General features: G+C 43.7%; 6 protein-coding genes and 1 pseudogene across 15 annotated transcripts; 4 read left to right on the top strand and 3 right to left on the bottom strand.

Moving 5' to 3' along the window:
- Positions 1-4,511: 4,511 nt before the first annotated feature.
- Positions 4,512-5,463, bottom strand: LOC123948705 (annotated as a pseudogene).
- Positions 5,464-12,524: 7,061 nt separating this feature from the next.
- LOC123949454 (olfactory receptor 52B2) lies at positions 12,525-13,493 on the bottom strand. Its single transcript, XM_046016899.1, has one exon. It carries the CDS (start codon positions 13,491-13,493, stop codon positions 12,525-12,527), a length of 969 nt encoding a protein of 322 aa, XP_045872855.1.
- Positions 13,494-51,404: 37,911 nt separating this feature from the next.
- LOC123949743 (olfactory receptor 52W1) lies at positions 51,405-52,987 on the top strand. Its single transcript, XM_046017332.1, has one exon. The coding sequence runs from the start codon at positions 51,405-51,407 to the stop codon at positions 52,395-52,397; it is 993 nt and encodes a 330-aa protein (XP_045873288.1). The 3' UTR covers positions 52,398-52,987.
- Positions 52,988-54,012: 1,025 nt separating this feature from the next.
- On the top strand, positions 54,013-62,288 carry C8H11orf42 (chromosome 8 C11orf42 homolog). Its single transcript, XM_046014570.1, has 3 exons — positions 54,013-57,372; positions 60,912-61,710; positions 61,984-62,288. The coding sequence occupies exons 1-3, from the start codon at positions 57,301-57,303 to the stop codon at positions 62,112-62,114; spliced, it is 1,002 nt and encodes a 333-aa protein (XP_045870526.1). The 5' UTR covers positions 54,013-57,300; the 3' UTR covers positions 62,115-62,288.
- Positions 62,289-62,435: 147 nt separating this feature from the next.
- On the bottom strand, positions 62,436-86,940 carry FHIP1B (FHF complex subunit HOOK interacting protein 1B). 9 transcript variants are annotated; one of them, XM_046014562.1, is made up of 12 exons: positions 86,839-86,940; positions 75,982-76,310; positions 75,211-75,849; positions 74,684-74,842; positions 74,408-74,494; positions 74,033-74,200; positions 69,955-70,034; positions 69,558-69,763; positions 68,381-69,160; positions 65,717-65,895; positions 65,398-65,560; positions 62,436-62,958 (listed from the first exon to the last, which is right to left on the bottom strand). In XM_046014562.1, exons 2-12 carry the CDS (start codon positions 76,117-76,119, stop codon positions 62,597-62,599), a joined length of 2,961 nt encoding a protein of 986 aa, XP_045870518.1. In that variant the 5' UTR covers positions 76,120-76,310; positions 86,839-86,940; the 3' UTR covers positions 62,436-62,596. The 9 variants fall into 9 exon arrangements, with proteins under 9 accessions (XP_045870518.1, XP_045870521.1, XP_045870516.1 ...); XM_046014565.1 differs by having other exon boundaries at positions 75,982-76,263; positions 86,839-86,928; XM_046014560.1 differs by having other exon boundaries at positions 86,748-86,926.
- A 4,764-nt stretch (positions 86,941-91,704) lies between these two features.
- CNGA4 (cyclic nucleotide gated channel subunit alpha 4) lies at positions 91,705-96,480 on the top strand. Its single transcript, XM_046014289.1, has 6 exons — positions 91,705-91,766; positions 91,908-92,009; positions 92,213-92,319; positions 92,620-93,265; positions 94,018-94,367; positions 96,068-96,480. Exons 1-6 carry the CDS (start codon positions 91,705-91,707, stop codon positions 96,478-96,480), a joined length of 1,680 nt encoding a protein of 559 aa, XP_045870245.1.
- Positions 96,481-110,325: 13,845 nt separating this feature from the next.
- On the top strand, positions 110,326-121,443 carry CCKBR (cholecystokinin B receptor). Of its 2 annotated transcripts, XM_046014146.1 has the most exons (5): positions 110,326-110,565; positions 118,978-119,229; positions 119,375-119,627; positions 119,913-120,085; positions 120,292-121,443. In XM_046014146.1, exons 1-5 carry the CDS (start codon positions 110,415-110,417, stop codon positions 120,828-120,830), a joined length of 1,368 nt encoding a protein of 455 aa, XP_045870102.1. In that variant the 5' UTR covers positions 110,326-110,414; the 3' UTR covers positions 120,831-121,443. The 2 variants fall into 2 exon arrangements, with proteins under 2 accessions (XP_045870102.1, XP_045870104.1); XM_046014148.1 differs by lacking the exon at positions 118,978-119,229.
- Positions 121,444-144,179: the final 22,736 nt, after the last annotated feature.

The following is a 144,179-nucleotide window of genomic DNA, read 5'->3' as shown; positions in this document are numbered from 1 at the left end:
ATCTTCTTCTATAAAATTAGCAATAATTATCAGAAATACTTCTATCATGGTTCTGGACACCAACCACAAACTGAGAGACAAAATTTATTGAACAGTTGCTGAATGTCAGCTAGAAGGGACATGACTCTGTTGCTCTTGCTTGGGGTGGCTCCCATCTAACCTCCTCCAAAGCCAGCTTGGTCAGTATGACGGTTTCACCAGAGGAAGACTGGGTATCAAATCAATAGCTTCACTACCGGAAGGGGCTGACTTGATTTGGAATGAAGAGTGGAAAACTCATATCCAGTGTTGAATGGGAAAACCCTGCAGTCAGCCTAGTCAGAAGATGATGTTCTGGTTGGAGTTAGCCCCAGACTGGGAGACTGGTCAGAGGTTTTCAGGGAGATAGTAGCAATGAGAGAAGCTTAGAGGGTTTAATAAGCTCTTCACACATGTCCAGCTGACTGGAAGGTTGTACAGACATTCAAGGGAAAACAAGGAGAACCCAAACTCTCCACACATCCTAACCTGTCCATAAGCTGAGTACACACGCAGAAGACACTTAAGAAAACCAATGGAAGGGGCACTGGGTGGCTCAGTGTGTTAAGCCTCTGCCTTCAGCTCAGGTCATGATCTCAGGGTCCTGGCATCGAGCCCCACATCAGGCTCTCTGCTCGGCGGGGAGCCTGCTTCCTCCTCTCTCTCTGCCTGCCTCTCTGCTTACTCGTGATCTCTCTCTGTCAAATAAATAAATAAATAAATCTTTAAAAAAGAAAAAGAAAACCAATGGAAAATTAAAGCAGGGGCAGACCTGAAAACTGCCTGAACTTTGGATGTGCCTCCCAAACTGAACACAGATCTACAGCAGAAGAGACAACTCTTACTGGCTCAAGGTATTTAGACACAAAATCTGATAAATCACTGGTAGCCCACTAAGCTATGCAGACACAGGGAAACCCATTAAATTCCAAGCTTAACAGTAAAATTTTAAGTTTAAAAATATCTGAGCAGAGAAGTCATATGAAAGCTGTGAGAGAGATACCAGGAAAAGCCACTCAAAACAAACAAAATAGCAACAAAACTTACTGGGGGTTGGGGGAGAATCAGAAAAGAAAAGTTATTTAAAACGCCTAGTTTTAAAAAGTTGTTTTTTAAGTAGGAGACATGTAAAGAAAGAAGAAAGTATGACCTATGGGGGGTGGGAGGAGGCAGCAGTCATCAAAACTGACTCTCAGCAGACCTAGATACTGTGTTTCTCGAAAACAGGCTTCAGAGCAGCCATTATAAACATGTTCAAAGAAAAAGGGAAACACACTTAAAGAATCAGAGAAAAATATGAGGACAGTGACTGTACAAACAGAGAATCTCGATAAAGAGATAGAAACTGCACATATTAATCAAATGGAATTTCTGGAGTTGAAAAGTATGATAACTGGGATGGGAGGAACAACTCATAGACAGGCTCAACAGCAGATCTGAGAGGGCAGGAAAAAACAAAACAAAACAAACAAACCCAGTGAACTTGAATATAAATCAAAGGAAAGTATACAATCTGAAGTACAAAGAGAAAAAAATGATTTAAAAAAATGAACAGAGACTCAGAGACCTGTGATACAACAAATATACCAACATATGCATAATGCAATTCTCAGAAGGAGAAGAGAAAGCAAGAATGGGGCAGAAAAATGTATTAAAGAAATATTGGTAAAAACAATTTATGAAAAAACAATAATCTACATATCAAAGAACATCAGAGTCCCAATTATGATAAAAGCAAAGAGACCTATATCTCTTTAATCTACACACATAAGAGTCAGCCTACTAAAGACAAAGAGAAAAATCTTGAAACCAGCAAGAGAAAAATAATTCATCACAAGCAAACACATATTACAATTGATGACTCCTAGAGGCCAGAAGAGAATAACATGACATATCCCAAGTTCTGACCATTCTTGGTGTCAACCAAGAATTCTATATCCAGCAAAATTAGCCCTCAAAACATGAAGGCAAATAAACACTATCATAGACAGAAAAAAAGGCTGAGAAAATTCATTGCCAGCAGACTTGCCTTATAGGAAATACTAAAGAAAATCACAGAGGAAAGGAAGTAACACCAGACAGTATGTTGAATCCATAGGAAGAAATGGAGAAAATAAGAATGTTAAAAATGTAGGTAAATATAATGACTGTATAAAATATATTTTTTTTCTCTCAAAAGTTCTTTAAAAGGTAAGACTATAAGAGCAATAACAACAACACTCTGTTGGTGGGTTTGTAACACATAAAGATATAATATTTATACAATAGTGATAACAAAGAAGGAGGAAGTAATGTAGATATATTAAAACAAAGTTCTTATATTTTATCAGAATCAAGTTTTTATTCATATAAATTGTGATAAAAAGAGTATAAAGATATAAAGTATATAAAGTAATATCTAAGAAAATAATTAAAACATGGTTTAAGAATCAATTATGTAAGATTTTGCTTCATACACTTGGCACTGTATCGATACATGCCAAACATTTATAGATAATGTACTTTCTAAGGTACTGGTCCTTCTAGCATTATTAAATGACTTTAGAAATACTTGTTTTAAAGTATATTTTATCTGACATTAATATAGTCACTCGAACACTTACGACTTTTGTTTGTATAGCTTATATTTTTACTTTATAAATTTCAAACTATACTTTTAGAGTACTTTCAATTGCAGTGTTCAGTACCTGCACATTCAATGTTACTGTTTATATGTTTGGATTTATATATGCCATTTTGCTTTTTGTTTTCTATGTCTCTCTTTCTCTCATAAATACATATCTTTTTTTTAAAAACTTTATAATTACAAGGGGAAATGCTCACGAAATAATTTTTTAATTTTTTTTATTTATTTATTTGACAGAGATCACAAGTAGATAGAGAGGCAGGCAGAGAGAGAGAGAGAGAGGGAAGCAGGCTCCCTGCTGAGCAGAGAGCCCGATGCGGGACTCGATCCCAGGACCCCGAGATCATGACCTGAGCCGAAGGCAGCGGCTTAACCCACTGAGCCACCCAGGCATCCCGCTCATGAAATAATATTAACTTAAAAGAAAACTACAAACTATCTTCAATAAGATATTTCTCTCTCTTCTCTTTCTTTCTCTCCTATTTACTATTTTATATGCTTTGGGGAAAGAATGATAAACCTTTTGGGGTGCCTGGCTGGCTCTGTTGGTAGAGCATGTGACTCTTGATCTTAAAGTTATGAGTTAGAGCCCCATGTTGCATGCAGCATTTACTTTTAAAAAAAATATTAAAAATAAAAAAAAATGGCAGAGCCTTTTGGATTGAGTGTGAGATGCTGGAGAAGAAATAGTAAACAATGAAGACATGACCTCACCCCCATACTGTTTACAGTCTGAAAGGGAATGTAGACAGTAAACACATAAATACACTTAAATACAGAAGTCTCTAAAAATCAAGAGATTTGGATCCTTTGCCTTTCTGCCTCTCATCTGCCACATAACTGTAGCTGACAGCTTTCAGTAACTGCTTTTCTGAAAAATGTCCTCCCTACTCCTATAGTTTACAAGGAGGCACCACCACTCCTTCCTCACAACACTTTGGACTGTGAGTAAACATATGACTTCAACTGAGCCAAAGAGATCCTTCTCCAAAATTTTGAGGCAGTCACTCTCCAGTGGACAAAATTTTTAAATGTGACGCTCAGAAACTGTATTTCCAGGCTATAAAGAAAACCGCTAATGGCTCTCCCTCAAGTGTTATTCTCCCCAGCTTTATTCAGATATAATTGACATATAACACTGTGTAAGTTTGAGATGTACAATGTGTTGACTTATATACTTATATAATACAGAATGATTGCCACCACAGTGTTAGCTAACACCTCTATCACATCATAATTCACATAATTATCATTTCTTTTTAGTGGTGAGAACATTAAGATCTACTCTATTAGCAACTTTCAAGTGTATAATACAGTATAATGAGCTGTAATTGCCATGTTGTGCATTAGATCCCCAGAACTTATTTTCTTATAAATAGAAGTTTGTACCCTTTGACCAGCATCTCCCCATTAACCACCCCCCATGCCTGGTTAACACTACTGTTCTATTTCTATGAGTTTGGTTTTTTTTAGATTCCACATCCAGCCTCCAGAAATACTGGATATCTCACATACATCAAATCTACAACATCTTCCTCTGATAATAAACTTCCAAGTTAGAATTATGGCTAACATCGAGAGCCCACTAAGTGCTGAGCAATGTACCAAGTAGTTTATAAATTTTAGTCCTTACGAAACCATTACAGCATAGGTACAGTTGGTTCTATTTTATAGGTTAGGACTAAATTTCCAAAATGGTGAAAAATCAGGAGGTAAGGGAGCTAGGATTTGAATCCAGACACATTTTATTCCAAAACTATGTACTTTCTGCTTCAGCAAACTAAGGTGCCTATACTTGAGAACTTGGTTGCTAAGTTCTTTCTTCTCCTGCTGATAAGAGAAAATTGTGAAAGAAACATGACCTTTCTCAAGACTTCCCCACAACAGATAACATGTGAGCCATACTGTCCCTAATTTTCTTGGTTTTTGCTCCATAGATGATGGCATTAAGCATGGTGGGGGGTGGGGAATTAACACACAGAGATTTGCAGAAAGATGTAGACATGGTGGGGGATATTCTTGCCAAACTAATGGGTCAAGAAATAAAACAGGATGGGATAAAAAGAGGAGAATGACTCCAATGTGGGAACCACATATATTGAGAGCCTTGTGCCAGGCATCCTGGGAAAGAAGTCTAAACACAGCTTGGAGAATCAAAGTGTAGGAAATACCAATGAGTGCAACATCTTCCAAAACTGATGCCATTGACAATGAGAAGCCATACCAGATATTGACAATGATGTTAGCACAGGCCAATTTGGCCACTCCAATGTGCTCACAATATGAGTGGGGGATGATATTAGTTTGAAAGTATGGCAGCCTCTTTAGCTGGAATATGATAGGGAAAATAGTCCCAATGCTTCATTCCCAGATTGTCAATCATTTTTCCAATTTGCCATAGGAGTTAAGATGGCTGTGTATCTGAAGGGAGTACAAACAGACACACAGCAGTCAAATGCCATGGCCAACAGGATACCTAACTCAGCCACAAAGGCAACATGGATGAAAAACATCTGAGTGATACAGGCATCAAAAGCAATCTCCCCAGCATGAAACCAAAATACAGCCAGGGCCTTGGGAATGGTGGTGGTAGACAGCAGGATGTCAGTGCCAGCCAACATGGAGAGGAAGACATACATGAGTTCGTGGAGAGTGCGTTCACTGAAGACAACAAGGTCAAGGGCTCCATTTCCCAATACTGCAGTGATGTACATAAGGCAGAAGAGGAGAGAAAGCCAGGTGTGATAGTTCTCCAGTCCCGGAATGCAAAGTCGGATGAACGCAGTGCGGCAGAAGGTGACGAAGTTAGCACCAAACATGCCCGCTTTGGGAGTCTCTCTATGAAGACTACATAAAGAGAGTCAGTTGGCAAAACCAACAATAAGAGGCTGTCTTTTTTCCATTGGACATTCTTTCCTGCTTTGTCCAGACTATGGAAAGAACCTAGATGTCCATCAACAGATGAATGGATCAAGAAGATGTGGTATATATACACAATGGAATACTATGCAGCCATCAAAAGAAATGAAATCTTGCCATTTGCGACGACGTGGATGGAACTAGAGCGTATCATGCTTAGTGAAATAAGTCAATCGGAGAAAGACAACTATCATATGATCTCCCTGATATGAGGACATGGAGAAGCAACATGGGGGGGGTAGGGGGATAGGAGGAGAATAAATGAAACAAGATGGGATTGGGAGGGAGACAAACCATAAATGACTCTTAATCTCACAAAACAAACTGGGGGTTGCTGGGGGGAGGTGGGATTGGGAGAGGGGGAGCGGGCTATGGACATTGGGGAGGGGAGGCGAACCATAAGAGACTATGGACTCTGAAAAACAACCTGAGGGTTTTGAAGGGTCAGGGGTGGGAGGTTGGGGGAACAGGTGGTGGGTGATGGGGAGGGCACGTTTTGCATGGAGCACTGGGTGTTGTGCAAAAAGAATGAATACTGTTACGCTGAAAAAAAAATAAATAAAAAGGGAAAAAAAAAAAAAAAAAAAAAAAAAACCAACAATAACTTTCACTAAAAGTTGAACATTAGATAATTAAATCAATCACTAATGCCTTGACTTAAAGTAGAGATTATTGTGCTTTTATTTCCTACATTATCATTACAAACACAAATATAAATAAAGGTTCCTGGTCACGCCTCAGCAATGTCCGGTAGCCATATATGCCTCCCCATTCTCACTTACATGTTGCTATTCTGGCTTTAAGCATTCTTCATTTGTTCTGGTGCAATGGCATCCTAACCAACTGTGCTCCCCATCTCCCAGCTTCCTATCCTCAAATCCCCCACCCCATACCCATCAGCTATGTTGCAGCCTGGCTGGAATGCACAAAAACAAAAATCTTATTGGATTTTCACTTAAAACTTTTATATAATGATTTTTTCATTACAAGATAAAGCTCAAACTTCTCAAGCATGCAAAGTCTTGCACAATCCCACTGTTACTCTCTTTTCTAGCTTTAGTCCCCTTTAGGCACTCTGATGTTAAACTACATGGACATTAAATAGACCATGATCTATTCTCCACACAAAGACTCAGTTTTCCAATCTTTGTGACTTTTCTTAAGCTTTCCTCTTAATCTGGAACATACTTTTCTACCTTTGATGTCTGTTAAATCTACTGAGCTTCCAATTCACAGGCTAAATATTTATCATTTAAGAAGCCTTCCCCAGGTTCAAAATCTGGACTTCCAGCCTCCTGATTATTGACAAAAGGCAAGTTTTTCACATTGCAGAAATTTAGCCTAATCCATGAAAATGAGTTATTCCTATTTATCCTGCAAGGATTAAATCAAATGCTTTCTTTAAACTGCCTAGTATAATGCCTAGCACAAAAATACTAAATAAATGCCAGCTATTATTAGTCAACAGATCAATAAAACTACACAGAGAGCCCAGAAACTAATATATTTGGAATTTTAAGTGTAATAAAATACCATTTCAGTTTAGTGGGGGAAAGAAAGGCCTAGTCAACTAATGGCTTTGGGATATTGAGCAATGATATTTTTATGAAAGAAAAAAATTAGTTCCTACCTCACTCACTAAACTAATAGAAATCCTAGATAAATTAAATATGTATATTTTAAATATAAAACCAAAAAATATTAAAAATCAAAGTGAAGGTCTTAGGGGAAAACCAGAAAATATATATTTTAAGTTAGGAAAGATCTTTCTGAGGAAGTTAAGAAAGTGGTATTTCATGGACAGTAGTAATTGAATGATGTAATTGTGCAAAAATGTAGACAATTCTAGGAGAATAAATAAAAATTCCAGGAGAATAAATTATAAAACATAGACAAAAGGTGAATATCCTTAAATAGTAAAAGTTAGCATAAGTAAATGAGGAAAAAAATATGCAAAGAATCAAAATGGGCAATTCGTACCACAAGAAAAATAAATGGCCAATATACACATGAATAGATGCTCAAAACTTAAAGAACTGAAAATCTGTCAAATTGAAATATCATAGTTTTCCTATCAAATTGGAAAACATAAGAAAAAAAATTAGCCTCCGGTGCTGGTTACACAGCAAGAGAACATATAGATATTTCTATAAGGGTACTCATTGCTGTACTGTTGTTATAATAAAAGAAATTATGGCAACTTCCAAATCCATCAATAGGGCAAAAAAATAAATAAATTATGGCATATACAGTACAATAGACTGTTCTGTACTACATCAAAAACTAATGATGATTAATCTCACAAAACAAACTGAAGGTTGCTGGGAGGTGGAGGGGTAGGGATAGGGTGGCTGAGTCTCCTAAGGCAAGGACTAAGTTGAAATGAATGAGAACTTACCTCAGTACAAAATGTAAGCATGCACCAAAAGCTCAATAAACATATTTTAATACAATTTTCAAATCAAAATTAATGCAAAATATCCATGATGAACAAGTCACCAAAATTTTAAATAAAGATAGGACTGACCATGCCATCAGAGCCCAAGGCAAAAGAGAAAATGGGAGCACCTATATATATGTTTTCATGTGCTTTTAAAGGTTAACTTTTTGCCTAATTTTATTTTGAAAGCATTATTTATGAGTTTCTCCCATTAAAACCATTAGAATTATAATAAATTTTAAATTTTACATAAATAGTATATTTAAACTTAATGTTGTGAGTTTTAATATACTTACATTTCAGTGTTCATTATTTTTTTACTTTTAAGATTTATTTATTTATCTGACAGAGAGTGTGTTTGCCACCTCATGAGTTGGGGAAGGGTAGAAGACAAGAATCTTGGAGCAGATTCTCTGATGAGTGAGGAGCCCAACACAGGGCTTGAACTTAAGACCCATGAGATCATGACCTGGGCCAAAAACCAAGAGACAGACACTTAACCAACTAAAACATCCAGGTGCCCCCAGTGTTCAATATTTTTTTAAACCACTTTAATTCTGGAAAAATATTAGTCATACTCCCAGCCCTACATAGTAAAAAATGTCTGCAGCAGTCCAAGATGTCAAGATGTACACACTGGATAGTATATACTTATACCACACTATCCAGAGGAATCAAGAAGATCTCATCTGAATCAATAGTTTATTAAGTTTATTCCAAGCAAACCTAAAATTCCTAGGAACAAAATGTTTATCCCCTTCCCAGAAACTTACCCCAGTTCAAGAGAAAGTTCTTCCTCAACGTGTGAGAGAAGCCTAGTAAAATAGGGCAGTATTTGAACCTCATCCACAGGAATTTCTTGGGCAAGGAGAGACCTTCTACTCCACTAGGTCTTTAGGGAGCATCTGGTTTAATTAGAAAGAGGCAGACCGGGGCACCTGGGTGGCTCAGTGGGTTAAAGCCTCTGCCTTCGGCTTAGGTCATGAACCCAGGGTTCTGGGATCGAGCCCCACATTGGGCTCTCTGCTCTGTGGACAGCCTGCTTCCTCCTCTCTCTCTCTGCCTGCCTCTCTGCCTACTTGTGATCTCTGTCTGTTGAATAAATAAATAAAATCTTTTAAAAAAAAAAAAAAGAAAGAAAGAGGCAGACCCCAGCAGGACCCATCTCCAGAGATCACTCAGGAACCAGAGAGGGTGGGCAATCTCACTATGCCCTACCTACAGCAGTCTGTACATACCACATCTATTAAAGACTCCATGTCTCCAGTTAAGTTAATGGACTGAGCAGATATGAGTTGCTGTTAGTCAATACGTAGAACACTGAAACCCTGCTTATACCTGTTAGACCTCAATGTACATAGAAACCTGTGGAGATGTAGAAGAAATTGATCAGAAGAAACTAAGTGGTGTGTATGTGTGTGTCCAAATGATTTTCAGTCATAAAATTAGATAATATTTAACAGTGAAGGGTCCAGAGGTCAACCACTTCACCAACATTTCAAATTAATCAATCTATAAATATACATCATGAATCCTATGCTAGATGTTGGAACTGTAATGATGAGTAAGACATATTCCATACTCTCACAGAAACCAAGCTCTGATGGCTTCATGGAGTAATTAACCTTCAATTGAAATATAAATGTCATTGCTATGGAAAGCCAGAGGACAAAGTAATCACCTCTAACTTGGGGGGATTGGTGAAAACTTCAAAAAGGAATTGACATCAATACTCTACCATTTGCCAGGTGAGTGGTCTTCATTATTCATCCTCTCTGAAACTTGGGTGCCGCTGTGTATAAAATAGATAGCAAAGGTACTATCTCATAAGGTTGTGTAAGTATTAAATAAGTTAACGCAGCAGAGTACTTAACATGGTTCCCAGCATAGATTAATCCCTTAATAAACATTAGCTATTGTTTTAAGTTATAATTATTAATACTATTATATACTAATAGGTTGCTATCTGGTGGTGTGTTTTGAGGTAGAAATGGAAAAGTTAGGACTACATTATTAAGTTAATGCTTGGCTTAGAAATTACCCTATAGTCCTATGATTTCTAAACTGTAGCTAATGGAACACTAGGTTATTTTAGAGATGTAAATTGATGTGCAATCAGAAAAACGATATGGACATGGACACAAATATCTATGGTCACATTACTGTGGGATATGCTGCAAACTCTAGGCTTTCCTTTGACAACTACATGCATGACCCACAGTGTCAGCATTTTTCACTTATTTAACCATGGAACTTTTTTATAAAACATCTATTGTGATATCTGCTATTTCTGCAGAATAGTCTATGGAAAACACTTCTATAAGTAATGAAGATTACCTGAAAGTATTTGACAGCTCTGCCTTTTAGAATGTTAAATTTCAAGTCAATTTATAATTTAGGTTACAGTACAAATGACTGAAAACAATGAAATCAATTAAGAAGCTAATGCGTTATCTGAGGTGAAAGATGATAACAGACATAAGTAATTGGTAGAGGTAACATTTAAAGAAAAATTAACAATACAAAGAACATAGCATTAATGAAATATTTCTCAGATATATACTATGAACCAAGGATTGTATTAAGTACTATACATATGGTTTATTTCATTTCATCTTCTCAATTATTATATATATGATTTACTTCATGTAATCTTCTCAATAACCCTATGAGGTATTATTGCTATCCCCATTTTATAGATTAAAAAATGAGGACTAAAAATATTTTATATGTTTCACACATTCACACAGCTAGAAAATAATAGTGATAGGGCTTTAATCCTGACAGCACTGCAAATATTAGCCACATAATTATGTAGTGGTACAATTGGTATTGGTAATAATCATTAACTTCTTGAGGAACAGGACAGAGAGGAAGAAGTTGAGAAACTCCCCAGGGTTTCCAGCTCAGTGAAGCTTATGGAATCATCATAATCTAGTTCCTAAGAAAAGGGATGGAATAGGAAGAAAAGCAAGCCTTAATGGGAGCTCTACATCCTGGAGGAGAAATCCAGTTGATAGGTATATTTATGCATCTAAAACTCAAAAAAGATTTCTAGGGTGGAGAGAGGGATGTTGGACTCATTTGTGTCAATGGACTCAATTTGGTTGAAGAAATGAGTGTATATGATCTCTTCTGAAAAAGCAGGAAAGAATGAGGGGCAAGTCTTTAAATTCCAAAAGACTACCCCAAACTGCTAACCTGGCCAAGAACAATGTGCTATAATTCCTAACACTAAGAAGGGTTGGGGGCCAGGTTAAAAGAGAAAATCAAGAGAGTCCTGTTTCTTCCTACTCTAGTTGTGTTACAGCAAAGGTGTAGGAAGTAAGAAGCTTTGCACTCTACAGCTTCTTTGCCTCCCTGATGCCAAACTGCCTTTGTGAGGAACTGGTTTACTCATCACTAGTTTGTGGACTAATTTAGCTGATCATTTGAGTGCATAATAGAAATGCATGCTCTAACATCAGGAGGTGATTGTGCTCTCATTCATTTTTCAAACATTTGTTAAGTGCCTGGCATTTTATAATGCACTGGAGTACAAATATGAATGACACATTCTTCTGATTTCAAGGAGTTTATAGTTAATTCAGGTACAAATAAAGAAACAACCCATTACAATTCACTAAATACATTTTGAGATTTGTACAAGATACAATCAATATACAAAGATAGCAGTCTTGGATTGCTTGGAAAAGTGAGGGAAGAGTTTTCAGGGAAGGTAGTTCTTTATCTGAAATTTGAAGAATGATTTCTAGATGGCTGAAGGGCATGCATGACTGTTTTTCATAAACACCTTCCAGGAGCACGTGGGTGACTCAGTCATAAGGGGGCTGCCTTTGGCTCAGGTCATGATCCCACGATCCTGGGGTCGAGCCCTACATCAGGCTCCCTGCTTAGTGGTGAGCTTGCTCTCCCTCACCCACTCCCCCTGTTTGTGTTCCCTCTCTCACTGTCTCTCTACCTCTCTGTCAAATACATAAATAAAAATCTTAAAAAAAATAAAAAATAAATTTTAGAATAGATAAATAAATAATACCTGCCACTGTAAAAGTTAGGAGACAGAGCTTCTTGAGTTTTTACAAACAATCAGTGCACATTTGGAGATTTAAAAAAAAACTGGAACCCCTTCAGATGTTAAATATAAAATTATTTTCATCCATGTGCTTATAACCCACTTCAGGTTGTGTTCAATTCTCTGTGTTTCTGGAGTATGTCTGGTCTACTGAAGATACCAAATGTTCACATCAGAGGCATGTACATTTAGTTATTATCTCTGGAATGTGGAGAAGGGATATGAGAAGAGAAGATAAAGCAAACAAAGAAACAGGAAAGGAGGCAAAGATGAAGAGCCAGAAGAGAAAAAAAAGAAAAGTTGGAAGGGGAATGATGACAACAAAGAAGGAAGAGAAAGAGGAAGAGAAGCCCTTCCTCTTTTACAAGACCTCTCAGTCCAAAAAAAATCTCTGTATTTAATGCCTAGTTTCCTTGATAAAGCTTGGAGAGCAGATTCATGGGGAGCCATTAGCCCAGAGGGGAAGCACAGCACCAAGTCTTGATGTCAAGGAACCAGTGGGTTACACCCTCCCGGATCTGCTTAGTCTTCACACCATAGACGATGGGGTTGAGCATTGGTGGCACCACCACATAAAGATTGGCCAGCAGGATATGGACATGTTGAGGAATGTTACGTCCAAAGTGGTGGGTCAATAATGTAAAGAAGGATGGAACATAAAACATGAGGATGACACAGAGGTGAGAGCCACAAGTGCTGAGGGCCTTGTGCCGGGCATCCTGGGAGGGCAAACGAAACACCGCTCGGAGGATCAGTGAGTAAGACACAGCAATGAGGATCACATCCAAGATGACCATGACAATGGGCACTGAGAAGCCATACCAGATGTTAATGGTGATGTCAGCACAAGCCAAGCGAGCCACTCCAATATGCTCACAGTAGGAATGGGGGACGATGTTGGTCCGGCAGAAGGGCAGCCGCTTCAATAAGAAGATCACTGGAAATATGATGCAGAAGCTTCGGGTGACAATGGCCAGAGCAATCCTTCCCACAACACTCCATGTTAGCACTGTTGTATAATGCAAGGGGGCACAGATGGCCACAAAGCGATCAAAGGCCATGGCTAATAGAATGGCTGACTCCCCCACAAACATCACATGGACAAAAAAAACTTGGGTGACACAGGCATCAAAGGCAATGTCATGGGCATGGAGCCAAAAGATGGCTAGAGCTTTGGGTACAGTAGTGGTGGATAGCAGGATGTCTGTGATGGCCAACATAGAGAGGAAGAAGTACATAGGCTCGTGAAGATTACGTTCTGTGATGATGACCACTATCAGGATGGTGTTCCCCAGGACAGCAGTGATATACATGAGGCAGAGGGGTATTGATAGCCAAATGTGGTAAGCCTCCCACCCAGGGATGCCAAGTAGGACAAAAACTGCAGGATGGAAGATGCTAAAGTTGGTTTGAGTCATGATGCACTTTAGGGTCCTCTGTAACAACTCAGAAGCCGACGAGTCTGCTGAAAGTGACAGGAACAGAAAGGACCCCTGAGTGTGTGCAGAGACCATAAAAGATAGCACTGGGTTCTAAACTGTGGGACTCTCTAGACAAGTTCTCCCAGAGAATGCTCATTTGGGTGTAGGAATGACTTCTGACCCATGGTGCCTCATTAGCATGAACAGCTTCTATGCCAATCATGCCTCAAGAACTAACAGAAGTTTCCCCTGCCTCCCGTCACCCTACTCCCAAAGTTTGGCCCCACTATACTTTTCTGATCTCATTCTACCATTTCTACACAAGTGGCATTTGCACCCTTACCTGTTTTATACTTATCCCTCCCCCCAAGATTTTGCTCCTTCTCTGTTTATTTAAATTTCTCTTCCCTTTCACTTCTATTTACACAAATTTTAACCTTAAAATACGTCCTTAAAATATACCAATTTGTAGTGGTCTATGTTCATAGCAATGTATCTCCTTCCTGAAGACCTGTTAGCTAAACTGTATTCTAACCTGATTATATTTAATCACATTAAATTTATCTGGCTATTACTTTGAACATTTCACATGATATTAGCCTAATACCTTGGCACTTGGGCCTTCCTGTGCATGAAAACAGAGCATCAAGCAGATATCCAGAAGGAGCCTAAAGTAGTATTTCTCCACTCTGGCCCAAATTCAAATCTTCCCTAAAGGCAGGAAGGAATGGAGCAACCAATGAAACTGAGAGGGACCATATTCATTGCCTGCTCCTTGTGAGTTCTCATGCTCCTCCCCAAATAAATGTGTGTCTAGCCTAGATCTCCTTATCCTTAAGAGCTTCCTCCTGCGCCCAGAATAGGAAAACTATTCTGAGTACAAGGAATCAATACACTTCCCTGTGGCTCCATCAGTATAGCCCTCCTCCTGCCCCACTTGTTTCTTACCCTCAGAAAGATTCAGATCTCCCTTCTGCTAAGAAGGGTTAAGCATAAAGTCCTCTCTCTTTAGCTTTTCCCAATACTCAGGTATGACTGGTTTCTTACTGAAGCTCTGGACCACCTGTTAGCTATCAGGACTGAAGAAAGTATGATTAAATCTCTGAAAGGGAACATGGACAAAGGGGATCGATCATAGAAAGACTAAGGAGAGAATCAGGAGTATAAAATTACCAAATAAATACTAGATGGGTCTACTGATAAACAGAGGGCCCCAGGGAGGAGGGCATCCAAAGGAATGAAAGCCCCCATTTATGAGTCTATCCCCCCTGCCCCTATGCAGATGCACTTGCTCAGAGCATGAGGGGCTGTGTGGAGGGAGCAATGGGACTACAGGTGGGTACCGAAAAGGGAACAGGGCCAGATTCAAAGAAGCATGGTCCCCAGGGAGGCTAATAATATAATGTCTTTGAAGGCAGTATATTTTAAATATCCCTTCAACTTCTGTTTAGAGGAGAGGCTGAGCTTTGCTGGGATAAGCACACAGAAAGACCACTGATAGCTTTGCTCTGCCTCTATTCGAAAGCACAGGCCCCAAATTTATATAAACAAAAGACCCACCAGAAAACAAATTCTTTTTCCTTAGAAGAAAATTTACTGAAAATTTTCCTCATCACTTCTCTCAATCCCATTAGTTATTAATTAGTTATTAATGCATCCCTTCTCAATGAAAGGTACCTATATAAGTCCTCAGAAAAATAACTCTGGCTCTCTGTTATAATTCTAATGATGTTTTAAAACCTCAAGGGTGAGGCAGCAAAAGCAGGACAGGGAAAAGGACAGCCAGACCTGGATGGCTATTAATGATATTCCAGAAAGGAATGTTCACTGTGTGTGAAGAAGGATTTTCATTTCATTCAATGGCTTCTGAGTGCCCCATCTCAGCCTTGCTGAAGGTTCTCAGCAGGAAGGTTCTAGGTTCATTTAGGAAGTGGTATGAGAAGAGAGGAAAGTCACAGGCACAAGGAGGTACATCCAAAGTTGCACAGAAATTACCTCCCAGAACTCTAAGAGAATATCTAGACGAGTGAGAAAAAAGGATTCAGAATGGTGAGGAAGGGGCAGGGAGCCATACTGAGTGGGAAGGAACAGGTATAGTAGGTGAGGACAACAAGATCTAGAGCCAGACTTCCCAGTTAATTTCCCAGGTCTCCCCTGACTAGCCGCATAATCCTGGGCAAGTTACTTTACTCCTGTATACCTCCATTTTCTCATTTATAACATGTGGGTAACGATGAACTTCAAGAGATAATCGGGAGGATTATATGAGTTAGTTCAGATAAAGTGCTCCAAAAACTAGGTTATTATTCTCATTATTAGTATTTATAAGTCTCTTTGGCTATCATCCCATTGTCTTTTTTCAACAGGCAAAACAGCTTAATGAATATTCAGGAATATTAAAGTCTTATTCTTCACCCAAATACGACAAGAGAAAATTCCTTTCCCAGGAAAAAGAAGAGTGAAAAGGATGAGAAAAGGGCCCCAGGAGAAAAAAACAGCCTGAGAACAGATCTTTCAGAAGGACCTGGTGTCTCAGAACCAAGGCTGGAAGGCTGGTTCTATGGAGCAGGCCCACCACTGACGGACTTAGCTGGGGTCACAGCTACCTGGCAGGCTTCCCTTGAGTGCTTTGAAAAACACCCATCTATCTCAGCAGAAACAGACTGTCTACATCATTTATGGAATGCTGGGGGCAGGGCAGAGTGATGGAGTCAGAGCTCCAGCTCTAGAATGAAGGAGAACCAGGAGTGAGCATCAGGGGAAGATCCAGTCAGGCTAAGGAGAAACGGAGCCATTTCTTCCCTGCAGCCCCTGAGCAGAATTTGCTGTCTCCTTTTCTTCCCAGGGTGTTCTTTTCTTCCTGTGAGTCCCAACCAGCTCTATTTTTTGGTTATACCCCTTTTCTGTTTAGAGGGTTATGTAAAAGCCTTTTATGTCTTCATGTAGTCTTAACATTGGAAGACTCTCCTGACATCAGAACAACGTATTAAAATGCATACTCACAAACTGCATTAAGTACAATTGTTAGACAACTAAATAGCAGTGGAGCCCATTACTTTTTTGCCTAGTTGCATTCTGTAGATATTTATTTATTTAAGCAAATAGTAATTTTATATTGCCATTTTCTTTGTACACAGGCTTCAGAACTGAAATGTTTTTCACCACTCTTAAGTTCTTTAAAAAGTACCAGCTCTCCACACTGAAGCCATGTCCCTAATGGATAAAACAGCTTGCCCCTCACCCAAGGTTGTAAGGGTTGCTTCTATTTGCAGCACAATATATTGGAAAGACTAGTTATGAGATATGTCGTGAGGAATTCTTTTCAATACAGAAGGTATAAAAACTTGTGAATGTTTATCTTTTTAATAAATTGGAGCAAATGCAGCTTTATATCTCTAATAACCTTAATAACCTCACTCTTGCTCACATGCACTTAAAGCCAGCATGTAAAATATTTTCATAATCTAAAGCCAGTGTTATCTATACTGCAGCGGGACTGATATGCCCTTAATTCACTGACACAGTAATTCACGCTTTTAAATAAATAAACATCTCAAGAAAAATTTCCACCTACCCATTTGTTTCACTCCTAATAAGGATTTTGAAGATTTTGGAAAACTCCAAGTAAGCATATGGTGGTGTATCATGTATAAATATCATCCACCATATTCTTATGTTGTGATGGCATAAACATAGAGAACCCAGCTCCAAGGCACAATCTCTGGTCCCATTCTCTGTACCTGTTCTTCAAAGGACAAGACTTTCCTGGTTTATACACACCTGACCCCCAGATTACCAAGAAAAGTTTCCTCAAGAGTCCTCCTCAGTTTGGGACTGGGAGTTCACAGCACTGCGCACAGAGTCTGGCACGTCATTGGTACTTAGGAAATATGTGAAGAAATGAACCACATTGGGGCGCCTGGGTGGCTCAGTGGGTTAAAGCCTCTGCCTTCGGCTCAAGTCATGATCCCACGGTCCTGGGATCGAGCCCCACATCGGGCTCTCTGCTCCGCAGGGAGCCTGCTTCCTCCTCTTTCTCTGCCTGCCTCTCTGCCTAGTTGTGATTTCTGTCTGTCAAATAAGTAAAATATTTAAAAAAAAAAGAAAGAAATGAACCACGGAATTAGTGATTAATCTTTCACCTGTAGCTTTCCCTGTCTCACCAATGTATTGATCAAAATCTGAGCCATTTTCATGAATAGCCCCTACTGATAAACCCTGTCTTGGCACAGTCTGGTTCTGACTGCTCTGTGAACTGCCCCTGAACGCTTATCAGGGGCACCTGACTGGCTCAGTGGGTAAAGCATGTGACCTAACCCCAGAGTTGTAAGTTTTTAAAAATTAAAAACTTTTTTTAAAATGCTGAAAATAATGCTCCCTGTGCATTTATCCCAGTGATAATGAAAACTTGGGTTCACAAAGAAAACTTTGAGACAGACATTAATTTTAGTTCACTGTGCTTGTAATAGCAAAAACCTGGAAACAACTCACATATCCTCCAATGGGTGAATGGTAAACAGTGGTAAATACATTCATACCATGGACTACCAGTCAGAAATAAAAATGAAGAAACTATTGTGTGTACAACAATTTAGATGAATCTCCGTAGAATTATGCTGAGTGAAGAAAATCTAGTATCAAAGTGATACATACGATATGATTTCACTTACATAGTATTGTTGAAATTAAAGGAAAATAGAAATGGGGAATGGATCAGTGTGATTAGCAGTTGCCAGAGGTGAAGGATGGGGGAAGAGAGGATTGTGTGGCTAGTAAAGGATAAAAGGAGGCTTCCTGTGATGATGGAGTTGTTTTGTATCCTGATTTCATCAAATCAGTATCCTGGTTAATATTATAATATTGTAAGATGTTACCACTTGAGGAACTGGATAAAGGGTAAATAAATCTCTGCATGATTTCTTACAATGGCATGTGACTCTATCCATCATCTATTTTTAATTTAATTAAAAATATGTGTAGTTAGAAAAAAAAATTTTTAATTAAAAAAAAATTAATCAAGAAAAGTCTCTTTCCCCACATACTCCAGTGCTTTTCCTGGCCCCATTCTGCATTCCCATTCCTAACCAGTGCCACCTCCTCATCAAATGGACATGTCCCCCTCTGCCCACCCATCCCACCCTGTGCTCTGCCAGCACCCTGTGCAATCCCTCTCTCATCCTTTGTCTCATTCCCACATCTCTACTTTCTCTCTCCCAGCTCTAGTCTCTCCTTTACAGATACTCCTAAGTACACAAACACTCACACTCCTGCCAATCCCTCCCCCTGCCACCCTCAATGCTCTTAAACTCACCTACTGTATCAACAGTATCAGCTGAAGGACTGAGAAAGTGGGAGAGCAGAGCTCAAAACATTGCTTGTTCTGAGAGAAGAGGAATGAGAAGAAAAGAGAAAGCTGGAGACTGATCATGTTGGCCTGAAGGGTTGTCACTATCCCTACTCTGTTCGGGGTGCTTATATTTAGAGTAAAAAGACACATGCTTCCTTCTGGAGGCAGGAGTCAGAGTCACCCCTGGGATCATAAGCATGGGGCCAATGAACTAAAGGAGAGAACAAAACTCTGGCCCTAATGCCAACAAGGAACACTAACTCTAGGGATAATTACTCACTCCAGACAGAATGCACAGAAAATACTTGAAGACACAGCGTAAGAGCAGTGACAGAAATCCCAACAATAAAATAATAACATAATAACAATTAACATCTGATGAGCCCTTACTACATCCTTGTCACTGTGTTAGGGCTAAACACAAATAATCTCAATTAATTCTCAAAGCAATCCAATAAGATAAGGACTATTATTATATCCATTTGGCAGACAAAAAGATAGAGGTTTAGAGAGACCAAGTAGATGATAAGAAAAGAAAACAAAAGCCCCACTTGAGCATGTCCACGTGTTCAGGCTCAATCCAGAAACTCTGATTAAGAGAGCTAAGAGCGGGGCGCCTGGGTGGCTCAGTGGGTTAAACCCTCTGCCTTTGGCCCAGGACATGATCCCAGGGTCCTGGGATAGAGCCATGAATTGGGCTTTCTGCTCAGCGGGGAGCCTGCTTCCCCATTTCTCTGTGCCTGTCTCTCTGCTTACTTGTGATCTCTGCCTGTCAAATAAATAAATTAAATCTTTAAAAAAAGAAAAAGAAAAGAGCTAAGAGAGAGGTGCCTGGGTGGCTCAGTGGGTTAAGCTGCCTTCAGCTCAGGTCATGATCTCAGGGTCCTGGGATCAAGCCCTGCATTGGGCTCTCTGCTTGGTGGGGAACCTGCTTTCCCCCCTCTGTCTCTGCCTGCTGCTCTGCCTACTTGTGATCTCTATCTCTCTGTTAAATAAATAAATAAAATCTTTTAAAAGAGAGAGAGAGGATGGTGGGGTTATGGACATTGGGGAGGGTATGTGCTATGGTGAGTGCTGTGAAGTGTAAACCTGGCGATTCACAGACTATACCCGGGGGCTAATAATACATTATATGTTTATAAAAAAAATTTTTTAATAAATAAATAAAACTTTAAAAAAAAAGAGAGTGAGAAAGAGCGCTAAGAGAGATAGTTTTGAAGCAACACTACAAGATCAATCACTCAAGGTAAATTCAAGAAAAAAGAAACAATAAATTAAAGATTGATTAAAATGTTTACACCACTAAAGGTAAAACTTATTTTGTGTGAGTACTTAATTAAAGTTGGGAAGAGAGTAATTCTTCATCTTGTAACTTTTGGAGCAAAAAGTTGCTAGGAACCAGTGTGGAAAAAAGAAAATGACATCGACCCAGCAATCCCACTTTCAGGTATTTACCCAAGAGAAATAAATCATAAGCCCACAAAAGCCTTGTAATGTTCATAGCAGTTTTATTCATAACAGCCAAAAATTAGAAATAAGTCAAATGTCCATCAACAGAAGAATGGATAAACAAATTGTGATATATTTATACAACGGTATCTGTTCAGCAATTAAATGAACAAACTACTAAAACATGCATCAACACAAATTAAACTCAAGATCATTATGTTGAGTGAAAGAAGCCAGAGGTTCTAAAACAGACAACAACTAATCTGTGGTGACCTATCAGAATGATTGCCTCTGACCCACGGAATGGGAGAAGATAGTTGCAAATGACAGTACAGACAAAAGGTTGATATCCAGGATCTATAAAGAACTTCTCAAACTCAACACACCCAAAACAGATAATCATATTGAAAAATGGGCAGAAGATATGAACAGACACTTCTCCAATGAAGACATACAAATGGCTATCAGACACATGAAAAAATGCTCATCATCACTAGCCATCAGGGAGATTCAAATTAAAACAACATTGAGATACCACCTGACACCAGTTAGAATGGCCAAAATTAGCAAGACAGGAAACAACGTGTGTTGGAGAGGATGTGGAGAAAGGGGAACCCTCTTATACTGTTGGTGTGATTGCAAGTTAGTGCAGCCACTTTGGAGAACAGTGTGGAGACTCCTGAAGAAATTAAGAACAGAGCTTCCCTATGACCCTGCAATTGCACTGCTGGGTATTTACCCCAAAAATACAGATGTAGTGAAAAGAAGGGTGATCTGTACCCCAATGTTTATTGCAGCAATGGCTACGGTCGCCAAACTGTGGAAAGAACCAAGATGCCCTTCAGCGGATGAATGGATAAGGAAGATGTGGTATATATACACAATGGAGTATTATGCCTCCATTAGAAAGGATGAATACCCAACTTTTGTAGCAACATGGACGGGACTGGAAGAGATTATGCTTAGGGAAATAAGTCAAGCAGAGAGAGTCAAGTATCATATGGTCTCACTTATTTGTGGAGCATAACAAATAACATGGAGGACATGGGGAGATGGAGAGGAGAGGGAGTTGAGGGAAACTGGAAGGGGAGATGAACCATGAGAGACTATGGACTCTGAAAAACAACCAGAGGGTTTTGAGGGGGGGCGGGGTGGGAGGTTGAGGAACCAGGTGGTGGGTAATAGGGAGGGTACGTACTGCATGGAGCACTGGGTGGGATGCCAAAACAATGAACACTGTTATGCTGTAAATAAACAAATAAAGGAATATAAAAAAATAAAAAAATAAAAAATAAATTTAAGGAATTAAAAAAAATATATATCCATGAAGAAAAAAAAAAAAAGAATGATTGCCTCTGGAGTGGGAGGAAGTAGAGGGAGTTTCTTTGATGAAAATATGATACATATGGAAATGTGTGAGTTTCACGTGTGTCTGTATTTGTCAAAAGAAGGATTTTTTGAAGTATCGGAAACAACAAACAGTGAAAGGAGCGGAAATATGGGCAAATTCTTCTTCTCATGAGTTTTTCACTTCACATACAACAGTTAAAACAAAAATTATAATACCAGCTGATACTCAAGATGACATATAAAAGTGGGAAGAGCAAAGGGACAGCTAAATGGCATTGTTTTTCACATTTTACTAAAAGTGGTAAAAAGTTGATACCAGTGGACTATGAGTCACATATATATATTTTAATGAAACAACCCCAGAGAAAACTGTACAAAACCACACACTCAAAACCCTATAAATAAAGAAGGAATTCTAAAAATGTTCAAATAACCCACAGAAAGACAAGGAAACAGAAACAGAAGAAAGAGACATAGGAGAAACAAACAGAAAACAGTGAGATGGCAGACAGAAGCCCTTAACATGTTAACATCATCTTAACTGTAAATGGTTTCAATATACCAATTAAAAAACAGAGACTGAATTTAAAAAAAAAAAAACACAAATCAACTATATGCCAAAAATAAAAGGATAGAAAAATATATATCATGTAAACATCAAAAAAAAGTAGGAGTAGCTATATTAATATCAGATAAAATGGACTTCAAAGCAAAGAAAATTAATAGTACCAAAGAGACATATTACACAGTGATAAAAAGGATCAATTCACCAGGAAGATAAATTGATCCTAAATATTTACACACCAAACAACAGACCCTCAAAATACATGAAGCAAAACCAGAAAGAACTGAACAGAAAAATAAACAACTCACCATTATAATTTAGAACTTCAACAGCCTTCTCAGTGTTAGGTTCTGTCTCAGCAACTGTTGGAATCACTAGACAGAATATCAACAAGGAGAAAGGAAACTGACCAACACAATCCACCAACAGGACCTGATAAATATATAGAACACTTAACAATAATTGAACATGCATTTTTTTAAGTACCCCTGGACTTTTATTAAGATAGACCTTATCCTGAGCCATAAAACTAACCTCAGCAAATTTTTTTTATTTTTCTTTCCATTTTATTTATTTTTTCAGCGTAACAGTATTCATTGTTTTGCACAACAACCAATGCTCCATGCAAAACGTGCCCTCCCCATTACCCACCACCTGTTCCCCCAACCTCCCACCCCTGACCCTTCAAAACCCTCAGGTTGTTTTTCAGAGTCCATAGTCTCTTATGGTTCGTCTCCCCTTCCAAATTTTTTTTTTAATAAACATATAATGTATTTTTATCCCCAGGGGTACAGGTCTGTGAATCGCCAGGTTTACACACTTCACAGCACTCACGATAGCACTTACCCTCCCCAATGTCCATAGCCCCCTCCCCCTCTCCCAATCCCACCTCCCCCCAGCAACCCCCAGTTTGTTTTGTGAGATTAAGAGTCATTTATGGTTTGTCTCCCTCCCAATCCCATCTTGTTTCATTTATTCTTCTCCTATCCCCCTACCCCCCCATGTTGCTTCTCCATGTCCTCATATCAGGGAGATCATATGATAGTTGTCTTTCTCCGATTGACTTATTTCACTAAGCATGATACGCTCTAGTTCCATCCACGTCGTCGCAAATGGCAAGATTTCATTTCTTTTGATGGCTGCATAGTATTCCATTGTGTATATATACCACTTCTTTATCCATTCATCTGTTGATGGACATCTAGGTTCTTTCCATAGTCTGGCTATTGTAGACATTGCTGCTATAAACATTCGGGTACACGTGTCCCTTCGGATCACTATGTTTGTATCTTTAGGGTAAATACCCAGTAGTGCAATTGCTGGGTCATAGGGTAGTTCTATTTTCAACATTTTGAGGAACCTCCGTGCTGTTTTCCAGAGTGGTTGCACCAGCTTGCATTCCCACCAACAGTGGAGGAGGGTTCCCCTTTCTCCACATCCTCGCCAGCATCTGTCATTTCCTGACTTGTTCATTTTAGCCATTCTGACTGGTGTGAGGTGATATCTCATTGTGGTTTTGATTTGTATTTCCCTGATGCCGAGTGACGTGGAGCACTTTTTCATGTGTCTGTTGGCCATCTGGATGTCTTCTTTGCAGAAATGTCTGTTCATATCCTCTGCCCATTTCTTGATTGGATTGTTTGTTCTTTGGGTGTTGAGTTTGCTAAGTTCCTTATAGATTTTGGATACTAGCCCTTTATCTGATATGTCGTTTGCAAATATCTTCTCCCATTCTGTCAGTTGTCTTTTGGTTTTGTTAACTGTTTCCTTTGCTGTGCAAAAGCTTTTGATCTTGATGAAATCCCAATAGTTCATTTTTGCCCTTGCTTCCCTTGCCTTTGCCGTTGTTCCTAGGAAGATGTTGCTACGGCTGAGGTCGAAGAGGTTGCTGCCTGCATTCTCCTCAAGGATTTTGATGGATTCCTTTCTCACATCGAGGTCCTTCATCCATTTGGAGTCTATTTTCATGTGTGGTGTAAGGAAGTGGTCCAATTTCATTTTTCTGCATGTGGCTGCCCAATTTTCCCAGCACCATTTATTGAAGAGGCTGTCTTTTTTCCATTGGACATTCTTTCCTGCTTTGTCGAAGATTAGTTGACCATAGAGTTGCGGGTCGATTTCTGGGCTCTCTATTCTGTTCCACTGATCTATGTGTCTGTTTTTGTGCCAGTACCATGCTGTCTTGATGATGACAGCTTTGTAATAGAGCTTGAAGTCCGGAATTGTGATGCCACCAACTTTGGCTTTGTTCTTCAATATTCCTTTGGCTATTCGAGGTCTTTTCTGGTTCCATAGAAATTTGAGGATTATTTGTTCCATTTCTTTGAAAAAAATGGATGGTATTTTGATAGGGATTGCCTTAAATGTGTAGATTGCTTTAGGTAGCATGGACATTTTCACAATATTTATTCTTCCAATCCAGGAGCATGGAACATTTTTCCATTTCTTTGTGTCTTCCTCAATTTCTTTCATGAGTACTTTATAATTTTCTGTGTATAGATTCTTAGCCTCTTTGGTTAGGTTTATTCCTAGGTATCTTATAGTTTTGGGTACAATTGTAAATGGGATTGACTCCTTAATTTCTCTTTCTTCTGTCTTGTTGTTGGTATAAAGAAATGCAACTGATTTCTGTGCATTGATTTTATATCCTGACACTTTACTGAATTCTTGTACAAGCTCTAGCAGTTTTGGAGTGGAGTCTTTTGGGTTTTCCACATATAGTATCATATCATCTGCGAAGAGTGATAGTTTGACTTCTTCTTTACCAATTTGGATGCCTTTAATTTCTTTTTGTTGTCTGATTGCTGAGGCTAGGACTTCTAGTACTATGTTGAATAGCAGTGGTGATAATGGACATCCCTGCCGTGTTCCTGACCTTAGCGGAAAAGCTTTCAGTTTTTCTCCATTGAGAATGATATTTGTGGTGGGTTTTTCATAGATGGCTTTGATAATATTGAGGTATGTGCCCTCTATCCCTACACTTTGAAGAGTTTTGATCAGGAAGGGATGCTGTACTTTGTCAAATGCTTTTTCAGCATCTATGGAGAGTATCATATGGTTCTTGTTCTTTCTTTTATTAATGTGTTGTATCACATTGATTGATTTGTGGATGTTGAACCAACCCTGCAGCCCTGGAATAAATCCCACTTGATCGTGGTGAATAATCCTTTTAATGTACTGTTGAATCCTATTGGCTAGTATTTTGGTGAGAATTTTTGCGTCTGTGTTCACCAAGGATATTGGTCTGTAGTTCTCTTTTTTGGTGGGATCCTTGTCTGGTTTGGGGATCAAGGTGATGCTGGCCTCATAAAATGAGTTTGGAAGTTTTCCTTCCATTTCTATTTTTTGGAACATTTTCAGGAGAATAGGAATTAGCTCTTCTTTAAATGTTTGGTAGAATTCCCCTGGGAAGCCGTCTGGCCCTGGGCTTTTGTTTGTTTGGAGATTTTAATGACTGTTTCAATCTCCTTACTGGTTATGGGCCTGTTCAGGTTTTCTATTTCTTCCTGGTTCAGTTGTGGTAGTTTATATGTCTCTAGGAATGCATCCATATCTTCCAGATTGTCCAATTTGTTGGCGTAGAGTTGCTCATAGTATGTTCTTATAATTGTCTGTATTTCTTTGGTGTTAGTTGTGATCTCTCCTCTTTCATTCATGATTTTATTGATTTGGGTCCTTTCTCTTTTCTTTTTGATGAGTCTGGCCAGGGGTTTATCAATCTTATTGATTCTTTCAAAGAACCAGCTCCTAGTTTCATTGATTTATTCTATTGTTTTTTTGGTTTCTCTTTCATTGATTTCTGCTCTGATCTTTATGATTTCTCTTCTCCTGCTGGGTTTAGGGTTTCTTTCTTGTTCTTTCTCCGGCTCCTTTAGGTGTAGGGTTAGGTTGTGTACTTGAGACCTTTCTTGTTTCTTGAGAAAGGCTTGTACCGCTATATATTTTCCTCTCAGGACTGCCTTTGCTGTGTCCCACAGATTTTGAACCGTTGTGTTTTCATTATCATTTGTTTCCATGAATTTTTTCAATTCTTCTTTAATTTCCTGGTTGACCCATTCATTCTTTAGAAGGATGCTGTTTAGTCTCCATGTATTTGGGTTCTTTCCAGCTTTCCTCTTGTGATTGAGTTCTAGCTTCAGAGCATTGTGGTCTGAAAATATGCAGGGAATGATCCTAATCTTTTGATACCGGTTGAGACCTGATTTGTGACCCCGGATGTGATCTATTCTGGAGAAGGTTCCATGTGCACTAGAGAAGAATGTGTATTCTGTTGCTTTGGGATGAAATGTTCTGAATATATCTGTGATGTCAGCAAATTTTTTTGAGTGAGATATGTACATATAAGGTTAGGACAAATGTTTGAAAAAAAAACCCAAAGAGTATAGTTTGGGGGGATATATATATATATACACACACACACACATATATATATGTATATGACATATATGTATACCAAATATTAACAATGAGTAAGTGCTTTAAAAGATAATATTAGGAGTGCTGTTTATTTTTCTTTTTTTAAGATTTTATTTATTTATATGACAGACAGAGATCACAAGTAGGCAGAGCAGGCAGAGAGAGATGGAGAAGCAGGCTTCCTGGTGAGCAGAGAGCCCTATGTGGGGCTCAATCCCAGGACTCTGAGATCATGACCTGAGCCGAAGGCAGAAGCTTAACCCACTGAGCCACTCAGGCACCCCTATTTTTCTTTTTTGCTTATTCCTACATTCTAACTTTTCTACAAGAGTACCTGAGTTGCATTATAAAAATTTTGAAGTTTATTATTTTAGAAACATATGTATATTCAACTGAATTTTAGTGTTAATCCAGGCAATTTTTTTAAAGTTCTCTTTATTGTGTGATAAGCCATTTGTTAAGTCAAAGAATGTATGACAGCACTGTAGTATTGACTACTAACTTGTTCACATTATTTGAGTTGCTTCCATCACTCATTGGTTAAGTATCTGCCTTTTCTGCTCAGGCCATGATCCTCGAGTCCTGAGTTAGAGTTCTACATTCCATCAGGGAGCCTGCTTCTCCCTCTCCTTCTACCCCTCCCCCTGCTTGTGCACACAGTCTCTCTTTCTCTCTCTCAAATAAAATCAATATTTAAAATAAAATAACATAAAATAAAACAAAACAATGCTACCAAAATGGGTACTTTATCCACCTAATATTGTAATTTATTGTGGAAACTAGAAAATGTTTCCTGGGTCACAAACATGAAAAATATTAAGGATAAAAGTTATAAAACATACTACATTTGGGGGACGCCTGGGTGACTCATTCAGTTAAGCCGCTGCCTTCGGCTCAGGTCATGATCCCAGAGTCCTGGGATCGAGTCCCACACCGGGCTTCTTGTTCAGTGGTGAGCCTGCTTCTCTATCTCTGCCTCTGCCTGCCATTCTGCCTGCTTGTGCTCTCTCTCTGACAAATAAATAAATAAAATCTTTTTTAAAAAAGTATATATATACATATATATATATACACACTCATACACATACACATACTACATTTTGGAGGACTTCGTTATTTAAGGAAAACGGAACTTGTTGCAGTGCCATTAATTTTTTAATTAACTACCACATAACAGCAATATTACCACATTCAAATACCAGTTCTTAAACCATTGGAATTTATTGGCTTACATAAGAAAAAGTAGAGAAGATAAAGCACAATAATTAGTAATAATTGTGCATCCTTTTATTGAAATTATGGCAGCTCTATTTTCACCTTATTAAAATTTTGTATACTTCTAAGCATTCCCTAAAACACTTAAAATACACACTTCTAAAATAATGTGGAAAAATTATTAAAAAGTGTGGTGTTTAGGGCGCCTGGGTTGCTCAGTGGGTTAAGGCTCTTCCTTCGGCTCAGGTCATGATCTCAGGGTCCTAGGATTGAGCCCTTTATCGGGCTCTCTGCTCTGCAGGAAGCGTGCTTCTCCCCATCCCTCTCTGCTTGCTTCTCTGCCTACTTGTGATCTCTCTCTGTCAAGTAAACAAATAAAATCTTTAAAAAAAAAAAAAAAAAAAACAAGTGTAATGTTTAGGAGCACTGGGGTGGCTCAGTCAGTTAAGCACCTGACTCTTTGTTTTGGCTCAGGTCATGATCTTGGGGTCCTGAGACAGAGCCTTATGTTTGGCTCCACACTTGGTGGGGAGTCTGCCTGGGATTCTGTTTCCTCTCCCTCTGCCCCTCCCACTCATGCTCTCTCTCTCTCTCTCAAATACATAAATAAATCTTAAAAAAAAAAAAAGTATGACCTTCAATTTTATATGTCAATGTGACTGGGCTAAGAGATGCCCAGATAGTTAATATAACATTTCTGAGAGCTCCTGGGTGGCTCAGTTGGTTAAACACCACTTCATGATTTCAGCTTTAGGCATGATCTCATGGATCGTGAGAAAAAGAGTCCCAAGTAGGGCTCCAAGCTCAGTAAAAAGTCAGCTTGAACCTCTCCCTCTGCTCCTCTCCCTGCTTGCATGCTCTCTCCCTCTCCCAAATAAATAAGTAAAATCTTAAAAAAAATTATTTCTGGCATGTCTATGTGGGTAAACTTGGAAAACACTCAAGATAAATATCGGACAAAGGAAGAAAAATGTGCAAAAGAGGCATTAAAGAATATGACATACTCCCTGAGTAAGGTTATACTCACCAAGACCAAGGAATATTGTAAGCTTGAATAGAGGCACAAAATAAAGCCCGATTAAATTAGATAAATTAGGGCCACACCTCTGTCAAATATAAAGAATTGAAATCACATAGATCATGTGATTCTCTAACCATAATGGGATCAAACTGGAAGGCAATAACACAGAGAACAGAAAAATCTCTAAGCTGTTGAAATTAAACAACACACTTTTAAGTAAACCATGGGTCAAAGAGGAGGTCATCAAAGAAATTTTTTAAAAACATAGAACTGAATGGAAATTAAAATATAAAATATCAAAATTTGTGGAATATGACTAAAGCAGGGCTAAGAGGGGCTATTTTTTGTATTTTTATTCAGATATAATTGACATATGTTTACTCTCTTAGCAACATTCAAATATACAATACAGGAGTGTAAACTATATTCATGCTGCTGTACATTACATCCCCAAGACTTATTTATTTTAGAAATGGAAGTTTGTCCCTTTTAACCATCTTCACCCATTTCACCCATCTCCTACTTCCCACCTCTGACAACCATGAATCTGTTCTCTGTATCTGTGAGTTCAGTTTTATGGTTTTGTTTTGTTTCAGATTCCACATATCAGTAAGATCACAAGGTATTTGTCATTCTCTGTCTGACTTATTTCACTTAGCTTATGCCCTCAAGGTTTTTTTGTTTTTTTTTAAAGGCTCACAGAAGCTTTATTTGTAATAGACAAACAGTCCACATATTCTTCAATAGTAAAATGGATACATTTTGTCATGTTTATAGTATAATGCCCTCAAGGTTTATCCATGCTGTCACAAATGGCAGGATTTCCTTTTTTTTGCACTGAATATTATTCCAGTGTGTGTGTGTATCACATTTTCAATCCATTCATTCACCAACAGATGAGAGGGACTTCGATAGCATCAAATGCCTATCTTTAAAAAAAAAAAAAATCTCAAATCAAGAATCTAAGTTTCTATCTCAAGAAACGAGAGGAGGAAAAGGATAATTAACTCAAGGCAAACGGAATGAAGAAAATAAGTTTAGAGCAGAAATTAATTAAATGGAAAATGAGAAAAACAGGGGAAAACCAAGGAAATTAAAAGCTGGTTCTTCAGAAACAATCAATAGAATCAATAATTTCTAGCAAAATAGACAAAGATAAAAACTGACAATATACAAATCACCAGTATCAGGAATGAAATGAAGAATATGTCATTATAAAGTCTATTATTACTACAGATAATAAGGAAATACTATATGAACAACCTTATGCTCGTAAATTTGATAATGTACAAGAAACTGACTGATTCCTCTATAACTCTTTTTAAAATTGAATTTTTTAATTTTTATTTAAATTTTAGTTGGCAAATACGCAGTGCTATATTGGTTTCAGGAGTAGAATTCAGTGATTCATCACTTGCATACAACACCCGGTGCTCAACAAGACAAGTGCCTTCCTTAATGTCCATCATCCATCTAGCCCAGGAGAGGGAGGAGGGGAGAGAAAGAGGGAAGCAAACCATAAGAGACCCCTAACAATAGAAAAAAATTATATTTTAATTAAAAATCTTTTGAAAAAGAAATCTTCAGGCCCAGACGATTTCACTGCAAAGTTCTACCAACTTTAAAGAAGAATTAACACTAATGTTTACACAATCCTTCCCAGAAAATAAAGGAGAGGACACTTCCCAACCCATTGTAAGGCCAGTTTTACTCTGAATCAAAGACAGATGAAGATAGTGGAGAAAAGAAGATTACAGATCAGTATCCCTTAAAATTCCTCAACAAAATACTAGCAAATCAAATCCAATAATCTATTTTAAAAACCATACACCACAACCAAGTAACATTTTTTCCAGCTATACAAGGTTAGTTCAACATGCAATGATCATTCAGTCTAATTCGTCAAATCAACAGGCTAAAGAAGAAAAATCAAATAATCATATTAACCAATGTAGGAAAAAGCACTTGGCAAAGTCAATATCCATTCATGATTAAAAACTTTCAGCAATTTAGGAATAAATAGAGGGGAATAGCCTCAACTAAATAAAGGATATCCAGGGATGCCTAGGTGGCTCAGTTGTTTAAGTGTCTGCCTTTGGCCCAGGTCATGATCCCCCGGTCCTGGGATAGAATCTTGCATCAGACTCCTTGCTCAGCAAGGAGCCTGCTTCTCCCTTTGTCTGCTGCTCCTCCTGCTTGCGCTCTCTCTCACCTTCTCTGACAGATAAATAAAATCTTTAAAAAATGAAATATAAAAAAAAATGATATCTACAAAAACTGACAACTAACATCATATCAGTGATAAAAGACTGAATGCTTGTCCTGTAGGTCAGGACTATGGCAAAGATATCCACACTCACCAATTTTATTTATCCTATACTTGAAGTTCCAGCCACTGTAATAAGACCAAAAGAATAATAACAATAATAATAATCCAGATGAGAAAGGAAGAAATAAAACCATCCCTATTTGCAGATGGCATTTATTGTACACATACAAAATCCCAAGGAATCTGCAAAAATATGTAAACTCCTAGAAGAATAAGTGAATTCAACAGTTTTAAAATACAGTATCAACACACAAAAATCAATCACATTATCCTAACAAAAAACATGTGAAAACCAAAATAAAGATATAATACCATTGAGATGCTAGAATAGCAGATTTCAACCCTCAAAACACCATAGAAACACCAATTTTAACATCCACCCAAAGATAAAAATACCTTTGTGGGAGTCCAGGAATCCAGCTGAAAGGTTCCAGTACCCTGATGGAGCAAAACAAAAAGAGAAAGAATAAAGCCATTAAAGAGGGTAAGAAGAGGGGCACCTGGGTGGCTCAGTGGGTTAAAGCCTCTGCCTTCGGCTCAGGTCATGATCCCAGGGTCCTGGGATCGAGCCCCACATTGGGCTCTCTGCTCTGCAGAGAGCCTGCTTCCTCCTCTCTCTCTGCCTGACTCTCTGCCTGCTTGTGATCTCTGTCTGTCAAATAAATAAATAAAATCTTTAAAAAAAAAAGAGGGTAAGAAGAATAGTTTCACTTTAACTACATCACTCCTTCCCCCAGACAGTACAGCTCAGTACCAAGAGAGACCCTCTTAGTTCACAATCTCTCCCACAAGAAAAGAGAGATTTGAGGTCAGCACCCAGTTTCCCTAGCCTGGTAGGACACTGCCCAAGAGGTCCACTTCTGCCTTGCTCTACCCAGAACATAAGATCTGCTTTGATGAATAGTCTGGGGACAGCTATGAGCAGGGGAAAGAGAAAGGGACTCTTAATCACCAATGCAAAAATCTCAGCCAAAATTCCTACTAACAAGCTTGCAGTCTCTACCGATAGCCCATCCATGAACGCTGAAGGACATGTTACCTGTGAACACCCCTACAGTAGCCAGTGTATGCCCCAGCATTTCATGAGTCCCCCCGTTGCCAACACCCTGCACTCTTCTGCAGATGGTATGTATGAGCCTCCACAGACAGCACACAGATATAAGCAGTCAACAAGATTCTCCTGGCATGGAAGAAGGTACACAATACTTCAGGGTAACACCCTAAGAAAAGTAAATGGGAGACTCTCAGCAGCCAGCCTGGCTTGGCAGGATCAAAAATAGACACACAACCCTAAGGATTTTTCCTCAAGAGAAAACAAGAAAAATGGAGCAGACACATCCTTAGAAAAGTTCTTAGAGACCTTTAAAATCTCTGGCCAGGCCTACTGGTGAAGGCTTTCTCTCCTGGAAGCCAGTGAGAAGCCAGGCAGCAAAGATTGAAGGAGGTGACTGCTTCTTCAAATATGAATATAGAAACTCAAGGCTTAGGACAAATTAGATGAAAACACAACATAGCAATCTTTATGGGATGCAGCAAGAACAGTTCTAAGAGGGAATTTTATAGCAATAAACCCCTACATCAAGAAAAAAAATCTCAACCTAAATTTATACCTCAAAGAACTAGAAAAAGAACTAAGTCCAAAGTTAGCAGAAATAATAAAGATTAGAGCAAAAATTAATGAAATAAAGGCCAGAAAACCTATAAAAAAAAGATCAACAAAACTAAAAGTTTATTTTTTGAAAAGATGAACAAAACTGACAAACCCTTAGGTACACTAAGAAAAAAAAGAGAGAGAGAAAACTCAATAATAAAATCATAAATGAAAGAGGAACCTACAAAATAAGGAAAAGAAGAGGATCTATTACAACTGATACCACAGAAATACAAAAGGTGATGAATATTACATGAATATTACAACAAATTGGATAACCTACAAGAAATGGATAAATTCTACAAACACTCAACCTACCAAGACTAAATCATGAAGAAATAGAAAATCTGAACAGACCAATGATGAATAAGGAGGTTAAAATAGTAATCAAAAACTTCCTAACAAAGAAAAGCCCAGGATTGGATAGCTTCACTGGTGAATTCTACCAAACATTTATAGAAAAATACCAATCTTCTCAAACTCTTCCAAAAAACTGAAGAGAATGGAATATTTCCAAACTCATTTATAAGCCTATCATTATCCTTACACCAAAACCACATAAGGACGTTATAAGAAAAAAGTACAGACCAATATCCCTGATGAAGATAGATACCAAAACTCCTCAACAAAATGCTAACAAACTGAATTCAACAGCACATTAAAAGAATGATACACTATGATGAAGTGGGATCTATTCCTGGGATGCAAGGATGTTTCAACATATGCAAATCAATAAATGTGATATACCACATGAACAGAAGGAAGGGTAAAAATCATGATCATCTCAATAGATGCAGAAAAACCATTTGACAAAATTCAAAATCCATTCATGATTTCTAAAAACATCTCAATAAATTACACATATAGATAGAATGTATCTCAACATAATAAAAGCCATATATGTTGGGCACAGGTAACATCATGCTCAACAGTGAAAAGCTGAAACAGGAAAAAGACAAGGTGAACACTGTGATCACTTCTAACCAACATAGTACTGGAAATCCCCATCGGAGGAATCAGGAAAGCAGGAAAAATTAAAAGGCATCCAAATCAGAAAGGAAGAAGTAAAATGATCTTTTTGCAGAAGACATGATATTACAGATAAAAATTTTAAAGACTCCACCAAATAAAATAATATGATAAAAATGATATGATATGATAAAAATAATAAAGGGACTCAGTAAAGTTTCAGGATACAAAATCGACATACAAAAATCAGTTGCATTTGTATGTACTAATAGTGAACTATCCAGAAAAGAAACTAAGAAAAAAATACTATTTTATGGTTGCATCAAAAATAATCAACTACTTAATAGTAAATTTAACTAAGGAGGTAAAAAAATCTATTCACTAAAAACCATTAAACACTGATTTTAAAAAATGAAGAAGATAAATAAATGGAAAATATCCCATCTTCAGGGATTGGAAGAATTAATATTTTAAAATATCCATACTACCATAAAGAGCCAAAGCAATCTGGAGCAAGAACAATGCTGGAGGTATTCTAATTGTTTCAAATTATATTACAAAGCTATAATAATCAAACAGTATGGTACTCTGACATAAAAACAGACCCATATACCAATGGAACAGAATAGAGACCCTAGAAATAAACCCATACTTATACAGTAAACTAATCTACCACAAGGATACCAAGAATCCAAATTGAGAAAAGAACTTCAGTGACTGGTATTGGGAAAACTGGATAGCCAGATGCAAAGAATGAACTTGGACTTTTATCTTACATAATACACAAAATCAAGTCAATGCAGAGTAAAGATTTAAATGTAAGACTTGAAACCACAAGCTCGTAGAAGAAAACATAGCGAAAATCTCCTTGATATTGGTCTTAGCAATGATTTTTTGGATATGACACCAAAAACACAGTCAATAAATGAAGAAAAAACAATAAATTGGATTACATCAAACTTAAAAGCTTCTGTGCAGCAAAGGAAACAATCAAAACAATGAAAAAGCAATCTATGGAATGGGAGAAAATATTTGCAAACCATATAACTGAGGAAAGGTTGGTACTCAAAATACATAAGGAACGTGTACAGTCGACAGCAAGAAAAGAATCAGCTTGAATAACAAATGGGCAATGGACCTGAATAGACATGTGTCTAAAAAAGACACACACAGAGGAACGTGGGTGGCTCAGTTGGTTGAGCATCTGCCTTTAGCTGAGGTCATAATCTCTGGATTTTGGAATAGAGCCCCGAATCAAACTCCTTGCTCAGCAGGGCATCTGCTTCTCCGTCTTCCCTGCCCCTCCCCTGCACTCCTGATTTCTCTCTCTTCTCTCTCTCTCTCTCTCTCTCTCTCTCTCAGATAAATAAATACTAAAATCTTTAAAAAAGAAAGGCACACACATACACACAAAGCACAAAAGAAGACACATAAATAGCCAACAGGTGTGTGAAAAGGTTTTCAACATCACTAATCATCAGAGAAATGCAAATCAAAATCACAATGAGATATCACTTCACACCTGTTAAGACGGACAGCATTTAGGGGCGCCTGTGTGGCTCAGTGCCTTCAGCTCAGGTCATGATCTCAGGGTCCTGGGATCGAGCCCTTCATCAGGCTCTCTACTCAGTGGGGAGCCTGCTTCCTCCTCTCTCTCTGCCTGCCTCTCTACTTGTGGTCTCTCTCTGTCAAATAAATAAAAATCTTTAAAAAAAAAAAAAAGACGGACAGCATTTAAAAAACAATAGATAACTAGTATGGCAATAATGTGAAGAGAATCATGGTACACTGTTGGTCAGAATATAAGTTGGTGTAACCATTATGAAAACTATATGAAGGCTCCAAATAAAATAAAAAATAGAACTACCATGTGATCCAGCAATCCCACTTCTAGATACTTATCCAAACCAGAATCTTTCTTTTTTTTTTTTTAATTTTTTATTTCTTTGACAGAGAGAAATCACAACTAGGCAGAGAGGCAGGCAGAGAGAGAGGAGGAAGCAGGCTCCCTGCCAAGCAGAGAGCCCGATGCGGGGCTCGATCCCAGGACCCTGGGACCATGACCTGAGCTGAAGGCAGAGGCTTTAACCCACTGAGCTACCCAGGCGCCCCCGAACCAGAATCTTGAAAAGAGAGCTATACTCCCATATTTGTTACAATATTATTCACAATAGCCAAGATGTGGATATAACCTAAATGTTCATCCATGGATGAATGGATAAAGAAAATGTAGTATAAATATACAGTAGAATACTACTCAGCCTTAAAAAGGAAGGAAATCCTGCTTCTGCAACAACATGAATGGACATTATACTATGTGAAATAAGCCAGATACAGAAAGACAAACACTGTACACTGTCACTTATATGTGGAATCTAGAATAGTCAAACTCATAGATTCAGTGTATAAAATGGTGATTGTGAAGGCTGTGGTGGGGGAAATGGGGAGGTAATGGTCAAAGAGTACAAAGTTTCGGGGCATCTGGGTGGCTCAGTGGGTTAAGCCTCTGCCTTCAGCTCAGGTCATGATCCCAGGGTCCTGGGATCAAGCCCCACATCAGGATCTCTGCTCAGCGGGGAGCCTGCTTCCCCCTCTCTCTCTCTGCCTGCCTCTCTGCCTACTTGTGATCTGCGTGTGTGTGTGTGTGTGTGTGTGTCAAATAAATAAATAAACAAAATCTTTTAAAAAAAGAGTACAAAATTTCAGTCATGCAGATAAATAATTTCTATATATCTACCATTCAGCATAGTGCCTATAGCTAATAATCCTGTCCTATGTACCTCAAATTTGCTAAGAGTGTAAATCTTATGTTAAGTATTATTACCACACACACACACACACACACACACAGAAATAATAATAATAATAAAAGGGACAAGAGAACGCTATGGAAGGAAACTGATATGTCTATAATCTTGATGGTGGTGACGGCTTCATGGGTGTATACTTATACCCAAATTCATCAGGTTGTATACATTAAATATGTACCACTTTTTATATGTCAACCATACCTCAAAAAACTGGTTTAAAAAAATACAGGGGTGCCTGGGTGACTCAGTGGGTTAAGCCTCTGCCTTCAGCTCAGGTCGTGATCCCAGGGTCCTGGGGTTGAGCCCCACGTCAGGCTCTCTGCTCAGCAGGAAGCCTGCTTCCTCCTCTCTCTGCCTGCCTCTCTGCCTACTTGTGATCTCTGTCTGTCAAGTAAATAAAAGATTTTAAATAAATAAAATAATAAAAATAAAAAAATACAATTTACAATCACTCCAAAGAAAATGAAATAGGAAAACTTAAAGCATGTATAAGATCTATATGCAGAATATTACAAAATACTTTTAAAAAAAGAAGAAGAATATGTAAATAAATGGAGATACATACTGTGTTCATGGATTGGAAGACACATTAAAGCTGACAATTCGGGGCGCCTGGGTGGCTCAGTGGATTAAGCCGCTGCCTTCGGCTTCGAAGCCGCGCTGCCCGCGGCCTTCGGGTCATGATCTCAGGGTCCTGGGATCGAGCCCCGCATTGGGCTCTCTGCTCCGCAGGGAGCCTGCTTCCTCCTCTCTCTGCCTGCCTCTCTGCCTACTTGTGATCTCTCTCTCTGTCAAATAAATAAAAAAATAAAAAATAAAATCTTTAAAAAAAAAAAGCTGATAATTCTCCCTAAATTAGTCTATAAATTTTAATGAAATTCCTATCAAAATATTATCCAGGATTTCTTTGTAGACATAAAAAATTATTCTAAATTTACACAGAAAGATACAGAATCTAGAATAGTTAAAACAGTCTTGACAAAAAGGAGAAATAAAGTAGGAAAAATTACTCTAACCATTATTAAGGTCTACTATAATATAGTAGTAATCAAACAGGGTTGTAACTGGCAGAGGAATAGACACATAGATCAACAGACCAGAAGAATGAACCCAGAAACAGACCCACACAAATATGCCCAACTGAGTTTTTACAGAAGTGAAAAAGCAATCAGTAGAATAGCCTTTTCACCAAATGATGCTGGAGCAAATATATATCCATATGCAAAAAAAAAAAAAAAAAGTAACTCCACCTAAATTTCATACCTTATACAAAAGTTAACTCAAAATGAATCATAGGCAAGTAAAAAAAAACATAAAAAAATAACTTCTAGGGAAAAATATGAGGGGAAATCTTAGGGATCTAGATCTAGGAAGAGTTCTTAGAGTTGACATCAAAAGCTCAGTCCATAAAGGGGTAAAAGCAAGTTGGCCTTTGTCAAAAATTTAAAATTTGCTCTTCAAAAGACCATATGAAAAGACAAGCTACAGACTGGGAGAAAAATATCTGCAACCACATGTTTAACAAAAGACTGGTATCTAGAATATATGAAGAACTCTCAAAACTCAACAGTAAAAATAACAATCCAATTCAAAATTGGCAAAAGACAGGAAGAGACATTTCACTGAAAAGGATATACAGATGGCACACAAGCACAAAAAACGTGTCTAACATCAGTAACCATGAAGGAAATACAAATTAAGACCATGATGAGATATTCAATACCCACCTCTTAGAACAGCTAAAAATACAAAATAGTGACAACACCAAATGCTCACTCATGTATTGTTGGTAGGAATATAAATGGAACATCCTCTCTGGAAAACAGTCTGGCAGTTTCTTATAGAATTATCCAGTTACCATATGACCCAGCAATTGAACTGTTGGGCATTATCCCAGACAAATAAAAATTTATGTTTACACAAAAACTCATACATGATTATTCATAGAAACCTTATCAGTAATGGCCAAAAACTGGAAACATCCCAGTTGTCCTTCAACAATGATTGGTTCAACAAACATTGGTACATCCATACAATGAAATATCATTCAGCAAAAAAACAGGAATGGACTACTGATTCATACAACAATATCAAGGGAATTATGCTAAGTCAAAAATCAATCCCAAAAGGTTATATATTGTAGGATGCTATTTATATAACGTTGTTTAGATGACAAAGCATAGAAATGGAGATGAGGTAATCAGTTGCTAGGAGTTATAGAAGGGGATGTAGGAAGGAGGGAAGGAAGTAGGTGTGATTGTAAAAGGGCAAAAAAAGGGATCTTAGTGGTAATGAAATTGTTAAGTATCTTGACTGTATTATTGTCAACTTCCTTATTGTGATATTGCATTATAGTTTTGCAATTTGTTGCTACTAAGGGAAACTGAATAAATGTTACACAGGATTTCTCAGTATAGTTTCTTACATCTGCATATGAATGCATAATTATCTCAAAATAAAAAATGTGTTCTGTGTTTGTCTATGTGCATATACAGCTATTTAAAAGGATACATTAGTGCTATACATATTGACCAGAAAAACATACAATATTTTACTACTAATAATAACACAGTAATAATAATATATTACTATTAATAGTACCTAAAGATAGTACTTGATAGAAGTAAATGTTCCAACAAATATCTGTCAAATGAACAAAAGAAAATTATACAAAATATATATATTTGTGTATTACAAAAATATACAATAAACAAAACATACATAAAATATACTATTTGATCTAAAAATTATAAAAATTAAAAACAAAAAATCTAAGTGTTTAAGTACCTATGAGCATGGAGAAAACTATAAAAGAATGCAGGATGTTAACAAAAATTACTTAGGAGTAAATCAGGGGTTGGAAAGAGGACAAGATGAAGAGAGATTATTTAATTTTTTCTTTATACGTCTTTATAATTCTGGTTACAGTAAGCACCTGTGAAATTTAAGGATTTAAGAAAGAGACAATTAAGAAAAGATATTTTTTAAATATTTTTAGATTTTTGGAAAAAGGCAAACCCAATACAATGAAGGTCAAAGATATGAATGTATGAATATGACTGTAGGATGCTTTTAGCCCACTGATATTCAAATGGTAAGTTTGCAAAATGAGACAAATGCACCTCTTATGTGCAAGGAAGTGGTGGCAAGATCCAAAGGTGAGAAGAAAGCCGGGGGTTCAGTGATGACAGACTAAGCACAAGAAGCAATGAGAATGAGGAAGAGAACTCTGTGACAACATATTCACCAGACTCAAGAGACAGTCCATACGCAGACTCCCTAGACTACAAGACAAGTCTACGGCATTTCTCCCTCCACACAGAAAGGGAGAAAGATGGGCTAGGAACACAAACACAAAGTGACTGTCAAATACAGAAAGTGGCACTAGTACTGTTCACACAGAGGAGGCAGATTTGAGTGATGCAAAAACTGAGACAAAACTGACGTTTGCAATGAATCCTCAGCCCAGGCCAGTGACACACTTACAGTGTAGCAACTTCCACGGGGTGTTTTACATGCTTTCAGTGCACAAGGGAAGGAAGACAAGAAGGGATGCTGGCCAGGGAGTTAGGGAACACTGAGCGTGTCTTTAGGGAAGCTGGAGGGTCCAGCCGCAGAACTTTGGGGAAAGAACTGTGTGACATAAAATGCACAATGGCAACTACAGAGGAGGGCCAGAAAGAGCATGCCCAGAAGCTGTAATAAAGAAAAGAGGGCACTGATTTGGGTGGATGCAAGAATATTCTTGTCAAGTAGACTTGACAAGAATATTACTTAATATTCTTTATTACTTAATATTCTTTATTACTTAATAAATTACTTAATAAAATTACTTAATAAATTTTAATTATTAATAATAATTAAAAATTACTTAATAAATTACTTAATAAAAGAATATTACTTGTCAAGTAAACTAAGAGGTTAGGAGAAAAGCTCTCTTCTTTACCCACAGATTTTAAGCAAAGCAAGGTGGCTGGTCCTTCAACTTGAACTGGTGCATTGGTCTAGGCAAGGAAGGAGAAATGCAGGATAAGGAGAAATGAAATTACCTATTGTAAAAAGATGGAAGCCAGCCTGATGTAGTTGTATGAAGCCAACATAACCCTGATACTATATACTCACTAAAGTAATCCATTTTGGACTCACACTGAGCTGGATCCAAAGCCAGACACGTTTGATGTTTTATGATCAGAAGTCAACTATCCACGTCTCAGTTAGTTTATTTGTTAAATGGAAATAATGATAGTACCTACCTCAAAGGGACATTATATTGAGTGAGATGATACATGCAGAGTGCTCAGTACAGTGCCAGACTCACACTAAGTGTTTAATAAGTCACAACTTGGGAGACAATACCAAAAGTTGGCAAGGGTGTAGAATAACTAGAAATCTCGTACAATGTTGTTGGGAGTGCAAAATGGTACAACTACTTTGGAAAATCATTTCTTAGTTTCTTATAAAGTTAAACATACACTTATCAGATGATGAATCAATACCATTCCTAAGTGTTTACCCAAGAGAAATGAAAATATTTCTACACAAAGATTTGTAGGCAAATGTTCACTATATTATATTGTTATTATCATTTTATCATTATATCATAACAGTTAAAAATGAAGACAATTGAAATGTCTGTCAAAGGAATAATGGATAAATAATTGTGGAATATTCATACAACAGAACACTATTCACCTATAAAAAGGAATGAGCTAATGATAACTGCAACAAAATGGATGACTCCCAAAAACGTGTTAAGTGACAGGAACCATACAAAAAGTAGTATATATTATATAATTCCATTTATATAAAATTCTATTAAAAGTATAATTAAATTATAAGAACAAAAAGTTAGCTGCCTGAGGCTGGGGCTGGGACCAGGGGTATAGGGAATCAACTGCAAAGAGAAGCAAGGGAATATTTTGGGATGATAAAACTGTTATATTTCTTGATTGGGATGGTGTTTACATGAGTGTATACATTTGTCTAAACTCATCCAATTAAACACTTAATATGGGTGCATTTACCCCAATAAATTGGTTTTTAAAACTATAAGAAACAGAATAAATTTTCAAAGATATGCATTATCATCATGGAGAAATCTTTAAATTTTATTGAACAAAATACAAGGAGATTTGAATAAATGATAAGATATAACATATTATGAATGGAAATATTCCATATTGGAAGGATATTAATGCTCCTAAATTAATCTATAAACTAAATTCATTCCCAATTCAGATCCCATGACTTTTCATGGAACTCAGCAAAGTTATTCTAATAATCATGTAAAAGAATAAAGGCACCAAAAAAGCCAAGATGTTTCTGGAAACACACACACAGAGAAGAATAAGAAAGAGTGACTTGCCTGACAGATATAAAGATAATTACAGTAGTTAATATCGGTGAGGAATTAGCAAATAACATTAATGGAAAAAAGACATAGCCTAGATCAAATCTATTATATATAGGAATTTAATGTGTAATAATTGTATATCATTGCAGAAAAGTACTGGAAGAACCAAGTTTCCTTTTAAGAAAAACAAAGAAATAAAACTAGATCCTGGTCTCGTGGCATACATACACACAAAAATAAATTTCAGATGGATTAAAAGAACTAAACATTAAAAACACCATAAAATGTATAATATCTTGGGGTGCCTGGTGGCTCATGGGTTAAAGCCTCTGCCTTCAGCTCAGGTCATGATCCCAGAGTCCTGGGATCGAGCCCTGCATCAGGCTCTCTGCTTGGCAGGGAGCCTGCTTCCTCCTCTCTCTCTCTGCCTGCCTCTCTGCCTGCTTGTGATTTCTGTCTGTCAAATAAATAAATAAAATCTTTTTAAAAAAATGTATAATATCTTTACAATCTCAGGGTAGGAAAGAACTTAGCAAATAATACACAAAAGTACATTGCCTATATGTGCTTTTTATTAAAATTCCAATTTGGGGTGCCTGGATGGCTCAGTGGGTTGGTCCTCTGCCTTCAGCTCAGGTCATGATCTCGGGGTCCTGGGAGCAAGGCCTGCATCAGGCTCTTTTTTTGGTGGGGAGCCTGCTTCCCCTCTCTCTCTGCCTGTCTCTCTGCCTACTTGTGATCTTTCTCTGTCAAATAAATTTTTTTAAAAAAATCTTATAAAAAAATTCAGGGGCACCTGAGTGGCTCAGTGGGTTAAGCCACTGCCTTCGGCCCAGGTCATGATCTCAGGGTCCTGGAATGGAGCCCCACATCAAGCTCTCTGCTCAGCAGGAAGCCTGCTCCCCCCAACTGCCTGCTGCTCTGCCTACTTGTGATCTCTCTCTCTCTGTCCAGTGAATAAATAAAATCTTTTTAAAAAAGTAAAATAAAATAATTCAAATTTTCTGTACAGGCAAGTGACACCATAAACAAAATTAAAAGTTAATTAACAGACTAGAAAGCTATATTTCCAATGTAAAACAAAGGATTAATATCTAGAATATACAGAGAAAGTGTACAAAATAATATGGGGGGAGAGACAACTGAACAGAAAAATGGGCAAAAGAAATGATCAATTTATAGAGGAAGAAATACAAATGACCAACAAATATATTAAAAATATAAATTAAAATGATGAGCTAAGATTTCTAATTAGCCAGATTCACAAAAAGGTAAGAGTCCGATAATATAAAATATCAAGGATGTTAAAAAAACAGGACCTTTCATAAACTGCTAGTGGGAATACAAGTTGGAACAAATATTTTGAAGAACAATTTGATAAAATCTGCTAAGGAGGAAAATATGCATATCTCATGACCCAGAAATTCCACTTCTAGATGTACAGACTAGAGAAATTTTTATACATGTGAAAGAGGAGGCATGTACAAAAATATTAAATAGCAGTATACATAGCAAAATAGCCAGAAACAATAAGTCCACCAGTAAATAAATATTTGGCATAATCACAAGCTGTAAAACTATGTAGAAATGTAAAGGAATGATAAAGATCTATATATCTGCATAAGCAGAATTCAAAACATAATTTCCTGTGTACAGTAGGAAATAATTTATGTAAAGGTCTAAAAGCACTTGCAAAAGCGGTAAAAACTGAATTAGAAAGATACACAAAATTCATGATAATTACTGCCTCTAAGGTAGAATGAAACACTATAGGAGATAAAAGACTTTAATTTTATCTTTAACTTTTATTGCCTTGATTAAAAAGGAACTGAGGGGCTCCTGGTGGCTCAGTGGGTTAAAGCCTCTGCCTTCAGCTCAGGTCGTGATCCCAGGGTCCTGGAATCGAGCCCCGCATCAGGCTCTCTACTCATCAGGGAGTCTGCTTCCCTTCCTCCTCTCTCTCTGCCTACCTGTGATCTTTGTCAAATAAATAAATAAAATCTTTAAGAAAAAAAAGGAACTGAAAGCAAGTGGGACAAAATGGTAATAATGATCAGTTCTGGATGTCTTGATAACATGTGCATTTGTTATTCTTTGTACTTTTATATATATTACCCACTTTTCGAATAAAAGTATAATGAAAAAAGAAAACACAATGAAGTTTCTTAGAAACAAGTGCCTCTGTTGTGAGACTGCTGCAATATTTTAGGATAAGTTTGTGGGGTATACAGTGGGACATAAGCCGGTTAGGATGAAAGGAAACAGATACACAAGCTCTTAAGGAAGTGGGCCTCTGTGGCTGTGTGAACGTAATGATAAGAGAGGCTGTTTCTCCATTCATAATACTGTGTTTGCCATGTAACGAGTTCTTAATAATGTTTGCTGGATTGCATGGCTGACATTAGTACTTTCTCAGTTGTAAGAGTTTCAGCCATTCAATATGAGCTTAGAGGAAAGGAGGTAATGGTGGAAAAGATAAAGGCGCTACCTATTACCTCAGAACAGAACTTTGGGGAATTAATTTCTTGAATGATGGTCCCAACAAACACAATCAGTTCCAAAGTCCCCTTCTAAATGCTAGAGAATCTTTAGAGGGAACTACTCATCTTCTGCGAGGAAAGTCTTTGGAAGAATACCCAGCACTGGTCTCCTTAGCTAATACTGGTCAGAGAGACTTTAAAAATGCCTCTTCCATGCCTCATATTGAAGGAAAAGAATGATTGGACAAATTAAAGCATGGGGGTAGGAGGGTGTTCAGCATCATAACCCAATTTTCCTGTCTTACAGTGTCACCGACAAGGATGGGAACTGTGACCTCAGCATGCAAGAGAACACTAGAGTCACCACTACCTATGGTCAAAGATAGACTTGACCCCACTGCAGAGGAAGGGAAAATTGATAAGGACAGCAGGCAATATTACAGGACAATTGATAAAAACTAGATCTGAGCTATTACATACCCCTACCAGAACCTGATTTCTACCAGATCCTATTATAATAGGGAGAACAGATCTCTTCACAAGTTTACAACCTTAGTGCCAGAATATCCCCAAGTACCCCCAGAGCTTCATGGATTATTAAAGATATTCTCATGGAAGGACTGGATGGAGGAAGGAAGTGAAGCTAGAAGACCTAGAAAACAGAGTGGTGTGGTGGTTTCATGTCATCCACATCTCCACAGATATAGAGTGCCACCATCTTATAGAGTCTCTCTATCCCTCCAGAAACTGCAGGAAAGTGAAGCCTGCACTATTGTGGTACTAGTGGTCAGAGAGGGGTCTCATATTCACCAGTGAATTGAGACTTGACCAACAGAGAATTTGCCTTAAGAGGTTTCTAGAAGAGGAGTCGGTGTTGAGTGGCATCACTAGGCCCCAAGATTTTCTGATCTGTAATCTATTGTATAAATGGGTAACTTACTGCTACATGTTGTTGCTCATTAGTCAATCGTAAAATTGACCAGGCCTACATGGACACAAGCTGATATCTGAAAACCCTATTCTATAGCAAATGTTGGTGGTAGCTGTATTAGTCAAAGAAGTAAGAAATTCAGGGTCAATTCCCAGAGCTCTTTTATCCTCTTATAACAGTCAACTGAGAGGTCCAATGAGCCCCTCTTCCTCCTCCCACTCTATCATTATCCCCCTACAGGGCTGGCATCCACCCCTGGGGAGCAGACTCTGGCATACGGCCCCATAAGGTCACAGGTGTAATGTTGGATCCACTCCTCCAATGGCCAGCGTCTCAGGGAAAGACCAGCCAGGTGACTCCAAATGTAATCAGAAAGTTTCTCTAATGTTGGACTGGGGCCTAAGGGATCAACAAAGGAACTTTTCTAGAGACAAAATCAATGATATCCCCCAAAACATCCTGGATTAATAGCTAGTGAGCAACACAGGATATAGAAGATTTGTGGGAACTTAACGACTTCAAGGATCTGTGATTTATCTTATGAACAATCTTTTGTACAGTTAGTGCCCAGGACAGGCATATGTCAGCCAAAAGTCCCATTAGTGTTCTCTTGAGACTGTTTAAATGTAATGTCACTCAAGGGCATTATCCCCTTCACGGTTCTCCATCCACTGCCTCAGCTCCCAAGTGCTCCTTTCCTTCTTCAACAATCTAGGACAACCTGAACTTCTTTTACCAGGTACAGATCTTTTTGGCCCAAATACCCTAAGAAAACTCCTTTTCATGTGCTAAATCTTAGCAGAAATGTTTAAAGCAGTGGCTAAGAGCAAGAATGCTAGGGCCAGATACAGTTAGTATCTAACTGCTATTTACTAACTAACCTTGGACAAGTTTGTGCCTTAGTTCTTTATCTGTAAAAAGGGGAAATCATTGTACCTACTGAAATGCATGTGGTAAGAACAGGACTTAGAGCAGTACCTGCATATGTAGCCATTACTACAATTCAGAGAATTCCCTGACACCCCAGGAAGAGGGAAACCTCTTTTCTCTGTGCTCCCTCGATATTGGTACTAACCTGAATTAATGCAATTACTTAAGTAGCTTTCCAATAACTGTTTGCATCACTGTGTCCACTAGACAGTGAGCTCTTTGAGGCCAGCAGGGTCTTGTCGTTGCCATTGTATCCTCACCATATGATTCAGGGCCAGGTACAACCAAGATTCAATTAGATCCCTATAAAGTTGGTTTTGAAAGACCAAATTTGTTCCAATGAATTGACACATTGGAGTACTGAGTATAATGAGAATTTCACATTCTCTTATGTACAATTCCCTCTGCCAGGAACCAGGTGAATGCACAAAACTGCCTTCAAAACTGCTGAACACAGCAGCAAAGGATAATCCAACATGCATACACACCTGAAACATCTATCACCACTTGGGTTATAAACCACATCATCCATATCTGTTGTTACAACATTCCTCCCAACTTCAGATTACAGTAGTCCCCTGCTGCCTCCAGGTTATACATTCTAAGGCCCCAGTGGATGACTGAAACCTCGGATAGTACCGAACCCTAAGTACACATCTCAGAGATACTGCCGATTCAGTTCCGGACCACTGTAATAATGCAAATAGAGCAATAAAGCAAGTCAAATGAATCTTTGTTTCCCAGTGCATGTAAAGGTTATGTTTACACAATACTGTAGCCTATTAAGTGTGCAATGCCATTATATCTAAAAAAGACATGTGAGTATTGTAATTTTAAAACTATTGCTAGTGGGGTGCCTGGGTGGCTCAGTCAGTTAAGCGGCTGCCTTTGGCTCATGTCATGATCCCAGGGTCCTGGGATAAAGCCCTACATCAGGCTCCCTGCTCCTCAGAGAACATGCTTCTCCCTCTCCTCTGCCTGCTGTTCTGCCTACTTGTGCTATCTGTCAAATAAATAAATGAAATCTTTTAAAAATACATAAACAATGAATCTTGGAACACTGAAAAAATAAAATTAAATTTAAAAAAAGAAAGAAAGAAAAGTAGCTCAGCATTTCCTCAAAGGAACATAAAGTTTAACTTATGACCCAGCAGTTCTACTCCTAAGTACATACAAGAACTGAAAAGGAATGTCCACATAAAAACTTCTACATGAATGTTTAGCAATATTATTTATAATGGTCAAAAGAATGAAAACCATCCAAATGTCTATCAAATGATGAATGGATAAACCAAAGGTGGTATATCCCACAGTAAAAAGTAATGAAGTATTGAGACATGCCACATCATGGATGAACCTGAAAACACTATGCTAAGTGAAAGAGACACAAAAGGTCATATATTGTATTATTCCATTTATACGAAGTTTATAAATGTAAATTTATACATAGTGGTAAATTTATATAGAGAGAAAGTAGCTTAGTATCGTCCAGGGGCTGGGAGCAGGGGAGAAAGGAAGTGACTGCTGATAAATACAGGGCTTTATTTTGGACAGAGTGAGAGAGGGTTGAAGTAATGGAAATGTTCTAAAATTAGGACATGGTGGTAGTTGTTCGACTCTATAGATATGCTAAAAATGCTGATTTGTATACATTGCCCAGGTGAATTTTGTGGTGTGTGAATTACATCTCAATAAATATGTTATAAATAAAAAATACATAAATAAATTCAATGTAATTAAGATAAAAAAATAAGAATTATTGCTAGGCACGCCTGGGTGCCTCAGTCAGTTATGCATCTGGCTCTTGATTTGGGCTCAGATCATGATCTCAGGGTCACAAGATCAAGCCCTCATGTCCAGCTCTGCGCCCAGCAGGTAGTCTGCTTGAGATTCTCTCCCTCTCGCCCCTAGTCCCTCCCCCAGCTCGAGTGGTCTCTCTCTAAACTAAATAAATAAATCTTTGAAAATCTGATTGCTAATGCTAACCATCACCTGAGCTTTCAGTGAGTTATAATCACTGATCACAGAGCAACATAACAAATATAATAAAATGAGAAAGTTTTAATTATGGTGAGATTTACCGAAATGGGACACAGACACGAAGTGAACAAGTGCTGTTGGGAAAATGGCAGCAACGGGCTTGCTAGAAGCAGGTTTGCCACAAATCTTCAATTTGCAAAAAATGCATGATCTGTGAAATGCAATCAAAAGAGGTATGCCCATACTGGGTCTTCCTATACAGACATGCCTATGCTAAAGTGTAATATATTAATTGGGCATAGCAAGAGCCTAACTGTAAATGGTAATAAGAATAATTGTAACAATATGCTGTAATAAAAGTTATGTGAACAGGGTCTCTCTCTCAAAATACCTTACCACATTGTACTCACCCTGCTTCCTGGGACGATGTGAGAGGGCAAAATGCCTATGTGAGGACGCAGAGGGGAATGACGCAGCATTGTGACGTAGCGTTAGGCTATGATTGACCTTCTGACAATTCGTCAGAAAGAGGATCATCTGCTTCCCCACAGTAGTTGAGGGCAGTGGGTGATTGGAACTGCAGAAGGGAAACTGCAGATAAGAGGGGACAGCTGTGGTCTCCCCTTCTACCGCTTCTCAATTATTCACCAGCTGCCTTTAACATTTCTACAAGGAAAACTCCTAGTCTTGGGGCGCCTGGGTGGCTCAGTGGTTTAAGCCTCTGCCTTCGGCTCAGGTCATGATCTCAGGGTCCTGGGATCGAGCCCCGCATTGGGCTCTCTGCTCAGTGGGGAGCCTGTTTCTCCCTCTCTCTGCCTGCCTCTCTGCCTACTTGTGACCTCTCTCTCTCTGTCAAATAAATAAATAAAATATTAAAAAAAAAAAACTAGTCTTTTTCAAGGTAACGTGTCTTATTTCTTGGTGTATTTATGCAGTATCTGACCAGTTAACATATTAAACAGTGCCACCATTTTTATTGGGGTGCTATCCTTTTTTTTAAGTGTGTCACTGACGAAGTTTTTGAATGTCCCCAACTGCCACCTTTCCCACAAGCCCCGTTTTTATTACATTATCTTGCATGCTGTGGTGATTTTTAGGGTATGTGTCGTTAGAGCAGAATCGTACCCAGTGGACTTGTGGTTGATGGTGAATAACCTTTTTTCTCATCTCCATAGATACCTAAGTCTCCTAAAACTGTTGGAGCCTCTGTTAGTCAGCAAATGCTGTCTGGCCAGCAGTACTGTCACACAGTTAAAAGCAGTAAGTAGTTACTCATAGACAAATACATGCCCGGCACTGTGATGAGCAGTGGAGATACTGGCTAATAAGAAGCACTGCTAGAGGTGGGGAGAGAGAGAGACAGAGAAAGAGAAGAGAAGTAATTGCAATAGAAGGGAACCTTTTATAGTCTTGGACTTTATATATGATAGAAGCAAGTGTTAGGCAACATGATGTATTAGGATAAAATAGAAACAAAGTACAGAAAGATAGTCAACTCTTCATTCTCCTGTGTTTCTCTTGATATACATTGTTTATTGCCAATTTTTAGGATTCTACCAGCTTCAGATGTCAATAGCATAGCCAGCTTCTTTCCCCTCTCATAATGGTAGTGTCATAAGGCATAAAAATAACCAGGGCATATTGTACGTGTATACTTGTCTAATTATGACTCCCATTATCTCCCTTACACAACATTTGGAAATTTTACATCCCGTTGCTATGCGTCTGCTCTTCTTCAAATGAGCAATTGAGAATTGGATGCATTGTGTCGATTATTTTTAAATGAATGAACAAATTACAACAACAACAACAAAAAGAGGGGAACCAATGCTATTCAAGAGTATAGCAAGGTCTTCTCTCCAGACTTCAGGGAGTCAGCAAAGACTCCCCAGAGGAAGTGTTCCTCTTTCCCAGATCTCTTCACTCCCATTCTACTCTCCTTGTCCCCCTCTCTGCCTCCTTCCTCTACTTTCTGAGTTACCATGCTATCACACTGGGCAAGGAGGCAGCCCAGGGAAGAGTTAATGTGGCACAGGTGGGAGGGGCATGGGCCCTGAGGGAAGCAGGTAGAACAGCCTCATAAAGGGCCCCACAGGCATTCATCAAAGTGAAGAAAAGCTGCCAACACACAGCGTTCAGGATCTTTCTCCAGTCAAGTCTTCTGCTGGTGCTTTCCTCATTCATTTATCCATTTAATGTTTATTGATCTTCTGTTGTGAGCTAGATTCTGGGTAGAATCGGTTCTACTCACCCTGCCTCCTCCAATATCAGAGATGTTTCTTCCACGTATGGCTGCTACTCTGGGTTGCATACCCTTTCCTCCCCCTCTGGCACCTCCATTCCCTCTGGCACCCCAGTATTAAGACTTTGGTGGGACTCCTTTCTGGATCATGAAGAAGGAAGGGAGACAGAGAAGTTCCCTTTTTTGCTGCCATCTCTCTTTCTCTGTTCCTTCCCAGGCCCAACTTCAACACTCCACCTGGTGTTCAAAACCCAGCAAGTTTTCTCCTGTCACATCAGGCTTCCAGCTTCACTGCAGGTCCAGTCTTCCTCCTCCTGTTTCTCCTTTTCTCTCTACTCGTCTTCTTTGAGGGTTGATGCCTGGAATGTTAAAGCTGGACAACTACAATCATGTGTCCACCCCCAGTGTGGAGCTGAGGAAGCTGAGGCCCAGGAGCTCTGCCTAAGGATATACATTTGAGGACAGTGCAGTCTGGGGCCTGACCCCCAACCAGCTCTGGCTTTCCCCCACCTTACAGAGATGGACTCTACTTTGGATCCTGAGGAAGAAAAACGTGCATCTCAGCCCCAGCTCTCAGGTGACCCCCAGCTATAGCAGCCTCTGCAACAGGGAGGCTCTCCTTTCTCAATACTAGTGTCTCCCCATTTCTCCCCCTACAACACTCATGGGCTTTCAGGCATAAAGGATTCTCCCATTCAAGCTGGGGTAGTGACCTTGATTATCCATCCAAAAACCTTAACCAAAGGTTATAACCCTGCAATCCCCCAAACCTGCACTACCCCAACACATACCCCATGGATGGGTCTGTGCCACTGTGACTCCCTCCAAAATCTCTCCCTCTGTCTCTTCCCTATCAGAAGTCATGCCCCCATGAGCCCTAAAGCCTTGCCCCCCCACGGGATGGCAGAAGGTCCACATCCCAACTCCACCTTCCCACGCCCGACCTTCTTCATACTGACTGGCATTCCAGGACTAGGGGGTGCCCAGGCCTGGTTGACACTGGTCTTTGGGCCCATGTATTTGCTGGCCCTACTGGGCAATGGAACACTGCTGGCATTGGTGCAGATAGATTCCACACTGCAGCAGCCCATGTTTCTACTCCTGGCCACCCTGGCAGCTACAGACCTGGGCTTAGCTACATCTATAGCCCCGGGGTTGCTTGCTGTGCTGTGGCTTGGGCCCCGGCCTGTACCATACGGTGCCTGCCTGGCCCAGATGTTCTTTGTCCATGCACTGACTGCTGTGGAATCTGGTGTGCTGTTGGCCATGGCCTATGATCGTGCTGTGGCAGTAGGGCGTCCACTGCATTACCCTCTCCAAGTCACCAAAACCCGTGTAGGCTATGCAGCACTGGCACTGGCACTGAAAGCTGTGGCTATTGTTGTGCCTTTCCCTCTGCTTGTGGCACGATTTGAGCACTTCCGAGCTAAGACCATTGGCCATGCGTACTGTGCACACATGGCAGTGGTAGAGCTGGTGGTGGGCGACACGCGGGCCAACAATTTGTACGGGCTGGCACTTTCACTGGCCGTTTCAGGTATAGATATCCTGGGCATCACTGCCTCTTACGGGCTCATTGCCCACGCTGTACTGCGGCTACCTACCCGGGAGGCCCGGGCCAAGGCCTTTGGCACATGTAGTTCCCACATCTGTGTCATTCTGGCCTTCTATGTACCTGGTCTCTTCTCTTACCTCACACATCGCTTTGGTCGTCACACTGTCCCAAAGCCTGTGCACATTCTTCTCTCTAACATCTATTTGCTGCTGCCACCTGCCCTCAACCCGCTCATCTACGGGGTCCGCACCAAGCAAATCAGGGACCAGCTCCTAGAAATCTTCACCAACAGAAAAAGCCAGTTGTAAGAGAAAACAGTGGAGTCTGCTGATGGAGGAGAGGGGACATATAGAAGAGAGTCTAGGGTCTGGAGGTGTGAATTATGTCAGCTTTGTCCCACTGTCTACATATGACTGTGATAACCACTGAACAAATATTTGCTATGAAGTCTCTACTATGCATGATCACTAGCATATGCAGGCTTTGGCCTATCCATGTATCTTGCTCGGGAGGCAGGAGGCAGGGGGCTACATGTTACTATGTAGGAAAATAAGATCAGGAATTACCATGGTTCATAGTACACAAGATTTAACTTAATGAAAACTCTCCTCTCCCTGCCGCCATCATTTTTACCTAAGTCTCCCCATGTTTCCACACAAAAGCTCCTCTACTGATGCTGGGAAGAGTGACGCTGCCTCAGGAGGCAAATGTTTGGGTCCTTGCCTGGGATCACAGCCCTCTCCACTTCTGGAGCCAGATTCTATTTTCAGCCTCTCCTTAGGGAAAGTTACAGGCTTATTCCCCACATTCTGAGAATCTGGATAATGTGCCCAGATGGGGGTCCCAAATTTGGCCAGCATATTGATCTTTACCATCCCAGTCCAGAGAATCCTCTTGGTATTCTACTACGGGTAGAATTATCTACGGGTAATTACTACGCCCACTCTTCTGTCGATATCTCAAGAATTAATTGCTAGAACTTCTCTTCCTGGGCCTACAGCCATAGGGGTCAGAGCTCCAACTGAAAGAAATTTTGATATCCTGGGAAATAACCGCTTCACCTGCTTGTCTGAAGTCCAGTCACTGTGGTCTCATCATTTTGCTCTTCTCTGCATCCTCAGTCAAGAACATTGAATTCCCAAATAAAATCCACATCAGCACCCCCATTTGTCCTGGTCAACATCACTAGATGTACATGATGTTGGTGCAACATGATTAAATAGGAGTATTTTTTTACTGCTGTGGCTAGCAGAGAATAGAGGTATTACATAGGAAGTATCATGGTATTGCCAACAGGTGACTGACTTTAAGACACTACACTGGAAGGAACACTGCGCAAAAGATCTTTCACACCAGCCAAGAATGAATATAATCTCAGGCAAAAGGCAGGGATTCACCATTATAAGGTTGGAGAAAGCTACAGGCTACACAGGCAGACCCAAGCTCTCCGGGAAAGCTATCATAACCGCAGGTACTGGAGTCAGCCATGAAGACCTAAAGGCAAGTGCAGGGCTGACCACTCAGCAGATAGCTGCACCAAACACCATGGGATACCACACAGCAGAGAAGGCTGCAGATCTGAAAAAGCAGGTGATATCCTCTCCAGGGCCATGAGATATCTTACCAGGTCCTCATTAACAAGGAGCTGAAGAGATAGTGCAGAAGTTCTGCATGATTTTCAGAGGTGTTGTCACACTGAGGAGATCTACAGTTGTCCTTGAGTGTGGGCTCACTCATTCTCAAGGCTAATCTTTTTCATGATGTTGAGTTAAACTCCTCAGGCAACGATTTTGTGGATAATTGTGACAAAATCCCAATCCTAATTGGTCATGAGTCTTTAAGATGTCCATATTCTCTTAGGGATTCCTCTTTAATAAATCTATCCTAACAAAATAATTAGAGATATAAACAAAGATGTATGCAGTAAGATATTTATTACAACATTATTATAAAGAAATGTATATGTGACGTCCTGTGTCACACATACACACACGCACATTTTTTGCCTTTTCCCTCTGGTACATGAAAAGGGAAATCCTATGCAGTCAATGTTCATAAGCAATGAATTCTATCACCTTCCCACCACAGGAAACCTCTTGTCTAAGGCACCTTCATTCCCTGGTTGTACACAGCTCCCCCAAGGCAGCTGATTTCCAAAATTGTGCATTGCCCATTGCAAGAACCTTCTTTCTTCAAGCCAAATTCCACCCTCTTGGACATTAGTTATTTTGTTTTAGATTGAGATCACACACCTACCATGTGATGTGTTTAGAAGACTACCAGCACTCCCTTACTCCTCACAACAACCTGAGAGTAATCCTATAATCCCTTATCCACAGTTCCAAAATAAAAAAATCTCTGAATAAACAATATCTTTTGTTTTAACTTTGGTCCAAAACCTAACCTGAAACATCACAATGGTATTTACAGTATTTATTTATCTCACTTGGCGTGAATATTTATACATTTAGGTTCAGAAATATTGATGTGTTCGATTAAAGGGCACTGCCCTAAACCTCTCTGGGGTACTCCTTTATATAGGAAAAAGGCACTATATTCCCTTTCTAAAATTCTGACATTCAAAACACATCTATCCCTAAAGGTTTCAAATAAGGGATTAGGGCCTTGTACAGTTATCTCTGTAGCCTAAGAGAAGTGAAGAGACTTGTTAGGGCTCTTTATCCCTCCAAAAGTTCTATCAACACTATTCTATAGTACCCTGGAGGTTGTTGCAGAGAACCCCATGTTCCCTAAATAACAGCCCCTGCCTGTTTTGTTCCTCTCATGTTCTTCAGTCCAGTCACCACTCAGATATGTTGCAGATGATCTGTCCACGGAAACCCCAGAATGTGCCACACTGGAGGCAACCCAATGAGCAGGCTATGGCCCAAACAGCCCACCCTTAGGCTCATCAACTCCATCCAGAACTCAGTTGTCATCTGTTTTCCTTCAGCAACTTTCCATCCTCGGACTCTATGAGCCAAAGGGAAAGAAAGTCTCACTTAATGCCAGGGTAGGGCAATGTGGAATGCAGGGAGCTTAAAGAATCATGATCATCAGCAAAAGAGATGACGATATGGGCTTCTGCCTGAGGAGTTCATCTATACCCAACTTCCCTCTCTTAGCCCCTCTATGAAAATCTGAAAAAGAGATCCTCTTCACATTTCACAAACAGCCCATCATCCCTGTCCCTACCCTATCCACCCCCTTCTCATTCTGGAATCCCCTTAGGATACGGATGTACATCATCCTCTGCCCCTGTTTATCAGTAACTTTCATATCTGTACCTCTGCATTTCTGCCTCCTTGCACTGTCTGTTTTGCCCCATGTCTGTGTCCCTTGTCCTGGTATATGTCTCTCTGCTGTCTACCTCATTTAGAATTCTTTCTGGACGGAACAGAAGTGCCAACCGTACTACACCAGATGACCTCTCCTGGTATAGGGCTAGGAGGGTACTAGAGGAAGAAATTTGGTTTTGCCTGCCCTGACAAGAAGCTTGGGGTTTCTGGTTTGGCTACTGCAGTTCTCTTATCCTGCCTGCTTCCTTTTCACTAAATGACTTTGCACATCCACTGAACAGGCGCCCTCCCACCATACACTCAGAACAGAAGGGATACAGCAATTTCTTCCTTCACCAAAAAGAACTACCATTCAAATTTTAGTTTAAAAAAGCTGGAATCAGGCAGACTTGGATTTGAATCCCAGACTGCCATTAACTCACTGTATCCCTTGCACTAATCTACTTAATCTTTCTGAGCCTGTTAATTCACTTGAAAATGAGGAAATAATAGTACCTACTTCAAGAAGTTACTAAAAGGATTAACTAGGATAATGGATTCAAAAGGTTTGACACAGCCCCTAGCACACAGGACTTCAACAAATACCTGATTTCAGTTCCTCTCCTGGAGCAATCCCAGGCCCACTGTCAAATCTTTGCTTAAACACCTAGCACCCACACCATTAGCTCTGTCTAGAGAGACTTACCCTCCCCTGAGGCCAGTTACATCATGTAAGACCACTCCTTGTGCCTCATACTTGTACCACCTCAGCCAGCTCAGACGATGGCCAACTTCATGGGACAGCCCTACCTGCTGGGCCAGGATAGGAAAGGATGCTCCCCATACAGAAGTGGTCTTCCTAGGAACACAGGAGACTCTCCAGAGGGACTCAAGAGAAGACTCTTTAGACAGATAAGAGGCAGAGTAGAAGTTACTAGAAAGGCTCCACAGAGTGCCTCTTCCCCAAGGAAAAACCACTGTTCTCCAGCAAACACCAGGTTGAGATCTCTGAACAGAGACACAAAGGGAAATCACACATAGATTAGGGCTGCAGCAGGAAAGAGCCAGCTACACACAGATCAGCCTAGGTCAGGGAGTGGTACATGAAAAAAAATTTCCTCAAATTTACCTGGGTAATTCTGGCTTCCTAAAAGTCCTCTCCAGTTACTAAGGCAACATTACCCAATTACATTCTTATCCTCCACACTGCCACCACTCATATGGCACCCACCTACACACACACCTGGTTTTCATTTCAATTGTAACCCACTCACTAATAATGTGTTTCAAGTTAGGCTGCACATCAGAACTGCCTGAGGAGCTTTTAGAAATCCCGATGCCTAGGCATACTCCAGTCCAATTAAATCAGAATCCCTGGGGGTAGGATCCAGGTATCTATAGTTTTAAAAGCTCCCAGGTAATTCCAAAGTATGACCAATGTTGAGAATTACTGCTTGTTTCTCAGTCTAAGTCCTGTTTTATACTTCTCCCATGTCCTTCAGGACCCTTACCTAACCTCACAAAGAAGTCATCCACAGCTGATAATACAGCACAGCACATTGCTTCAGGAGGCTGCTGAAGGGGGAAGCCTGATTCTGCTTTCTTAAAGAACTCAGACCAAGAAATACAAGCATACACACACACATGCACTCACACAAGCACACACATATACAAATCCACCCAAACACACCTGCATTCTTCTCCCCTAAGGAGGAGAATGGGTAAGTCACTCGAGAGCCTGGACTCGGGCTGTGGACATAGTGAGGCTAGTAGAGGGATTGTCCTCTCCCCACCCAAGGCCCCATTATCTACAGGACCTCTATGACCTCATGTTGTAGTAGGTCAAAGCCTAAGGCCTGGGGCCTCACCTCCCTGGGCAGCTTGGGGTTCCTGCAGCAGCCACTGCCCTGCCTAACCCCTCTCACACCCCACCATGTTGGTTGGTACCCCCCACCTGCTGACACTGGATGAAGCTGATGCCACCTGGACCCTCATCAAGGATAAAGTAAGAGGGCTAAAAAGAAAGTAAGAAAGTGTGACCTAGATGGGTCTGAGCAATTTATGAGTAGGAAGACAATTCCTTGAAAGGCAATAGCAATCGACAAGAACAGTAACAAGTGCTAACTCCGGGTAGGACTTAGGAGGTCAGAAAGGCCTCCTGGAGAGAGTGACATTCTAGCTGGGCAAGTAGGTATTATTCTCATGTAGAGGGAAAAGGAATGCCTGACTCATAAATGGTGCCTAATAAACACCTAAATGAGTTAATGAGCAGGTGGGTGGGTGGGTAAGTGAACAGTGTCCTAATTAAAGGTACAGCATATGCAAAAGCCAAGAGGAAAAAGAAAAGTTCATATTTGTGAACTGCAAATAGTCCTTTAGAGCAGAATTCAAATGAGTAGTAGTGAAAATGAGGTCAAAGACAAAGGGCCGGTCACAAGGGCCCTTTAAACTTTCTAAAGGAACTTCAATCTCTTCACAGATACCTCCTTCACCTTTAGCTTCTACAGAATGGAAAATTGGGGTTTTGAGCAAAATATGTAGATTTTCAGGAGCAGGCAGAGATCAGCTGTATCTAGCTGCAGGTACCCAACAAATCTCATCAAATCCAGATGGCTACAATTGCTGAATTTGGAGAATTTGGGAATCAGGTTCCAGTTATGTGATCTGAAAGACAGTTAATTTCAAGGTCTCATAGAAGGCAGCCCACCAATTTTAAAACAACCATCTTAAAGTGGCACCTGCCAGACTCAAAGCAGCCCCTTCAGATGGGGCTCCCATCTGAAATGGAGCAGCAGCTCACCACAAAGGTCAGCTTCCCAGGGAAGTAGAAATAGGAGAGTCGAGGCCTCCCAAAGTACCTGGCTTCAGCAATGTAAAAGGTTGGTATGGACAAGATCAAGAATTTCATTAGAATGATAGTAAATATGATCATTAACTAGTGGAAAGCTACGCTATCTCTCAGCATCAGAAAATTTCCCTACTCAAATGGAAAATTGTCAGGAAAGGCAAGGTAATGATTCAGGATAAATCACCAGTGGTACATGGCAAATTCAAGGAGGACACCTCTAAGTGACCCAGTTTCCTCTCTCCAGAACTGCTGAGAATTTATTGAGTACTTTGTTAATACACAGAACTAACCAAAACATGGCTCAAAAGCTCATTCAGCTCAAACCAGCCAAGGTACATCCAGGAAAAGAGTCTTCCACCCTCACTTTCCCAAACTGCCCCTGGGAGATCTAAATTTGCAGGGCTCTATATTCCACAGAACTTTTACCCAGAAACAAAACTGCAATGGGAACAACAGGTAGTGGTCTCAAATGGTGACTCTACCAAGAATAGTCACCCTAGCATAGAAATTTTATTTTACCTACCTTAGGATAACTACTGGGGGCCTGAAGGGTAAGAAAGAGGGCCTGATAACCCACCCAACCCAAGGCAAATTCATGTCTATATTCTGGGACAAGCCTCCAGGTAAATTAGTGAGTCACCTCTTAGCAGACACGTGGACCGTAAGAACCAGGTATTTGTCAAAATCCCATTAGAGCGTTACCTCCTGGGGACACTCCTATTTGCCTTATTTGTATAGGAACCTAGGGACCAAAGGAGCAATGAGGGTAGGATTCTGAAGTTATACTTGGTGACTATGCTTTCTTCGTCATGGGACAGAGCATTCTATACAAAATGCCAACCCACCAGTGCTCTGCTGTCATCCCTGGGAAATCCAAAGGGACCTTCTTAGAGCCCTGTTCTTCAGCCTGATGCTCCCACCAGAAGGAAAGTATTCCATGTCTCAATGAAGCACAGGAGAGGAAGATGGGAAATTCTTCCATGCACATTAAGAAAGAGCGCCATTTATTTCCTTGGCTAGGTGACAAGAGACAGTAGTCTTCAAGCTACTTCAGCTTGTTTTAAGTGCAGACACAACTCCATCAGTTAACTACCCTCCTCTTATGCTGTGCAGTCACACTTCTAAAACAGCTCTATGTAGCAAAAAAAACAGACTGGCCTTAAGGGATCACTGATGAATTCTACCAGAAGACCAGCAAGGTGGGCAATGGCAGCAGCAGGGAGACAGATGTGTGGGAATTGAGGGCTGAGGAAGAGGAGTAGAACAAACAGGAAAGGGACCCAAAAAGGGAATTTTACGTACTCCCTAGCAGAACACAGAGCCAGAAGTCTCAGCTAGCAATATCTTTGATGAGTCGAGATCATTCCTACATACAGTTATTAAAGAGGATTTTACAAGGTTTCCCAGGTAGTCATGAAGTTAAACTTCCCAGAACTGGATTGCCAAACCAAAAAAGCCAAGACAAGAAGAACAAAACCAAGAGGAATTAGAATCCCTAAAAGCATATCGGGACCTGCATTACAAAGATTAGGCCTCAAATCCCTAAAAGAAGTACTTCCTGTAGCCAGGGCAGATGTTGAAGAATGGTCATTCCAAACCTATCTCTGTGTGCCCATTGTAGTGAATGGCATCAACCACCTAACCAATCATCTAAGACTAATTCTTCACAACTCCTTTTCCCACACTCCTTAACTAAGTTCTACTAATTCTATAACCTAAAGATCTTCCATTATTTTAGTTCCCCCATTTATTTAGTTTAGAAAGCCTCACCATGTTTTGCCTGCAGCAATACTTTTTTTTTTTTAATTTATTTATTTGACAGACAGAGATGACGAGTAGGCAGAGAAGCAGGCAGAGAGAGAGGGGGAAGCTCCTGCCAAGCATGGAGCCTGATGTAGGGCTTGATCCCAGGACCCTGGGCTCATGACCCGAGCTGAAGGCAGAGGCTTTAACCCACTGAGCCACCCAGGCGGCTGGGTGGCTCAATACAATACTCTTAACTAATATTTCTCTCTCCTTATTTTGTCTTGCTGTTCAAAATTAGCTTTCTAAAGCACCTCTCTGATCCTGTCCCTCTCACCCAGAGCCCTTCAAATGGCTTTCCATTGCCCTCAGGATCAAATTTCTGTTACTTAGCACACTCAAGATCTTTCATAGTCTAGTTCCTGTGTGTCTGTCCCTCTTCAGACCTTATGTTTAAGTAGTATGAAATAGTGTGTTCCTGAATGTGCCCTTCTTAGTTTCTAAGTTCCAGTTTTTTAAATGGCTGTATCCTTTCCCTGGATTGACCATCCTCCTACCTAGCTAATTCCTTCAAAATTCAAGTATTACCACCTAGAAACTAGAAATCCTCTGATCCCCTTCTATCAAAGACAAAAGCTGTTAAGTCACTTCTGGTCTCCTCCACACCTGCCTATTATTTTACTTAGCTGACTACTGTCTACATCTTCATCTCCTCCATTAGACTGAGCTATGATAAGATGAGGTCGAAGTGTTATGCTTTTATGTATTCCCAGTATCCAGCAGGGTCTTGCAAATAGTAGACAGAACTAGACAGAACTAGGAAATAAGCAGGAAGCATCCACGTTGTGGAGATGTAATTGCACAGTGAACAATGGGAGGGTCAATCTAGAGTAGGCTACCAGGTAACTCCTGACCCTAATTCAGTCACTGACCTGTAAACTGGCCATCTGCAGGTTATCGAGGAGCGCTTTGGGCCCAATGTAGTGGCAGTACCTTTCCTGTCGGATGCAGCCTGCTATGACCTACTGGGTGTGCTAGTGAAGCAGTCCCGCCCAGCCCACACCCGCCTGGCTTTACCGGGTCGGCAGGGTCGGCGGGCACTACAATCAGTGGGGCCACTACCAAACCTCCTGGAGCAAGCAGGGTCCGAGGGTGCCTTTGCCCACTGCACTCGGGAATACTCACCAAATGGCCGAGCAGAGATAGCCTATGAAGAAATGCGACTGTTGGAAGGGCAGCCCTGCCGGATCCGCCTGCACATGGGTGGCCTGCGCAAGAAGGTGGCCTTCCTGCTGCTGCCACCAGGGCAGGTGAGCCTACAGCAAAATCTTCCCTGGCTCCGAAGCACCCACAGCATCTATGTCATCTACCAGGTCTTCTCCTGTTCCTGGCTGCAGCTGGGGCTATTACCTACAGCCCGTGAGCCCCAGCTGCTCCGGTTACAACGGTCACTGCCTGTTGCCTTCTCCTGCCTCAAGTTTTCACTGCAGCCCAAAGGAGTGCTGGGACCACAGAAGCCTCTGACCAAAGATCCACTGCCCCATGGTGCCAACTGGGTCAGACCCAACCCTGGCATCATGCCACCTCTGGCCCTCACATCAGTTGCTGCCAATACCCCTGAAGCTGCTGATGTGCCCCAACCTGTCCCAGGCCCACCTACACCACCTCCTCAGGAAGGGCCGGAAGGCAGACCCACCAGATTCTCCTACAAGGGCCGAAACCCCTTCCGCAGGGGGCCCCAGATGTTGTCAGGTACTGCTAGGTGTTATGAAGTTGAAAGGGATGGGATTGGGTAAAGGGGGGAGGGCATGGAGAATATAGGAGTGTGTGCCCAGCAATGTGTGGGGCACCCCTAACTCCACACTGGATCCCAGTGACAGGGGATGGAGTGAGGGAGTCGGGGGCAATGAGGTGGAAGCATGGTCGTGGTGAGGGGGTGGGCACAGCATAGAGGGCCAGGGAGGGACCAGGGAGGCAGAAAAACCAGGCCATGAGTCAAGCTGTGACTATCCCCAACCCTGGCAGAGAACTGGCTCTTCAGCCCCCGCAGCCCCCCACCAGGAGTCCAGGGTGGGGGCCCCGGGGACCCCGACCGGCACTCCATGTCCCTGCCCCTGCTGCAGGGTCTGTCCTCAGAGTTCGACAGCGACGAATGAAGCTGAAGCGAGAAATGCAGGGGGCGAGGCCCCCAAGATCTGGCATAGGGATACTGGTCCCCAATAAACATCAGCTGCTGCTGCCCAAAACCATCCTGGGCCCATGCTGCTTCTTCCTTCTGGGGGCGGGAGGAGAGTCCCTACTTTTTCCCCTAGGCTCCATGACCCCCTCATCCATTAAAGGCATAAGAAGCACCCTGAAATCTTGGCACCAATGTCCTCACTCACGAGAGACAAAGTACCCCTGACCTCCCCATTTATGTACAACCTTCCTGGGGCCACAGCCCAGAAAAAGGGTGGGAAAGAAGAATGAGCACAGAATAGAGATTTCCCTTTTATACATATTGCAACAAGTTCTCCATAAAACATTCATTGGAAATAAATTAAAAAGTCCTCTTGCCACTGCCTCCAAACATAAAAAGGAGCCTACAACCCGGCCCCAGCCCAGGCCACGTGAGGCCCTGATTGTCCATGGAAGAAAGTTAAGGATTGAGGGGCCCAAAGCCTGAGACAGGAGGGCCAGATCCCTCCTCTGAAGTATCCAACAAGAAAGGCGAGGTGACAGCATGGGCTTGGGAGATGGCAGCCAATTCCTTGAGAAACTCAGGGAAAATGACTGCACAGTAGACCGCATTCTTGACTCGCAGAGCCTCACCTTGGCGCTCAGGGGCCCCACCCCGAGGGGGCAGAACCGGAGTTGAAGCCCCAGGGGAGCCCCCACCTAGGCCAAGTCCTGCGCCGTCTCTCCCAGGCTGAAGAACCAACTGTGCCGCCTGCCGGGCCCTGGTTGGACTGTGTGCATGCCGCAGGAGCAACTCCCCCAAGGACGGCCTCCGGCTCTTCACTGGGAATAAATGGGTATTGGGGATTGTGAAGGTGCTGGGGTCAGGCACACTCTCTCGGTCTGAGAGAGATGCCCCCCTCCCTGGGTTCATGAACATCTCAACTATGACTCTAAAACCAAAACGCTGCCTGCCCAGCCTTCCTCCCTCTATCCGGCCTCCCCACCCAGTCGACCATCACCCTCAGTCTTCTCAGTCAGTCAACACTTCAGCTACTTCATTCCCATCCAAGACCTTCTCCATGCCCTCTCACCCTGAGGGACTCTCTTACTACTCCTCCCTTTCCAACTGTTATTCTATTACCACTAAGCTGTCTCCTCAGTCCCTAACACACCCTTACATTATGCTCCTACACTAGAGCCAACCACTTCCACCTTCCCTCTGCCTGTCTATAACACATGACCCACATCCCCTGCTCCTTCCACACCCACAGGGCCATATATGCAACAACAATTCATGGGCTTTACCACGTGTCCCATACCATACTACCCTTCCAAAATCTGTTCTCCTGTGCCACCACTCCGCCTACCACCAGTCCCTCTCTCATATCCACCAAAGCCATCCTTTTACCTCACATCAGCTTAGACAAATTCACATAGCCAGACAACTTTACCTCAGCTTAGACTCAAATGAACCATTTAAAATACTGCCCTCTCTCTTCTAATTTTCTTCCTAGATTACTGGTTCTGGATCTTTACACAATATGTAGGGCCTAGACTCTAGGGATCTAGAGTCTATATCATGCTATGGTTCTCATTCTCTATTTCAAACACTGGCTACAGAAATATGCTACACAGATTTACTGAATATGGCATTCAGAACCCTTCACAACCAGGCTCACATGCCCCCTCCAACCCTTTCTCCAAACTCTTTACACCCTCCCCTGCTTTTGTACCCACACCTATCTGTTCTTCCTGAAAACTTCAACCCTCTTTCATGGTTCTGTAGCCCTCTATGCCTTAATTTTACTCTCTCCACTGTTTTCATTAGCCCCTTGGCCTAATCTCATTATCCCCACCCCCTGAGAAACCTCCTCTGATTTGCCCCCCACTGACCTCCCATTTCACCACCTTCATCAAACTGTATTGTAATAACTTGTGCACATGTCTTCCAACTCATAGAGAAATCTATGAGCTCCAGGGCTCAATCCCTTATTTACCTCCACAGTGAACACAGGACCACAACTATGGAAATAAGACACAGTCATAGGGCTGTACCATGAGGAAATCATGCTAAGGAACATCAGCTGTAAAATTACCATTATGGTACTGTCTTCCCAACTCATATCTCTCAAGATCTTAAATCTCACCCTGCTCTCTTGCTTTTAGCACATTATTTTGCCTCCTACTTTGATTAGCAAATAAAGGACTTCAATTCCTGACCTTCCCCTCTACACCTCACAACTCCATGGATACATATCACTTCCTCCTATCTTAACTCCAGAATACATATCATTTGCCTTCGGGGGGGCGGGGAACCTTTTCCCATCCAAAGTTAATTCTGTCCTAGTACACTACATTCACCACCTTTGGGACTTTGCTTTTTCAGTAATGACACTTCTCTATTCACTCTCTAGACTGACTGTCAGCTCTTAGAAAGCACTGGTCTCATCTTGTAACTCCCTGAGTCTCCTGTACCAAAGACAATGGCCAACACACAGAGCAAGTACACAGACACTTACCATGAAAGCTCTAATTTAAAGCTGCATGGTCATATTTAACTCTACCTTCTTCCCTGTACCCCACAACCATTCACCAAACTCTGCCAATACTTCCTTCCCATTTCTACCTTATCCAATTCCTCCTTTCTTTTTCTCATTATTCTAATTCAAGCCTTACTGGTCATAGCTACACTCTATTTTCTCCTGCTCCAATTCACCTAGCACATGAACTAACATGCTTATCTCTCCGCTCTCATATCTAAGAACACCCAATGGGTTCTCACTGCCTGAAAGATCACAACTTCTACCCAGCCCAACTTCTCATCTGAGCACCTACAGCTCTGGCCAAATCTTTCCAGCCTTATTAACAAACAATTTCACCACCTTCTAAATCCCCTGCTCCAACTTAATAGTTCGTGTGGTCCCCTAGACAAAAGAATAAAGCCATCCCACTCCGTGGCCTACGCAAGGACCACGTCAAGTATCTCTCAAGGACTATGTCAAATACCATGTCCTTTCCCAATACCTCAACCTAGAGACTACTCTTCCCCTTGCCTATCCTCAACTCCTAGAATAGTTTTTGCTGGTGCTGCTGATTTGGCTCTAAGTGGACGTAACTGTATTTTATCCTCTGACTAGAGCCAGACAATAAACATCAAGACTCAATTTTCTGCAACTTCATGGCACAAGACTCCACCCTTAATAAGAGCTCAATTAACCTGGACTAATTAGCTGTCTAGGGAAGATAGGGAAAGGTGTGGAGTGGTGGGGTAGGCCTCACCTAAGGGATCAGAGCGGCGGGGGGCAGGTCCTGCTGCAGGGCCTTCAGCCCAGTCCAACTTGCCACGGGCAATGAGGTACTTCTTGGCTTTGGATAGCAGTGCTGGGAAGTCCTCCTGGGAGGCCGCAAAGCTCTCAATTTTATTCTTCACAGAACCCAGCACCTATGAAGCACAACTTCATGACATTTCTGTGTGGCTCTAGACTGAGATCCTTCCTAGTCCCACTGGGTCTGTTCCCAGCACCCCCAGGGCCACTCCAGCTGCGGGCCTGGCCCACCACGGAGCCTGGACGCACCCATGCATGCATGCATCGCACACCTGCAGCAGGGACTTGACACTGGGCTGGAAGACCATGTTGGTGTTGAGCAGGAAAGAGCGGAGCAGGGGCTGGGGGTGACAGGCCAGCTGGGCCACCAGCCCCGTCAGCAGGAAGTTGACATAGACGGAGTTCTGCAGCATGTTCTCGAGTTTGGCAAAGAGCACAGCCATGAAGGGGCCTGGGAGGGGTGGGTACAAGGATACAAGGCCTGAACACAATGCACATCGCACTCATTCCTCCCAAAACCAAGAGACACACCTCCCACCATGTCACTAGGTGAAAATTATTTGTATGTCAGTCTCCCGGTATAAGTTTAAGCATCCTGTGATCACCTACTCTGGAGGAGATGAAATGGCAGACACCAGATGGACCCACAGGAGTCCAGATGCCAGCTTTACACATACTTAAGATGAAGAGCCAGATCATAGGTTTTGGAGTCAGACCTAGTTTTAAATTCCAGCTTTATCTTTTACTAGTTAAGTTATTGGATGAACCAAAATTCTCCAAGCATAGTTTCCTACTTGGCAAAATAAAATATACCCACCTCATAGGATTATTAAAAGGATCAATAAGATACTATTATAAATCAGTCGGCCAAAGATCAAACAAATTATAAGTATTCAGTAATAACTATAAGCTACATAACATCTCTTGGTTTTTTAAAAAGCTTCACCCAGAAGACACAAAAGAAGAACAAGCAAGAAGGGGATTGGGACCAAAAGAACAATCAGGTTACACACAATACAGAGGATAACACTACACCTGGGTCAGAAGAAACCAAAAATGAACTGTAGCAAAGACAAAGGTGCCTACACAGGCCAACTTCAAGATAGGAGAGAAATCTCTGGAAGCCAAAGAAGAAATCAGCTCTGTTCAGAAACCAGGAACCAAGAAGGCAGAAGAGAATTTATAGAAAAAAGAGATTAGTTCAGAGCCAGAGAAAATTGATTGAGGGCAGACTCTTTGCTGGGTGAGAGGATAACAGAAAGGATGAAAATGATCTACCAGGAGAACTGGTCTCAACTGAGCCAGATCACCAAGCATGAGGACTCTAGAACCACCACAGTCTATCTGACCAGGGGTCTGTGAGGGAAAGGGATTATACCTAAGAACTGCACTATGAAGTAAGGAGAATAACGAAAGCAAAGAAGCAGTGAATTCTGAAAAACATTCTCCACTCCAGATGCACAGGAGTAGCCTTAGCTCCATAAACCCTAGTTTAACAGGGTCCCTAAGATACCATATAACTTTGTCCTACTGTTTCTCTTATTTCCTGAGACTCTCTTGCAATTCAAAAATTCAAAATTGTCAGATTTTGTTCAGACAATTCAAAATTGTCAGAAAATTCAAAAATGTCAGATGAGTTTACAAAGAAGAAAAGGGATACAGCTTCAATTAATGCTTCAAGAATGTGGTAAAACCTGCATACCACCTTCTAGTGGTATTGAGCAGGAAGGAGCAAAGCCTAAACAAATGGAAAGCCATTTTCTATAGTCTGCAAGTGGGAGCTATCAGGACTGTAGAGCAGAAGACTTGGTGCTGTGCAAGCAGCATATCCCAGGCCAGTAAGGACATGGACTGATCAAGGCACGATAACTTGACTGTGAACAACCCAAAGATGGGTAGATACCTTGGTCAACTTTTATCTGCCATGCACCCAAGAGATGATGATCTTAGTAAAAAGCTACAATGTGCTGAGTTCTCCCAATGCAGCAGCATCACAATAAGTGGTTTAAATGCATCAGTGACATGAACAGACACTATTTCAAGGTGTGTCCAGTCCAAAGCACTACACCGCTTTTCAGAGGTGGTTTTTTGCTCCCTAGAGGAAGGGGAGTAAGGATAAGAACGAGAATTGGTAGAGCTGGCTCTCAAACAAAAACCAAAGAGGACTTAACTGGTCAGGTCAGGTCTAGCTCCAGGTCTAGGTCTTTCTTTGGAAAGACCAAAGAACTCAACTGGAGCACTCATGGCCAAACTTTTGTCATTTGTCCTCCAAAATATATTTCACGCTATCTGTTTTAGTCCTTACTACTAACCGTAAGACTTGAAGAAAGTCTTACTGGCTAGTCATAGCAACCAACAAGGCCCAAGGACAGAAACAAGAAAATCCTGAAATTGAGTCCTTCTCTGAGGAGACTGGGAGAAGAAAGGCGGCCAGGGTAGAATAAGGGAAGAGCACCAGAAGGGCTGATCCTGGGCTACAGAAAAGTTGACAGGAGACCCAACACCCAGACAAATATACAGGTGGGAACAGCATGGCTTACAGGTGCCTCACATAGAGGATAGCAGGTATGTCCTCCATATATATTGTTCAGATATATTGCTGTGATTCACCAGGAAACACCAAACACAGAACACCCTGATCACAATCCCAGGAAAAGGCCAGACTAGGGAAAAGGAGGAACATGCACACAGGACAGACATACAAGGCTCAAACATAAATCAATACTCAAACCAGCACAAGCATGGAAGATGTATAGACAGACACAGAGACATTAAGTACAACATGATATGTATCTGGAAGGGACCCAAGCAAAATGGATGAGGAGCTAGGCAAGTACACAGAAATGACATGGCCAAGAAATCTCAGATATTAGCACAAACATGTCAAATACATGCAAAGAGTACAAAAAGGAGAAGGCCTAGGCTAAGTAGCTTACCAGTGAAGGGTTGGCTTGGCAGCTGGTTGAGAGTCCGCAAAGGGCTGCTGAGGAAGGGGCCAGGGGGCTCAGGGGGACAAGTGAAGCTCTCATAGGCCTCCTCCTCCTCAAGAGGTAGTGGAGGCTCTAGCAGGGGTTCTGAGCCAGCCCCCCCATTGCTCAATGCCACCTCCAGTTCCCGGAGCTCCTGCCCAAAGCCCTCTAGTCCTGCCATGCCCTCGGAGGTGCCCTCTGGCAGTTCCCCAGCTCCTTCCTCAGGTACCCGACGAACCTTCTTGGCTCCCTCAGGCCATGGTCCTGGCACCCCATTGAGCTGGGGAGGGGGCAGGAGGCCAGGGCCCTCCCCTGAACCCCCAGCAAGCCCCCCACTCCCCAGCTCTTCTTCCTCCCCTTCCCCCACAGTGTCCCTGTCCTCCTCAGGCAGTAGGCTGCGTTTCTTAGTCCGGGAGCCAACAGGACTGGGCTCAGGAGGGGGCCGCTCGCCATCATACGGGGCAGACCAGGTACGGCAAGCTCGGACACACCGGTCCACACCACGGCGTGCCTCACGCAGATACTCCAGGTAATTGTCTTCCAGCTCACCAGGCTCCTCCACAGGGCTGGGCCTTCGGCCAGGGCTGGAGGCTGGGGATGCAGCAAGCCCTGGTGAGCGAGGGGCTGGAACTGGGGATTCCGAGCCACCCAGACTCTGCTGTCGCAGGAACAGGGCCAGACGAGATGGTGTGGAGGGCCGGGGCACTGTCACCACAGAAGAGGAGTCAACACTTGGGCTTCCAGGGCCTACAGAGGGAAAAAACATAAGAGGGATCAAAAAGACAGAGGGCTAAAAGAAAGGATAAGACACCTACGGAGACTGATAGAGAAGACAATGAAGCAACAAAGACATGTGATCTATTCAGGCAGCTGATTCTCCACCCTCCTAATTAAGCTTTTCAGCATCCACCACCTCCTCTCACCACCCATAACACCAAAGAAACAGTGGAAAATAGAAACAATACAGGACTGGGATGAAGAAGATCAACTTTGTTCAGAAGCTACATTTCTTTGGTGGAGTTAAGGATCCACCCTGCAAGACCCCTCATCAACCACGGCAAAGATGGTATGCCGCTCATGGCCACCCTCCACCGCACACCCTAGCCCCACCTTCTTGCTAGGCTTTCCAGAACCCAGGCCATACCCGTGGTGTCCTCCCTTCTCCCTGCCTCTCTGCTAGGCCCACCTCGTGCCCATGAGGCATGCTCTGGACGGGGTGGGCTAGGGGCATGATGCCGACAACAGCGGGGGATTAGGGAGAGAAACTTGTCTGCCGCTCGTCCATATAGGTCCACATCACGTACAGCTGGCTTCTGGCTCAGCATCACATGGTTACATGGGACAAGATACCTGGGAAAGACAGCAGAAAAAGGACACAGGATAGATCAGGAAGGACAGGACCTGGGAGAACATCAAGCCAATGAGACTATATGACTAAGCCAGGAAAGACATGAGCAACCCCAATACAACCCATTGCCCAGCAGTGCACAAGGCCTGGAGGTTCAGGATCAGCCATCCCTCAGCCCTGTCCCCACAGGTACCTGAGAACCAGCTGCAGCAGGACATCCTCACAACTGAGGTTCAGTAGGGTCCTGAAGAGACTCAGAGAGACCATGCAGAGCTGGGGAGGTGGGGGAGGAGGGAGGGAGTCACCATAAGAGCTCTCTACCCTCCAAGATGTTTACCAAATGGGAACCCCCCAGCCCCAGGCCCAACCAACCACTCCTAGAGTAACAATGTGCACAGGGCCTGGCATATAATAATCATTCAATTATTAAATAAATGCTTATATGATCTTTATAGGCAAGACATCACTGTTCACAGATAGGAATGAACCTTATGTCAGATTCTATATTTCTACAGACCACAGACATGTCAGCAGACTCTCTGGCTATGGAATGAGTACCCATGAAGAGAGACCCCAAGAAATACTGGGACTGAGTGAATGACTACCAGGAGCCAACAGCAATATGATAACTGAGTAAATGCCTGTCAGTAGAGACCACAGCAGAGGCCAAGCAGAAGCCAGAGGGAACCTGAAAGAATTCCAGCTGCGAAGTAGGTGGGGCTGTGAACAAGGAATCTGAGTCACCTCACCAATACTGGTGTATCTCTCAGAAGGCAGAAGAGAAGCTCAAGCACAGCTGACAGGAAAAGGAAAAAATAGGTGGGTCCAGAATAGAGGCAACCATTTGTTTTAGAAAATAAGGAGGTGGTTCTTCTCTGGCTAGGTGAAGAGAAGGGAAGAGTATAGATGTGTGCAAGCACTCCCTCACTCCTCCAAATCCCCACAGCATTTCTCTCTACTTCCCTCATAGCAAGTATACCTGGAGCTCCCTGAAGACCAACTACTGGGTCTTAGGCCAGGACACCGCTGCACAGTCTAGGTGCTCATCAGTTACTTAATGACTGTGGGAGCATTAAAAGTCAACTGTAGCAGGAAAGAGATGAGAGAGCAGTTCACATTTTGGACAGCAAAAATGTTCAGATTTACCCTGACCATTTTAACTAGCAAAGGAAACATTCACACTCATGGTAGGTAGAAAAATGGCCCCCCCGAAGATGCCCAGGTCCTAATCTCCATAATCTGTATTTTTACCTTACATGACAAAAGGTACTTTGTAGATATGATTATGGTTATGGAATCTGAGATGGGAAGAGTAGCCTGGATTATCCAGGTGGGCCCAATCAAATCACATGAGTCCTTAAAAACAGAACCTTTTCCAGCTGGGTCAGAAAGAAGAAGGAAAAGAAATCTGAAGCATGAGAGAAACCTGATTCACCACTGATGGCTTTGAGGATGGAACGGAGCCATGAAATAAGGAATTTGGTTGGCCTCAGAATCTGGGAATAGTCCTCTGCTGACAGCTGACAAGAAAACAGGAATCTCAGTCCTACAACTCTAAGGAAACAAATTTTACTAACAACCCTACCAAGTAAGTAAACAGATCTACTCCTAGAGCCTCCAGAAAGGAACACAAGCCCACCAAACATTTTGATTTTAGCTTGATGAGATCCGTGTCATAGTATGATGTACAGAACTGCAAGATAATAAATTTATGTTGTTTTTAAGCCACTATGTTTGTGGTAATTTGTTATGACAGTAATAGGAAATTAAAACAGACAGCCAGGTACACAGACTGATAAGCTAGCATGATTCACGTTAAGCCACAAAAGACAAGCTTAAAGAAGTTCAAAGTCAGGGGGCACCTGGGTGGCTCAGTGGGTTAAAGCCTCTGCCTTTCGCTCAGGTCATGATCCCAGGGTCCTGGGATCGAGCCCCGCATCGGGCTCTCTGCTGGGCAGGGAGCCTGCTTCCTCCTCTCTCTCTCTCTCTCTCTCTCTCTCTCTCTCTGCCTGCCTCTCTCCCTACTTGTGATCTCTATCTGTCAAATAAATAAATAAAATCTTTAAAAAAAAAAAAAAAAGAAGTTCAAAGTCAGGACAACTGATTCATGCCTAAAAAGGTCAAGCAACAGAAAGGAAAGCAATTACACATTTAACACAGGCATCCTAAAATCAGAAGCATTCCGGTTCCTCCAAGAAGCAGGAACCAGGAAGAAACAGCCCAAGAACCTGAACGCCCTTGAGACCAGAGGACCAAATGCAAGACTAATAGAAACAAATGCTAGAGACTAAAGAAAATGAGAGAGAATCAAAGAAGTGAGGATAATACTAAGATGAAAGGAAGACAGAGCCTAGCATAGGAAAAAAAAAAAAAAAAAAATCAACCTCAAGAAGGAAATCAATGGTCCCAAAACACGAACAGGACATCCCATTAGGTTAAAGATATAAGACCATGGTTTAACTTTACCATAATGAGAAATAAACCTTTTTTTGGTATCTTTATAAAATTAAAGTTTTGACTCCTATCCCTTATTGATTTTTACCAGTAATACTTAATCCATGCATGTATCATAATTACTTGATTCATATGCCCTCTGTATTATAATTCAAGAGAGCTAAAGCAGAGCCTAGAATATGTTGTCGTAGTTGCCATTTTCAAATTCTGAAGTGTTCACCTGGTTCACAAACACTGGTCTCATCAGAGTCAGTGTGAAATATCTCATCCATACCCTTAATTATTCAGATACTCTTCAGACACCCTTAGTTATTCTATACCCTTCAGTTATTCATAGCTCTTCCGAAACCTCACCTACCACGAGGCTGACTACAGATATCTCAAGGTATCTCAATTATCTTGAACAGTTTCCCATAACCTTTAGTAATCCAAGAACTTCTTTTTTAAACATATGGACCTAGGGAACTTCAATTATTTATAATAAGAAGGAAACAAAAATGGTTGCGGAGCCAAATAAATGCCATAAAATCCATGACTAAACAAATAGCTTTATTCCCCTAGAAAGACTTTGGGTCTTTATTACATAGAAACTACTTACTCCTATTTCATATATTGGTTCAAATCCAAACTTCTTACCATGGTCTACAAGGCCATGCATGATCTGAATCTTACCTACCTCTCAACTTTCATCTCATTTCCTTCTCCCTCCTGCTCACATCACCTCCATTCATACTGGTCTTTCATTTCCTCAAATACATTCAGCTCACCCCCATCTCATATCCTTTGCATGTTGCTCCCTCTGCCCAGAATCTTATTCCACTTGTTCTTCAATAGGCAAACTCCCTCATGACGTTTAGGTCTCAGCTCAATGTCACCTCCTCAGCAAGGTTTCTTTTTTTTTTTTTTTTTTTAAGATTTTATTTATTTATTTATTTGACAGATAGCGATCACAAGTAGGGAGAGAGGCAGGCAGAGAGAGAGAGAGAGAGAGGAGGAAGCAGGCTCCCCGCCAAGCAGAGAGCCCGACGCGGGACTCGATCCCAGGACCCCGAGATCATGACCTGAGCTGAAGGCAGCAGCTTAAACCACTGAGCCACCCAGGCGCCCCCTCAGCAAGGTTTCTGACCACCCTATTATTTCCTAAGCACGCTGTTTAGTTTTTTCATAACAATGACCACAATTTTCAATTATTCTATTAATGGGTTTGTGTGTCTATAAAGGAAGCTCCATGAAGTCAGCAACCATGTCTATCCTGTTTACCATTTATCCTTAGTACGAGAAAACAGTAAGGCATGTGGTGAACATTCAGCATAAATGTGCAGGAAAAAGGAATGTTTAAGTCGGTAGGTGGACAGAATGGGTGCCCTGAGTTATAGCAGTTCAAATGCAGCAAATCCAAAGGGGAGAAAAGCTAAGCATACCAGTAGCAGCAAGATCACCTATCAAAGCAGGCACAAAACATGGAGAAGTGATCTCAAGTTACCCACAGCAGGCCACAGAATAACATACAGCTAAAGAGAACCTCATGCCAAAGCTACAAGTATAGCACAATGGCAAAACCTCTAGTCATGATGAGCAGCCAGTTATCCAGAAAAAGTAACCGTGTTCTAGATTCATATATTACAAAAGCAAGGCAGTAGATTAAAATCTATACCCAATATGGTAAAAAGTTTAATACTGGAAAGTAAATGCCACCTAACTTTGAAGTGATTGCTGGAGACAAAGGCCAAAGAAGGGCAGGCACATCCTCCCAGAACAAAAGTCAGAGAGAGAAGATGGCTCACCCAGGTAAGCCAGGACAGAGGTAGGGGCCATACCCGGGAGTTGCTGCCAATACGGGCAACGAGGGTGTCAAGGATGGTGTGGGCGTCATGCCGGTGTAATAGCAGGAATCGCAGGAAGGTACGGAGCAAAGCAGGCTCTGAGATACTCCGCAGGAAAAGTTCCAGATAGGCGGTACTGGCAATCATCTCCTCCACAGAGGTCTGGACGAAGGGAAGGGAAAATTTGGAAATTTAGTGCTTCCCTATACATATACTGAGTTATTTTCCCTGAGTTCTAAGGAGGAAGCGGGAACAGACACAGAAAAAAGGAGGAGTACCCTGCCCACTCCCTCCCCTATTAGTTCTGGCATTTAGGTCACCACCCCTCAGCCTAATACCCTAATTTGCCTTGCCACCCATAACACTCACCTTGTGCAAGGCAGGGCCCATGACAGGCACCAGAAACCCATTATGGATATAATCAACTAGCTGCATCTGCACCAAAGGGTGAGCCACCTGTAGGGGTGTAAGAGAGAGAGGGAGGAGGAATGTGAGGTGGCCACTGTATGGAAGGGAATAGAATGGTACAAACAGGCATCCCACCCCCAAGATGGCGGAATAGCAGAATTCTAGGGAATATGCCCCCTTCCCCCTTATCTCCCCAGAATGACCAAAGACCAGACCTCCTGGGAACCCCAGTCCCACCTGAATGACTGCATTGCAGAATTCTAGGGAACTCATGAACAGCGCAAGGGCTGGCACGCCCAGCCAGTCTTCCCGTCGCAGGCAGTGCCAATCATCCCCTGGAACCTCAATCTTTCTGGGCAGTGAGGAGTACAGGGCACTCAGCCCTGTGGCCAGCACCTGGGGGCCATCCCCAAGGACAGGTTACCAAAAGCTCAGATAATATAAAAAAAGGGGAGCAGGGGAGTAAGTAACCCAGAGTTTTGACAGGAATAGGGGAAAGAGCTATTCCCAAATCAGATATTTAGTTACCAAATGTGCCAGGCCATCACCTGGGAACACTGGCCCATGAAAAGCCTTAGTACTGGTGCTATCCACCTAAGCCCATGTTTCATTCCCACTCCAACTCCAGGTACTTCTTTCAAACCTAGGGGCTACTACCTAAAGGAGAAGGACCCCATACATAGCCCCTCCACATCTTCTGGATAGCAAGATGCTATCCAATGTCTACAAACCATACCCCACCCCCCATTCCAGGAGGTGCTGACCGGGCAGAAATAAGAGTGATCTGCAATGTAGCGGCCCACGGTGGGACTCCCAGCCGACAGAGCCATCAGCAGGAGTAGGGCGTCACGAGCCTGCTGGCCCAGCGTGCCCTCTCGATGGACGAAAGGAACGAGGCGAGAAAAGAGGAGAAGACGGGGGGCAGCTCCAGGCTCAGGAGGTGGCTGTAGGAAGAACTCAAGCAATGAAGGTTCCCGGGCCAGACACACACACAGCTGGCTGAGAAGTAGCACCAGGCCTTCATCCAGTGCTGGGCTACTGGACACAGGACGGCCACAGGCATCCAGCAAGGTCAGCAGAGCCTCACGAACTGGACCATGTCGCAACAGTGGCTGGCGAGCTTCACTCACTAGCATCTCAAACAGCTTCAGTTGTTCAGCTCGCCGTTCCTCAACCCCATCCCCAAGCTCATCCCACTGAAGCTGCCACGCCAACACACGGGTTAGCACGTCCTCACGCAGAGCAAACTCCAGCAAGGGCCCAGGGGCCGTAGGGGCTGAGGAGACGGCACGATCTTCTACCAACAGTGTCAACATCTGGTAAGTGTGGTTGCGCACAGCACTGAGATCATCCGAACCCCCAGCAGCTGCCCGAGGGCCTTGCCGCTCCAGGATACGCACCACCTGAAGAAACAGGAAAGAAGACTGCAGGAATCTTAGATGAAATAATTACTAAATGGGATGGTGAGATTACACAGTAGGTTGGAAGACCTCAGGCAGCCAGTAAATCAGGAGACTTGGCATAGAATCTCCTACCTGGGACCAGTGATTCTTGAAGACCATGAGGCAGGTCTCAGGATCAGCCATGACAGGGGTCTGCATACTGGCCCCCTGAGATACACGGTGCCCAGGGCCCCGGGAGGCCAGTCTGCTCAGCCAGTTCATCCTCTCCATGAGGCAGGCTGGGCAGGGCCAGCGGCCAGAGGGCCACTTTCCAAGAATCTGCCAGTTGGAGGCTTTCTCCACTTGTGTCTCTAGTCTGCTTCATCCGGTCTGCAAGAGCCAGTAGCTGGCCATGGAGCCAAAAGATACACCAGGCTGGAGTAGTGAGTTCAGAGATCACTGCCTAGTCCTGACCAGCAAATCTAATTCAAAGATAGAGAAGGAAGAGATCAACAGGAGTTTGCCTCTCTCCATTCCCCAAAAGAACCCAGAGCCACGAATCCACTGAAAATTCCATGCACACACGCACACCATAGCATCTTTAATGTAATGTGTTTAAAAGAGAACTCATTTCTACCATCAAACCTGTTCCTGCTCCAGCCTTCTCCAACTCAAGAAATGATAACAACATTCACCTACATGCTCAAACCAAAAACTTGTGCATCACCCTTATTTATTTTTGTTAATTCCAATATCCAATTCATCAGCAAACCCTATCACCTCTACTCTCAAACATGTCTTACTATTGTAATAACTTCCAATCTGGTCTCCATGCTTCTAGTCTTGCCTCCCGCCCTCCTCCCCTGACAGGTATTTCGTTTTAGTTTAGTTTAGTTTAGTTTAGTTAGTAGGCTCCATGCCCAGTGTGGAGCCCAATGTGGGGCTTGAACTCACAATCCTGAGATCAAGACCTGAGATGAGATCAGGAGTCAATGCTTAACTGACTGAGCTGAGTCACAGAGTATTTGTAAAATCGTAATTGTGTTACATCTCTCCTCTGTTGAATACCTTTCAAAGATTTCCCATCACACTAGCAAAATCCAAATCCCTTACCTTGGCCTCTAGGGCACTATATGATCTAATTTGCATTAACATCCTACCATCCTTGTCCTCACGCTTGATTTACTCATACAGGTCTTCCTGAATAATCTCTATTCCCTCTGCCTGGAGTATTCTTCCCCTGATCTTCACTTCCTTCCCATCACTCCATTCTTTTTGAATGCCATCTCCTCAGAGAAACCTTACTTAATTACATCTTAAAAGCACATCTTCCCACCTTCACTCTCTAGCTTCCTAATCTTACTTTCTTCTTAGCAGGTTTCAGCACCTAAAGATATTTATGTGCTTATTTATTTGTCTAGCTTTCCCACCAGAATGCAACCTCACTGAGGGCTAGGTTTATCTATTTTATTTATAAAATAGATAAATTTATTTATAGGGTTACAGCAGTACCCCTAGTACCAGAGCACTACCTAGGAATTCAGTAAATATCTGCTGAATGTATGAATGCTTAAGTGAATGAATGAATGAACAAATGAATGAATAAACAAACAAACAAATGAATGATCAAGAAACCCAGTCTTAAGGTGCCTGGGTGGCTCAGTCAGTGAAGCATCTGCCTTTGGCTCAGGTCATGATTGGGGTCCTAAGATTGAGCCCCCATTGGGCTCCCTAATCATCGGCAAGTCTGCTTCTCCCTTTCCTTTTATTTCTCTTCCTCTCCCTCTGCACCTTTCTCTCAGTGTGTGCTCTCTCTCGCTCAAATAAATAAATAAAATCTTTAAAGAAAGAAAAGAAAAGAAACCCAGTCCTGGGGTGCCTGACTGGCTCAGTGAGTAGAGAGCATGGAACTCTTCTGTCCACACTGGGAGGTCCACATTGGGAGGTTCACACTGGGTGTAGAGATTACTTTTAAAAAATAAAATCTTAGAAAAAAAAGAAAAGTAAAAAGAAAAGAAAGAAAGAAAAGAAACCAGGTCTCAATCTGACTCCAGACACCTGGGACTACTGAGGAAGAAATTTTTTTTCTACCAATCACTAGCCCTCCCTAGAAGCCCACCCAATAGGAAATAATCCAACAGACCCTTAACTACCTGAATACACACATAAGAGGTGGAAATTCAGAGCAAACCAAAAGAGCAGAACAATTTTCATTCCAGCAAAGAACACATTCCCATATACACACATATACCCCAATCCTGCCAGATATATACAACACTCACTCCTGGGGACATGACATGACACCCTCAGTAAAGAAAGGGGAAAAGTACTAAAACAGCTGTTGACCTAGACCATAGCTCATAGCTCCTTCTCTATCGTACCCCTCACCCCTCAGCAGTATTAGCTCTGACAAGTAAAAAAATTTCAGAGGAAAGGTGTGGTTCAGTTGTCCTTCCTCTTTAAGTTCAACAAAGGCTGAAGGAACCCAGAGACCTGGCACTAGCCCTACACTTTGCCCTCGGGTTACATTAACATCTTTCCCTTCCACCCAGATACTCTCTCTCACCATTACCCACTCACAACTAAAGGAAGGTAGCAACTAGGCTTAAGGAAACCTATAGAACAGAGGAGACAGTCTTATAATAAAGGGCATGGCCAATACTGAACATCAGGCTGGGCTCACTCACTGATTAACTCAAGTACATCCATACTGATAAAGTACTAAGTACTCTGCTAAGTAATCAATGGAAATATGAAGACAGAAAAAAAACATTTGGGTGGGGAGCATAAATAAAACTCCAATGAATATTATAAACAGAGGTACTTACAAAAGAGTTACAGAGACATGAAAGAAAGCAACTAATTCTGCCTGAGAGATTACAACAGGATTCCAGAAAAGAGGTAATGTCTGACTTAAGTCTTTAGCAATGAGATACTGGTCACAAAGAGAGTAGAGTGAAAGGCCTTCACATTAAAAACAGTATGTACAAAAATATGGCACTGTGAAAAAACATGACAAATTTGAAAATCAGTTCCAAGTTTGGGGTGGCCTAATCACAGACTACTTAGAGAAGAAAGAAACATTATTGAGTTGGAGGGTAAATATGGGTGAAGAGTATAATTATCACTAAGTATCATGCTAACAAGTTTAGGTTTTGTCTATTGACACCCTGGAAACAAAGGAGGTTTTTAGACAAGAAAATGACAAGATCAAATTTGCTTTTAAAAAAGATGTCAGATAAATTATCATATGATGTCTCTGATATGAGGAATTTGGAGGGGTTGGGAAGGAAAAAATGAAACAAGATGGGATCGGGAGGAGACAAACCATAAGAGACTCTTATTCTCATAAAACAAACTGAGGGTTGTTGCTGGGGGTTGGGATAGGATGTTTGGGTTATGGACATTGGGGAGGGTATGTGCTATGGTGAGTGCTATGAAATGTGTAAGCCTGATGATTCACAGATCTGTACCCCTGGGGAAAATAATACATTATATGTTAATTTAAAAAAAAAAAAAGATGTCAGATAGCAGTGTAAGGTGGAGCAGAGAGAGACAGACGACAGACAAAGTAAGGTGGTAAGAGCAAAATTATAAAAGATAAATCTGAGGGGCGCCTGGGTGGCTCAGTGGGTTAAAGCCTCTGCCTTCAGCTCAGGTCATGATCCCAGAGTCCTGGGATCGAGCCCCACATCAGGCTCTCTGCTCTGCAGGGAGCCTGCTTCCTCCTCTCTCTCTGCCTGCCTCTCTGCCTAGTTGTGATTTCTCTCTGTCAAATAAATAAAAAATATTAAAAAAAAAAAAAAGATAAATCTGAGATTCACCTTCATCTTAACATGTCCCAGGTGATAATGAAATTATTTACACCTGTAATATCTCTGCCAATAATAGCAAGCTATTTCAAAAGGGACCATATCATTCATTCTTCTTTGCAATTACAGTGCCAACACAGTGCCTGGCATTCAAATATGCTTGTGGAACTGAATGCTAAATTTAAAATAATTATAGCTAACATATATTAAGCACTTACTACATGCCAGGCTCTACTCTAAGCACTATATGCAGTAGCTCATTCAAATCTCATAAAAACCTTAGATGTACTAGTATCTCCATTTTACACATAAGAAAATCAAAACCTACAAAGGCTAAATATACTGTCAAAGTTAACCAGCTGGTAAGTAGCAAGACTGGGATGCAAATGCAGATAATCTGCATCCACTTAACTTGAAGTAACAAGACCTGACAAATGGATGGAGGATAAGAGAAGACTCTACAAGTATAGGAGATTCAGTAAAAGATAATACCATTAATAGGTGAGAAACGCATAACAAAGGTGTTTTAGAAAAGAGGATGAATAAACTTTGTTGAGCTTTGAGATATGTTAAGCTTTGAGACATCTATAGGATATCAGAAAGCAAACAGAAACATTATACTTGAGCTCAAGAGTGAAATCAAGACTAGAGATATATATCCAGGAGTCAACAACTTATAGGCGGTAGATGAAGCTATGGAGATGGATGAAATCTCCAAAGAGCACAGCAGATCTTGAAAGGAGCTGAGAGTGACGTCCTGGGGAAAACCAGAAATTAGGAAAGCAAAGAAGTATCTTTGAGGACTGTGAAGGGAGCCAGAAATGGAAGGGAAAAACAAGAAATAATGATAATCTAGAAATCAAGGAAAGGAAGTTTCAAGAAAGTGGAGATCATCAAAATATACAGCTTACAGACAGACTAAGTAGAATGAATGTTAAAAATGATCAGTCAGTTTTAGCAATCAAGTTTTAGATAAACTTAGGGAAGTAAGTAGTTAAAGAATAACTAAGAGCCTAAGAAGTGTAAGATGCAATACAGGAAAGTCAGTGACAAAGGGAAGGATGAAAATAGCGCCAACAGCTTAAAGAAGCTAGGAGGGGTGGTAGGTGAGGAGTCAAGAGAAAGAGCTTTTATCTTTTGGTGTTGTTTTATTTTAGGACGGAGAGTCACAAGTATGTCTGTCAAGTGAGGAAAAATATGAAGAAAGTAACAGGTTGTGGACAAATAAGATGGGGATAACTGACAGACAAATCAGATACAGGACCACTCTGAGAAACTGAGGTATTCCACTTTCTCTGAGAAAGGAGGAAAACAGTAACAAAGGATGGGTGCCAGTTCAGGTAAGTCTGAAATCTGAGGGGCACCTGGGTGGCTCAGTGGGTTAAAGCATCTGCCTTTGGCTCAGGTCATGATCCTAGAGGTCTTGGGATTGAAGAACACATCTGGTTCTCTGCTCAGCAGGGAGCCTGCTTCCTCCTCCTCTCTCTCTCTCTCTTTGCCTCCCTCTCTGCCTACTTGTGATCTGTCTTTCAAATAAATAAATAATAAGAAAAAACAATCTGAAATCTGAAATGGGGAAGCTAGTATCCATCACTGCCCACCAACCACCTAATCCTCCCACACTCACTTGCCCAAGAGAGTGGGGGTGGTGAAGAAGAGAAGAAGTGAGAGGGAGTAGAGCCACAGAACGGATGCTCAGTCTTTCACACAAGGTTTCCTATAAACCATCAAATAGTCCTACACCCTAGTAGCTACCAGCAGCAGGGACGCACTGAAAAAGGTACTTATCTGTCTGCCCAAGTCCTTAAGCATGGGCTGTGGAAAGCAAAGCCAACAGTCAAGAATACTGGTAAGAAAGGTCCCATTTTACTAGCTTTCTCACTGCTAGAAGCTCTGGGAGACTCCATCCCCCTTGTTTGTTTCCTTAAACTCTGTCCATGCCTTTGTAAATATAATCCCTTTATTAGATTCTTCCCAAACTAAATGTGTGTGATCTGCCCTCGGCAAGGACCCTAACTGGTACAAGAGCATTACTGGTTACAGAATGCTTTCTCAATCATATCTCATTTGAGGACTGAAAATAAATAGAGGCCCTAAGGTTAAGAGTAACACAAAGTAGTAGGTAAAACAGGAGCTCTGGTTTGAATCTCAGTCCACCATTTTCCAGCTGTGTGACCTTATATAAATCACTTCATACGTGGGAGCCTCAGTGTCCTTATCTATAAATTCCTGATGAAATAAGTATTGTTAATGTTTTAAAAATTAAATAAAATAATCTGCATAGCATGCCAGGCATACAAAGCAGTCTCTCCGTAAATGACATTTTCCTTTCTCCCTTCCTTCTTCTGATCTTATCTGACCAAGATATCCTTACCTCTGAGAAGAGATCTAACCTGCTCTGACACATCCATCCCTACCACCTCACACTCATACACTAGTGAGCCTGAGGAAAGGCAAAGCATCCAGTCTCAGCAAAGTAAAACCTTACTTAACATGTCCAAAACTGAACTCCCTTCAGCTCTTAGAACTCAATTTCAAAGATTAACAACCAACTCCTACCTTGACTGCAAATGGGGTGCCCACTTCTGCTTCCCTACTTGACCAACAAAGGGCACTTCTCACAGACCCAAGGAGGATAGCCTCCAGGATCTTTCTTCATCCCCCTCATCTTCAACTCTTCTCAAAGACCTCAAAGAGAAGGACCACGCTGAAATCAGGGTCTCAGAACACAAAAGCTAACACTTAACCTGGGCCCCCTTCACATACAGCAAAAACAAAAGAAGACCATAGCTTGGTGTTCCTGTCACCTACTTAAGACTCTCTCATTCCCTGTTAACTGAGCAAAGTTCAAAACAAGACAAAGAGAATAACAAGACAAAGAGAATGGAATCACCACCTTATTACTGTGCCCTTTCCTCTCACTGCAAAGTCTAGAAAAAAGAGTAGACCCCTCTTCCTAGATGTACCTTCAGGCTCAGCCACAGGGGAAAAGAGGGAAGAAAGAGCTGATCTTTCAGACCCACAAACAGCCAAGGTCAGTCACTCACCTTATAGCACAAAATACAGCCTTAAAGGCACATTCAGCAAGGGTGTCCACCAACCTCAGAATAGCAGGCACAGGGCAGGAAGTGGCTCAGCCTCCCTTATGAACCTTTGCCCTGGGAGAGGCAAGACAGGGAGGGAGCTGAGAGCAGGGATACACCTACAATATCCACAGCAGACAGAGAGAGAGGCCAAAATGACCTTTCAAGAACAGGTCAGAAAGTCCTGAGGTTTCTCTCCCTACAATGGCTCTTCCTAGGCAAGATAACTGACTGACACAGAAGGCATGAATGAGCCATTACCCTACATATTGAAAGTAGAAAGATTACAAAAGGCAGGCGGGGTGGGGGGGAATCACAGGAGCCTACTAAACTAGAGCTCAGCTTACACATATCCTCCCTGCTTGTCCATCCCTCAGCCTACATGTATAAGACAAATGGGCTATCAATGCATGATCCCAACTCACTCCCTCCCCTCTCCCCAAGAACTTCTGCTTCTTGCAGGGAAGCTCGCCTGACTTCAGCACAGCCTTTACATAACGTAACCTCTATCACGGTGATTCCCCTTTACAGCAGTGAATCTCCATGTCACACACAGTTCTTTCTCCACCCCTCTTGGGTGATGATGACAAAGATGTCAAAAAGAAGAGGAGATAATGAACTAACCTAAAGAACAAGGGAAGTTCACTGGGCAGAGAAGAAAAAGTATTCTTAGCAAGGGAGACAGCTATTACAAAGATCTCAAGGCTCAAAAAAAGTAACATGTTTGTTAGGGAACTGTGAACAATTTATTCAAGCTAGAACACAAAGTAAGGAGTGGCAGGCAATGAGGCTGGAGAGGTGAGTTGAGGCCAAATGATGCCATATTAAGGAATTTGGATGTTGTCCTACAGAACTACAAAGAGCCAAAAGTTTTTAAGCAGAGAGGAGCTCCATGATTACATTTGTATTTTTAGAAAGATCATTCTAGGGACAAACTAGAAAAGAGCAAGTCTGAAGGCAGGAGACTATCGGGGGGGGGGGGGGGGGGGGGTTGGGGGATCCAGATAAGAGATTAGAAGAAGTAAACTACAACTTTAACAGTTAAGAAGTAGCCATGGAGATGGAGAGGAAAATACTTAAGAGGGAAATATATTAAGATTTTAGTGAGTGATTAAATGCAGGGGATGAAGAAGCAGAAAGAATGAAGAGGACACTGAAGTCCTTGCCAGAACTGAAACAGGGCATGTGACACAATGGCATGCTCTCAGAGCAAAAACACTAAGTGCTGTTTTGGATATATAAATCTGTAACACCTGTGCGGATATATGGTAGACCACAGAACATGTATGATGCAGGGAGAGACTATATCCCCATGATATGCTTTTGTATTTCACACTCTCTCTCTAAACTGAAATTATCTTTTCATGTATCTACCTTCCCAACCTGACTGAGAATTCCTTGAGACCTCAGAGGACCATGTCTTGTTTACTTTGTTATCTCATAAAATGTAAGCCTCACAAGGACAGACTACATACTGAAAAAGCATGAGCTGAATGAATAAATGAATGAATATATGAATGAATGAACTTGCTCTCCCAGCACTGAGCAGAGTGCCTGGTGCATAGCAGATGCAGAATAAACAGTTTCATACAGCACTCCAAATATGTTTCTACCTCTACATCACCACCCTCATTTAGGTTACTTCTTCTCAGATCTACCACTGGGCTGTATGTCTAAGTCAAAATCCATTTTACTCACTGCACTACTATTTCAACAGAGTTCAGTACAGCTTACCAAACCCAGTGCTTTCTCCAGAACACCTGAGAATCTGGACAGTCCCTAAGAACACTCTGATGACTTGACTCATCCTACCACTAACACAGTGACCCAGGTATTATGTATACCTGTTCCCATGTCATTGCCACAATATTAAACAGAACCCTCATCTCTATGTCATCCTCAAAGTCCCTTTAATCTCTTTTGGAACCACACTAATTGCAAATCATAAAAAATGCTTTTTCCCAGTATAATGTCCTCTGAATCACCACAACTTTTCCCATACCTAACATGCCTTTTAGTCAACATGGCTTTTACTCTGCTACAAACCTTCTTCCTCCAAGTCACCCACTCTCAGGAAACCAGATTGGGTTCAGCTTTGCCACTTTACCACTATGTGACCTCTGGTTCATAAGTTTGAATCATCTTCTATAACATATGAATTCCTGCCTGTCCCTACTTCACAAAGTATGTAAACCCAGGGAAAAGTGAGATTGAATGAATGCTATTCAAATTTCAGAAATTATCTAGAATTAGGCCTTCTCAACCATAACAACAACAACCACCCATCATCACTCTAAATTTCTCCATTTCAGGAACCAGTAAAAATAATTTCTAAAGAATTTTAAAAATAGGCTTGTTACTTTTTATTTTGGCAAATAAGACCATTTCCTTAAAACCCACCATCTACTGTCATTATTTCATCAGTCAGCACTTTAACACTAAAAGAGTACTCTAAGAACGAAGTTATCCTTATGAAAATTCATGTTTCATATGTTCTCTTTCTCACCCTCCTCCTTGGACAGATGAAATCTTTATCATGGACTGGCACTACCCTTGGCCCAATGTTTAGGAATCACTGCTCTAAGCCCTGTTATGACATGTGTCGGTTATACAGGGTTCTGCCCATCAGGGTAGGTGGTCAAGGGTTCCATCAGCATGAAAATGTATGGCCTCCAGAGAGAAGCAATGAAAACATATCATGGGTCAGAACAGCTGGTCCCGAGGCTGAGACTCTAGAACAGAATGGCAACCCACACTTGGACTGCCCCTAATTCTCAAGAAAACTGTCTGGATAGGAAAGGCCTAAATCTCCCTGAGGCTGGGGAAGGTATCTGGACCCTGTGATCGACAGTCACTAGAGAGGAAAATTTAGTTGTGGGAAAGTGAAGTGTCCACCACTAGACCAGCTGTCTAGAACTTTTAAAATGTTCATGTAGTATGGGTTGGCAGGGAGAAAGGGATCTGTAAAATACTAATAAAGTGAACCCAAAAATGTGTCATGGACAGAGGAATGAGGGCAAAGGGATAGGAGTGCAAAGGGGGCAGTAGAATGTTCAGTATCTTGAAAGCGGTGATGGCTTCACAGATGTAAACATACGGCAACACTCACGGACATTTTAAATATGAGCAGTTTACTGTATATAAACTTACCTCAAAAAGGTAGGATTTTTTTTTAACTGAAGGAAACTGAGAGCAAAGCCATTCTGTTTAAGCCTAAATATAGTGTTGTATGTAACAAACCATGTGACTTTCATGAAAGTAGAATTAGCAACTGAAAATGGTTAGTCCAATTTAGATGACAACCATCAGAGCCCCATAGCTAAACAAAGTGAGGAGCAGCAGAGGAGTAAGGTTGCCCAGAAGCAGGTGGAGAGAAAACAAACATAGGCTGTCGTGGCCAAAAAACCCTCCATGAGAAAGGCCATCTCCAAGTTTGGAGCGCCAAAGAGGAACTTGAGAAACCGCAGTTTCAGTGATTACTCTGGTTGAAAACTAAGCCTCAAAAATGATTTTCATTATCATAGTTATTACTGCCCATGACGCCTTCGTTTTTCTGTCCTCCTAAAGCCAAGTGCACAACACTTTCACCCAAGCTGTCCTACTCGGTCCGAGACTAGGCAGGACACTGGGCAGGGCAGTCCATCGAAGTAGGCTCCAGGACCAACCTCAACCTTATCCAAGCTTCACAATCCTCATTGCTTCCCTCACGCTCTAGCTTCAACTCCTTCACCCATTTCCCACCAGCCTGCATGATCCCGCCTTTGCCCTTTACTCTCCCCTCCCCGCAAAGGCCGTACCCCTTCACTCTGGTCTCAGGGTTGCCCTCACCCCTGCCCACAGGTGCCTCAGCCCCTCGCTAAACCATGTTCACAAGTCCCTTTCCTTTGACTCCTCGAAAAGCATCCCTAGCCCTTCTTCTTGCCCAGCTCCTCACTTGCCCGTTCACCCTTAGGCTCTTACGCTGCTCCCCTACCTTAGCCACTCACACTCGGCCCCTCACCACATGCCGGCCCCTCAGACTGACCCCTCTCAACCAGCAGAGTCACCAAATCCGGTGCCGTTATTTCCCAGTCCCTCAGCCCTTCACACGCCTCTCCGGGCCCTGCGACTCATACTTGCCGTTCACTCACAGAACCCCGACCCTGACCAGGCCCGATCGCCGCAGCCGTGCTAGGTGAGCTCAGGCCGCCGCCATCGCTCCTCAGGCGCACCAGCCGCGCCCCGCCCCGCGCCACACGCAACCCGCGCCCCCGCGCACCCCACGTAACCGCCCAGCGACGCACCGCTGGGCAGTGGCGTGCCAGCTCATTGGCTGGCCCCGGCCAGAGCCGGAGCGTCGTGCTTGTTTCCTGGCAACGGCTGAGCCCCGGGGCGGGGTTGCGGACAGCATTTAGAGCGAGCAGTACCGCCTCTTCTCCGGGTCCCGCCTCTTCGCCCTGTAAACCCCGCCCCTCCGAAGGACTCCAGAGTGTCATAGGGAAAGACTTCTGGGGAGGCGGAGGACCGCAGGGCGGGGGCGGAGCCTGAGGAGGAAAGGTCGAACCAGAGGGCAGAAGGCGGGACCTAAGGAGGGGCGCGACTTTAAGAGGCAGGGAAAGGCCGGGAGTGGGGCTTCGGAGAGAGAGCCGAGGGCTGGGAGACAGGCGTGGAGGGGCGGGGCCCATGGTCCCGGGCGGTGGTTAGGGTGGGAGAGTGATCTGGACGAGGCGGAGCTAGCACGAAGGGTAGGTCTGAAGGGAGGAGCCAGTAGGTACGAGGGGCCTGTGGAGAAGCTGTGCCTAAGAGAAGGCTGACTGCAAACAGACTAGGTCATTTTACCCCATCTGCGCGCATGGCTTGGACTGTACCCGGCCGATGACCGCCCCTTCCCAGCTACCCCACCACCTGCTGCCTCGTATTCCTCCTTGGACACGTCTTGTTCAGTCACTCAAGGAACATGGAACAAGCACCTCCGCACCAGGCAGGATTCCAGCCAAATCAATTAGAACCCATATCTACCCTGCAAGACCTCAGCCCTTAAGCCAGACAATTGCAATATAGTGTAATCATTGCCATCGAGGAGGAGGACTTAGCATGGCTTGTGAGATGAACGGAAAGAAGGGCAAAGGGGCTTAGGGAAGTCTTCAGGAGTAAATGATGTCTGAGCAGAGAAACAAGCAAGAGTATAGTAAACTAAGAGAAATGAAAGATTCAGATCGGGTCTGTGGTTTAGTTCAAAGTGTTGCACCAATGTTAATTCCCGATGTTAATCATCGTACTTTGGTTGTGTAAGAGGATAACAAGGGAACATGGCTAAGAAGTTTCCGGGAGCTTTCTGTACATTTTTCACAACATTCTGTAAGCCTGAAATTCATTTAAAATAAAAAGTATTTTAAAAGAAAAAGAAATTGGGGCACCTGGGTGGCTCAGTTGTTAAGCATTTGCCTTCAGCTCAAGTCGTGATCCCAGAGTGCTGGGATGAAGCCCCACCTCAGGCTCCCTGCTCAGCCGGAAGCCTGACTCTCCCTCTCCCACTCCCCCCGTTTCTGTTCCCTCTCTTGCTGTCTCTCTCTCTCTCTCTCTCTCTCGTAAATAAATAAATCTTTTAAAGAGAAAAAGAAATGGAAGTTTCTCAGCCTGAAGGATCAGCCCATACTAAGGTAAGGAAGAATGAACAACAGGTGGGGAGGAGCCTTGGGAACTACAATCAGTACAGCATGTCTGGGGCCCCCGGCAACATGCAGAGGAAACACTGAGCGATGAGACTGAAGACATGAATAGAGGTCAGGAACTGGAGATTTGTATACCATGTGAAGGAGTTTAGATTTTATCCTTGGGATAACAAAGAACTATGGAGAATTTTATACGTGGTCAAATTAGTAAGGCCCAAACTGAAGTAGTAAAGTTACAGAGAAATGGACATGTGGACATGAAGGTAGGGCACCAGGACTTGATGACAAGATGCATACGAAAGGAAAATAAAAGGATTAAAAACTGATACTTAGTTTATATAAGTTCATTCACAGGCAAAATTCAACTATGGTATTGGAAGTCAGACTAGTGATTACACCTGGAAAAGCAATGACTAGAAGGGGGCAGAGTGTGGTTCGTGTGAGTGCTGGTTACATGGACGTGTTCGCTTTATGAAATTCATCAAGCTGTATACTTAAGAAATGTGCACTTTTTTATATATATGTTTGTTCTGGGTACTATGCTGCATAACACATCATCCCAAACTTAGTAGTGTAAAAAAATGACCATTTCTTTATGCTCACAGATTCTGGAAATTCAACCAAGACCCAGCAAGAATGGTATATCTCTAGTCCACAATGCCTGGGCCTCATATAAGACACCTGAATGCCTGAGGGTGACTTGAGGGTGGTGGCTAGCATCACCTGAGGCTTCTTCACTCTTCTTCATATATCTGATGCCTGGGCTGGTATAACTCAAAGGCTAAGCTCAGCTGGTACTATCCAACACAGTACAGGGACATGACTATTCTTTGTGGCTTGCATTTCTCACAATGTGGCAGCTGGGTTCCAAGAGGGAGTATCCTGATGGGGAGCTTCCAGAAAATGAGCATGCCCAAGAGAACCAGAAGGAAGCTGCATGGCCTTTTATGATCCAGCCTCAGAAGTCACTCCTGCTATGTTCTGTTGGTTGAAACAGTCACAAGGAAGGAGTGTCAAAGAGTTTGTGACCATTTTTAAAAACTGCTACAATGTCATACAATAGTAATAATGACAGTAATGATAATAATAAATACTGATGCTAGCTATCTGGGCTGAAAGGCCAGAAAGAGGAATTACAAGAGAAGAGAAGAAGGGAGATAATGAGCTCAGTTATAGACCCAATGGGCTAAAGGTGACTAGGATATCCAGGTAAGGACATCCAGTAAGCAGTTAGTGGTATAGGTAAGTCTGCAGCTCAGAGTTCCTGGGAGTCAATAGATGGGAAAGGAGATCCTGTGGGTGACTAAGATCAGCCAGAGAGAGCCAGGAGCACGGAAGGAGAGGAAGGCCTAGGTCAGAGTCTCAAAAAACACCAACACAGAAAGGATGGACAGACAAGTTTATGAAAAGACTAAGAAAAAATAGAAAACCAAGAAATTATGGTGTTACAGAAGCCATGGGAAAAGAGGATTTCAAAAAATAAAATGTTGAGGACTACAGACATTTCTTCCATAAAACTTTTTAAAAACACTTATCTGATCATAGCACTTAACTATGCAAAACACTTTGCAGGTTCTCTACTGCTTTAAAATAAAACCCAGCTGGGCACCTGGGTGGCTCAGTTGCTTAAGCAACTGCCTTCAGCTCAGGTCATGATCCTAGGGTCCCGGGATTGAGTCCCACATCAGGCTCCCTGCTCAGTGGGGAGCCTTCTTCTCCCTCTGCTGCTCCCCCTGCTTATATTCTCCCTCTCTGTCAAATAAATAAATAAAATATTAAAAAAAAAAACCCAGCTTTATAAAATGGCTGAGAAAGCTGTCCCTGGGCTGTCCCCTGTCCTCCATTCAGCTTCATCTTGCACCCCTAGCCCCTCACATTCTCTACAGAAACCAGTTGATGTCTCCCAGTCACCATGTTTTTTAGTCTCTATGCCTTTGCACACTCTATCCACTTTGCCTCTACTGTTCTTCATTCTCCCATCTCTAGAGCTAACTCCTATCCATCCTACAGAGCCCAGGCTCAGTTGGGACCCTTCTTATAATGTAACAGCCCTATGTATATCCACCTAACAGAGTCGCATCAAACTGATATGTAACTGCCTATCTACCCGACTGTTTCCCCTACCAAAGTGAGTTTCATGAGGGCAGGAAACTGTTTCATTCATCTTTTATCCCCAAATTGAGCATAATATTGGCTTGGCTCATAGCAGGTGTTCTGATTATGATCTGTTGACTGAGAAACGATGATAGAAATCAAAGGGACTTCAGGTTGAGGGAGAATTTTCAGGGGTTTGTTTGTTTGTTTGTTTTGGTATGGGAGAGACTTAAGCATGTTCATAGAAAGGGAAAACTGAAGGAGGTTGGGGATCTAGATAACACATGGAATAGCTGATGGGATGGGGAACTAGAGGTAACAGGAAAGAATGGGGCAAAACTCCCAGAGAATGGCCCCCATCACACTCATCCACTAAGAATGGGTAAGGTTGGGGTGCCTGGGTGACACAGTCAGCGAAGCAGTCCGACTCTTGATTTCAGCTAAGGTCATGATATCAGGGTTATGAGATCAAGCCCCCATCCAGCTTCATGCTCAGAGAATTCTCTGAGGATTCTCTCTCCTGCCCATGATGGCGCACACGCATACACAACCACACACACACACTCTCTCTCTCTCTCTCTCTCTCTCTCTCTCCCTCTCTCTCCCTCTCTTTCAAATAAAATTCTTTTTTTAAAAAAATGAGGTAAAGCGGGCATATATGTAGATAAGGGTGCAGATAATGAAAACAGAGCTCACTTTTGATGTGACAAGCATTGTTTGTCCCTAGAGACTAATTCAGCACCTGACAGAAATGAGCCATTCAGTAAATAGTTGTGAAATGAATAAATGATGAGGCCCAGGCAGAGAACTTGCACAAAGTAAAACAGAATTACTATCTGAGCCTACACTGGCACCCCCATCTCCTGACTTTAAGGACCCCTAAGTCGTTCAGCTTGGCAGGGTGGGGGAAGAAACAAGGCCCAGCCTTACCTCTGAGGTATGCACCCCCACCTTCTCCAGGGATCTCATTAGAGATGTTTAGTTGGGCAGGTGTAATCCCAGGCCCTGGGAGACAGGGCGGGGTGCTGGAGCCACACTGCCTCTGTCCCTTCAGTAGGGGCTGGCCCTGGTTGTGTTGCTAAGAGCTTCAGAAGTCAGAGGCAGAAGAGTTGCAGCTGGAGGCCAAGGGCAGCCTCTTCCAGACAGGGAGGCAGGCAGACACTAGCCCCCTCCTCCTGAAGCCGCTATAGGCAGAGGCCCTGGATATCCCACATCCAGTCATCAGGCCACGGAAGCATGAGCCAGGACAGCAAAGTGAAGACAACGGAGTCCAGCCCCTCTGCCCCATCCAAGGCCAGGTGAGAGATCCTTGCCCCCTGTGACCAATCTGTCCATCTAACTGAATGGAGCCTGATTCTTCTTGATGCCCCCAGTGACAAATTCAACAATGAATGTCTGGTGAAAAACATGGAACACAGCTTCTCCTCTTCCTTCCATAGGACATCACTGCCTGTCCTAGACCCATCTGGGGATTACTACTACTGGTGGCTGAACACGATGGTCTTCCCAGTCATGTATAACCTCATCATCATCGTGTGCAGGTTTGGCAGGCTGCTGAAAGAAGGGCTTTAAGCAGAGATAAGGGCTCAGGAGTCAGGCAACAGAAAGAGGCAGGATCTCAGGCAGGGCTGGAAGGAGGAGCAGCACAGAAGAGAGGGTGCAGGGCAGAGTGCTGAGTGCCTTGGGGAGATTCCCTTACACAGAAGGTACTCTTGAGCCAATCTCTTCTGTCCCCACCACACAGAGCCTGCTTTCCTGACTTGCAACACAGTTATCTGGTGGCCTGGTTGGTTCTAGACTACACAAGTGACCTGTTATACCTACTGGACATCGTGGTACGCTTCCACACAGGTCAGTGAGCCCAAGGCTGAGCCTTTGTTCCAGGTTACCTTCCTAAAGAGGAACTCTGAGTCACAAGGAAGTGAGCCCCTTCCCAAGAGCACTTTCACATGCCTCCATGTTTCACAACACCCCTATGCCCATCCCAGAAACCCTGTGGCAAGGGTTATGCCCACCCCCACCCTGTCCCCACCTACCCTGGCCTGCCCACCCTCACCCTGATTACTGGAGCAGGCAGGTGCCCTGACTCTACCCCATACCTGACCCCATCTTCTGGCTGATCCCAGCCTGCCTCCGCCTCCCCATCCCCAGGATTCCTGGACCAGGGCATCCTGGTGGTGGACAAGGGCAGGATTTCAAGTCGTTACGTTCGCACCTGGAGCTTCTTCTTGGACCTGGTTTCCCTGATGCCCACAGATGTGGCCTACGTGCAGCTGGGCCCACACACCCCCATGCTGAGGTTGAACCGCTTTCTGCGTGTGCCCCGCCTCTTTGAGGCCTTTGACCGCACAGAGACCCGCACAGCTTACCCGAACGCCTTTCGCATCACCAAGCTGATGCTCTACATTTTTGTTGTTATCCACTGGAACAGCTGTCTATACTTTGCCCTGTCCCGGTACCTGGGCTTCGGGCGTGATGCCTGGGTGTACCCGGACCCCGCGCAGCCTGGCTTTGAGCGTCTGCGGCGCCAGTACCTCTATAGCTTCTACTTCTCCACGCTGATCCTGACCACTGTGGGCGACACGCCGCTGCCTGCGCGGGAGGAGGAGTACCTCTTCATGGTGGGCGACTTCCTGCTGGCTGTCATGGGTTTTGCCACCATCATGGGGAGCATGAGCTCGGTCATCTACAACATGAACACTGCAGATGCTGCTTTCTACCCAGACCACGCGCTGGTGAAAAAGTACATGAAGCAGCAGCATGTGAACCGCCGGCTGGAGCGGCGGGTTATTGACTGGTGAGTGAGGATGTCCCAGACCAGGACACGTAGAGGTGCTCTGGATAAAACCTGAGGAAACTGTTTGGGTCCTTATTGCCTGTCGGGCTAGGCAGGGCACCTGGGGCATGGGGAGGGGCATCCCCTGGATGGGGCTTAGAATAGAATGTCTTCTACTAGTTGCATCTGGGCTTAGGGGGCTAGGTTGGATAAGAGAGTGATAGGGAGAGGAACTCATACACATGGAAGGATAACCTGGAATAAAAATGCCATTGCCTGGTAGGGTTCAGAAGGCCCTGGAAGGGGTGAAGGGAAAAGAGCAATATGTCCCAGGAGATGGCCAACAAGATGGCTGACTATGTTATAATCGTCCCTGCTATGGGATGAACAAAAGGAAATGTCAGCAAGCCAGGGTGCTAAAGCAGAGGGCCACTAGATACAGGGCTCGGTGACTGAAGTAGATATCAGTGGGATGGTACCAGGCATCGCTAAATGGTGGGTGGAGTAAAGCTTCACAGTAGGTAAAGGGTGTCTTATTCATTGTCGACTGGTGGGGTCTTTCAGGCCCTGGGTGAGGCAGAAGCAGTCAAAACATATCTGTGAAGTGATCCTGGAGTGAAGATGTTCATCAGCCAATGATCCAGTATTCCCATGACCCCTGTGAGATCTCAGGGTGACTGGGTCCTTGACCGAAGATTAGCTGAATCCTGATGGAAGGAATAGAGGCAGGTGTGTGGGGGGCTGGGGAGGAATGTTGTTGCCCTTGCTCCCAGGTACCAGCACCTGCAGATCAACAAGAAGATGACCAACGAGATAGCCATCTTACAGCACTTGCCTGAGCGGTTGCGGGCGGAAGTGGCCGTGTCCGTACACCTGTCTACTCTGAGCCGGGTGCAGATCTTCCAGAACTGTGAGGCCAGCCTGCTGGAGGAGCTGGTGCTGAAGCTGCAGCCCCAGACCTATTCACCAGGCGAATACGTCTGCCGCAAGGGCGACATTGGCCGGGAGATGTACATCATCCGTGAGGGGCAGTTGGCCGTGGTGGCAGATGATGGCGTCACACAATATGCCGTGCTTGGTGCGGGGCTCTACTTTGGGGAGATCAGCATCATCAACATCAAAGGTGGGCCCCTCAGCTTCCATTCCAGGACAGGGCTTCGGGAGGCAGTGGGGACAGCAGAACCCTCTACTGAGACTAAACGGTACTTCAGGGCCTACGGATTAAGGAAACCTGGCCTTAACCTGAGTCACTAAAGGGCTCACAAGAGAAGCAGGACACAGAGGGCCCAACCCTTGAGAAGAAGCTGAGCCAAGGTTAGTGTACAAAGTGGATCCTTGGGAAGAGGAAGTAGATCTGCTCTGTCGGTGTCAACCCGAGGCACCAACAGACCAGTGGAAAGTGACAGAGATGATAAGAACAGGAATAGCTGGTATCTATTGCACACTCACTACCTGCCACCTTCAAAGTGCTTCACATGTACCAGCTCACTCAATTCTCACCATAGCTCAGGTAGGTACTATTATCTGTACTTTCACAATGAGGAAATTGGGATACAGAGATGTTTGGGAAACTGTCTAAGGTCGTCGAGGTAATAAGTACACACACTTGGAGTCAGTACAAGGGACGTTCCCACAGCCAAATGGAAAGGAGGGTAGAAGGAAGGCATTGCCATTCACTCCACCACCTCCAGGCTAGGCCAGGTGCTGTACGCTGGCTCATTGACTATTTTTTACTGCCTGTGCATTAGGCGTTGCTGGTATGCCCAATCACAAGTAAAGGCACTGAGTCCCCAGGGGATGGGAGAACATGCCAAGGGGTGAGCACACTGTCACTGACTGAAGCCACACAGGCTGTCAGCCTGGGGATCTCACTCTCTAGTTATTCCAGAGGCCTCACCTCTGTCCTCCAAGGACTCCTCAAGTTCCATGTCCCGGATGCAGTTAGCTACTGTCTACATGATTTTGGACAAGTCATTTCCATTTTTTAGGCTTCAGTTAAATATCAAATATTCAGTTAAATATTAAATATTAAAAACCCATAGAGTTATTTGTGAGGATCAGATGAGTTTGTATGGGTAAGGCAACATGGCAGTGGCTGGTGCATAACATGCGTTCACAGAGGGTAGTTCCTATGCCCCTTCTGAGTCCTTCTAGCTCTGAGCTTTGTGGCATTCGGCGTAATCAAGCTTTCTCACAATCCCTCACCAATATCTTCCTAAAATGTGACTGACACCATACAGCTCCCTTGCTTAAAATATTTTAGTACTTTCCCACTGTCCTCAGCATAAGGTCTGAACTCCCTGTCCCGGCTTACCACACCCAGCATGCCGTGCTCTCCCCTTCTCTTTCCACTCTCCCCCCACCCTGTACTTCCACCGCTCTGGACTGCTTACACTTTGCTGCAGCACCTAAATGGCTCCTACTCACATCCCTTTGCTCATACTCCTCCCTCTGCCTAGATGCCCCCCTTCCCCTCTGACCTCCTGCTCAGTTAGACATCACTTCCTCCAAGCTTTGGAGCTCTTTTTTGTTAGGGTCTCTTTACCTATCTTCCCACAGCACTGGATGCACAGGTCTACACTGCACTTGCTATACTGTTTTATAGCTATCACGTTAAATGCCTGTCGCCTGTAGACTGTGAATTCTGGCGAGCAGATCACTGTGACCCACCCAGTCACATTACTACTGAATGAAAGAATTAATGAAGCTGAAAGAGAGGCTCAAAAGCATAGATGTGGAGGTGGGGGTCCTTTCAGGAGTGAAAAACCCCCTCACACCTCTCCTGACTAACTGTCCTCCCATGTGTCTGCCCGTGGGCCACAGGAAACATGTCTGGGAACCGCCGCACAGCCAACATCAAGAGTCTAGGGTACTCAGACCTGTTTTGCCTGAGCAAGGAGGACCTGCGGGAAGTCCTGAGCGAGTATCCCCAGGCCCAGGTCGTCATGGAGGAAAAGGGCCGTGAGATCCTGCTCAAAATGAACAAGTTGGACGTAAATGCTGAGGCAGCCGAGATTGCCCTCCAGGAAGCCACAGAGTCCCGGCTACGAGGCCTTGACCAGCAACTCGATGATCTACAGACCAAGTTTGCTCGCCTCCTGGCCGAGCTGGAGTCCAGCGCACTCAAGATCGCTTACCGCATCGAACGGCTGGAGTGGCAGACGCGAGAGTGGCCAATGCCCGAGGAACTGGCTGAAGCTGATGATGAGGGCGAAACTGGGGAGGGAGCTTCTTAGGGCGGAGAGGGCAGGACTGCCCAGGAGGGACCCTGAGACCCAGAATGACCCATTCCTAGGATTCCTCCAAGAGAATCCAGAGTTGTAGGAAAGCCTGCCCGCAGAAACTCTGCTGTCCTATCTGCTAGGTACAGAGAAGGGAATGAACTGGGGGGGTAGATGCTCACCTAAAGGTATAGGAGTATAGCGCCCATCCATCCCCCATTCCCCAGCACACGTGCACACACATACACACATACACACACACAGTTGCATATATACACATTGCACCCAAGGTTGCATTCCATATAAAATACTCTGCAGTTTCCATTTTCGGGACACATGCTTTCTCACAAACATAGGTATGTCTTAAACCCACATAATATGTACACATTCATTCTTGCACCTCATAAAGACTTATATATTAAGGCTCACACACCATAGACACACAGATGCCCTCCACAGGTGTGCACACACTTGTGAATGCACAGAAACACACCCAGAGCCCTCTTCTTCCAAGGTATCCTTTAAGTGCCTTCCATATGGCAAGTTCACAAATATAGCCTGCAAGTTGTTCCTCAATAAAATATTTGCCTCCTCATTAAGCATTTATGGGAGTGACGGGAAAAGAAGAAGCCAGTGGTGGGCCAGGATGAATTCTGTGTGAATGCTGACTCACAGGGTGAGGGGCATGGACTGTGTAGTAGCTGGTAGGTTTGATTCAAAGGGACTGGGGAGCATGATGAGGATCAGTGCTGAGCCAAGGCAGGGCTGGGTTATCAGTTAACATCACTCTGCTGTAAATACGCACATGCTTTCACAGATATATTCACATATATACACTGACCATTATATTTCATTCCAGAGTGTGTATCCTTAACTGTGTGAACTCTGAGTGACTTGACCTAACTTAGTGGACCAGAGCAGACCCTTCTGCTCCTTCCTCCTTCCTCTGGCCCAGCCCTGGAGCCTGGGGCTAGCACTACCCCATGTAGCACTACCCCATGATTACAAGGGGAGAAGAGTTCACAGGGCCACTCACCTGGGCCAGCTCTACCTGGTTGGTTGTTACAGCTGACTTTGGTGCTGCCAGAAATCCAGCCGTCCCTCTTTATGGTATTTCAGAATACAAGGTGGCAGCGGATAGAGACAAGATAGAAGGGAACATCCTGGCTGGGAACAATGGGAGATTCGTGTTTGGGGAGTTTTTCAGTAACTTTGGCATACTTGGAGGAAGTTCTGCAGGCTTGGGCAGAGAAAGTGTTGTGGGGGTCTCTGGGGAGGAATCTGTTATCATCTCTGAATCATATTCACCCTGGTCACAACTTTGGCTCCTCCAGGGCCTGGCCAGTCTTTGGTCTAGGCTGTTCCAGGTGGCATTTTTAAATATACCTTGGATTTAATTGATCAATATGATTGAGTGATGACACATAGAGGTCAATGCCATTGAAAGAAGAATTTATTACTTACTGTCCCCAAGAGGAAGGGATACACCCCGATGCAGGGCCACACAGGGAAGCACCAGGGCAGTGAGGAAGGAGTAGGAGCAAGGGGAAAACATGGGGCAAAAAAAACTCTTATTATGCTAGTGCTGAAAAGGTTTGAGGTGGGGACATCCCCTACTGGGCAGGTAGCAAAGATATAGGAGCTTGTAGTTGGACAGCTCATAATTTGATTTTCAAGAATCCATGAAAGCAAGACCACAGAGGACAACTCTGGTGATCAGGCTGTCCCGTGATTTCAAGATGCCAAATCATCAATTACCGAATATCAAGAATGATGATTACAGGTAGTGCAAGAGAAGGAAGGGTCGGGCCCTCGGTGCTGTCAGGCAGGATGTGTGGGAGCATCTGCTGGTGTGTAGTCATGGAGACAGTCCCCCCGAACTGTTGGTGTCCTCAAAACTGAGGACATATCCTTTTGGATATCGTGGATGCAGGGGACATAGATGCCCCCAGACATGGAAGACTGGGAAAGGAACTGAGGCCGTGGCTGGGGTACAGGCATCAGGAGGTACTATGAGGATCACTATATATTAATTCATTTAAAAAGATGTGGTTACTTGTGATCTCTTCCTCACAAAATATCAGGGCTGGCATTCAGTCTCTCTTGTTCATCTCTGTCTCCTCAGGGCCAAAACTGTGCCTGACACAGTGTATGTCCTACAATAGATATTTGGCAACCAAAGAGATGGGAGTTGAAACAGATAAAGGCCCAATGTTGGAGAAAGATGTGTGTTGATTTTGTAAGACTTCCCTACTATCTCTGCCCTCTAATTGTGTTGAGTTAGAATGGGAGGGTGTGTTATACAGGCCATTTTTGTGGTACCTGATGGATTTAGGGAGGTGAGAATACGCTTTCCATTGACACACTACAATATGCACACCTGTCCCAAGAAAAGGTTCTCTCAGAACAGGTGGCTCCTGCTACCCCCAGAGAATCCTGGTCTACAACACAAGGCCATCTCCCCTGTCCTGGACGCAGAAACAAAACTCTTCTGGGACCAGAGGTGCATCTAGCTCTTCTTCTGCATTTCCAGGATGAGGAGGATTCCTCATGGAAATCCTCATGGATTCCTGCATGCCAGAAGACATCTTGAATATCAGCAACTCCATGCTGGGGGCCTCTAGTGCTGGAGTGCTTTCCACCACTGCATAACAGATGTTGTTTTAACAATATGGGATCAAACTGGATAGAGTTAGGTCAGGGCAGGCAGAATGGGCAGAGTATAAATAGTAATAGTAGTTACTGTGTATTAAATACTAGGCTAAGTACTTACATATGTGGCAAGAAACTTTATTGAAATATTCATTTAGGGTTTTTTTTTTTAAAGATTTTATTTATTTGACAGGCCGAGATCACAAGTAGGCAGAGAGGCAGGCAGGGTGTGGGGGGAAGCAGGCTCCCTGCTGAGCAGAGAGCCCGATGAGGGGCTCTATCCCAGGACTCTGGGATCATGACCTGAGCCGAAGGCACAGGCTCTAACCCACTGAGCCATCCAGTCGCCCCCTAGGTTTTATCCATTTCATCCCTCCTCCCATCATAAGAAAGTACCTAAATCTTTGTATCTCCTAGACTTAACAGCTTTTTTTTTTTTTTAAGTAGGCCCCATGCCCAGCATGGAACCCAATGTAGAACTTGACTCACAACCCTGAGATCAAGACCTGAGCTCAGATCAGGAGTCAGACGCTTAGCCAACTGAGCCACAGAGCTTTCTGAATTACAGAGTTGAAAATAGAAATTTTCAGAAACTCTCTACCCTAACTTTTGTTTATGACAACCAGATTCTTGAGTATTGTATTAGTTTTCTCTTGCTGATGTAACATGTTTCATATAAACATGAGTTTAACAGCTTAAAACAGAACCCGTTTATAATTTCACAATTCTATGAGTCAGAAATTCTGGCCCAGTGGGCCCAACGGGACCCTCTGTTCAGGGCCTCCAAGGCCAAAATCAAGGTGTTGAGTGAGCTATCCTCTTTTCTGGAGCCTCTGGGGGAAAACCTGCTTCCAGGATCATTGAGGTTATTAGAAGAATACAATTCCTTTTGGTCATAAAACTGAGGTCCCTCTATCTTCAAGGCAATAAAGTTGCTGGGAAATCTTTCTCATTCTTCAAATCTCTCAGTTCCCCCTCTATAACAAGGCTGAGAAAGATCTCTGCCTTTTAGAGCTCCTGTGGTTAGATTAGGTCCACCTATATAATCCAGGATAATCTCTCTACTTTAAAGTCAGCTGATTTTTTTTAAGATTTTTATTTATTTATTTGATAGAGCAAGAGAGCACAAGCAGGCAGAGAAACAGAAGGAGAGGGAGAAGCAGGCTCCCCACTGAGCAGGGAGCCCTATGTGGGACTTGATTCCAGGACCCTGGGATTGTGACCTGAGCTGAAAGCAGATGCTTAACCAACTGAGCCACCCAGGTGCCCCAAGGTCAGCTGATTTTTAATCTTATTTACATCCACAAAGTGGGTGGATTTGTTTGTTTGCCACAATCACAGGAGTAACACCAGAGGCAAGGTAATAGGAGCCAAAATTCTACCTATCACAGTGCTTGTGAGGAGGAAAACACCATGGACCCCACTTGCATAGGAGGCCCAGGATAGGGACCACTATGAACAGAGTCTTTGGAAAGGGGGTAATGAGTACCCTGGCTCAAACTGGCACTGGCGTCTCAGAGCAGCGCCACCTAGGGGTAGCACAGGCTTGAGCTGGGTGCATATCCCCATAACCAAGCCTGGTCCCCATATATCCTGTTCAACATAAAACCCACGGAGACTTTTTCAAGACGCTAAATTGTGGGGAAAACGAGTGAAAGAAAGCCAGCAAACACAAAATGAGATTAAATTTTCCGTAACGTGGGCAGTTAAAAGCTTCTATGACAATTGTCTGATTTAGGGAAGCAAGGGAATGTCCCATGTTTTTGTTTGTTTGTTTGTTTTGTTTTTGTTTTTTTACGTACTGTTACAGAATCGTTCATAACTGCTATCTCATACATTAAATCCTCATTATCCTTTATAACAACGTTAGGAAACTTCAATTGTTATTATGCTGATTTTTCCAAATCAGAAACTGAAGTCCATAGAGCAACTAAAAATATTAGATATGACTCCTTGAGGAGCTATTTAATGCCAGGTCCTGGGTTACATGCATTGTCTCAATCAATCCTCACAAGTACATGAGAAAGATGCTACTACCGCCCCATTTCAAAGTGAGGAAACCAAGGCTCTGGGAGACTAGATAATTTGCCCAGTACCACAGGGGTCCCAAGTCACATGGAATAAAACCTAGGTCTGCCTTACTGTTTCTTTCAGGGAGATAAGTAAAGGGACCCCTTAGCTGTGGCTGAGGCCAGGCAAGCTCTGACCTCTCTTAAGAACGACTGTTGCGAGCATCGGGGGTGGCCCGGGAAGAAGAAGCCCATAGCGCAGAGCAAAGCTTAGGAATCACCAGCAAGCCTACCCAATGTGCTGAAATCCTGATCTCAGGGCTGCGGCGGAAGAAAGTAGCACCCAGTGCCGTGGAGCAGAGCGGCCAGAAGCAGCTCTCCCATCTGCACCCACGCGGCTGTGGGAGGAGGGCAGAATCTTTGGAGGGGCTGCTAGATTCCTACAGGGGTAAGCTGTAATTCTCCTACAAGAGCTGTCCAAGGGCCCTGCTGCTGAGAGCCCAGCTGCTTCTAGCTTAGCTCTTCTCCCTCTCACAGGACCTAGGGCCTCACCCATGTCTCTCCTGAGATCACTAACCTCAGGACACCTCAGCCTGGCTAAGATTTGAGATATACACTCCTCCTCAATGTTCCCAGTTAGCTACACCCATCCACCGCCACCACCCTCCACACACACACATACAGAGGCTTCTTCGGCCTCCCTACTTCATCATTTTCTTTCTGGGAGTTTGGCTGCTTGCCCAAGAGACAGATGGAAATTAAGTATCAAGCTTGGGAGGAAATCAGATTCATAGGGAGAAGGGCCATCCAACCCAAGGAAAGATCCAGGGCAAATACTAGGTGCCAGGAGCAGGAGGCAAGGTGGGTGGATTCTAGCTTGAGGCTGACGCTAGTGTTTGCCTTAAGGCTCAGATCAGAGAAGGATGGTTAAGCCAGGTTAGAGCTGGGGTCAGAGTCGAGACCCAAGTTAGAGATAGTATGAGGCTGGCCTAAAAGCACAACAGATGGAAAAGAGCTTGGAGTCAATCCAAGTCAGATTTTAGCTCTGAAATGTCACTTACTAGCTGGGGGACTCTCAAGCCTCCTACACAATCTTTCAGGGTTGTTGAAAGAAATGCTTGGAGAATTAAAATGTAAATGAGATAATGACTGTAAACTGCCTGCCAATGCCTGACAAGTAGCAACTGCTTAACAGTGAATGGTAGCTATACCCGTTTTTTCTACCCCTCTAGCCGAGGTTGCGCCTTTGAGGCAGTGGGGCACAGGTGGTCTGGCCCTGCCCAGCAACCCTGGGCCTCCGGCCTGTCCTGGCAATGCCGGGTCTGGCCAGCAGAGGGCGCAGGGTTCCATTCCCTCCCCTCCTTCTACCTCCTGCCCAGGCCTTGTAAAGCTGGGAGAACTAGAATCTTAGGGACAGGGAGAAATGGAATCTTAGGGACAGAACCATGGTCTGGCTTGTAAAAACTCTTGATTTTTTAGCAAAGACTAAAATCCATTGGTGATGACGTTGAAAGCTGTTGCAGAGGAAGTTGTGCCAAGTCAGGGCCTGAGGCAGCCCTGGTGGGAGCAGCACTACCGGATAGCCGAGAGCATTCAGGACTGCCCTCCCCTGCAGCTTGAAAAATTCCTTCTGGTCTTGGTCGAACACGCATGGGCCCTCTATGTGTCTGGCACTGCCTTTCCAGTTTCAGTATCTTGGCTGGTTGTCCTCAACCTTGCTATTCTCCAACAGGCGCCACAGGGCCCTGCAGGCTTGTAGCTGGAAGCCCTCTCTTTGGTGACTTCCTGAGTGAGGCTTCCTGTGGCTTTTTTAGCTTTCAAGTGAGACCCTGACCTGGGAGATCCAGGCCCCTCTTGGCCTACCCCTGAGAGCCCATGTCTGAAGCCAGACGCAGCCATCAGTGAGAGCCAGCCCCTATGTGCGTGCTCGGCTCTGGAAGGGGATCTTTCCCTCGCTGCTTTCCTCTGACCAGCATCCCTGCCTGCTCTGGCTCCAGCCCGCCTGTCTTCAGAGCCTGCGCCCTCTTTACTTATTCCAAGAGAAGAGCCTCCAGCGTGGGCAGGGAGTGTGTGGGCAGGAGCTCAGCAAAGAAACAGAGCTGCACATCACAGAAAGGCAGACAAAAGAAGGCCTTGAAAGATGTGGAGAGAAGGCAGCCCAGTGAGCCCCAGAGGGAGGGGCTGAGCAGGTAGGCGAGTGGGGACCCCAAGGACTACACTGTGACTAGCTCCTCTTCTAACACTGGATCCCAGCTGTGCATGTGGGTCAGAGCCAGAGGTGCTGGAGGCAGAGCCCATCCACGACCTTCACACCAGTGTGTGTGTGTGTGTGTGTGTGTGTGTGTGTGTGTGTGTGTGCATGTGTGTGTGTGAGTACTGGGTTTTCCGGGTAAAGCACTGATATTTGGTGAAGCTGCAAGACCCCTAGAAGAAGCAGTCCCTCATAAAGCAGGTTATCTGATGGACATTAGGCACTATATTCTCCCCTCTCTAGTTGTTTCCCCAGAACATTTACTGAAGTGTTGTTTAAACGTTCCCCTCTTATCTCAGTGGTGATAGAGAATATTGAAAGAAGGATCATGTGCCCACACTTGAGCCGCTGTGGCAGTAGCTAGGTGATTGAGACTTCCCCCAAGGGAAAGGTAAATTATTCTAGATATGAGTCAAGCGAGGTGGGCCAGCACTCCCTTTCTCACGCACACACACACACACACACACACACACACAGAGTGAGAGAGAGAAACCAAAAAACGTGACAACCTTGGCAGGTCAAGGCTAGAATCAAAAAAGCAACTTCCCTCAGAACTGAGCTTGGTCCTCTGCCAGGACATCCTGCCCTTGCTTCCTTGACCTCTTAGGTTTCTGACTTGTTCCGGGACGAGGGTCAAAGTTTCTTTCCTCTGGTCACCCATACTGACTTTGCAGTTCCCTCCTTGCTTTGATCCAAGGTCCCCTGTTTCCTAATCCTGAGCAATCCCATTTTCCCTAAAAAGTCTGAGTTAATCCCTGGCATCGATGGAATTTCCTGATTTTGAGAAACAATCTTCCACCTTCTCTTAACACCTCATTTTTACCCTCCTCTGCTCATAGTATTCCCTCATCTCCACTCTACCCCTTCCTTGGGTTTTTTTCCTCTTATAAACCATCTTCTTGAAACAATCTATATCCACCACCTCCTGGCCCTCATCTCCCCATCGCCCAGGTGAATTTAGTTACAGGGGACAGTATGAGCAAGGTGCGAGCGTAAGGAACAACATAAATGCACCATGGTATAAGATGATATGGAAGTACATAGGAGAGGCACCTAACCCAGGAAAGCTTCTCAGAGGAGTTTCCCCCTCTGTAACCCCTTTCCCAACATCAGCTTCTTTGAACCTTCTCACAACTCCCATGTTAACTAAAACCAGTAGGCCTGCACCCTCCGCAGAAAGGAGGTACACCCTCCGCAGAAAGGAGTGGCTCCTTTTCTTTTCATAGCTCAGTGCACAGATTTGGGGTCCCCTGTACTCACCAACGCTGCTTCTTCACTCTCAGTACACCCCTGCTCCTTGACACTCCTCCATATGATCTTTGCACTACTCTCTTCCCTTTCTCACTGCTAACAGCTCCACTTCGGAAGCCTACTTATTACTCACTTTAGACTTTGTCACCTACCTCGTAGTTGTCTTCTCTGTGTCCGGTTGAGATTTTGTGGCCCATTATTTTGCCCTTGTCCCTTTGTTTTTCACTTCCACCCAACTGGCAAAACCTCAGCTTTGGATGAGCTGAGTATTCAACAGTCTCCATGCTTGCATCCAACTCTCTGAGCTCTGCTGGAGAAACTGGTATCACTAGAAATTCAAGGTCACCAACTCCTAAGTGGGTCCTCAACACTTTCCTAGTTGTCTTACTACATTTCTCTAGTGTCCACTTCCCCTTTCCCATTTTATACAGTTTTCTTAAACCATCCTGACTACTAAAATTTCAGTCGTGTCCACACACACACACACACACACACACACACACACACCCCACTCACTGATAACCAGATCTCCAACTTCACAGAGAACATAGAAAATATAAGACAGCAGCTCCCATTAAATCTATGCACCTCCTATATTAATTAAGATACAAAACAAGTAGCTAGAATAAGACGAGCAGTTTCTTCTTCATACAGGAGAACCTGGGGTAATAAAACAGCTTGAGTGTAGAAGACCCTACTCTTACCGTCTTATCATTCTGCCGTCCCTAGTGAAATGACTGAAGATGGCTTACCTTCACATTCACATTCAACCTTCAGGAAAGGGCAAGGAGGCAGAAACAGTCCAGTCCTCTCCTATAACACTTCTACCCACAGCCACCATCCAGAACACGGTCATTAAGCTACACTTTGCTGCCAAGTCGTCTAGGAAATAATAGTTGCTAGCTGGTCAGCCGTGACTTATTTTCATCTATAATTATTCTCTTCTAACTTCCTCTTACAATTGAGTATCTACTCCTATCAAAACCTAGAACCTTCCACACGTGCTCTGGATTCCATACCTCCCTGCCTTCTCAGGAATCTTGCATTAGAAATTAATTAACTTCTCTCTCTCTGTCCCTCTCTCCTTTCTCTCCTCCTCTCCCTTTCTCCCTCTCCGCCCCTTTCTCCTTTCTCTTTTGTTTTTCCTTTCTTTTTTTATGATGGCTTGCTCCCCTTGTTTTCCTCCCAGCTCTCTGTCTACTCCTCTTGGTCTCTTTTCCAAGCTGGCCTTTCTCTATCCAGCCTTTAAATATTAAATCTCCAGCCTTTAAATATCCAGATTTCTGACCTGGTTCCTCATTTTTTATTTAACACACTCTCATTAATTGTATGGTTTGCATTACTTCCTATGCAACCTGTATATTCAGCTTCCTACTGGAATTCCTACTTGGATGTCTAATAAGCATCTGAAACTTACCATGTCCAAAATGTAACAGATTCGCTGGTGGGAGTTGCTGTCTGATGGTTACTATTTTCTCTATGAAGTGGGAGGCCGGGTTATTTATTGTGAGTGAAGGATGGTATGCGTGAGTGGTGTTGGCTGGGGGAGGGGGTGGTGGAGATGACATGAGAGATTTTACAAGTCCAAAAACACTGGCAAAACTATTGTGTAAAAGAAGAGAAAGGTGATCAGAGAAATTTAGTAAAACTTTTGCTCATTCTTGGAAGCATCATCGTATAAGCACCTGAATTCTGATGTCCAAAATCACTGGCATTGAATCGTAACTTTTTCACCCAGTAGTTTTGTGGCTTTGGGCAAGTTACTTAAACCCTCTCTCTCTGAGCCACAGTTTTTTCAGATAAAATAGTGAACAGTCATACTGGACTGAAATGTATAGTTCTTGGTGAGGATTAAAAGTAATGTGCTTTGAACAGAGTAGGTGTTCACCAAATAGTTTCTATCCAAGTACCAAAAGCCTTATTCATCTTAATCTCATCCTTCTCCCTCACCCTCCACATGCAAGCAACCTCTAAATTCTGTCTACCTCCTAAATAGCTCCAGGATCCATCTTCCCCACTGCCTCCAGGACTTTAACTCAAGCCTCAGTTAAAGTCACCTGAGTTATGTCATGGACTCCCAATGCCTCAAGATGCTCCAGCTGCTCTCCACACCAGCTGCCATAGCAGTTACTCCAAATCTTTCTAAATCTTAACCAATTTCCAGCACTTCTACTTCCTCGTGTGGCTTGCAGGGGTCTGTATTTGCTACTTCCTGTGACTGAGAGGTGTGTTCGTTTTCTATTGCTACTACAACAAATTACCATGAATTTGGAAGCTTACAACAATATCCGCTTAGTAGGTCGTGGGCATGTGGGCCAGAAGTCTGGTACAGTATGACTGGGTCCTCTGCTCAGGGTGTCACCAGGCAGAGGTCAAGGTGTCAGCCAGATGAAATTCTGTTCTGGGTTCTCCAGGAGGGAAATACCCACTTCCAAGCTCATTCTTGTCATTAGTAGAATCTAGTTCCATGTGGGCAGAAGACTAAAGTTGCTGTTTTCTGGCTGGCTGTCAGCCAGAAGCTGCTCTCAGCTACAGCCCACTCTCAGGTACCCATTCTGCACCCTGCTCCTTCCTCAAACCAGCCACAGCCCCTTGCATTCCTTACCACATGGCCCCCACCCTCTTCAAGCCAGCAACAGTGTGCCAAATCTTTCTTCAAATCTCTCTGATTTCCTTTTCTGCGGCCAAGCAGAGTAAATTCTTGTGACTCCGTTAGGACTCGTTGAATAATCTTTCTTGAGGTCAACTGATTAGTAACATTAATTACATAGGCAATATTCCTTTTGTCATATAACAGGATCATGAAGGTAGCATCTCATCATATTTACAGGTTCTACCCACACTCTGGGAAAGGAAACTGTGCAAGACTGAGAATCCTTTGGTGCCATTTCATAATTCCGCCTGCTACACAGGAGGGGAAGCCAGGAAAAATGTCCCTGAGAAATGCTGATACCTTGAACTGAGATGAGAAGGATGAGCAGGAGTTAATTAGATAAGGAAGGAAAGTTTCCACAGACCATGTGCAAAGCCATGTAACTGGCAGAATATATCCTCCAACAACAACAATAAAAATGGACTAAAGAAAGGCCAGTGTGTCTACAGGGAAGAGAACAAGAAGCATGGGGACTTGAAAGAAGATGGTTAGAGAGATCAGTATGAGCCAGACCACATAGACTTCAGAGACTCTGTGAAAATGTTTTTCTATCCCCAAAGCAAAGGTCTGAAGAGTGGCACAATGAGGTTTGTGTTCTGCACATATCACTCTGACCTGAAGGTGGAAGATGGATGTAAGGGCCATCAGTAAAAGGTGGTGGACCACAAGAAGCTAGGAGAGCAGTGCAAGAAACAGTGGGAAATGTCGACACAGATGTAAGCATACCGATTCGAGGAACACTCAGTGGCTAAAATCAACAGGCTTCATGATGGATTGACTATGGGAGGGAGGCAGTTCTGTTCCCCAGGAAGCAGAGTCTGAGACAGAGATTACTGGGGAGGATGTTTACTAAGGAGTTCTCCTGGCGTCAACACCTGTGCAAGAGCAAGGATGAAAGAAGGACGGGGTGAAGGGAGAAGCGGGCCAGTGATTGCGTCCCCACAAAGGCCTTGGTCAATCCTGTGAGGGGCTGTGCACGTCTTTCAGAGCTGTCCTCTGTTGGAGTGAGGAGGCTGAGCATCTGTGCTGAGCTGGTCGCTGGATGCAGGATGCCTCAGGAAGGGAACAGGACCTTGCCTGAGGAGTCATTCCTCAGCTCAGCCGACTCCCCAAGGGGCTGGGCAGTTGAGGACTGACTTCCCAAAGCTGCTCGGCAGCTGCAGAATAAATCCCTTGTACTTGGATAGGAGTCTGGGCTTTTGTCACAGCCTCTGTTCCAGGCGAAGGTGCCTAAAGGAGTAAGGCAGCCAGGCTGATTTCTAAATTTCTGACTTGTGTATCATCGCAGATGCACATAATCATTGGCTTATCTGTCACTTTCCCCCACGAGAGTGGGAGCTACTAGGACATGGGATGTATCAGACAACTAATACACAGCCCTACCGCTGGCACATACTTTGCTGAATAAGTGCATGCCTGGCTACTCCTATTTCCACTTCTCTCTCTCTCTCCGACATTTCCTTTGCTTCCCTGCCCCCCAACCCTACCGTCATCCAATGTGGGAAAAGTCCAGCAGGTTATCTGAGATGCCACCTGTGCTGGAGCTGAACAAACAGCAAATCAGGCTCTTCTGGTCCAGGGCACTCTGATGGGGAAGGCAGGCAGTGCTAGCGGGGCGGGGGGGGGGGGGGGGGGCAGGTGACAACATCCCCACCCACCTCAGGCTTAAATCCTCCTTCAGTGCCCCAGCCCCTATAAACTCAGTTCTTGCTGGAACAGGTCCTTTCCCAAAGACAAACTGGATAGGGGTCTCTGAATTCCCCATAAACTCAGACCTCATTCACAGTCTGAGCTGCTCTTTGACTGATGTCCCCACCTCCAGCAGATACTGCTGGGGGCCAGAGAGTTGAATTTTAAGGTCATGTTGGAGTTTCCTTGGAATAGAGAAGAATGGATAGCCAGCAGGGCTGAAATGTAAGTGGAGGCAAATCCTGCCCCAGGAACTGAACCCACCACTTCGGTCCACTGCATGCCCCCTTAAGCTTTGCTCCAGCTGCACTCCAGTGATCTGGTCCCCTTCTGGTCCCCTCTCATGGGAACCTGATGCCCCACACAGGCTGCTCCACCTGCACAAAGAGCAAACAGTGAGCGTCAGTGTGTCAGTGTGGGTGGGCGCTGCCTGGAGACAGGAGAGCCAGCCCCCTCCTTTCCTCTTGTGCCAGCGCTGGGCAGACGCTGGAACCAAACCCCACCATCAGCCCAACCCTCCTCCGTTTATTCTAAGCAGTTCTCTCTGCTACCCAGGCTGCCCTCACACCCAAGTCAGACTCTTCCTCCCTGCAGCCCTTTTGCGCGCCAAGACTCCCCGAGGACAAATGCTGCCCGCCACCACCAGCCCGCCACCCTGCCATCCTTGCCGGCTCTGGAGGGTTCCTTGGAAGCTTTGGCTGGAAGCCTGGGTGTTGGGCCCTGAGGTGGGAGGTGGAGGGTGTGGGGGCAGATGGAGGGGCTACTCCAGCCCCTTGGCGAGGAGATAAGGGAACTCTGTAGCGGTAGTGTCGCGGTCACTGGAGCCACTGCGGCATGGTACAGAAACCCGCGGCTGATGCCACTCTGTTAAAAAGGCCACCTACAGGTCCCCTGACCCACCAGGGAAAAATGCTAGACCCCACGGCAGCCGCGCCCCACCCAAACCCTCTCACCCTCCTCCCCCCAACCCCGCCACCTCCCACTCCGCTACCCCTCCATCCACCCGTAACCCCCACCGCTACCCTCGCCAACACACGCACACAGGCGCGTACACACACACAGGCGCGCACACACACTCCCAAGAATTCCTCTGAACCGGGACGGTGGTGAAGGGGAGTGGGCGGGAAGGAGATCTCTAGGAGAAGACGGGAGAGAGTAGGGAGGGGGCGAGCCTGAAGGACAGTCCCGGTGGGTGGGGGGAGTGTGGATGTCCTGAGCGTAGGAGGGGGGCGGAGAGTCACCTGGCGGGACAGAGGCAGACTAGCTTAGGACGGAGGCGAGCCTAGGCGGGGCGAACGGAGGAGGAGCGGCGGGGCAGGGGCCAAGGTTGGGGGCGGGGACGAGGCGGGGCGGAAGCCTCCGCCCGAACCGCGGCGGGAGCAGGTGGAGCCGCAGCGGGAGCCCTCCCGGCCGAGCGGAGGGAGGCGGTGGCTGGGCCAGGGCCATGGAGCTGCTAAAGCTGAATCGGAGCGCGCAGGGGTCCGGAACCGGGCCGGGGGCTTCCCTGTGCCGCCCGGGGGGGCCCCTCCTCAACAGCAGCGGTGCGGGCAACCTCAGCTGCGAGCCCCCTCGCATCCGCGGAGCCGGGACACGAGGTGGGTGCCCCCCTAAACCCCCTCCACCAGCTCCTCCTTGCTGCACCCCATACTGATAGTGGCCCCCATTGCCTCCTCAAACGCCTACACCATCCCTTCACAGTACTCCCTCTCAGTCCCCAAACAGCTCCCCCGACACTTCTGCCCTCTCCCCCACCCCCACCCCCACCCCAAGGCTCATAAAAACTCCATCACAGCTTCACACCACCTGATAAGAGCCCCTTCACGCCTCGGTCTCCGGGCCGCACCCAGAGCTACTGGTCACCCCCAAACACATAACACAGAGTCTCCTTCTAGATACAGACAGTCAGGAAGCAAGGACCTCCTCTTCTTGCCTATCCTCCAGGTCTCTCTTCCTTTTAAACCCAGTTCACAGAGCCACAATAGGGAAGGAAAGAAAGAAAAGAAGGCAAGACTGGGAAAAAAGAAGAGGGCTGGTGAGAGAAGGAGCACTATGGAAGGCTTACATCGGAAGTTAGAGTTATAATCTCCAGTGTCCCCCACCCCAAACCCCAGCCTTCCCAAAAGAGATCTTCAAACCTGAGTTAGGCTGGACACTGGGGGCTGCTCCCTAGAGCTGCATGTCTCCATTTTACTCCTCCTCAAATCCTCCTGCCTCCCAAGGTAGGAATTCTAATCAAGGCACTGTCCCCTCTCTCTTTCTGTTTTCAAGACCCTTCCAAGCCCCTTCTCCAACCTGCCTCTCCTGAGGTTTCTTCCTCTTAGAGCCTGACTTCGCCCTTTGTCTTCTATCCCTTGTGCCACCATCTCCCCCCACCGCCCCCACTGCTTCCATTTAGTCCCCAAAATGACTTTCCTTCCTCCCACAGGCCAACAGCCGCATTTTCTTGATAACCCAGCTCACTATATATGTTTTCTCTTCCTGCACCTTTTCTTTCCTTAAATGTCTTCTGGACACCTACTGTTGTAGCTGGGCTAGATTTGCTGGGGACACAGGAATGAAAGAGACCCAGTCCAGACCCTCATCTGTCCATAGTCAAGTGCAAAGGGGAGACAAACCAGTGGGAAAATAATAGTCAGCATGAGAAGTCCCAGGAGAGGGTCTGAATTGTGGGCACCCAAAGGAGATGGAATCCAAGAACTTCCTAGACGAGGGAGCCCAGGACCTGGGTCTTGAAGTAGGGAGTTCAGTAGGCAGAAAAGGAAGGAGGGGGATTCCAAGAGATGGAACAGTGCTGAGCATAAGGAAATTATTCCATGTTCAAGAAAGGAAAATGAGTATTTGAGTAAATACTTGAGTATTTACCCCCACAAAATATTGTATGTTTTCTCAGACTAGTTGTTACACACTCTCACTTAGATTCTTTCATTCAACAAATATTTATTGAACCAGAGTTAGTGCTAGGTACCAAAATGAACAGTTCCTATTTCATGGAGCTCACAATTTAGTGGGAGAGACAGACAAGCAGGGAATTGCAGCACGAAGTGGGATAGTGCCTTAGGAAGGCTGTGGGAACAAAGAAAAGGAGTCCTAGCCTAGCTTAGCTTAGCCGTGGGAATCAAAGTTGGCCTCCTGAGGAATAACTGAATAAAAATAAAAAAGACAAGGGAGAGCCAGATACATGAAGGGGCCAGAATGGCCAAAAGCATTCGAAGCAGAGAAACAGTATGATTAAGCTCCCAAAGTTTAAATCGGTGGTACTTCCCTTCAGTGTGTCAGTTTCTGAGAGCCTGAAACACACACCATAAGAGAGGGAAAAGCAACACTCAGGATTAAGACCAGCCTAGAGGGTTTACGAAGAGCTTTACAGAACTGGCTAAGGAGTGTGGATTTTTTTCTAAGATTTTATTTATTTATTTGAGAAAGCAAGCACAAGCTGGGTGGAGGGGCAGAGAGGGAGAAGCGGACTCCCTACTGAGCAGGGAGCCCCATGACTCAGGGGTTCGATCCCAGGACCCTGAAATCATGACCTGAGCCAAACACAGACGCTTAACCCTGTAAGGCGTGGAGCCACCCAGGTGCCCCAGGAGAGTAGATTTTTATCCTGAGGGCAATGACAACTGCTGAAAGGCTCAGTAGTACAGCCTGAATAAGTTCTGTAGTAAAGAGGATGGATTGGAGTAGAAGACATGAAAGGTGGGGTTGGGGAGACAGTTTAGAAGGCTCTTATATTACTCTGGTGAAAGACTATGTGGGCTTAGACTAAGGTATTTGCTTGCAGTGGGGATGGAGAGAAGTGGGTGGATTTGAGAGGCACTTCTGGAAGTGGAAACAACAGAACGTGGTGATTCATTAGAAGCAGAGAGCGAGGAAGAGGTCAAGGGATGACATCTCGGTTTCTGGCTTGGACAATTGGATGGATGTTGGTGCTTTATCATGAGAAAGAGAAGAAAGGGACAGAAACCAGGTATGAAGGAGAAGATTATAAATTCAATTTGGAATCCACTGAGTTTAAATGCTGGTGATATACCCAGGTGGGATAGGCCAGTGAGCTGTCAAATCTGGTGGTCAGGAACTTAGGGAAGAGGTACCAGCTGGAAATATAGACCTGAAAGATCTTTGCATATAGGAGGTAATGGAAGGCATGGGAACAGATAAAGTCATACAAAGACTGTGCAGGATGAAAAGAAAAGAGGTCCTAGGGCAGGATCCTGAAGAAGACTGATATTTAAAAACCAGTGAAGGAAGGAGAGTCCACGACGAAACCAACAGAGAAACAAGAAGACAAGGAAAAGACATCAATCAAGATGGGATAAGTGACGTCAAATGCTGCTGATATAAGTCGAATAAGGACAGAACAGCATCCTTCAGATCCAGTAACAAGGACCTCCTATCAAGGAGGCTCTATGGGTGTTAAGGTCTGGCTACAGTAGGTTGAAGTTTGGGACAATGGGGGAGGGGATTCTGAGACGTGAACCAGCGTGTGTAGACAAAACTTTCCAGAAGTTTGATAGGGAGAGAGAGGCAAAGAAAAAATAGGATAGTGCTAGAAATAGCATGGGGTTGAGGAATGGTGTATGGGGTGTGGGAGTTGTCTTTGGGGGTGGGGGTGGGGGGGGTGGGCGCGTGTGCGCATGCACGCATAGGCAAGAGTCTTTTTTAAATGTTGATGCAGAATGGGCCAAGAGAGAGGAAGACTGAAGGTACAGCAGAGAGCAGGGATAGTCAACAGAGCAGGGAACCCTGAGAAAGCATAAAATGAAATGATTGAGAGCACAGGTGCAAGAATTGGCCCTGCTCATCTGGATGTTGTTATCCACAGAGTTAGCTGGCTGTTGCCCAGGCAGTCAGAAGTTACCCACAAAGACCATTAGCCTCTCACTCAGATATTATCCCCACAGATGCCTGTTAGCCAGGCTCAATCCAGTGTTACCAGTAGAAATGTAGATTTTACCCACATTAGTCTTTTTTTTTTTTTTTTTTGAGATATATTAGAGAGAGAGAGTACATAGGCATAGGGAGAGAGGGAGAGAGAAGCAGACTCCCAGCTGAGCAAGGAGCCCGGTGCAGGACTCGATCCCTGGACCATGGCACCATGACCTGAGTGGAAGGCAGACCTTCAGCTGACTAGGCCACCCAGGCACCCCACCCACATTAGTTTTACCTATTACTCACACAGACCTGAGTGATAATGCTCACTCGGGTGCTGCCCACTGAAAAAGAGATGTCACCCACAGTTACTTGAACATTGCCCACGTTATTTAGATGTCACTCATCCACCAAACACGCTTGCTTTCGTCTTATCATCCACACATAGATATTGCCCGTGGTCCCCTAAAAAACCTTTTCCAGATACTACTCATAAAAATCACAGACATTACTCTCACACATTCAGATATTATCCACAAAGACCCAAATGCTACCTGTGTTCGCTCAGGCGCTCAGTTACTGTACTCAGTCCGATTCGTATCTCAGCTAACATCTTAACATGTTAACATCTCACGTCCATACGCACTTAATTATTGCCCACACATACTTGGATATTACTTCTGCTTACTCAGCTGCTACCATCATCACTTGGATACTCCCCCATTCACGTTCAGACCTCTGGATGTAATCCGTGTTTCCTGAAGTTGTTACCTACAAAACGAGATGTTATCCACAAACGTGTGTACAGATATTACTCTCATGCACTCGGATGTGACAACTGGCTTTGCTCTTGCTCTTGCTCACCACAGCAGCACCTACACTAACATTGGAACCAATGTCACGACACTTGCTTGGATATCATCTAAACCTACATCAATCAGGCATTACCTACAGACACCTGGCTCTTACCTTCTCACACCTTGTCCACAAAAATAGGTATTACTCTCACCCACCCAGGTATTATCTCAAAAACTAAACTGTTACCCAATTTTCACTCTGATATTAACTACACATCCTTCCACATTATTTCTGCTCCCTCAGTGAGTACCCCATATGCCCAGCTATTATCCACAATCAGTTGGATGCTATCCATGCTCCCACAGACACATGGGTATTACCGTGATGTCTGTGTTCATGGGTGACCAGATCTAACATACCAGTGGAAGGCAGGATTTGAGGCATCAGCAGCTTCAGTGTCATTTCTTATAAATTCCTGATTTTTGTTTTACAGCACATTATCTGGATTTTTGTGCTTATACTTCTCTGCCATCATCTGGACAGAACAAATGCAGATTCCCTAGACCCTAGAAGCAGAAATGAACTGTCACGGTCTTCTGAGTTCTCTGGCTCAGCAGGACGATGCCTACAGGTCATATCTATAATATTAGATAATAGACATGATATCTGGAAGGTGCCTCTCCCATTCTTCCACCTCTATCTTAAGTTGCCAGGTGTTGAAGGCACTGTGATCACTCCTATTTCATCACACAAATGCACAGGGATGCATAAATACAGACAGAAAAACACACACAAGTCTTCCTTCCAATTGCTTTTTTGTGACTTTTGAGAAAACTACTAGACTTTTATTTATTTATGTATTTATGTATTTAGGTAGGTTCCATGCCCAGCATGGAGCCCAACACAAGGCCTGAACTCACCACGCTGAGATCAAGACCTGAGCTAAAATCAAGAGTTGGATGCTTAACAGAATGAACCACCCAGGAATCCTACTAATAGACTATTTTTACAGTAGTTTCAAGTTTACAGGAAAACTGAATGGAAAGCACAAGGAGTTCTCTCTCTCTCTCTCTCTCTCTCTCACACACACACACACACACACAATTTCCCCTATTTTTAATATTTATATTAAGGCAATACATTTGTTATATTTGATAACCTAATATTGATATATTGGAAACTAAATTCCACAGTGTACATTAGGGTTCACTCTTTTTGTTATATATTCTATGGGTTTTTTTTAAAGATTTTATTTATTTATTTGACAGAGAGAGATCACAAGTAGGCAGAGAGGCAGGCAGATAGAGAGGGGGAAGCAGGTTCCCCACTGATCAGAGAGCCCAATTCAGGACTCAATCCCAGGACCCTGGGATCATGACCTGAGCCGAAGGCAGAGGCTTTTACCCACTGAGCCACCCTTGTGCCCCTATTCTATGGGTTTTAACAAATGTGTAATAACATCTAGCTACCATACTATTGTACAGAATAGTTTCACTGCTCTAAAAATTCTGTGCTCTACCTTTTCACCCCTCATTCCCCCTCCTCAGACTCCTAGTTCTAAGATTTCTTTTTCACTTCTCCTAACTGTTCAACAGCAAAGACTTGGAGGGATAGCCATGGCTGGAAGGTAATAGCTGGGAATGCCCAGCAAAACCTCAAAGTGCTGGGCAATTTTACTGGGACTCTAGTTTTCTGGAGACCCACGCAAATTGGGACCTTCATAAGGGTGGCCATAGTCTCATTTTTCTGCTCCACCAAGTTCAAGGACACACATGGGACACATCAGTTGGATGAATGAATGAGAAAGGTGCTTTCTATACTTTAGAGTGCTGTACTTGAGGTGTGGTTATTGACTCAAGAATTAGGAGCTGAAGGAGTACCTGGGTGGCCCATTCATTTAAATGCCTGGCTCTTGATGTCAGCTGAGGTCATGATCTCAGGGTCCTGGGATGAAGCAAGGGTTTTGGGCTCTCTGCTCAGTGGGGAGTCACCTTAAGGATTCTCTCTCTCCCTCTCCTTCTGTCTCGCCCCCTCTTCTTTCTCTCTCTCTCTCTCAAATAAATAAACAAATTCTAAAAAAAAAAAAGAAGAAGAAGAAGAAAGAAAAAGAAAAAAGCAAGAGCTATTTGAAAAGAGACATCCAGGGAAGGATCTGAGAAAGATGATAGAACTAGAGAGAGTAAGGAAAGGGATGGGTTAGAGGAAGAACAGTGGACTGAGAAGAGACACAAAAAGTACAGGATAGACTGCCAGCTCTTTTTCTGGATCCAAGGACCTCTCTGACAGAGCTCTCCCTCATAAATGTTCATTTACACGCACACACCCTTCAGATTTGCTACACATAAGCCCTCCTTGCAGAGAGGGTGACATGTGTCTCCAGAGAAACAGAAACAGAGAGAAGAGGGCATGCTGGAGCTTTAGAGGCACAGAGGTGAAGCATGAATGGAGAAAGACAAAGCAGGTGCATTTGTGTGGATAGTGACAGTTTCATTCAAAATCCATTAGCCAGCATGTGTGAACACCTCCCATATGCAGAAAACATTACTCTAAGTGTCAAGGGTAGGCTGAAGAACAAGATGGGCCCTGCCCTGGTCCTCAAGAAGCTCAGGTCCAGTGAGGGAGATAGAGAGTTAAACGTAATACAGTAAGCAGTGCCACACTGGAGTACAGAGAGGCAGGAAGAGGCACTGAGATTGAGATCTGATTGGGAGGAGGCAGCATTATGAATGATAGAGGGGTGAGGAATTAGTAGGAGGCAGAGCATTTTAGAGATCTGGAGACTCAGCTGCCATTCCAATTCAGCATCTTACTTACCTGTGTGATCTGAGCAAGTAATGTCACTGCTGGGTTCTGTTCAGGGATCTCTTGTAAACAGCGTGCACTGAATGCCTGAAACCATTTCTGAGTAAGTTGGTTATTGTTATGAAAACAGTTTAATTCAGAGCCTATGGCAAGAGTCAATGTACAGGGTTGCACAAAGTGGGGCTACCCCTCTGGGCCCTTCCTTCCCCACCACCTGAAAGGCTCTGTCCCTGCCCTCTCTCCCTTCCAGCTCTGGTCTCCCTCATGCTGAGGCCATGGGTTTGAATGACTGAGTCCAGTTTAATTCAACTAAATTTCATTTGGGTCTGCTTGGCTGTGATGAATCCGTCCCCCAATAGACAATGACACAAACGAATGGGGTCAGCCCTCCGTCTAGACCAGCAACACTAGTGTCGCCCTCCCACAGCACTTTGTATACTCTTCAACATCACTCCTTATCACACAGTGTGGCACTTAATCTGTCTGTATAGCCAAGTTTCCGTCTAGATCATGGGCTCGTACATGGCAGGGAATTTGTCATCTTCATCTCTTTGTCCCTAGTGCCTAGCATAAGGGAGTCCTCTGTACATGTTTGTTGAGTGAGAGTGAATGTTTGGAGATAATTAAAATACAAGGCGGAAAAGAAAAAGCATTCTAATAGATACCTAAGGAACACGCATGGGTTAGAGGAAGGAAAGATTAACTCCAAATGAGGCATCTAGAAAGGCCTCACAGAAGAGGGGGCCATTCATCCGAGTCTTGAAGGGCAAGAGCGAATAGGAATTTACCAGATACAGAAAATGAGTTTGTGATGGGGGCTGGTGAAAGAACATTCCAGGCTGAGAAATCCATTAGCGAGGGAGGAAGTCATAAGTGTGCATGAAGCCTTCAAGAAACTGAATCATCGGGTGGCTTAAGTGGGTGCTTTGCAAGAGGAGACTAGTGGAGGAAGAGGACAGTTCTCAGAGGATCTGGAAGACATGCCAGAGGAATGCAGACAGTACAGAGCAGGTGAAGGGGTTTGACTTTTTTTGTGTGTTGTTTGTTTCGTTTTTTAGACAATAAGGACATGACCTGACCTGTGTTTCAAAAGGTAGTGGGTGGTCAATAGTGCCAATTGCTACAGGGAGATCAAGTAAAATAAGCTGAGAAGAGACCTTTGGATCTTCATAATCTTGGGAAGAAATGTCCAAATGGTCATGGAGGAGACAGATGGGGCACTGGACTGTAATGGACTAAGGGGTGAATGAGGAGATCCAGATAATCCTTTCAAGAAATTGAACTGTAAAGAGAAGGGAGATTTTGGAGCAAAGCTTGAGAAGCGACAAACTTTCTCAAGGAGGAATCAAGCCAATTTCACTAATCCTCAAGGGGTTAGAAGCCTGGAGGATTCAAGTTCACCACCCACTGCGTGGGAGAAGGTGTTCCTGGGAGGCAGAGGGATCTAGCTCCGTAGCCCAGGTGGGGAATAAGTGGGCTTAGAGGGTCTGGCAGAGTGAGAGCCAGACTCCCTACCGCCACTTCTCCCTTTTCCTACCCAGAATTGGAGCTGGCCATTAGGGTCACCCTTTATGCAGTGATCTTTCTGATGAGTGTTGGAGGAAATGTGCTCATCATCGTGGTCTTGGGACTGAGCCGCCGCCTGAGGACTGTCACCAACGCCTTCCTGCTCTCACTGGCAGTCAGCGACCTCCTGCTGGCTGTGGCTTGCATGCCCTTCACCCTCCTGCCCAATCTCATGGGCACGTTCATCTTTGGCACAGTCATCTGTAAGGCGGTTTCCTACCTCATGGGTAGGTGAGACAACCCCCTGCCCCTCCCTTTCCTAAAGTCCTTGCCATACATAAGGGTCTTTCCCTGTGGGGGCTGAGAAAAATCACACTGGTTGAGTGTGTGATACAAGTTTCCAAAGTGACCCCTTCCTCTTCCCTTGTTTAGGGGTGTCTGTGAGTGTGTCTACACTGAGCCTCGTGGCCATCGCCCTGGAGCGATACAGTGCCATCTGCCGACCACTGCAGGCACGCGTGTGGCAAACGCGTTCCCACGCAGTTCGTGTGATTATAGCCACATGGATGCTCTCTGGACTGCTCATGGTGCCCTACCCAGTGTACACCGCGGTGCAGCCAGCAGGAGCGTCCCGTGTGCTGCAGTGCGTGCATCGCTGGCCCAATGCACGTGCCCGCCAAACCTGGTGAGGGTGCTCATTACCTGTTCCTGGGAATTCCCTTCTCCATCTCCATCAGCTGCTTACTACCAGTCCCCTAATCCTCCTCCAATACTCCAATTACCTTCCCGCTCCCACCACCCTGATTCCCATTTGGCGCCGCTCCCCAGTTCTCTAGCCCTTCCCAGCAGCGCCCCCAAATCTTACTTCTACCCCAGGGACCTGCTCACCAGCCCTAGAAAGAATCCCTGGCTCTTCCTCCATCGCTGATTACAGGTGGACAGATACCTGTGTGATGTGCTCTGTCTCCAGGTCGGTACTGCTGCTCCTGCTTCTGTTCTTCGTCCCAGGTGTGGTTATGGCTGTGGCCTACGGGCTCATCTCCCGCGAGCTCTACTTAGGGCTTCGCTTTGATGAAGACAGTGACAACGAGAGCCAGAGCCGAGTCCGAAGCCAAGAAGGGCTGCGGAATGGGACGGGACCCGGTGCGTGAAATCCAGCCACCTACCCCTACCCCCACCCCCACCCCGCCCCTGGCCTTGGGAAGCAGCGGCGGGGCCTAGATGGGATGGAGCAGAAAAGAGCCGGCCTAGGCAAAGAGGCTGGAACTAGGGGTCCGGTGGGGGTGGGGGTGGGACTGGAGGTTGAGAGAACTCAGCCCGAGGCTCTGACCACCATCCTCTGTGCCCAGGTCCAGCCCACCCGACTGGATGTTGCCGGCCTGGGAATGGGCTGGCTGGCGAGGACGGCGACGGCTGCTACGTGCAGCTTCCGCGCTCCCGGCAGACCCTGGAGCTGTCCGCGCTGACCGCGCCCACTCCTGGGCCAGGATACGGCCCCCGGCCCTACCAGGCCAAGCTGTTGGCTAAGAAGCGCGTGGTGCGGATGTTGCTGGTGATTGTTGTGCTTTTTTTCCTGTGTTGGTTGCCACTGTACAGCGCCAACACGTGGCGTGCCTTCGACAGCTCTGGCGCACACCGCGCCCTTTCAGGGGCGCCCATCTCTTTCATCCACTTGCTCAGCTACGCCTCAGCCTGTGTCAACCCCCTGGTCTACTGCTTCATGCACCGTCGCTTTCGCCAGGCCTGCCTTGAGACTTGTGGCCGCTGCTGCCCCAGGCCTCCACGCGCTCGCCCAAGGCCTCTTCCCGATGAGGACCCTCCCACCCCTTCCATTGCTTCCCTGTCCAGACTGAGCTACACCACCATCAGCACACTAGGGCCTGGCTGAGGCATAGAGGAGGAGTGGAGGCTGAGGCGGGACACCCCCATTCCTACAAGTAGGGACCCATCCAGACACACAAGAGACACACACCCACTGATACCCAAAAGCATGGACTAATCCCAGGGCGCCTGCACACACAGACACACACACACACACACACAGAGTTGACTTACCTGACACAAACCAAACTCCCACACAGGAAATTAGGCACACTCTTGATATGGGACTGAGCCTGGCACACAGGCAAACATGGCACTGACCTGAGACATACACACACACAGCATCCCTAGCAATGGACTATCCGTACTTAGCGAAAACGCAGGGAGGCTGGCCTGCCTCTCATATACACACAGAATGGCACTGATTCTTCAAGGCTCTGGAGCCTGGCTCGGTACCAAGTCCTGAGATGCTCCAGGCCACCCCCAGTTTGACCTCACAGTGTCCTTCCCCATTTCAGCACTGAAAATACCACCCAGCCTAATCTCACACCTCCCTGACCCAACAAGCTGTTCTGCACTGAAAAGTCCCTTCATTCCTTTCCAGTTCCATACTATGGCCCTGCCCCTCTTCCCTTACCCAAACTCTTCGAGAAATAAAAATGACTTGGCTTCCTCCTGAACTTCCTTTCTGGACTTTTTCTGGGGGGCAGATGAGGGGCACAGGGTTTTGTAGAATCCTCCCTGTCCGGTCCCTCTTCCTGCTGCTCGCTCCTGTGCATGACCACCTGCCAAGAAGCCCATGGTCTGAGGCTCAAAGGGGATGTGGGTATTTTCTCTGGGCTGTCATCCTGGACTCACCTAAACGCCAGTGTCATACAGAGTAGCTGGGCATAGGGGTTGCGGTAGGATATCCATGATATATGATATATATCCTAGCATATTCTCCTGAAGCTGTGCCACTGCGAAGATACTACATTAATAGATACTTACTCAAATTTAATTGACATGGTATGAGGAAACACTGTATAATAAGCCTCGGTTTATTCAATGTGTGTTTGCAACACCAGGGTTCAGATCATGATAGGCGTACAGAGGTAAAAGAGTGGGACATTTTTTATGCACTCTTCTCTGCGTCAGAATCTGGCTAAGCTTCTGCCTGTGGAAGCACCTTCACTGGCCAGCAACAAAGCGGGGAGGCGGACACTAGATCCAAACAGGAGGAATCCCAGAGCCTGGCCCCCTTTTGATTGTAAGACTGATCCAGCCCCAGAAAGAGGCAAGAGACAGCAACATCATCCCTACACACACACACACACACACACACACACAATGACAGGGAAGAATAGATGCCGTCACCGGAGAACATACATGATAATCAGAAATACGATATGTTGGGAGGCTTTCTTGACACTTCGTCTTGTAACAGATGGGGAAACTGAGACTCAGAGCAGGAAAGAAAGCTGTCCAAGATCATACAATAAATTAGAACAAGGCAGAAAAAATCGTATTGAAGTAGACACTGAGCTGGAGATGGGAAAGAAACCATCAGGAGGTAGACCTAAGTTTTGTGAGGCCTGGCGCTTATAAAACTGGGTGTCTTTTTTTTTTTTTTAAATGAAAAAGAATAGAAAATGCTAGGACACTGACCAGAGCCGTGGAAGGTGCCTGTGCAGTGAGGAGCCCTGAGATTCAAGGCTCACTGACCTCACAGACAGTACCACCTCTAACTCCTCCCACTAACTAGGCTGGACAAAGGCCGGGTGGAGTGAAGGACAGTGAGAAAGGAGAGTGGTCTTCTGTTTACCAGTGCTGAGGCTGCTCCCATCCATCCTTTCTACAGCCCTGGGCTGTAAGAGGCAGGATGCAGGAAGAAAAGGAGGGAGAAAGCGTTCCAAGCTGTCAACGACAACAGTGCTGGTTAAAAATAGAATCCCAGCTGGTCTGACTTGCTGAAGGCAAGATATTGGGCCTTTCTCTCTCATGCCAACTTTTCCAGAGGGTGGAAATAGGGTTGCTCACAGGCTTTGCAGCACTCTCAAGGAGATTGCCTTGATGATGCTGCTCTCCTGTCAGCCCCTCCAGCTGGGGCCTGGGCTCCTGATGACCACCAGATGGCAGTGGGAAGCTCCATGGGGTAGGGCTCCGAGTCCAGCCTCAGCTTGGAGTGTGAGCTGAAGTCCTGTGGCCCAGGGCTAGCCTAGAACCTAGCACAAAAGCATGGCCTGAATAACATGATTTCACACACAGTGTGGCCCTTTGGTCTACAGGATACTTACACATCCATCACCTCCACCCCCTACCCCAGGCCCTGTCTGGTGACCTGATGTGGAATCTCAGGGACTTCCCTTCCATTTTCTATCTCTTGAAATCTGTCAAACATTTCAGATCAATTTAATATCTCTGTCTCTACAAAGTCCTTTTTGGTCATCCTCACAGAGCTTATCTGTTCCTATAGTACTTACTGCTTTCTCTCTCCAGTCATTCATTTGTGTTCCTGCCTGGTTTCCGATACTGGGCTGGGAACAGCGTGATATGGTGGGAAGATGACAGAGCCTGGGCTGGAAGGCAGGGTGACAGAGGGGAGGGTGGGAAATCTAGCGCTTCTCGGGGCCATGTGACAGGCATCTTACATATACCAATTCACTTCACTCTCAGACCTCTCCTATAGAATATTTCTCTTAGAAGAGGAGGGTGAAGCCGAGAAAGCTTAGTGGAGTGACATGAGGTCCTGCACTTGGAATGTGGGCAACACTGAGCTCAGGTGTCTATCTCCAAAACCTTTGCTCTTCCCAGCCATGCTGTGCTGTCTTTGAAGCCTCAAAGACCTGGGTTCCAATAGGCCTGACCTGTCTTTTAAAAGTTGGGTGATTTTGTGCAAGTTCTCTCAGTGGCTCAGTCTCAGCTGTTAACCAGGGATTATTACATTAACTTCTGTGATATGTGACTTACAGTAAGAAATATACATTCAGTCTTCATCCCCTTTCCTGGCACAGAGCTCCTAAAACCCACGGAATTTCCTAAGTGATGAGAGCCAAAAAGTGTTGACAAGTTAATGTGCTGAATTTCCCAAAGGCCCTAGGTCACTTTAAGAATGGGCTGGTTGGATGCACCTGGGTGGCTCAGTGGGTTAAGCCTCTGCGTTCAGCTCAGGTCATGATCTCAGGGTCCTGGGATCAAGTCCTGCATCAGGCTCTCTGCTCAGCAGGGAGCCTGCTTCCCCCTCTCTCTCTGCCTCCCTCTTTGCCTACTTGTGATCTCTGTCGAATAAATAAATAAAAATTAAAAAAAAAAGAATGGTCTGGTTGCAGTGACATATCTGATACAGCGTTAGTCTCCAAAATCTATAAAGAACTTACCAAACTCAACACCCCAAAAATAAATAATCCAGTTAAGAAATGGGCAGAACATAGTATCCAAAATCTATAAAGAACTTATCAAACTCAACACCCAAAGAACAAATAATCCAATCAAGAAATGGGCAGAGGACATGAACAGACATTTCTGCAGAGAAGACATCTAAATGGCCAACAGACACATGAAAAAATGCTCAGCATCACTAGGCATCAAGGAAATACAAATCAAAACCACAATGAGTTACCACCTCACACTGGTTAGAATGGCTAAAATTAAGAAGTCAGGAAACAACAGGTGTTGGCAAGGAGGCAGAGAAAGAGGCATGCTCCTACACTGCTGACGGGAATGCAAGCTGGTGCAGCCACTCTGGAAAACAGTATGGAGGTTCCTCAAAAAGTTGAAAATAGAGCTACCCTATGACCCAGCAATTGCACTGCTGGGTATTTACCCTAAAGATACAAATATAGAGATCCATGAGGGTACGTGCGTGCACCCCAATGTTTGTAGCGGCAATGTCCACAATAACCAAACTATGTGGAAAGAGCCGTGACTTCCATCAACAGATGAATGGATAAAGAAGATATGGTACATATGTACAATAGAATATTATGCAGCCATAAAGTCCACAAAATCATTCCATTTGCAACGACATGGATGGAACTAGAGGCTATTATGTTAAGTGAAATACGTCAATCAGAGAAAGAGAAATATCATAGGATCTCACTGATATGAGGAATTTGAGAAACAAGACAAAGGATCATAGGGGAAGGGAGGGAAAAATGAAACAATATGAAACCAGAGAGGGAGACAAACCATAAGAGACTCTCAATCTCAGGGAACAAACTGAGGATTGCTGGAGGGGAGGGCAGGGGGAGGGATGGGGTGGCTAGGTGATGAACACTGGGGTATGTGCTATGGTGAGTGCTGTGAATTATGTAAGATTGATGAATCGCAGACCTGTACCCCTGGAAAAAAACACATTATATATTAATCTAAAAAATTTTTTAAAATTTAAAATAAAGAAAAGGGCAAAACACATAAAGACATTTTTCCAAAGGAAACATACAGATGACCAACAGACACATGAAAATAACTTCAATAGCACTCGTCATCAGGGAAATATAAATCAAAACCACCATGAGATAACACCTCACACCTGTCAGAATGGCTAAAATTAACAAGACAGAAAACAACAGATGTTGGTAAGGATACGGAGAAAGGGGAATCCTCTTATGCTGTTGGTGGGAATGCAAGCTGGCACAGCCACTCTAGAAAACAGTATGGAGGTTCCTCAAAAAGTTAAAAATAGAGCTACCCTATGATCCAGCAATGCATTACTAGGTATTTATCCAAAGGATACAAAATTCGGATTTGAAGGGGCACATGCACCCTGATGTTTATAGCAGTATTATCAACAATAGCTAAATTATGGAAAAAACCCAAATGTCCATCAACTGATGAATGGATAAAGAAGTGGTATACAGGGGCGCCTGGGTGGCTCAGTGGTTTAAGCCTCTGCCTTCGGCTCAGGTCATGATCTCAGGGGCCTGGGATCGAGCCCCGCATCGGGCTCTCTGTTCAGTGGGGAGCCTGTTTCTCCCTCTCTCTCTGCCTGCCTCTCTGCCTACTAAAGAAATAAAATATTAAAAAAAAAAAGAAGTGGTATACACACACACACACACACACACTGTATATATATATACACACACACACACATATACACGTATATATACTTATGTGTATATATACATATGTATATATATGTGTATGTATATATCTGTAACAGAATATTACTCAGCCACCAAAAAGAATAAAATCTTGCCATTTATAATGATGTAGCTAGAACTAGAGGGTATTATGCTAAGTGAAATAAATCAGTCAGATAAAGACAAACCATATGATCTCATTCATATGTGGAATTTAAGAAACAAAACAGATGAACATAGGGGAAGGAGAAAAAAGAGAGAGAGAGAGGGAAGCAAACCACAGGAGGCTCTTAACTAGAAAACAAACAAAACCGATGGAGGGAGGTGGGTGGGGGATGGGCTAAATGGGGGAGGAGCATTATGGAGGGCACTTGTGCTGAGCACTGGGTATATGTAAGTGATGAATATTTAAGTGATGAATCACTAAATTCTACACCTAATACCAATTTTACCATGTATGTTAACTAACTAGAAGTTAAAACATGGGGGAAAAAAAGATTGGACTGATTGCCAAAAGAACCAATCAGGTGATTGGGCTTAGAATTTTCAGCCCTACTCTCTGACCTTCAAGGAGGGGAGGTAGGCTGGAAATTCAGTTCCAGCACCAATGGTCAAAGGATTAATCAATTATGCCTACATAATGAGGTTTCCGTAAAAATCAAAGGACAAGCTTTGGACAGCTTCCAGGTTGGTGAACACATGGAGATTGGGGAGGGTGGCATGAAAGACTTGGAGAGGACATGGAAGTTCTGTGCTCTTTGCCCAGACCTTTCCCTATGCATCTCTTTCATCTGGCTGTTCCCAAGTTATATTGTTTTATAATAAACTGGTAATCTAATGAGTAGAATGTCTCTCTTGAGTTCTGTGAATGCTCTAGCAAATTAATTGAACCCAAGGAAGGGATTTTGGAACCTCCAATCTATAGCCCGTTAGTCAGAAGCACAGGTGACAATTTGGACATACAATTGGCGTCTGAAGTAAGGGGGCCATTGCATGACTAAGCCCTTAATCTGTGGAATCTGACACTATCTCTAGGTAGATAATGTCAGGATTGAGTTAAGTTGTAAGGACATCCAGCTGGTATCAGAGCATTGCTTATTGGTGTGGGGGAAAAATACAAGGTAATTGTATTTTTACAATTGTAAAATTGTAGAATTGTAGAATTGTAACTCACACTGCCATTTACATAATTACATTTATGCCAGTTACATAAAACAATGCTCAAAGTGCTTATCATTGTAGTAGGCATATAGCATAAGAAGGGATAGACTCAAGATTGTTTAAGACTAACATGCAGGAGTAGCAGCAGGAAATAAGATCCTCTACAGAGGGCATCCCCAACTCAGGGGAGCAGAATGCTGCGTCCAATAGGATTGGGACCTGCTAAGAGATGGTATTAGAATGTGGTAGACTCAGAATTTGAATCCTGATCTGCCTGACCCCAAAGCCTATGCTCTTTTCACTACACATCCTGACTCTGATCTCCCAGAGAGGTCATTCAGGGCTGGGGAATTGGGAGCAATTGGGAGCCACTCTGGACTCTTCTCAGGGATCAAAGTAGAAAAACAGGTAAGTCTATAATTCTGCAGACCTGGATCCTCCAGCAAGCCCCACTTCTAGAATTACCATCCCTGGAGGAAAGCCCCTGAAGATTCACTTCCCCAAAACAAGAGGGGCAACTGTTCTGAAAATCTTACCCCCTCGAACCTTCCAAGGAAGCAGGTTTCCTGGCTAAGTCTCAGATATGGGGGTCAAACCAGAGAAGAGGAAGCATCACAGTGAACATCAACAAAGGAGGACGTTAGGCCAAAAGCTGACCCCTTTCATTGTCAACTCAAGCCAGGGTCTTGGTTAGTCAGGTCTGACTAGTGAGAAGCAAGGGATGTTTTATGGAAAGACTGTGTTCCTTCAAGTTATTTCTGGGAGAGGACACGTGAGAGGGGAGGAAAGCAAGTACAAAGATTGAGGAAGAAAGCGGGTTCTAGCTGGGGTCAAAACTTTGTTGCTGGGATATAATGCCTAAAAGAGGGACCTCCTGGAAATGGTACCTCTTATTGTAGATTCTAGCAGTGTTTGTTTAGCTGTGTACTGTTCTCTGAGGCTTATTCCCTATCCATCAGCCTAAGGAGGCACTTGGTCAGCCAGATTCTTTGTCCATTGTTAGCACCATACACAAAGATCAACACCTTCCACTTGGTAGAGCCCTGTCTTTTGGAAACAGAATCTAGCCCAGCCATGAAGCCACAATTTGAGGGGAGGACATAGTTTACCAATTAGGCCCACTGGAGGAGTACTTTGTCTTAACCAAACAGTTTCAAGCCCCAGAACCCACCTAGGCATATAAACAATAAGAGATAAGACATGGAAGGGCTCTTGAGAAATAGACATTTGAACGATAAGGCTGGCTTGAGTGATAAGGTTGTCCAATTTCCCGGCATGAAACAAGCTCTGAGCAACATAAGAAAGGCAGAAACACAAGATTCCCAGTCAGATACACAATCCCATCTAGGTTTCAAGAAACAGGACCACAATATCATGTGTGGGCAGGGAGAGACAGGAGCAAAGACCCCACCTGGACAAGGGTAGAGCCTTCAAGGTGGGACTCAGTTGGTGGACAGGGGGGAAATCCCTTTTCTCGAACCAGAAGCAACTCCCTAATCCCTCCAAATTTAGCAGTATTGGTCATCCCTGGAGTAATGAGAAACACTCCCCCAGGCTACCTAGATGTGTGGACCTCTAGTTCAGCCCAGAAAAGGCAAGAGCAAGAGCAATGGGGGGTGGGGGTTGCGGCAGAAAAGTCTGGCTTTAAACATGGAATGTTTAGTTATGGCAGTGGAGATATGGAGGGACCTCCACACATGTCAGGGAGGAGCTGCACCCATCAACTTGGAATGGTGATGCAGGCCCAACCAGAACTAGACAGCAAAAGTGGGGATCTGGTCAGAGGAGACCAAAAAGCAACTACAGTGTAGGGAGCTAACGCCAGTTTCCTTGTGAAAACTGGTCTCCCTGGAAGGATCTTGTACCCAGTCTACTTCAATGCCCCTTACTAACTACAGAAAGATTAGTGCTGACTGGTTACTTTCCCTTTCTGAGCCTCAGTTTCCCTCATCCGCCAGTATCCTTGACCTGGGGGTATTTCATGTCTTGCTATGTAGTTGTGAGGGTCACATGAGATGGAGCAGCTATCTACCCTGGAAAATGTACAAGCCCAGGAGGATTGTTAGAGGCCCTGAGGTACTGAGACAACTGTAGCACCCACTTCATCTAACCCAAAATAAGAATAATACTGAATTGTAACATCATGTGATAAAGTCCAATAAACCTCTGCCTTCCCTGTGATGAGAACTTCAGAGACTATTAAGTGTCAAACCCTGATTTACCTATAATTTTTTATTAGTAACATATGTAATACTAGTTCTACAACATTAAGATAAATAGCAGTCCCCAGCCCCCTGCCCTTGACCCTCTCCATTTTTCCTTCTCCAGAAGGAATCATTCTCAAATCTTTTAGCTATTTTTTTAGTATTTATCCATATCTTTTAATAAAATACTAACATTACTTCTTGGTTCTCCTCTTTGTCAGTATTATCTACTGACTATCCACCAGGAAGATAAGAGTTTAATTCCCATTTCCACTACCAGCCCACCTGACATACATACTCCTATACCCCCCTTTCCACCCAATAAAATCGTGATTGTTGTTATCATGATAACTAGCCTCTAGGGTGATCTCCAGTGATGCTCACCTCCTCGTGTTCATGTCCCTATGTAGTCCTGTCCCACATAAAGTAGGGTTGACTTGTATAACCAACAAAATATCAAAATGTTTAATAAAGACAGGACACACACCTGCATTTGTGTTACTTGGCCTCACTCCCTTCACCATAATCCCAGCCCTGTTGGGTCCTATCTTTATTTTATATTCTTGATATTTCATTCATCATGGATTTATTTTTGCATTCACTGTTTTCTTAATATTGCATTAAAATAGTCCTTATCCTATTCACTAAATTTTCTGGCACCTCTTTAAATTTTGCACCCAAGGCAAAAAAAAGTACCTTGCTCACTTTACCTTAGTCCCAGTCATAATATATTGTAATAGCTTCTAGAAAAACAATGCATGGAAGGCAAATTTTTTAAAATTTTTATTTATTTTTTAAATTTTTTTTGTGTTCCAGAATTCATTGTTTATGCGTCAAACCCAGTGCTCCATGTAATGCGTGCCTTCCACAATAACCACCACCAGGCTCACCCAACCCTCCATCCCCCTCCCCTCCAAAACCCTCAGTTAGTTCCTCAGCGTCCACATTCTCTCATGGTTCGCCTCCCCCTCCGATTTCCCCTAACTCCCTTCTCCTCTCCATCTCATGTCGGAAAGTAAATTCTTGAAAACTTGCTTCTCTATATATGCCTAATTCTACCTCACACTGGATTTATAATTTGGTCGGGATTTTTAAAAAGATTTTATTTATTTATTTATTTATTTACTTATCAGAGAGAGCACAAGCAGGGGGAGCAGCAGAGGGAGAAGTAGGCTCCTTGCTGAGCAAGGATCCCGATGTAGGACTCAATCCCAGGACGCTGGCATCATGACCTGAGCCAAAGGCAGAAGCGTAACAGACTGAGCCACCCAGGCACTCTTAAGTCAGGATATTTTTATCAACATTTTGAAGATGGTGTTCTTTTTTTTTTAATTATTTTTATTTACATATAATTATTACTTTCCCCAAGTGTACAGGTCTGTGAATCATCAGGCTTACACATTTCACAGCATTCACCACAGCACATAACCTCCCCAATGTCCATAACCTAACCACCCGAAGATGGTGTTTTTATGAAGCTCAAAGTCATTTGACTTCTGATCTTTTGCTTTACATAGTGGCTGTCAGTTTTGGAATTTTGTTGGCTATACATGTCAGTCCTATTCACAGAAGCACAAGATTTAATTCAATAGTGGAGGACTAATAGCCAATGGTAAGTTATGAGCAGTGGATGGAGCTTGGCAAGCTGGAGCTACATTGTAGAGTGCTTTGCTTGGACTGTTGGAGAATCCAGATGCTGGGATCTATAAGTCTTTCTTTTGGGGATGATCAGATCTCCTAGAGAAAACCTTCCCTATTTCCTGGATAGAGAATAAAGGCATGGGTCCCATCACCTGGGGAGCCAGCAGGAGAAGACCACAGGGTGGAGTGGGGCGGGCTACTAGGCTTTTAGTAAACCTAAGCGTCCCTGTCCTTCAACTGTGCCTGAAGGACCTTCAGTTTTATCTTCTCCAGACAGATCTCCTGCTTCTGTCTGGTAGAAAGAGCAGTACCATCTTCTCAATAGCTTTCAACCAATCTTCTATTTTCCCTCTATTCCATTTCCAGAGATACCTTGAACATCAATTCCTAGGCCTTTTGAGAGTTCTATCATTTAGTTGTGGCACTTCTTTGCTTACCCTCTACGGTTACAGGTTCTATTAAGTCATTAGACACCTGTCCACCTATTTTTCAGGTTCCAAAATGTCATCTCCTCTTTTTCTTACCATCTCTGAGGATTTATGCCTTTAAAAATCCCTTTAAATTCAGTTAAAGGATCAGGACAATGCTCAGCCTGGTGCCAGAGGGTAGCAGAGCATAGGAGATGGGAATGTGTTCTACATCTTGGCCTAGGATAGATGAAGGAATCCTGTTTCCTAGCTTGCTCTCACTTTCATTCATATTGCAAATGATGCATTAGGAGAAAAAAAATCCCTTTACAGTAGTTTTAGTGGGCTTTAAAAGGAGAGTAAAAGTGTATGTCTGTGTTCGAAGTGTAATCTTCTCTGGGAGGTACCCAGACCTCCGCTCAGTTTGTCTATGGAATTACCCAGCTTGAATGGGTTGCTTCTGGAGGTGAATTTGGGCCTCCAAAGGAGCAAATACTGCTGGTGCTTATAGAGGTACAATTTCATTATCAGCATATTTAGTGTGTTCCTCAAATAAGCACTTTAATTTTAACATTTATGATGTAACAGTTAAGAAAGCAACGACCAAATCTGTTATTTTATCTGGCCCCCACGGATGGGTACTAGGTACCACTGGTCTGGTCTTCGCCTCCCAGTAAGGCTATCTCAAGGGCAGACCCTGAAGGACAGACTGACGCAAGCCAGTTGGGGAGGAACCGCAGAGATACGAGGTGTGCTCAGGGGAAGTGATTCGGTGCCAGGCCCTGCCACACACCTTCGGGTGCCCGTTGGTACCGACCTGCGGGTCACCTGCCCTTGGCCAGCCCTACGGATAGGGCTTCACGCGCGTTTCCCGGCCGCGGCCGCCCCGCCCCCTGGACCCCCACCCACCCGCGGGCGCCTGAAAGCGTTGAACTTCCAACGTCTGGTGGTGAGAACCCGAACCACGCGCGGGGAAACGGCTGAGGTCAGGACGGTTGAAACAAGAGGGAGAGAGGCTGATGCACAGAAGGGTCGCTGGCTGAAATGGGCATTCGGGACAGGGAAGCGGCAGAGAGGGGAGGAGGGTGAGCTCCGGGGAGGCTCGGAAGGGCTGGGACCCCAGGAGGGGAAGGGAGAGGAACGGGGAGGAAAGGGAGAAGGCAGTTTGAGTGAGTGATCCATAGGGAAGAGGGACAGATGGGCAAGCAGCAGAGGAATGGAAAGTTCTCCTGCGGAGGGGGGGGGGGGGTGTTGGGGTAAGAAGGGGGATTTAGGAGAAGAGCCAGCTCGTTCACTTAAGCCAGTAAGGGCGGGGCGAGGGGTGGGGCGACTGGCGCTCACTAGGGACAGGAAAAACACATGTTGCTGTGGAGTCCAGAAGTAGCTGCCTGGGTAAGCCTTGATTCTAACATGTTTTGATGACTGGCAGGCCTCTCACTCAGCAGGACTTGGAAGACACTTGTGCAACTATTGGGTTAGGTTTTATTGTGAGCTGACAAAATGCAGATAGCTGTGATCATAATCCTACCTCCTAATCACATTTTGTCTCATTAACCCTTTCAAAGTGCTTTCCCCTATTCTAATCCCCTCCCTGCAACAATCCTGGTAATGTCAGGAGATGGTTTTGCCTTATCCCCTTTTTTTACAAAGAAGTTCATAGGTGAAATGATTTGCCCAGAGTCTTAAAGCAAGTAAAAGACTGAGTACAAACAACAGATTGGTTGAGATTTTAGTGATGCCAGAATTGGCCAGTCTGGAATAAAGATAATTATGGCAGGATTTGATTCCATGACAAAAGGTCACAGAGGTGATGGCTTGATGAGCCTACAAAATAAAGTCCCCAGACTCAAAAATGATTCCCTCCTCATTGGTAAAGTCCAGGAAGCAGATGCTCTTCATCCTGGGCCTAAAGTCTCTAGGTCCTTCTACGGCATCCTGGACACACCTCTGCGGGCCCTACCTTGGCTCAGACTAGTCAATTTAGAAATTGGCAGCCTCACTCCGGACTGCTCTAGTAGAATATGGTAGACTAGGTGGCTTATATAAACAACAGAAATTTATTTCTTACAGTTCTGGAGGCTGGAAAGTCCAAGACCAAGGTGCTAGCAGGTTTAGTAACTGGTGAGAGCCCACTTCCTTGATGGCCATCTTTTTCTGTAATGTCACATGCTGGAAGGGGCAAGGGAGCTTCCTCCGGCTTCTATATAGGGGTCTGCCTCAATTATCTAATTACCCCCAAAGATCCCTATCTCCTAATACCATCACCTTGGGGGTTAGGTTTCAGCTTATGAATTTTGGGAAATACAACATTCAGATCACAGCAGAGTTAGAAAGGACTTGCTTTGCTCAGTGGAATCAAATATGCACAGGCAAAACGGCCACTCCATTGTTTTCAGGAGCGAGGCAGTGCCTTCTAGTGTCTTAGACTGGCTTGCCTGCCCTCCCTATTGTTTCATAACATGCTTAACCTTTCCTCTGATTGGTGTGCAGGATCTACATAACTCTGGTGTTCATTTAATCTGTGGATGCTGAACCCAAGAGAGGATTCAGGGACTTTGGGGTGGTGGGTAGGTGTCAGTTACAGGAAGGTCTAGAGAAAGAGCTTTCCAAGCAGACTGAATAGAGAGGGAAAAGCTCTAGGGCAGAATGACTTTGGTGAGTTCAGGAAACAGAGGCCCCAGGAAGCTGGAAAACAGTAACCAGTGGAGAAAGTGGCATGAAATGAAGTCAGGGAGTAAAGCAGGGATCCAACGGCAGGTTTAGGGAAGGGAACTGGGGATCTAGGGTATTAAACCTGGGCAAGGGTGGGCTCCTGGAAGAGATAGGAATGTCCCCCTCAAGGCTGCTATTAAATACTGCAGAACAGCAGAGGGAGTGAAACAAGGAAACCCAGGCCAACCTGCCTGAGCCTCCTAAATGAAGGTGATGTGGGGTGAACGGAAAGAAACACAAAGACCAGTAGTTTGCAACACAGTGCCAGTGACCTAAAGAACTGTATTAAGAACAACATCAACTTCTCAAACCTAGAAAATGAAGGGTGAGAGGATATTTAGGCCACAAACTCAATTCAAAGCAGCAGACTGTCTTAGGTGACTTCTCCCTGGAGAGGACTCTGTGGGACATCCACCTGTGAGGCTGGAGAGCTACCTCCCCACTGTACTCTCTATAGAAAAATGGAAACCCTTTTATATTGTTGCTGCAGTGCACAGAAGTTTATTACACTAGCTCAGGGACTGTCCTCTAAAAATTTATAGGTAGACTCTACAGAGAGAGTTTTGTTTTTTTTTAATTAATTTATTTTTATTTGCTTATTTACAGCATAACAGTGTTCATTGTTCTGGCATCACACCCAGTGCTCCATGCAGTACGTGCCCTCCCTATTACCCACCACCTGGTTCCTCAACCTCCCACCACACCCCACCCCCTCCCGCCGCCCCTTCATAACCCTCTGGTTGTTTTTCAGAGTCCACAGTCTCTCATGGTTCATCTCCCCTTCCAGTTTCCCTCAACTCCCTCTCCTCTCCATCTCCCCATGTCCTCCATGTTATTTGTTATGCTCCACAAATAAGTGAGACCATATGATACTTGACTCTCTCTGCTTGACTTATTTCGCTCAGCATAATTTCTTCCAGTCCTGTCCATGTTGCTACAAAAGTTGGGTATTCGTCCTTTCTGATGGAGGCATAATACTCCATCCTGTATATGGACCACATCTTCCTTATCCATTCATCCGTTGAAGGGCATCTTGGTTCTTTCCACACTTTGGCGACTGTAGCCATTGCTGCAATAAACATTGGGGTACAAATGGCCCTTCTTTTCACTACATCTGTATCTTTGGGGTAAATACCCAGCAGTGCAATTGCAGGGTCATAGGGAAGCTCTATTTTTAATTTCTTCAGGAATCTCCACACTGTTCTCCAAAGTGGCTGCACTAACTTGCATTCCCACCAACAGTGGAAGAGGGTTCCCCTTTCTCCACATCCTCTCCAGCACACGTTGTTTCCTGTCTTGCTAATTTTGGCCATTCTAACTGGTGTTAGGTGGTATCTCAATGTTGTTTTAATTTGAATCTCCCTGATGGCTAGTGATGATGAACATTTTTTCATGTGTCTGATAGCCATTTGTATGTCTTCGTTGGAGAAGTGTCTATTCATATCTTCTGCCCATTTTTTGATATGATTATCTGTTTTGTGTGTGTTGAGTTTGAGAAGTTCTTTGTAGATCCTGGATATCAACCTTTTGTCTGTACTGTCATTTGCAAATATCTTCTCCCATTCTGTGGGTTGCCTTTTTGTTTTGTTGACTGTTTCCTTTGCTGTGCAGAAGCTTTTGATCTTGATGAAGTCCCAAAAGTTCATTTTTGCTTTTGTTTCCTTGGCCTTTGGAGACTTATCTTGAAAGAAGTTGCTGTGGCTGATATCGAAGAGGTTACTGCCTATGTTCTCCTCTAGGATTCTGATAGATTCCTGTCTCACGTTGAGGTCTTTTATCCATTTCGAGTTTTAAACTGGCTGTCTGATGGTAGGTATGGTTGCAGGGAAGCTGAGGGTAAACAAATACTGAAACGTAACACCACCCAGTAGAGTCCAGAGTCCAAATGAGCTTCTATACAGCCCTCGCCTTAACTGTTACACTTGAGAGAAAATGAAGACATAACCCCCTTAAATGTTTTTAAATGTTTGCGTTATCCTTCTTCCTGTCACCACCTTATACCAAGACACCATCATCTCATGTGGATTTCTAAAATAACTACTTTATCTTTCTGCTTCCACACTTGCATCCTTACAGACTATTCCTCAAACGGCAGTCTGAATGGATCTTCTAAACACTAAGTCAGGACTTCTTTTTCCCAGTAGTGGTGGATTAGGTTATTAACCTAATCCTCTGGCTGAAAACAACACGAGAGAGAAAAGCTGGACAAAATATAAGACACATTTTCTTAAGATCAATGAAGAGATGACAAAACAATAAGGAATTATCATGCCCAAAAGTGAAGGGAAGACTTAAGAGCCCTAAGAAGGCATGGGAGCTGCTTTTGCCCTGAAGGCACTTGCACATTCCCCAATTTAAAATGTTTTGACTGCATTGTGAGTCCCGGTGTACAAAAGTCCAAAGCAGGGAGTCTAATAATAGACTGTGGTGAACAGGCTCTAAGACTTCCTTCCACACCACCCACAAGCGTAGGGGAAGGGACTTCCGACTTTAATCATTACAAGAGAATATGGCAAAGTGAAGCAATGTCATTTCCATGATTGTTATGAAAGTCTCAGTCTTGTTAGTAGACACATGGCAGAGAACTTAGGGCAGCTTCTAGCAAAGAAACTAAAGCCACAGATTAAAAACAAAAACAAAACAAAACAAAAACCTGTGAATCCCAACAAATACAAAGGGAATCAACAACGAGTGTCATCACAAACTAGGAAACCAAAGAAAAAGAGAAAAGCTTAAAAGACGCTAGAAAGAAGGACAGATTATGTTCAAGAAAGGTGCCTTGAACATGGGATCCAATAAATAGTTGTTAAATAAGTACAAAATCACACATAATTTGAGAGCTTTTATGCTTACTAGTTGTGTGATTTTATGTCATTTGACCTCTTTGAAACTCAGTCTCCTAATCAGCAAAAAGTGGGTAAAACCTACTTTATAAGGACTACTGTGAGGATTGCATTTCTGATATAATTAGGTACTCCTGTTCTGCTCAAACTCTCTCCCAGATTGGGTTTCTGGTCTAATCTATGCAAATTTACTCTCTAATCTAGGTTTCCATTCCGGCTCCTTTCCCAGTTCCAAACATCCATCTTGAAACACTTCTATATCTAAAACATATTTCCTTCCTTCCTTTTTAAAGGGCTGGAGGTTTCAGAAAAACAAGTCCTATTGTGACAACATCTGTTCAGCTACACGGGAGTGGCAGGGGGTGGGAAGGCGAGTGAACAAACATTTAGCTTAGGGGGCACCTGATAATTCTCTGACCTAAATAATACTCAGTAGCATTTTCCCAAATTCTATCATGACAAGAACAACCTGAGGCAGTTGTTGGTAATAATAGTTTTTGGTTCTCTTGCCCCTGAACCATATAACTCTTTAGGTTTAGGGTAGAATCCAGAATCTGATTTTTTAACAAGCACCCAGTGACTCTCACCCTCAGAAAGCAGTGGGAATATAGCGAGGAGGTGGGGGTTTAAAAATTGGCCAAGCTACTGATTAATCTGAGTGAACAAATACTTCCTGCTGTAGGAAAGGAGAGAAGAAAGCACAAACAAGAGGCTGGGCCTACGAAGGTATGGATATAATACGGCTCATGTCTGGACAGGCTCACTAACTTTTGGAAGACCTAGGTGTGTATAAAATGTTGTAAGGCAAATAGACTATGCTACCATGGGACGGGCAGTAATGGACAACAGAGTTGCTCTGATTGTAGGGACCTGGGAAAGCTTTGTGAAGGAAGTAGAAGTACACTGTGAACTAGACTACTGCCTAGACTTCCAGAATTTTTTCAGGTGAATATATATATATATATATACATACATATATATATTCATATATATGTGTGTGTGTGTGTGTGTATGAAATGGAATTTCAGGAAAGAAAAATAGTTTTCAGTAAAGGAATAGGCAGAAAATGCCCAAGTTGGTTCTAGTAAAGGCAAGAAACCTGAGCTATTCCTTCCAGATGTACATGGGAAATGCCTGGATGCGGAGGCAGAAAAGGGCCAGGTGGGGAATGAAGAGATAGTTTGAAAACCCAGTGCAGAAGGTCTGCCAGATTAAGGGTGAGAGAGTGGGTGAGAAGAGGGAGCAGAAACCTGAAGAATCTACCATGAGACTAGGAGCCTCTGAGACAGGGAAAGCCCAAGATTAGTTCCTACCTCAGGACCTTTGATCGTCGCACCTTCAGAGACCACTTTCTGACCCATAACTGACTGGCAAATCCTGAAACTTTAGCCCCGAAATGCCAAAACTCTCACTAATCTACCCCGGTAGTGGGTAGAGACCCTGTGATCCCCTCCTGAGACTTTAAACATGCCCCTACCTACTCCACTCCCTACCCACCAGCCCCGCATCTTTCCTTTGCTGAAAGTTCTTGGAATACTTGATTTCACCAGCAATTTCCTCTGCCCAAAATGTTTTCCCCTCATTTCATTTGACTAACTTACTCATGTGTCAGGTGTCTGTTTAGACACTTCTTACTCAGAGAAGCCTTTCCTACTCCCTTGGTCTAAACCGTCCTCCATCCCTTATCTTTTGTAGACACCCTTCGAATTTTTCTTCATAGTTCACACAAATATTGAAGATGACATTGTTATTTGTGTTTGAGGCTCTCTTCCTTCACACAGTAAGCTCTGTGCCCCCCCCCCCCTCTGTTTCCCTCGGCACTCTCTGCTCAGTTGCTACCCTAGGTCAATCTCTCACCTTTAATATTTGTTTTAAAGAGAGGGGGAAAGGAATTGTGGCCTTTTTCAAGATCCTCTGCATTCTCAAGACCCTAATATCTTTCCTGCTTCCTTCTCCAGAGCTTAGTGCCTGGGTTCAGATCCTGATGTCAGTATTCAATTGGGGTCCATTGCACAAGTGGTCTACACTGCTTAAATCTCAGTTTCCTTTTCCTGTAAATTTGAAATGATGATGGTTTCTACCTCACAGGGTCATGAGGTGCATACGAGCTTCCATGTAAAATATCTAAAAGGATATCTGGAAAATAGTGGTTGATAAAGGTCAGCTGCTATCATTATTATTGATAATAACTAATTGCCTCTAAGATTCAAGCTATCAGGATTTTTTCCACAAGAAAGTTCTCATTTTATTAATATGCTTAAAGAGATCTTATAAATCAAGAAAATGCAATAAAAAAGTGGGTTCTGGGGCACCTGGGTGGCTCAGCGGGTTAAAGCCTCTGCCTTCAGCTCAGGTCATGATCCCAGGGTTCTGGGATCGAGCCCCGCATCGGGCTCTCTGCTTAGCTGGGTGCCTGCTTCCTCCTCTCTCTCTCTGTCTGCCGCTCTGCCTACTTGTGATCTCTATCTGTCAAATAAATAAATCTTAAAGAAAAAAAAAAGAAAAAAAAGTGGGTTCTAAGGATGAAAATTCACAGAAAGCTGTTTAAAATCTTTAAAAAATATATATTAGTAGAGAGGAGGAAAGGGGCACAGTCTGAGTCTCAGGTATTCCCACATCTTAAAAGTTCTTCCCTGTAGTGTTGGGGAAGAAGGAAAAGCAAATAGGCAAGTGCCTCCTTCTTTGGGGGAGGAGGGAGTTGGGCTTGGGGAGATGAGGCTGGGCCCCCTTCTCTGTGGGAGGCTTCTGCTTCTCTGGCCAACACAGTCTGCCCTGCTGCCCTAGTGAATATTAGCCCTTACAAAGCACACATGTGGTTCTTTGGAGGTCACAAATTTCTCTCTCTCTCTCTCATTATGCCCCTTACAAGCCCCCTCACCAGAAATTTATGTCTGTTTTTTGACAGTGGTGCCTCATGCAGGCAATCCATGAATTCTTGTGTGGCTCTTGCCATTGTTTCCTCCATTCCTTGGAGTCCTTCCACTGTCCTAGGACACTGCTGTCGCTGCTGCTAGGGTTTCGCTACCTGGGAGCCATGAAAATTTCCTTCAACTCTAGGGGGGACACCCTACTCCCAACTCCATGCCACACAGATCCAAGATAAGTAAGGTGGTACTGGTCCCACGCAGGGATTCAGCAATGGGGTCCTCCAAGGAGATTTAGCTGTGGAAGAATCTAAAGGGCCTCCCCTTCCCCTCAAAGGGGTCTCAGAGCATGTCCAGGGGTGAGTATTGGGCTTAGGATCCTCTATTCCTCTATTCTATCTCTTCAATTTATTCCCTTCTTAAGGTGTCAACATCCCCTGGAAAGTTGTTAGAAATGAAGACTTTCAGGCTCATCCCTAGACCTTCTAAATCAGAACCAGCATTTTTAACAAAATCCCCAGTCAATTACTCTGCACACTAAAGTTTGAGAAATACTGATACATAGGACACAATTTTTGAATTCTCCCTGTCTAGTTAGTTATTCAGATCCAAGTTCCTCTTTAGTCAAAGGAGCTGCATTTCCCCCTTCCTGCGTATGCTGACTATTGCACAGGCATTCCTTGGCTGCTGAACTGGTCAGCCTACAGAGTCTGCCACAGTCATTCTACAGGGATTCCATGTAAGCAGCCCCACATCTGTTCTTTAGAGATAACCTAGCAATTAAAAACATCACCCAGCCCAGTACGATAGGTTATCATACCCAGGTAAATGATAGATCCTGAAGGAATGTGGAGATCATCAGCACCTATGACTCCATAATACCTTCTTCTTCACATATGTTTTAGCATACTTATATTATGGAGGGGAAAATGATTGTAATGCACCTATTTTGTTAGTAAATGCACACATTCACTGTGCTTAGAAATAAACAGCACAGCTTATACTGAAATTGTACATGCACAGGATTCTTGAAGCTAATTCCCTCCTCAGCCCATAACTTGTATCAGAGATTGGTTTGAGGACATTACTGCTCTCAGGAGGGAGGTTGAAAAGGCTAGCTGGTGTCCACCTGCCACTCCAAGGTGCAGTGTTTCTAGAATTCACCCCAAGATTCTTTGGCAAGCTCCCTAGGATACAAGTCTCACAAAATACAAAGAACTGCCTCGTGAATGAGTTCTTACAATCTGTTGCATCCTCTGGTTTGAATTCTCCATGATTCTGACTAACTGAATGAGCCAGCATTGTTGTTGTTTCTCCTGCTCTGATAAACTTAGCTCTAGAACTTTCTGTCTGAGGAATCTCATAGAATATTCAAAACAAGAAGACTCCACAAAAGATATGAAATCATGCTATTATTTTCCTGCCTGCCTCCTGTGTCCTATGTGGTTGACCAGTTTCTTACAGCCTACACGTCTTTTTCTGGTTTGGATATGCTGGGGATAGAAACCATTTTGAAGTCCTGTGGGACTGTTTTAGGGCAATAGTGGTTGGCTTACTAGAGGTTGGGAAAAGGCTGTCTTCTTTGGAGCAAACTGGTATAGCCATTTTGTTAAGAAGGATAGCCTTGATAGGACATGATCATAAAGCAACTTCATTTTTGTCCCTGCTCCCTCTGCTCAGAGGCTGGTTTCTCAGAAGGGTCCCTGCAGTTTTTCTAGACACACTTAGAAAAAAAGTCCTCCAGTCAATTTTAGTCATAAAGCAGTCTCATTTCAGTTGAAAATGTCCAGCCCCATGTAATAGTTAAAACTCTGAATTTCATTTAAGGCAAATATTTCTCCTTTCTCCACTTCTCCACTCCAGGTTGATTCAGGCTGGAAGCCTGACATGAGGGCAAGGGAGGTGGGGGCCAGAGGAGCAGGATGGCACAGCTGGCTTCTTTGCTTTCCCACCTAATGCTTCTCCTACTCCTCCCTCTCCCTCTAGGGTATGAGTCTTACAGGGCTTGGGGTGGAGGAAGGAGAGGGAGGAGGAAGGGCCTTCCTTTAGGGGAACTGAAGCACTCGGAGGAGGAGGTGTTCCAGGACCTCCGTGGATGTTCACTATGGACTCCTCCTCTTATGCGGCACTTAGCTGGGGGTGGGGGGCTTAGGGATGGCTCCACTGAAAACAATGGACAACAGCACATCCTGGGCAGGCCACTTGCTCCACTGGCTTCTGCATTTGATTCCAGCCCCCTGTTGCCTAGCAGCCTCTGGCAGGAAGCCCACTTGTGCAGGCACTCCTTCACAACAACCCTCCTGCTCGTTTTCTCCCTTCCCTGTGACCCACAGGGCGCATGCTCTTTTCTGTTCTGCATTTAGTGGTGTACACGGTGGTCCTCATACCCCCGACTCCAGCCGTGGCCTTCTGCTTTTAATTTTCTCTGGCATGTGTCCAATACCAGTCGCTTTGGGCCTCTCAATTCTAAGAGGCATGGTTTTCCAACTAATCTCTGAAAGTCCCTTCTGAGACTTGAGCCGAAGAGGAGCTCAACCTACCCAAGGGGAAGAGACAGGAAGGGAAAGGCCAGCGTGCTTCAACTATTTCTCCCAAAGTGTCTCTTCAAATTCCTCAAACCTCAGACCTTGGGGGGTTGAGGAATGGTATTAATCTCAGGGTCACAAGATTATCTTCAGCTAGCTCCTTAGCAGGCCCTTGTGGGTGGTCTCACAACCCGCCCAGAAGTAAGGGGAACTGTCGCTGTTTTCTCCTTTTCCTCTGGGCCTCGGCTGCATCCAAGACATCTCTCAATTTAACATGTGCTTTCTAGAAAGCTCCATGCTGCACCCATGGGATTTCATTTTACAGCCTCTGGAGGAGAAGGAAGCATCTCTTTTTTGAGCATTATTTTAAACATGAATGGCAGGTTGCCTTCTTTTTTGTCTATCTGTTCTTACTAACAGTTTATTACAGGATATTTTTTTGTTTATTTACAGCATAACAGTGTTCATTGTTTTGGCATCACACCCAGTGCTCCATGTAGTACGTGCCCTCCCTATTACACACCACCTGGTTCCTCAACCTCCCACCCCCCCCCCCACCCCCCCACCCCCGCCCCTTCAAAACCCTCTGGTTGTTTTTCAGAGTCCATAGTCTCTCATGGTTCATCTCCCCTTCCAGTTTCCCTCAACTCCCTCTCCTCTCCATCTCCCCATGTCCTCCATGTTATTTGTTATGCTCCACTAATAAGTGAGACCATATGATACTTGACTCTCTCTGCTTGACTTATTTCGCTCAGCATAATCTCTTCCAGTCCCGTCCATGTTGCTACAAAAGTTGGGTATTCATCCTTTCTGATGGAGGCATAATACTCCATTGTGTATATGGACCACATCTTCCTTATCCATTCATCCGTTGAAGGGCATCTTGGTTCTTTCCACAGTTTGGCGACCGTAGCCATTGCTGCAATAAACATTGGGGTACAGATGGCCCTTCTTTTCACTACATCTGTATTTTTGGGGTAAATACCCAGCACTGCAATTGCAGGGTCATAGGGAAGCTCTATTCTTAATTCCTTCAGGAATCTCCACACTGTTCTCCAAAGTGGCTGCATTAACTTGCATTCCCACCAACAGTGTAAGAGAGTTCCTCTTTCTCCACATCCTCCCCAACACACGTTATTACAGGATATTTTTGTGAATATTCCTTTTTTTTTTTTAGCCATTTACAAATGAGATTGGACAATTTCATCATGACTCTGAATTGGGCTTCAGAGAAGTAAGGGAATCCTTCTGTTTAGGTTGAAACATGGGAGAAAAGTTTATTTTTCTCCCCATATAGGTGGCCAGGCTGGGGATAATGTGGATGCTAGGTGGGAGGGCCTGGCCTAATTGGATGAAAGCTGTGGGGTATGCTCCCTGGGCTTGGGGAGGGGTGTGCTGGTAAACATATTCCTGGAGCCATGAAGCAGGCCACGGGGGTGGCTGAATTATAGGCAGGTCCAGTAGGACCATATCTTTCTATCACAAGGAGTGGCATCAGAATCTCAACCTTAATGATGACCTTACATGGGAAAAAATTTGAGCTTCAATAATACTATGTATTGTCTATAATACACCCTTCCCATTATCTGATTCTGATTCTACTGGAGCTATTTTACAGCTCAGAGTTGGGAGGTAACAGCAGTGCAAAACACCTGACTCTGACACCACTCCTCACTATCCACACCCCCACACACACACGTCAATTCAGGCTCCATAATGCATGTGCATTTCAGTATACCTAATCCATAAATGTGTCTGTTCTTTGGATTCCCCTTTAAACTGGTTATAATACCTCATCTGCTTCCTCATTAATGAGTTAAATCTTTAATATGTATTTATATGTGCAGGAGAGTCACGCTTTCTTCTTATTTTGAAAATGACCTTTTTACAGTTTTGGCGTTCTTTCCCCAAGACTTACCCAATAGATTGACCTGACAGAGCCAGATAATTTTGCCACCAGAAAAGTGTGCCCCCTATGGACTGCTTAAGCCTAGGCACA

Source organism: Meles meles, chromosome 8 (genome assembly GCF_922984935.1).
Source record: "Meles meles chromosome 8, mMelMel3.1 paternal haplotype, whole genome shotgun sequence".
Classification (NCBI taxonomy): Eukaryota; Metazoa; Chordata; class Mammalia; order Carnivora; family Mustelidae; genus Meles; species Meles meles.
The sequence above is the reverse complement of the archived record's forward strand: the minus strand, read 5'-3'. Positions and strand labels throughout refer to the sequence as shown.

Coding starts and splice junctions, on each gene's coding strand:
- CCKBR (XM_046014146.1), top strand. CDS start 110,415: ATGGAGCTGCTAAAGCTGAATCGGAGCGCGCAGGGGTCCGGAACCGGG. Junction 110,566..118,977: donor CCGCGGAGCCGGGACACGAG/GTGGGTGCCCCC, acceptor TTTCCTACCCAG/AATTGGAGCTGGCCATTAGG. Junction 119,628..119,912: donor GCACGTGCCCGCCAAACCTG/GTGAGGGTGCTC, acceptor CTCTGTCTCCAG/GTCGGTACTGCTGCTCCTGC.
- CNGA4 (XM_046014289.1), top strand. CDS start 91,705: ATGAGCCAGGACAGCAAAGTGAAGACAACGGAGTCCAGCCCCTCTGCC. Junction 91,767..91,907: donor TCTGCCCCATCCAAGGCCAG/GTGAGAGATCCT, acceptor TTCCTTCCATAG/GACATCACTGCCTGTCCTAG. Junction 93,266..94,017: donor GAGCGGCGGGTTATTGACTG/GTGAGTGAGGAT, acceptor CCTTGCTCCCAG/GTACCAGCACCTGCAGATCA.
- LOC123949743 (XM_046017332.1), top strand. CDS start 51,405: ATGAGCCCTAAAGCCTTGCCCCCCCACGGGATGGCAGAAGGTCCACAT.
- C8H11orf42 (XM_046014570.1), top strand. CDS start 57,301: ATGTTGGTTGGTACCCCCCACCTGCTGACACTGGATGAAGCTGATGCC. Junction 57,373..60,911: donor GGACCCTCATCAAGGATAAA/GTAAGAGGGCTA, acceptor GGCCATCTGCAG/GTTATCGAGGAGCGCTTTGG. Junction 61,711..61,983: donor GGGGCCCCAGATGTTGTCAG/GTACTGCTAGGT, acceptor CAACCCTGGCAG/AGAACTGGCTCTTCAGCCCC.
- LOC123949454 (XM_046016899.1), bottom strand. CDS start 13,493: ATGACTCAAACCAACTTTAGCATCTTCCATCCTGCAGTTTTTGTCCTA.
- FHIP1B (XM_046014562.1), bottom strand. CDS start 76,119: ATGGAGAGGATGAACTGGCTGAGCAGACTGGCCTCCCGGGGCCCTGGG. Junction 74,495..74,683: donor TCTGCAATGCAGTCATTCAG/GTGGGACTGGGG, acceptor ACACCCCTACAG/GTGGCTCACCCTTTGGTGCA. Junction 62,959..65,397: donor CCGCCGCTCTGATCCCTTAG/GTGAGGCCTACC, acceptor ATTTATTCCCAG/TGAAGAGCCGGAGGCCGTCC.